Raw genomic sequence first — 144179 nt, 5'->3', positions numbered from 1 at the left:
TTTTGAACTAGCGCATTCACATACATGCAAAAGTGGAGATCAAAGCTAATCAGCCCCTTGTAATTTTTTTTTTATTTGATACGGATAGACATTTATATTCTTAATCTGTGTACCAAATGTTATTTATCTAGCTCTTTATGTTTTCTAACCGTTTTTCACTACACTCAAACAGACAGGCAGACAGAGGAATTTCATGTGAATGGATTTCATTCAAAATTCGATGAAAAGTCGATATATCAAATTTTATCCACCTATCGAACGTTTTTGAATTGTCGAGAGGATATTCCAAAAACATGTTTTCGGAATTAGGGAGACCTGAAACGTGTAGATTCGTCAAAATCTCGAATTCGAATTTTTTGATAATTTCAATACTAAAAATAAAAGTTTTAATCATTTTTTTAACAAGTAAAAAGTAGTCCGGATATTTTAAATTATTTTGGAATATATATAAATTTTTAAAAATCTCTGCACAACTAAAAATAACTTTTTCCTTTTACTAGGAAAAAAAAGTAAGAAATGTGATTTATTCCAAAACAGGGAAAATGCATTTACAATCTTAAAAATTAAAAAACTGCTTTTGTAAAAAAAAAAAAAAAAAAAAAAAAAAAAAAAAAAAAATATTGACTAATTGGGATTTTTTTTTTTTTTTTTTTTGTATTGTTGCTCTAAATTGAAAATTATAACCTCAAATATAATTTCCTTTGATAGATTATTGATAAAATAAAACTAATATCAACAGATTTAAAGAAAATATTGAGTCTATATTTTTTTAACAATAGAGAAAATTTGATACACAAGTTTAAATTATACCAACAAATGGATGATAAAATTAGATATCATTATTAATTTTTCACTTTCATGGAAAAAAAATGTAAGAAATAACATGGACAAAGAAATAGTAATAAAATACATTATTTTCTGATATTGTAGATTAGTTTGTTTGTACTTTAATTATAGGTATGTTTTAGTTTGTCCAGTTTAATATTTCTTCATTAGAATCTAACTTAACAAATATTTATACTTTTCACCTTACTTAAGTTAATCTTCACCTTATTAAAGTTTAATTGACATGCAAGTCAATGACAATTAAACTTTATCAGTGAAATCATAAATCGAATAAAACTTATTATTATTGACATTTCATCTCTGATAATTATTTTTTAAAAAATATTTCAATTCCTTGGAGATGAATAAAACATGTTTTAGAGTTTAGAGCTAGCCAATATTGAAATTTGATAAGAAATTTGCAACTGTATCACTGAATGCTTTAATCAATAAATTATTCCCCTCAAATAAAAACAATTAATAGAAAAGCTAAAACTCTCAAAACCAGACAATACAAACCATAAGTAGCATGTATTTGTCGAAGTACGGAAGAGTATAGCAATAATCTGAAATATAGGGAAAATAAAATAATGTTTTGACAATATTGTTGATTGAATATAATTTTTACTAATTTCTCGAGAATATAATTTATAGAAACACAGATATAATTAATCTTATGAAAAAATATGACTATTTATAATAATTCGTTAAATTACTCATTTAATGTTCAATAAGATTTCAATATTAGGAACATTATTATTGAAGTAAATTCGAGCAATAAATCGAATTTCAAATTCGGATCTCGGAACGGGTACCCACTTTTTAAGGTTAGTGTATCCAAAACCATGAAGTGAACGGAAACTATCCTACACACACACACACACACACTATTTTCTTCATTTGTTATATCCAAGCGTTCCTTAATCCCAATGGTGATCAGAATCGAGGTTTCAAATTTATCGTTCACTTTAGATCCTCTTAGGATCTAATTTCTGAGGGAAATGAATACATGAAACTTTTTAATATTAAAGATATCGAACTCGTCCACTGGTGAAAAAATAACAAATCTCTGTGATTACTATTTATTAATAATCCTTGACCCAGATTTATTAATAAAGTCTGCTTTGATGAAAAGTGAAAAAAAGAGTTTTTACTTAGCAGTATTGTACATTTACTTACTCATATTAGGAAAATTTTGATTTTTTGTAAAATGTCCATACTAACAACCTTATTTTGTAAAATGTCCTTCACTAACAACAAACATATATAGGCTCATACAATAAAAAACTGCATATCTGTCGAGTATCTTCGAATGGCTTCTCAGATAAGTAGTTTAAAAAGACACATTCTAACTCATATAAATAAAAAAAAATGTAAAGTGTATGATAAAAGATTTTTGCAGCAGGAACATTCAAAAGCACTGTCAGTAAAAGATATGACTTCATATATTAAAAATTAATAATAAAGTATCTTCTTGTTAGGATAAATTTAAAACATATTTATCAACTTGTACAAATGAAAAACCTTTTGCTTTAAAAATTTGTAGAAGGGAATTCTCGAAAAAAAGCAATTTAATGATACATTTGTTGATTCATACTGATGAAAAACCTCATATATGTGAAATATGTCATAAAGGTTTTTCTCAAAAAGGTAGTTTAAAAAGTCATCTCTTGATTCATACAAATGAAAAACCTTATGTATGTGAAACATGTCATAAAGGATTTTCTCGCATAAATAATTTAAAGAGACATTTACGGATTCATACAAATAAAAAACCTCATGTATGTAAAATATGTCATAAAAGATTTTCTCAAAAGGGTAATTTAAAAAAAATCATCTATTGATTCATCAAAATGAAAAGCCTCATGTATGGGAAATGTGTCATAAAATTTTTTTTCACCTAAGTAATTTAAAAAGTCATCTGCTGGTTCATTCAAATGAAAAGCCTCATTTATGTGAAATATGTCATTAAGAATTTTCTATTGTATCTCATTTAAAAATACATCTATTGACTCAAACCAATGAAAAACCTCATGTATGTGAAACATGTAATAAAGAATTTTCTCAAAGAAATTCTTTAAAAAATCATCTATTGACTCATACAAATGGGAAGTCTCATGCATGTGAAATATATCATAAAGTATTCGCTTCCAATTATAAATTAAAAGCGCATTTATATATACCTAAAAAAAACCTTGTGTAGGAAATATGTAATGAAGAATGAAAAATATTAAAGCACATTACAGACTCGCGCATTATGAAATAAGTCAAAGTGTTAGAGATATATAATTAAGGGGGGAGGGTTTCCCTCTGAAGATTGATGTATTTTTAACACATAAAAAAAAATTTCTTCTGAAGTGTGTGGTAGCATTTTTATCTTTGAAGAATAAATTAAAAACACATTTATGGAACAGTACAGAGAAAAAAACTATGTTATGTGAATGTAATATAAAGAAGGTGGTTTCATAAAAAAAAAAAAAAAAAAGTCCTAGAAATAATTAGAGAGGATTCTCAATGCTGAAAATTTTTTATGCATGTATTAACCTCATGCCAATGATATCATAGATCACCAAAGATCTCGTGTTAGTCTATTGACTATAGTCTATTGCATGTGATTAATGTTTGTCATTAGTATGTAGTTTAGCCAAAAGATTACCAAATATATGCAGTGAATAAGTAAGTACTGATGTAAAGTTTTGTTTAGAGATTTCTTTTATAAAATATTTAGATACATTATTTCATTATAATAGTTATAAATATGTCAAAAGAAATTTCTTAGAAACACTCTTTTAAAACTAACTGTATTGTCTGTTATTATTAAAATTATACGTATGTATAAATATATATACATGTATTAAGAAATGTGTTTCTGTCTTTGTTAAACATTTCTGATCATGGTAGTTTTGCAATATTGCTATGTTAATTACATAAATGGTTTCAATGTCTTGTTTCAAGAATATTCTATATCAAATTATTCTAAAAAGATGTTGCATTTATTAAATTAAACAATCTTGCTCATTTTTAAAAAGAATTTTAAACTTAATCCAGTTACATACATAAAAATTAATTTTGTGTGCAATAGGTAAATAATAAAAATTAGTTCTTGTCTGTTGTAATGGTGACCAAAAAGCATCAAGAAAAAATTTCGTCAATTTCGCAATTTTAATCATCAAACTATATACATATTTATACACTTGAATATATTTTTATAATGTGGGGATTTTTTTTTTTTTTTTTTTGTGCTTTTTGGTTGCCATTAAAATTGAATTGTACTTAAAAATTCATTCTATGTAAAGTTAAAGTTGAAGATAGTTTGCTTATTAATAATTCTACTTGAAGTGCATCTTGATAATTTATTTTACACTGATGTTATCATAGATTAATTAAAATAAATTACAATGAACTATTATAATGTTGTATTATTTGTAATAATTATTTTTAAAACTTGACTTTTTTCAAAAAATGCTTACACTGTAATCTATGTAATTATTTTAATTTTTACTTTTCAAAAAAGCAAAAGGAATATATTTATTTAATCCTTTTTATTAAAACATATCTTTAGAAATTGATCTGTTTTTCAATAAATTTTCTCTCAAATTACATTGTAGGAAACATTTAGTCCTGGTTTTTCAAAATAGTTCTTAATGAGTTAGATTTGCTATTTTATTTCTTTAATTAAACTGATTTTCTCAAGTCTAAAATTATCACTTTTGCTTTTCCTGGGATAGGATGCTTGCTAACTACAATGTCTGATTGTTATGATTAGAAAAATTGTATATTCACTTATATATTTAATAAAATTTTAAATTAACTTATATATATATATTGGTTTGATCATTTAGTTATAAATGTTGCTCTTCTAAAATTTCAATTCAGAATACATTTATTTTTCTGACTAAATAATTAATTTATAGCTATAGATAAAAAATTAAACAATACATATATAACAATATGTGTTTGCTTCAAATGTCTGCTGCTGACTTTTTCTCTGACTGATTTTATTGATAATTTTTCTATATTGTAATTTCATTCCCTTCTTTTTGTGACCCCCTTCCCTTTTTATGCTCTTCCCATTACTCAAAATTCTAACTATCATTGTTATGTAATTTTTGAACAATTTCTTTCTGAACCTCTTATTTTAATATTGTTATGTCCCAGGGTTCTGAACATCGAGTTCAAGCAAGCAAGCTAGAATATTTATTCAACAATAAAACCAAAGAATATAGTTTAGGAATGAGGGAGGGATAGTATGAATTTCTAACTGTCCCTATGATTAGGGATGGACTTTAAAGGGCTCCAAATAATCCATAAGTTAATTTCATATCCATCCATTCTTCCTCTACTAAAGGTAAAGAAAGAAAATTTTTAAAAAAGAATTCTAGTATGATTTTTTATGTCACTTTATTTATTCGTCATTCATGTATATTTAAAGCTTTATCCTTCAATGTCCTGATAAAAACAATGAATTTTAAATTTTATTAATTTTTATGGTAATTAAATATATGGAAATGTATAAAAATGTTTAAAAATATTTTAATTTTTGTGGAAATAAGTGTTTTATATAGATATTACTTGGACATACATAGTAGTAAATAATTAATTTAATTATTTTAAAATCTAGAAGTATTATAATTAATATGGAAGCTTAAAAAAGAGTAAGAATGATAACTACTTTAATTAATCAATAAATAAAATTAAATGAAATAATGATAAGAGTAAGAGATCTCAAAATTAAAACAAAATTTCTCTTAATATTGAAATAAGCATTATTTTACCCTACTCAACCCTATAATCACAAACTTTTTGACAACTTTTGTCATGTCGTCACAAGAAGAAAGAATAAGAATGATAAATTATTTATATAAATCTAAGAATGTAGCTCTTTAAATATATTAGCTGGGTTGATTTTAATTGCTTGTGTTAAAAAATTAATAGAAAATGGAGAATTAAATTAATTTAGATAGTAAAATAAATTTTAGAAATTAATTTTTTCTTATTTGTAACTGCACTTCTGAAGTATAATTATGTTGAATATGGTAGCTATATCTCAAATAGCCTGTTTTACAGAATGCCAAAAGACACACACATTAATTCTATTATGTCTTTTTGTACTGGGTAGTGTTGGACATAGGATTACCAACTGTTACATAAATATAGTTCAAAAGGAACATATGCATCTGAGAGTAATCCTTTTCAATTTTGAATTAAGTAATTATCAAGCAAACGTTTAACATTTTATGGGTTTTCTTCAAGATACATTATTTTACTAGAGGTATTTTTATACTGCCATACAATTCAAAAATTGTACTGGCAATAATATCAATTTAGTTGCCATGTATTTTTTTTTTTCTAAATTAAAAAAAAATTTTGAAATATTATAAATATTATTACCAGCAGAATTCAGTGAATCTGAGACTTATTTCATTGCTCCATTAAATCTTCGATATACATGTTTTCTTCCCCTTGTTAAAGAAACAATTGTGTATCCCAGACTCTTTTTTTCAGTCAAAAAACTTCATTTTACAAGAAATGAACTTGTGGATGTTTTTTGCCAAAGTTGCAAAAGATACAATCTACATTGAAATTATCTCTCCAGAGGACATTAATTTGAAGAAAAAAAGCATGAATCAGATTACAATTAATAAAACCACAAATACTTTGTCTCCTTAGGTGACATTCCTAGCACAGATGCAGTTCCTCTCAGATTCAAAAAACAGAAGGAAATATATTTTTTCTAGACTAATCAGCAAAACCATTATAACACCAGAACTATGAAATTCTATTAATGTCCAGTATGTCATGAGTGTAAATGACACTGAATATATATAATATGTATGCAAAAGTAGGCTTATTATAGTGATAGACTGGAGTAAACAGCAATTAGATAAGCAAAAAAAAAAAAAAAAATGGTAAATGAAACAACCTCAAAGTTTCTTTATAAGCATTGAAGCATTTTAAATTAAAATTTATTAATTTCATTGTTCTAGTTTTCTGATGGACTTTTAACCCATTTTTTTTAATCAACTTTTTCTCGATGTGTTGAACTATTTCTTGTTTTAAAACTTAGGAAAGTTTCATATGGATTGAACCACATAAGAGATACTGTACTGAAACTTTCTAACCATGATCATTTTTGTGTGTGTTGATGAATTTTCTTATTGTTTGTATTTGGAAACAGAGGATAACAGTCTTTGTTGCTATACATTTCAAAGTCATTATTTCAAGTTTCACTTTATAATCAAGTAGTAAATAAAATGAAATATCTTTATTGTTTGAGGATTTTTTTTTGTCTCTTTATATTATGATTTTAAGTGTAATATAAGGAATTGGATTAAATTTGGTACAGATTCTTTTTATATAGAAATATTTTAGTGGTTGCCATACTTATAAAGTGAATTTTAAAAATGTTAATTTTCCTCATTTTAAGATTAAAAAAGTAACCATTAAATTCTTTTAATCATTCATGAGCTGTAATTAGCTTGAATGCACAAAGTATAAAGATTACACATTATTTGACTGATTATAGATCAGTTCAATAATGATAATAATTTTACTTTAAATTAGAATTAAATATGACCAAAATAAAAATAATCTTCATTAAATCTCATATATTTTGATATTCTATTGAACTATTAAAATAGTTGAATAGGAGGGCATATATTCATATAATGTAAAACATTTACAATATTTCAATTCTGTTAATGTATCAAAATATTTCTAAAATACTATTACATTTTCTTTATTTCTTTTCTTGTGTATTTTTAAATTCATTTCTTGGGTTCTTGAATCTGGTCTTGCTAATGCATCACCTAATGATGCACCAATGCATGATGACCTAAACAATAAATTAGTTAACTGACATTTCTAAATTGATAGTATTAATATGACAGGCAAACCAACTGATTGACAAAAATCATTAGTTAGGAATATAATTGGAGCATAACAATGAATGTTAGATAAGAATATTATAATGAGCAAGATGTGAAGCCCAATCAAAAAACATCTTTGTTAGCACCCCCCCCCCCTCCTTTACTTACGAATTTGGTGATGAGAACAAAGATTTTCGAAGCTACTCGAATTTTGGTGATAACACCATTTCAGCCCGAGTTCCAGCGATTGTTCTAGATATTAAATGCCCTGTTACTAGTACTATAAAAAAATGGTTAAATTCAATGAGTTAGTAACTGCAAGCTGAGTTGAGTTCAAGTGAGAGTAGTTAAGTGAAGTCTGTTTTTAGAGTGTTGATCACAACGCTTTGTGTTGTAGCAATTGTTTGATAACAATTTTCTATTTGTATGCATACTGCTGATTTCTGTAATTGCTATTTTATTCGTCTGTGTTTTGCTACCTCTGTTTTACGTTTTCTTGTCGAATAAAGCATCATTATCGGTTTTCAAACTTATTGGATTTTTCACAGAAACCTACATGTCAGATGAAGTGCTCTATAACAATATAAATCATATACTTGAATGCATTTTAAACAGTGGCGTCATAAATGCATATAAAAAGTTTTCCCTTCTTTCTTCTTTGAATATTTAGACCCGTAAGTTAATTGATCTGTAATTATTTTGGTTACTAATTTCTCAGTTTAGAAGAAGTTTTCATCATCAAAAATTGCATTTGACAAGTTGACAGACAATTTCATTGAATACTTTTTATTTGAATACAACAATAATTGATACAAAAAAATTAAAAATAAAGTGTGCTTTATTTCACCAGATTAAATAGCAAAACATTATATTAAATAATCAATAGTGGTTTCAAAAACTTTGCATTTTTTAAATTACAAAGTCATGTGTTTGCTCAGATAATCAAATAAAAAATATTTTATTCCCTCCTTAACAATTAACGAAATACAACCATAAAAATTGATTCATACATATGAAATCATTGAAAATGTACAATAAAATTACACTGTAGTGTATTATTTTAAAATATCTAAATATCCAATGCACAAAATTAAGTAGTTGAAATTTGATTAAGTAGGTTTAATTATTTGATCAAGGAGATTTTTTTTTTTTGAAGTTCTGCTATACTAATTAAATCTTTATTCCCAACTTTTAGTAATAAAGTTTATATATATATATAAAGCTTCAATATTATGCATTAAAATAGTGACATCTTTTTAAAAATAGAATTTGCAGAACAAATCACTGTGTTATAAAGCAATTTTTTATTATTATTAAAATCTTCAGATAGCTGCAGTAACAATTTATTATCTATAAATGATATTTGAAGAGAAAAAAATGGCAAGATATAAATGTGTGAATTAGAAAATAAAATCTTTTACAAAATAATAATTTTAAATAATAGATTAATTTTTACAAATTATAATAAACTTCTTGTTTCCAAACTTTAAAGTTGGAAAATATTTAAATCATTAAAACAAATATAGGAAATGGTGAACTCAAGAACCCAAGAAAACAATGATGCAATTAATGTTTTACAATGTTCATTATTTAGACAAATTTGCAAATATCCATTCAAATTCTACAATTTGCTTCTAACAATTTTGAAGAAAATGTTAGAAGTGGATTGTCTTCAAAAAGGATCCCAAAATCTTTCTATCTTACATAAGCTGTCTACAAAATCAAGCATTCCTTGAAATGTGTGAAAGGACAAATAATAGAATAAAAATAGTGAAAACAAAATTTTATCTTACATGGAATATCTTTTGAGAAATTATGTATATTTAAAAATGATGGAGCATGTATAAACTAACATTTTGAAACCAATACTGAGAATAAAATTAAATAAAAGAATAATATCAATGCTTATTTGTTAAATCGGGATTTCTTGATTTAATATTGCAAAGTTTTAAAAAAGATCTAAAATAAATTCTTAAAAAATCTAATAACAAATTGAATATAAAACCATTTTCTCCTAAAATTAAAATCATACTTAAAGTTGCATTTATGCATGCTGTAAACATTAGGAAGAGATGCTAGCAGCCTTTTCTTCCATACAATCTGAAGACTGCATCAATTCTTTCATAAAATTCATGTCTCCTCAACTGATGCTTAAGAACTGCATCATGAAACTTTTATTTATATAACTCCAAAAGAATTTCCCAATGATAGCCAAATTTTTAACTGAGTTCCATTTTTCAAGAAAAAGCTCTTTGTTAGTCACATAAGTAAAAATGCTTTAAAATTGTAATGGTCAATGTACAATTGTGGTTTGATCTCCATAATACAGCAATATTTCCTATATAAATAACAGAAACAGCTCTGCATAACAGAATACTCTTACAGCATAATTTCACAATTTGATATCAATTATTAATTAAAGAAAATTTAAAGAATGAAAAAAAAGTTTACATCTTTGGCAAAAAAATAAAAATAATCTTGACTGAATATAATACTGAAAACTTAAAAATCTTGCATTCTTCATGGTAATTATTATTGATCTTGTAAGTTTGTATAATCTGAACAAAAAGATTTTCACAGAAAAATTATGTATAATATTTATTTATCGTCTATTGTTAATTGTCTTATTATTAAATACTATTTTCAAAATTTTGCTAGTTTAATATTTTACCATCTGACTCAAGAATAAAATAAAAATTGAAAATTGTTTTGCAAAGAGAAGCTCTGATGTACATAATTTCAAATATAATTGGTTTTGCAAAACAGTACGGAAATAAATTCAAATAGTGATTGGTACTTACATTAGCAAGGGCATTTTACCTTTACTTTACAAGAAAAAATAAAGTACATCAAATTTTGCATAGCACACTAGATGTTTTAATAGTTTTCTTGAAATTAATAATTATCCATTAATTTTTAATAGAACAGCTGTGGTTAATTTAAGAAGCCTTTTAAAAACAAATATAAAATTTAGGCACTAAAAACTAATAAATATTGCAATAATAAAAGTAATAAAAACAAACAATAACAATAATAAATCACTAGGATTGTACTTTTAACTCATTATTCCATTCAAAGGAAGAATATAATAAACATAAAATCAACTTGATTATACATTAATCACTGAAAAAATAGTATTAATAAGAAAATCCTATAAAATATACTGGCCAGGCTGACATTAAAACCACTTCATTTCAAAAATCTAAATTTCATTATTTTTTTCACAGTATATAAAATTTGAAAGCTAAGCTAATTAAAATGAGAAAGCTAATCATAATTTAATTTGCTGAACAATATATTTCCAAAATTACATTGCATATTATACTCAATAAAGAAAAATTGTTTTTCCTTTATTTGATTGAAGCTACAGCATTGATTTTTAAAACAAAACAATAAGCTAATATTATTCATTATTCTTCAGTTATAGAAGTTGATTTTTTTTAAAAAAGGAAATGTAAAATATTGTAATATTTTCCCCATTTTCAAATGGTTTTAATGAAAATTATTTAGTAGCAAGTTCTTTTTAATACTAAAGACAGAATATTTCATCAAAATTAAAATTTCCTTCCAATATTTTTAAATTAATCTTAAAAATTTAATTTCAATCGCAAAAAAAATTCCAATGCAAATTTTGCAAGTTATATTCGAAAAATGCAAGCACAAAACTAATTGTTTAAAAAAAATAGGGCATTTTTTTTAATCTAAAAATCAAAATGCTGACTGACTATTCAATACTCATAAAAGACTATCCAATATTTCAAGAAAGTATAATTAACAAAAATTATTTTTAATGCAGCAAAGAGATAGATGTGAAAATGTGTGTGTGGGGTTTTTTTTTTTTTTTTTTTTTTTTTTTTTTTTTTTTAAGTTTGATGTATTTTTATCCAAACAACTGGTTGTGATTTTCATTCCACAGAATGATAAATTGTGCCATACAAAATACAAGAAGTTCCGATTGCATATCAGTTAGAAAAAGAATAAGGCACAGGTTATATAAATGGAATGTAGATGTGAAACAACAACTGCAGTTGTGAACTATGCAGCTGGATTTCTCTTCATTAATTCTATGTCAGCATCAACCATTTCTTGCACTAATAGCTGCAAAATAAAACAAATTATGTTAATAATTTAATTATAAATATTTAAACAGGGTCACTATAATATACATAATTATCACCACTTGAACAATTTAAACTAATTATATATTCTACAGATTAATATTATTGAAATGGTGGAAAAAATAAAATCAAAATTTTATAGGGAATGAGGAATAGATAGCAATCTATGAATCACTAATGATCAGAGTTTTTGTAAATTTTACGCAGTTTTATTCTTTTAGAAAAATGTGAAATGTCTTTCACTTTTATCAGTGTTTTTTAATACTTTGTATACGAAATTATTATAATAATTAATCTTCAAAACAATCAAAATCTGTTTCTCAGAAGCAACATTAAAATTCATCAATTCATCATTCATAAATTTAAGAACACTATAGCAAAAAAATAACAATTGCAAATATTTTGAAAGCCTGGAAAAGCAACATAATGAAAGTTGCATTGAAAACAAGGTGCTTACCTTTAATAAATACTTTAACAATGACTAGAAGTATAAATTGATGCTATAAATATTTAATCGATACTGCCATGATCTATCAAACAAGGAAATTTAAAAAGAGAAAAAAAAATTTTTTGATAACATTTCTGAAAATAACAAGAACTAAAATAGGTAAACTAAAACAAAAGAAAACCTCCCTCATTTGTAAATAAACAAAGAGTGCATTATTAAATTTTGAAGATCATGATTGATCAATCTCACGATACAAAACTTATGCTTAAAACACACAAGACATCTGAAATAGAAAGTTACTGCAATATTTTTTTAATTTAAATTTTATCCTGAAATAAAAGTGGTTCACTAAATTTAAAAACCTATTTTTCACGTACCTCAAAACTTATTTTTGGTTTCCATCCAATTTTTTCTCTGGCTTTTGATGAATCACCCAGAAGAAAATCCTAAATTTAAAAACATATAACATAAAGATCCTGCTTTAGTCACAGTTTATAGATTATAGGTAAAAAAAACTATAAAATAAAGAAGATAAAAAATATAATATAGAGAAGATTAAAAAATATAATATAAAGAAGATTATAAAATATTTTTAATAATTCTGAATTCTATCATAGTTGCTTTATTTTTAGATCCATTCAATAAAAGATTAAAAAAAATTATATGATTTTTAGCTATTGTATATATAAATATATGGCACAAAACTATAATGTTTTAAAAATGGCAGAATTAATTTGTAAGTGTAATATTATTCATCAATAACACTTAAATGTTGTAATTTAATTCATATGTAAAAAGGATTCTTTCAAATCAATTCTTTAAGTTTTTAAAAATTTTATACATACCACTTCTGTGGGCCGAAAATATCGAGGATTCACTTTAACACGCACAGTACCAGTTTCTTTCTCTTTTCCTACTTCATCTACACCCGAACCTTCCCACCTACAAAATAACATGCACACATTTAAAAAAAACCTTTTTAAACAATCTTCAAATATGAAATAGCCATAAACAGAACTGTGCAATGGTGAAATAAGAAGAAATGGAAGTAATAAAGAATCATATGATCTGAATATAGCCAAAATTTTTGGATTTGTGACATGTATATTTAACTATTGTTTAAAACTTTTTTTACAAAAAGTACTTCATTCAAAGATAAATTATACTGTCAATATTATATTAAAATAGAGAATAAACTTAGAATAGCACTAATAGCATAAATACCAAAATACTATTTATTCTTTTAATACAAAAAATTGAGAGAGTTTTAAGGTAATAAAATTTCTTATCAGGGCCTATTGAAACAATATTTCTTGAAAAATTGTTGGATAAATGGAAAAACATTTCTGTGCTATTTTCTGAACTATTCTTATTTCCAATTCTTCTTCTCCAATAACTATTTATATGCACACATTAGATTCAAATCTGAAGATGAATACATAACAACATCAACATATAATGCAAACCATATTCAATTTTCAACTTTTAGTAAAGAAAAATAAATTATTCATTAAAAAACTAATTCATCAAGATTACTTATTATGTAAAATTTCAATTAAATCTTTTGAGTTTAACAGTCTTGATAAATTCCTTCACAAAATATTTTGAGCTTCAAATTTTGTTTGCTATATAACGTATTATTTAAAAAAACTTATACTGATATATTCGCATAACTATATGCCTTTTTAATTTCCTGTCATTTCATCTAAATTTTAAATTCATTTCTTAATGGGAAGTTATTTAATTTCACTTAATCCAGCAACACATTGGCAAAATGTTCATAAAAAAAGTAAAAGAAAAGAAAGACGAACACTAAATTCAACACTAAATTTTTGTGTCTTCTATAGAATATATTTCATGATTTACACATTATGTCAGAGGATTATATAATGAAAATCTCTCAAAAAAAATTCAGCACACTACTATAAGAAAAGATAAGCTAAAAAAGCAATATTATAAAAATGTTTAGAAAAGCATAAAATTGAAAAAAAAATTTCATCAATATTCAAAAATTTTATTAAAAGAATGCTTTAATTAGAAACTTACTAAAAAATGAAAATAAGTTAAAACTTTATATCTTGGTCAACAATAAAAAAAAACACCATGATATATTGGTAGCAAGAATGAAAGCACCAAGTTTTATTTACAACAATGAATCTTGTTAGTATTTAAGCTAGCTAAATCTTGTTTTAAATCATACAAATTAAATTGTTGAAGAATATACTTAAAAACATCCTTAAGCATTAACTAAATCTAGCCAAAAAGTTGTACAACTAAATTAGTATCATTTAAAAGTTAATTCTTTTAATTTTGAAATGGCCTAATGAATAATTTTACACGGCAATATTTTCAAAGGTTATTGCACAACAAAAGCCAAAATCTTGTTTAATATTTAATCTACTAAAATTCTAATTAAATTTTTCTTTTAAAAAAATTTTCTGAGATACATATTTTTACCCTCCAAAGATATATATGTACCAAGTTTGATAGTTCTCATGTCAAATGGCTGATTTGTAGAAAAACAACATACACACACTTGTCTTTATCATAAGTAGAGATTAAGAATCAAAGGATATCAAATGATGAAGTGAAGCTTAGTTATATGCATAGTAATATTTTCAATTATCTGAGATTTTACTGATTTCCAAGATTTTTTCAAATGAAGTGCAAACCTGGTCTATCATATAATGACTGAAATAATACATTTACTCAAATTTCACATACCAAGCAGCAAAATCATCGTTTCCCATCATTGTTGTTTAAAAAATTATCATACATTTAATAATATAAAATTACTTGTATTAATTAATATTCCTTGGATAGCAGTAATTTTATTATGTACCGAATACACAGTTTGCTCACTTAAAAAAATCATTTTATAATGATCATCGTCATACAAAAGCCATATCAAAATAACTGGCGATTTAAGGGTATAATACATCTTCACAATTAATTAAATACATATATTGCATAGTGGGAAATCCTTACACTATTTCCTTGCCAATGTGTTTAAATGCATGTTCTACAAATTCCCTGACACTATGCGATTCTCCAGTGGCAATTACAAAATCTTCTGGTGTCTCAGTTTGCAACATCATCCACATAGCCTGAAACATAAATTATTTATTTTGATTAGAAAGTTTATAAATAAACAAACATATTTTTACCTAAACAGTCAAATATATGATGTATAAAATCAAAAAATAAATACTCACTTCAACATAATCTTTTGCATGGCCCCAATCTCTTCTAGAATCCAGATTTCCCAATTCAAAGCAATCTTGCTGATTTAAGGATATTTTTGCAACACTCCTGGTAATTTTTCTAGTCACAAAATTTTCTCCTAAATCAATACATTATAATCAATTAATTGTCACTAATTCATTTCAAAAATACAAAATAAATTTAACTTCCACTAAAATCAGATATGCAGTTCCCTTTCTCACCAGAATAGATATAACCCATGCTTTTTACTTTTTTTTTCTAATTTCAAATGATATCTCCAATATATTTTCTTTTACATATCCCAGTTGAAATATGAATCTTACAAAAAGGATTAGAAGCGTGTATTTTTTTATATTATTCTTTTTTATTCTTTAACCATATTCTTTTTTAATACAATAAAAAATGATTTTTTAAGCACTTATTTCTTTAATTTCATTATTAAATTAATGCAAACTCTATTTCTCTCAGAGCAATTTCATTATTTGTGATAGTCAACTTTATAATAAATACACAATAACATATTGATTTGTGCATGTGTGTAATATATTATATACATATATATGTGAGTGGTATTTTGGTATTGTATATATATATATATATATATATTGGTATTGTGTATATAATACCAAAATTTGTTTCAATCTGTCGTAACAAACCAAAATTAATTTGGAAGCCATTTGTCCGAACCAACAATAAAAATAAATACTCACTTCAACATAACCTTTTGCATTTATTCATAAAATATATGAATAAATATGAAATTCTTTAAGTTAGAACAAATAAGGTATAATTCATAAAATATCATAAGATAAAGTATTTTTATTAAATTTCAATAATGGAAGTGATGTTTTTAAAGAAAATATTTATAATATATTGAAAAGAGTAAAAAAAAAATCTAAAAGTGAAATTATTTTTTACTTTTCAGTAAGTTAAAATCGATTATATTCAGTTAGTTATCAGATTTTGTTCCAATATGTTTTTCAATCTTATCATTCAAAATAGCATTTTTTTAATATAATATTTTTCTTACTTAATCATATAAGAAATAGTTAAAATAATAAAACTAAAAGTAATATAATAATAAAACTAAAAATTTCAAACCTCGTCTAGGACTTTCATGGTTAAACAAGATTCCATTTACAGCAAACATGTCATAAGCTTCCCTGTAATTTACAACAATCCAATAAGCATATAGTTTGGCAACACCTAGAAAAAAATTATAGTTAGGTAACAAACAAACATGCATTTATTATTTCTAAATCTTTCACACCCACACAAGCTAAAACTCAAGAAACCCATGCAACATTTTCATATATACACTGTGATGCAAAAGTTTAGACATTGATAATTCAACTTTAAAATTTGGAATTGAGACAGAAGAATTTTTTTAAAAAATAAACATTTAAAATGCCATAAAGAAAACACAGCTGTTTTATTTGCTATAACACACATTTCTTGGATAAAAACAGAAATTTGTTTGTTGCAACAGTTCAGGTACGATAACAAGGTTCTGCACAAAAACACATGCAAACTTACAAAAAGATATCACAGACTCGGAGTATTTAATTGCTGCAAATGATAATATTTTGTATTCAAGATGCCATGAGTGAAAGAAATTCAAATGGATGAGGTTATGAGAATTTGGCATCTGAAAGATGAAGATAAGCTTGTTTCAGAAATGTTGTCCAATATTAACCAATCAAAGAAATATATTTATCCAGTTTTATCTAACAGATGCATATAAAAAGCAAAATGTAGATCTGACAATCCCTTGTTTGATGAATAAGTGCAATGACTGTCGGATACAAAGAGTAGTTAGTAGCCAACAAATGACAATTAGTGAAGTTTGAAGGTCATTGGGACACTTGGCATCAAAAGAATTATTCATAGATAAATTTAGGAAGGCGAGTTAGTTCATTGCAAAATAAAAAAACAGCTCGGCACATCATAAGTTCATAAAAAATGTTACAAACACAAAATCACGTGAATATCAATCTATGCTATTTAGCAATGAAAAAAATGGAACCTGAATGATCCTGACAGCTGAGCATTGCAACAAGAAACTATTCTTACCTATTATTGCATTGCAAGAATAGTTCCTTAATTCCTTGTTCCTAATAATAATAGTTTATTATTAGGAACAAGGATAAGCATAGGAAAGGAAGGAACATAATAGTTCTTATTATTCCTTGCAAAAGGAACTTTGGTGCTTTTCTCATTGCAGACAGCAGCTTGGTGATGGTTAAGGAAGCCCTTTGCTAGGATGAACAGGCATCTTTTCATGTGGTTGCCAAACTTTATAATATTATACTCAGATATTGGAGAATAACCTATTACAATTTTCTGAGCTTCAAGGCAGTTATTAGCGAGAATTTTTAAAAAAAATCAGCTTCAATTCATATTATAAATAACACAAAGTCTGCTTTAATTCTCATAGTATAAAAATTCTTGTCTGTTCTCTATGCAGCCCAAATATCAACCCAACAGATAATATTTGGAACATGATGTATAGCAAAATTTATAGCAAAAGTAATCGATATCCTTTTATAAACTGAAGAGATCTATTAATGATATATGGTACAAAACCAAGTCACAAACCATGCAAAACTATAGCTTCTTAGACAGAAAGGTATTTTGAATAATTAATCAACAAGTATGGATGCATAATTTTATTTAATTATTTAACTGTTATTATTTAATTGTTTATTAATTAATTTTTTATTAGTATTATTGTCTAAGCTGTTGTAAAATGTTACAGTTGTTTTAAATTTCTTAATAACTTGAAATATGCTTAAATCCTTTTTATTATTATAAATATAGTATATGCATATGTAGCATCGAAGCCATGCTATTGAAATTAATTAAATATATTTTTCAAATCTATGAATTGTTCTAAAATCTAGCAACTTGTCCATTGTCTAAACTATATATATATATATTCATTCATAAAATCAGATAAAGAAAAATAGCTTCTTCTATTTTATATTTCATAGGAGAGGTAATTTATATAAATATATATATATAATAGTAAAATAAAAAATTAAACTAAACATTTTCTCCATTATCTTTAAAAAAGCTATAACAGATGCCATTATTGTTTAAACAACTGTTAAAATATTTATATAACTAAAAAGATAACATGTTAAAAATCCAAGGGGTTTTTTTTAATTTTATTTTGATATGAAATCATTTTTTCATTATTGCTAAATAAAATATTTAATGCATCATCCATAAATTTTTTTCCTTCCTACAATTGATAGGAAACATTGATTTTCAAATTTCAGATTTACCTATTACAGATTAACAAATACAAAAGGTACATAAATCAAAAATATCTTTAAAAAGAAAAAATACAGAATAAAATAATTTTACAAATAAAGAAGACAATACAAAAAAATATAGTTTCAAATAAATTTTTATTATTTTACTAATTTGTGTTTCAGCAAAAAAAAAAAAAAACATTTATTTTATTCTAATTTATTTACAAAAATGCACAGTTTGAATAGATTGCACAAATTTTATTTTAATTTTTGTTGAAATATATTGGTTAAATTGATTAGAATAAGTTTTGATTTATATATAATTTGAAATATTAATTGTAAAATTTAGTACAATAAAGATCTTTAAAATGATTTTTTTTAAGATGTGTGTATTGGCAAATATAAAGAAAATGACAGCATTATTTTAAATCATCTATATCAACATAATTGTAAAATAAGTTATACCAGTTAATAAAAATAAGTTACCATAAATAAAAATAGTTACTCTAAATTATACACATTTCTTATATAATTCAATGTATTATTGGAAGCTTTACCATAAGGTGATCTAGGATAAAATGGAGTAGTTTCTTTTTGAGGAACTTCTTGTACTTTGCCAAACATCTCACTAGTAGAAGCTTGATAAAATTTTACAGACTTTTCCATCTTGCATGTACGAAGAGCATCAAGCATTCTTAAAGTACCCAAAGCATCAACATTAGCTGTGTATTCACTCAAGTCAAAAGAAATCTAATGAAAAATAAAACGAAGGGTTGAATTCTTCTTTTCAAAGTATTTTATCTGATATTTCGTGATTAATTTACAAATTTTTTAATCTTGCATGTATGAAAAGCATCAAACATTCTTAAAGTACCCAAAGCATTAACATTGGTTGTGTATTCACTCAAATAAAAAAAAAAATCCAATGGGGAAAAAAAAAAGATTAAGCTCTTATATTTCCAGAGTATTTTACATTTGGTATACTGTGATTAATTTTTTGCAATATATAATTGCAGTTTTCAATTATTAAATTAACTAATACTCATTTGCTTTAAAATAAATGATGCTAGCTACAAAACCCCTCACATTGTGTTATAACAAATGAAAATTATTAAAAGATAACTTATTTGGGGAACCATTTAAAACATTATGTTAAAAAAATTGTGCTACAAAACATTACTCTCGTTATGCTACATTACTCTCATGTATTTTAGTTTATCCTTTAAGATTAAAACACATTTAAAATTCCATACTCATTTATAATGTTTTGAATAGAAATTAATAGAAAAATAATTTTGAAAACACAGCATAGTTTATAAAAAGTAAAAATCTTATATGTAGCAATATAATGTACTGGTATGCTCTCTAAGTCCTTTTTAAAGAATTTCAATGAATTGACACAAGCAAAGTAATTTGATAATTTAATAACAAATTTCTTGAAGTTTCATTTCCTTATTACTGGCAGTCTTATTTTTTTAATACAGTACAAAATATTCTGTATTTATATACTAAAGTTAATTGCCAACTATTTTCTTTTGGTCAGTTTATTTTTCATGAAAATGATTTTATCGACTTATTTTGATTATGGAGAAGTTTATTCATATTTTAAAAAATCCTTATCACCATACATTAATATTAAAATACTGAATGATTAGTTTAACAATAAAATTTAATTTAAAAATACTAAACAATCAACAAAAATTAATGGAACTATATTTTTAAAAAGTAAATATTCCATTTACTATAGTAAAAAGCAAATAATATTTTCTTTGGCAATCTCTAAGAAAAAGATCAAAAAATGTCTATGATTGATAAAATATTTTAGGATCAAATCCTGAAAATGAAAATTTTACCTTTACATGACTCTGAGCTCCCAAATTGTAAATTTCAGTAGGCTGGATTTGAGTGATTAATTTTACCAGAGAAGAACTATCAGTTAAGTCACCATAATGTAGATGCATTGCTATAAAAATAAATAACTAAATATTAAGGCAAACTGATAATAGTTGGTTTTACTTTCATAATTTATTTAAAATATTTATTTTACATTATTAAAAATATTTGAGATTTCAAGTTAATAGGACCTTAAATCATATTAATTTGGCATTGAACAATAAAGAGAATAGTATCTTATACAAATTTTCTACATCATTAATAATTATTCTAAAAAATAAATTATCCGAAAATTTTTGGAATTAATAAAAAGTTTTAAAAATCAAGTAAAGATTTAGCTTTTCTTCATTTAAATATCTCATGTAGCATTTATAAATGTAAACAAAAAAAGGTACTGAAGAAAAGTACTTAAGATATTTTATTTCATTCTTTAGATAACCTAATTTACATTACTTAACTATACATAAATATCTACATCATAACTATGAAAAATCAAACATATTTTGCATTGGGTTTCAAAATTTTAATTCAATTGTATTCTCAAGAATATAAAAATGAATTTTATTTTATAACTATTTTGATAATTTCAAAGATATTTTAAGACAAAGTTATAATTTAAGGAGAAAAATATCTCTACTAATACCAGTCATTACTAATAGAGTACACACACACATATCAAAAGGCATACATAATTAATGTGTTTTTAATACAAAAAAAATATTTTTAAAATCAATTTACATACATCCTTCTCGATGAGTCACAGGATTTTTGTACAAATGTTGTATTCTTCCAGTGTTGAAAGAACTAGATCTACGAATAATACCATGAACTTCATAGCCATGATCTAATAAAAATTCAGCTAAATATGACCCATCCTGTAAAATTAAAATATAAATAATTTAAGATTAAGATGTATTTCACACAATGTAAAAATCAGTATCATGAATTCAAAAAAGAAAATTAAATCTTCATTTAAATAAATAGCTAAACAACTATTTGCGTTGTAATTTAAAAAATATGTGTTTTACTTTATTTATAAATAACTAGAAAAGACATATAAATATAGCTTGGGACTTATAAAGATCTTAGAATTCATAATTAAAATGTAGGTAATCTTTACGATACGCCCACAATAGAATTTTACTAATCCAACAAGTAGCAGAATCTTATGCTAATATTGTTTATTATGATCAAAAATGCAGGTACCAACGAAAGAAAAACTGACAGAATATTGAAAATATTATTTTTTTAAATGCATGCAAACACGCAAGTACAAGAGTTGATAAGCAAACTCAAATATTAATAAACAGATTCAATACAAGTTTTCGATTAAATAATTACATGCGTATGACGAATTTTCATTAAAAAAATTAAATAGTGCACAAATAATTTATCTTAAATTTGCTACAATGTCGATGGCAGTAATATGAAAAAAATGTAAAAGAAAATTAAAATAACACTAACTTGACCAGTAATTCCTGTAATAAGAGCTACTTTACGTTGTTTGTCGTTAATTTGATTTGATGCTCCCTCATTCATTGTGAAAAATATTTTGATTAAAAATTTTGAAATAAGTAATTGAAAGTGACAAAAAGAGAACTTATTACAAGCGTAGACCAGCAGACCACACCGGTTGTTTGTTGTCGTCGGCAGTACACTCAAATACAGTGACAGTTACATAAGAGAGAGAGAGAGAGAGAAAATTATAATTTATCTAGAAAACATAATCAAGAATTAATTTGTACTCTGCAAAAGTAAAAAATTCTTTTGTTCAAAATTGACTGTTCAATTTAAGAGAAATGAAAACTTTGAAAGTTGCTCTTTTCAAGAATGTTAAAGACAAACCATATCAAGAGACTAAAGTTTCTTAAAGAAACTATATTCAAGGTGCACAGGCATAGATCATGTTAAAGAAAAAACGTAAATTTATCTTTAGAATATATGATTTCTATTCAAAAATTGGGCACGCCTAAAGTGCCTATTTTGCAATTCAAAAATCAAAAACACAAGCAATAAAATAAAACAAGGTTCGAAATCCGATTTCATTTCATTATAAACGGATCTGGCACATGTTACATCGGTTGAAACCGAAATTCTCTCGTTGTTTTCCTATTGGCACAAAATCCCCAACAACATTTAACAATATCCTTATGATATTGTCTGACATTCACAACGTCGAAGGCATTGTAGAAATTAACACAATAGGGCAGATATTTGTATTCTTTTTGTATAATAAGGGTGTTGTGGACGTTTAGAGAGGAGGCCCTAGCTCATGAAACATCCTTGTCATCTGATCACGGATTTGTCTCAAAATTAACCTTAGTGTTGCTTCGAAATAAGACGTTATCGTAACTACAACTACTAAGCATTTTCTCCTAAATCTTTGATCATGCAAACGCAGAATCTTTATCCTAATTGCCGGAAATATTGGAAGAACTCGATTAATAGAGAATATTATAATATTCCAGATGAAATATTGAATCTTGAAACGAATAATGATAGGAGATCACATTGACAAAACATCCCGTTTTACTTCGCATGAATTCCAGGTGAATGAATGCAGAGCAATGGTCTTAAGTGCAAAACCAGTTCTCAGTTCAAGCAATCAAAATGCTGAAGCAAAAAGATCTCAGAGAAACATAGCTATATGAAAATGAAAGGCATAGTATGTAAAGCTCCCCCATGTGCTTTGTGATTTTATAATTTAAAAATTTGTCAATGTACAGAGTAAATAATAGAAAATGGAAATTTGATGGAATTAGGAATAGGTATGATTTTATTACTATACCGTATATTATTATTAAACTGTATTACACCGTTGACGTTCAGAATCCTTAGTTAGACGATATATTGATTAAATTCATCGAATAGGGATCAGATGCAAGAGAGTAATTTCATTCCAAATGGACGCCGCAGATTTTCAGAATAGATGTTCCAGCAAAGAACCAAAATCTTCAGCACGCAGAAAGTCTTCCTTCCCAAATGGAGAAAATGTATTCCTTCATATCAATAGTGTCTAGTGGCGCAGCGAAGGTAAATAGTAGTGCCCAGGGCATAAAATTATTTTTTCGCTCTCTGTCATCACTATTGTTCAGCAATGGAACAACAAATTTAGGTGTTTTATGTCTCTAAGCAGTGCACACGATGAGGCACCTGTTATAATAACGGTTATTTCGCTCCAGATTTAAATGCATTTTTAACTTCATCAACAAATTAGTAATTTATTCTACTATTTTTTTATTTTAGTAATTTTGTAAAAACTATGTGTAAAAGTTTTTGGAAAATTAACCATAATCAATAGTTGATTTCTTTCTTACCAAATATAACTATTTACATATTATGAAAGCTTAGAAGTAAATAATATAGTTCAACAAATATTACTATTTCATAAAACCTATAAAGTACTCAAACTTTACTTCATTTATAAAGATTTAAAAAATTCAGTATAATTACATACTGTAATCTTAGAATCTTATAATTCACCAAATTTGTATTTTTTACAAACTTACTGAAGCAATAACTCTTAAAAATATTTTTAATTGACCTGTCTGAGATCTGAGGGCGAATTTCTATCTAGGCAGCTGCCTAGATAGAAATTTGCCCCTAAGCAAGGATAAATAGCGCCGAGACATGATATTATTATTTCAACTATCATAGCATTTAACTTTAAAAACTGGCATAATCGCACAAATGTTTTGTTTTGACTCCAAGGGGCCCAAAGCATGTATATTCCCCAGGTCCCTTCTATTTTTTCAAACTTTGCTCACAAATGTTATGAAGAATAAGGAATATTTTTTCAAAGTTTAAAGATAATTAATGAAATTGTTTTTTTATTAGTCTATATTTCCATGCATAGAGCAGATTAATTTATCTTTAGTCTTGTATTTCCAGTTTAATGAAAATATTGTAGAAATTTCAAAACATTTTATTTATTTGTAAAAGATATTATATGGTTGATAAAATGTTTTATTTATTTAAGTCAACAGTGATAATGTCATTGACTTAGTCTTCATATTCAATCATACTGAAATCACTGATTTTCCATTCTTCTCAATATATTTTACAATGCATTTCCACAATATTGTATAATATTATGAATATGGAAAAAGATATTACTTTTTATATGCCTATAATATTACCTAAAGAGCTGCAAATAGAGTTAATTCAACATCATATCATATTGTAACATTATTTCTTTCTCCTTTTAATGTCTTTTCACGATATTTTTTAAAAAGAATTCTTCCCACAATTAAGTGTATTCACTTTCTCTCATAATATGAAAAGCAAAAAAAAAAATTTTCAGTATGCGAGACAAAGCTACAGAATGCAAATATGACACCAAAAACTTAACAAAATTTATTTAGTTTTCCCCATAAGAATTCAAGTTTTTTTTTTTTTTTTTTTTCTGTTCAAGGCGAAAATTGTTTGCGATCCCCATTCTGAACCTTTTAGAAAAAAAATATTTTAAGCCATCAAGTAAAGTAATTTTTAAGTCATCAAGTAGTGTTGAAACTACTCCCAGAAGATCGAAACAAACCTTCTCAAAATGTAAATAAAATTCATACTTGAGGAGCTAGACAAAGTCAAAGAATTAAATCATTTAATCTTGTAATAATATTTATGTATTTTAAACATTTTGGCAGTTCTTCTAGTAATTATGTTATGATATTCAATGATATCAAGGACAAGACACCATAAAACTAATAATGCATTTTATGTCAAATAATTTTAAGGCACAGAGTTTAATCATTTTCACAGTCTCCACATAAATATACAATTTATACATTTCTTTCAACATAAAAACATGTTATAAAGCAATGATACTAGGTAGAAATTTCAGATTATGAGTAACTTAAAACATGATATAAAATCCAGTGCTTCCAAACGCTTATGACTACACAAACCAGGTACGGGACAGTGCTTCAAGTTACCACATGATGCAAAAAGAATAAAAAAATGCAATTTAAGCAGAAATTTGAACAGTTCCCTGAAACACACCCAATCCTGGTTAACCAACCTAGCTTATTATGAGATTGCTGCTGAGTGAAAAAATATGCATAATGAGTATATGAAAACATTTACAAATGCATATGAAACTAGTAATCATTCGATTTGTTAATTTCTCAATATATAAGTTACACTGTGTGAATGGTTGCTTAGCATAACATAATACTTGTAGGAAACTGTTAAGTTATATACCACATTGTCTGAAACTTTCAATTTAAATGATACACAACACACATCTTCATTCTCAAAAAACCACAACAAAGTAGCATGGGAAAAGGAGAGGGAATAATTATGATTGGTAAACAATCATATATATATATATATATATTAGAAAAATAAGTAAAAGGAAACCCCCAGTAAAAACATTTTTTTTTTCCTATCTTGAGAACAAGCACAGATACAAAAACAGCATTGTTACAGAAGTTGCATAAAAGGCAGAGGCTAAGGCTGTTGCTAATCTAAATGATACATTGGAAGTTAATTGTTTTACTTTTCAGTAAATAAGTTAATGTTCAATAATTATTGCTCTATTTCATCCATGGACAAAAAGTGATAAGGCCAGCTTCCATAATAGTAAACTAATACAGATTTTGTTCCTATGCTTGTTCTTCTAGATAAAAGGTCAGTGAAAAAAAAATACATAAGAAACAAAAATGATTGTATAAAATTCAAATTTTAAAGCATATCACACAAGACCAGTTATAAATAGAAATAAATGGATAGCATATATTAAACTTTCAGTTCATACCAGAAGTTCAGTAAGAACTTAATTTAAAATAACTTCAACATCAATAACACACTGGCAGTCCAGAAATGCAACTGTTTAAAATTAGTGTATGTTTTACAGGCACAAAAACTTCGTTATTGCTTTCGATTTCAAGATAAGAAATTGTAAAATTTGTCTTAAATTAATATACTTATATTGTTAAAAACAAAGGACACTTCTAAGTTCATGGTGCAGATAGTACGCTATATTTCTAAAACAAAGAGAAAGAAGCAAAGTCACACACACACACAATGTAAACTATATCATTAATATTATTGTATATATACAAAGGGAAACATCCGAAAGTCTCAATAAGTTTTATTTCATCAACAAGAATTATTTAATTATAATTTTTATTGTTTTTAATAAGGAAATATAAGAATTGTAGATTCATAGAGTTACATTATTGGATAATGTTATTGTCTCACTGAAAAGAAAAACAATTTAAATGGAGTTTATTTATGAATACAACATATATTTTTGATATAAGATGAAAATATAAATCTAAATACGAACTGAGATAAAAATAAATAACATTACTAATTTCTTTTCATCAGAATTTGAAGTATATGAGTATATTTGAATATTTTATGTACAATTTAGAAAAAAAGAAAAAAAAAATTAAGGTTAATGTATTTTGTTAATTTTTAAAGGAGTTTTTTAACATTATAGAAAAGACAAGAGAGAAAGGGGAAAAAAATTCAAGTAAAGAAAGAGAGGGAAAGATCTTCATTGAAAATAGTAACTAATTTTTGCTTCAGAACTGAGTTCAGATAAATTTTTGCCAAAGCAGCAATTTTAGTATTTTTTACAAAATTAGAGATTTAAAAAATTTTTTATGTAGACAAGAAAAAACATCTTTTAAAAGCATTGAGCATAATTTAAAAAGAATTCAACAATATTTGTTTCCCTTTCTTATGAAGAATAAATTATTACATCTACAGATAGAATAAAATTATAAATATAATGGCACATGTGAGTATTTTGGATCTTGTTGAATTGATTGTACAATTAAAGATTGAACTAAAATATCTCAGAATAGGACTAATGATCAATTTTTAAGATACAAGAAGTATTGTAATCATTCATCAAATTTACGAAATTTCATTAAAAGTTGCACACTTTAAAAAGTTTAAAATCTTAAATGGAAAGAAATCATTCTTTTTGAGGAAATTAAAAAAAAATTATAAAACTGATCTCCCTTTTGATAGAATAATGCAAAGTTACGATTCTTTCGAAATTCAAGTTATCTATCCAATGCTGTAAAATAATTTTCATTTTCTCCCTCACTTTTCTAAAAGCATTTAATTTGAGAATTAGAGCACCATACTATACTTTTTTGATTTGAGAAGACAATTTATGTTAAGTGGATTTGGCAGATAAAGTGTTTGATAACTATAAACACTATTAATATATGAAAAGTAGAATGATGAAATATATTTTAAACTTTGGATTAAAAAAAAACCCATCAAAATAAAAATTTGTCATCAAAAATTTAAATAGAATTTCTCAAAAAATTATAATAGTTTTAAATTTTTATATTGCTTTGCTTGAAATTTGCTAAAAGGCATGGCAAAATTTAAATTTAGCATCATTAGTTTTTCAATATACACATTGCAAGGGTAATTATAGACCAGGAACTATAAATCATGTACATTTTGTCTAGAAATACTCCATGTGAATACCTTGCATTACTTAAATCTTGAAAAGCAGCAAAATAAAGCGGGATGTCAGAGTCATTCCATTATTTTCAAACTGCAAACTGCCTACACTTAAAAACCAACTTTCTGCATATTCAAATGATTAATAACTTAAATTAAAATCAGTTGGCTTTATAAATAATACAAATATTCTATTTAATTATTATCAACAAAAAAACTATAAAATCAAAGGGATTTAATTATAAAGAAGCTAATAATTTAGAGAATTCTAAAATTCATCAGTGAAACTTTGAGTATATATTATAAAGCTTTTACTGCTAAGACATTTCTTTACAAAACTTTTCCTTAAAAAAACACAACACATCTTCAGAACAGGACAAACAATTTCACCAGAAGTAAATGAAAAAGAGTTGAGGCACTTATCTACAGGTAACAACAAGCAAAAAAATTTGCTACATTTATAGTAGGAAATTAATTCACTGCATGAAAACAATCCAAAATAACAGCAGTGAATATGGAAATGCTAAGATTATGTAAGCCACCGGAAACTTTAGGATATATCATTCTGTTATCACATATAACAATTAGATTAGCAAAGACATATACATAGATAACAATTCTGATAGTAAACTAGACAGTTTAACAGCACAAGAAATTAACAGGAAAAGCTACTGATGCTTTTACCAAAAAAACAATACATTCAAACCATGGGCACTTAAAATTTTACTATAAGTGTCAACTTTGAGTTTCTGTTTGAAAACCAATTAACAAAATTACACAATTTTGGCATTTATAATATGAAATTTCAACTCGGTAAACAATTACTGAAGCACGAGCAAAAAAAAAAAAGAGAGCGAGAGCGAGACAGAATATAATATTTCATTCCAATTTTTAGGACTCTCATTTGGTTCAAAAAAAATATTATGGCCACAAATAATTCATCTAAACCAAAATTTCTTAAACTGTGGTTAATGATCCGAAATGAAAAGAGATGTGGTATAACACAAAAACTATGGATGGGAGTATCTTAATAATTCTCCAAGGCTTTCTTTATAAGCAAAAATAGTTAAGAAAATAATGTTTAATGCATTTTGTAAGGTTTAACTTTTAATAAAATTTAACAAACTACTATTTTAAATAATTTTTTATATGTAATTACTAATAATTCACTCTTATTTATTTTCTAGTTTTAAAAATTTTGTAAAGGAATGAAATTTCAAAGTCAAGATGTCCCACTTAAAATTGCATTATTATTCAAAAGAATGCTTAAACAAGTTAATTTTTCTTCAAATTCATATTTTCAAAAAAATATTCTAAATCTTTCAAACTAATATGTTAAAATATGAATTTTTCAAATCGTACAAGGTATCTAATAGCCAATCCATGAAAAATATATATTCGTCGTTGTTCTGTATTTTATTCAGATAACTGAAATGCAAATGGCAGTTCAAAATGATTTTAGATGTACCACATCTCGTGAGAACCCTAAAAATTAGAAATAACTTCTATTTTTGAAAGACAATTCAGCACTAAATCTATTTTTTCAGGTTTTGTTCTTAATTTATATTAAGTATTCTGCCACACCAATATTATCTAAAAACATACTTTACAAACTTTTTACATGCTTTGGTATTCTACAAACATTTCATTTTCTCATATCTTACATCCTAAATATTTCTAGTGTACTTCTCAAAATTAACTTTAAAGACTGCACACAAATATTAAAAACTTATGCAGTAGAACATTTATAATTCACGGACAATATAAAGGATTAACAGTTTTAATTTGTTTCCACTACTAAACATTTCTACTATATCCAAATACATAAATAAAAATATTTGATCTATTCTTTTATTATTATTATTATTTAGGAGTCATTTGAAGCTATCAATTATACTCTATTTTTTAAGGCATTATTTCAAAGCTTATAATAAATGAAACATTCATTAATGTTTATACATTTCAACCAAATATTTTCTGCACTTAACTCAAAATAAATAAAAATTATCAATGTTCTACAGTCTATGAAAATGACAGTCAAAGAAAATGAAAGTAAAAATGCTCACAAAGCACACCAGCAACTTCATTTCTTTCCATTATATCTTATGCAGAACTCAAAATCAAAGAAAAATTTCACACATAACGTTCCATTGTGATAGCCTTATCACAATTCAAAACAATTTCTAATATACACACATTATGCATCAAATTTTATAGAGTCTGCATTTATAACTGAAATACAATAAATTCCAGAAGATATAAACTATTTACAATACATGTTCTTTTATTTTAGAACTTAAAAAATGTACATGCTATAATTTGATAAATAATTCTAATTTTTTTAAATAAATAAGCTGTATATATTAAATTATCTATACAATCTTTCATCTAATAGAATCAAGTTGCTTAAGATATTAGACAAATAATTTTAATCATCGAAATCGTGTAACTGATCACAGCATAACTTTTGGAAATAATACTCCAAAAATAAGAACTAATTTTTGAAATGATTAAAAAAAAAATCAAAATTTCATTACTTGATGCCATTAAGTTCACAAATTGTCACAAGTTTTAATTTTTAATATTAAATATAAAATATTCGTTTTACAAACAAAATTGATTAAGTACATCTTCATTTAGCAAGGGTCCAGACAGATATTAACATTCAAAATTCAAGAATTGTTGGATAAAAAAATTTAATTTAAAATGAAACAATATTTTGCAAAAAAAATGGCTTATTATAAATATAACTAAAAACTTTTGATAAAAAGTTGTAAATGGGAATTAATAGCTTATTTATTTCAATATTCACAAAAAGTAGCTAATTTAGCAAACCATTTTATTCCTTCAATTTCAGAAAATTAATATGAACAACTAAAAACCAAGAAGTAAATTTACTTGACATTATACCAAATTTATATTGAAAAAGACATTAATCACTTTATCAGAACTTTCAAGTACAAATATAAATTGCACAATAAGGTAGCAAAGATGTTACAATTTTCTTTATCTATTTCATACTTAAAAAAAAATTTGTAAAGTAGTGAAAAAAAAAAAAAAAACATATCTAATACCAAATGCGACTTGATTCTATATCACACTCCTAAACAACAGTAATTTTCAACAATTTCAAATGTGATATGATTAAATTATCTTATGTACAATATTTAAAACTGAATGTTTTACAAGTAAAAACACTTAACAGAAAACCCATACTTCTTATGTCAGCAACAATATTAACAAAGTGCAGCATGTGAAATTATGTACATATAAACGTCTCTCAGAGCAGTCTAATATTATTCTAAATGTCTAAAGAGTTCAATTTGCAGTCGGTTTTCTTCAAAATATACTGCAATAGAAGGCAATATACAAGCTCTTTCATAACAGTGCATGGTCCTCAATATGAAAGGCAAGCTGTTTGTATTCAAATACCACAGGTTTTAAATTTAATAATTATGTTATGTTGATCACTAACTGTAAACAGATAATTTGTACTAAAAAAATGTTCCTTTTGCATTTTTTTCTGCAATACAGTTAAAACCTTTGTTGGATTCAAAATGTAAAGAAGACCGATAACTAATGTAGTGAACAATAATTCCTTACTGTTAAGCAAATTAATAGAAATGAAATGTAAACTTTCAAGTCCATTTGAAGACTATTAGATTATGTAAGTCTTACATGAAAAAGATTTCAAACTTTTTTCACTTACTAGTTTTGCATTTCAACCCTTTTTTAAAAAAATAATATTAAGAATAATAAAAAGAATGAACTACAGAATGTAATACAATTATTTTGATTTTTTAAACATTATTTTTTTTTAATGTGCAACATGCTAATTAGATTATTAATATGTTAATGTAATCCTCTATTTGGTAAAAATCATTTCTTTATATTTTTTTTATATTTTAAATAAAATAATTTTTTAAATTTACCTTTCGGGGACTATTAATTTTATTTAAACAATAACTAAGAAATTTTTAAGTTATTACCTTCAGTAACTAAGTGGTATATTTCACAAACATGCATCATGGGACTACAGAGGACTGCATCTGCATAAACAAATGCAATTTCACTACAGGTGCGAATATGTTTGTTAGGTGGTGGTGGGGGGGTGTCGTAATAAACGTTTCCACACATAAGAATGCTTCCCAACACGTAGCAATTATACTGACTTTTCAAAATTCAACAAATAAATATTTAATCCTCAAAAAATATTTCTCTAAAATGTTTTCATTTCTACATTCCCCCCCCCCAAATGACTAGATGCCAAGCATGTACTATCTTTTGTAGGTCATTTCTTTAAAAGGGATAATAAAAATATAAAAAAAAATTCGGCAACGTAGTAAAAACAAGATAATTTTATAGCAAAATAACCATTGCTATAAAATAAATAAAAAAATATCAACCATAGTCATTTTGATGCATGAAATACAATTTTTTTTCCCCATGTATATGTCATCTCATTATTGTTTAATTTGAAAAACCTACAATAGTTTTCTTATCAAATACTGTTAGAGAACATACTTCCATTTTATGTTTATGTTCCAACACATTTCCTTCTAGACTCAAAATTGTATTAAAAAAACTTTACTTTCATTATTTACATAATGCAAAATTACACAAATGTTCTAAGTTTAACAACAACACTCTTTTGTACATATTTACAATTATAAATTATTCTATAGAATTATATATTTGTCATACAAATTTACTTTATTAATTTTTTCTACTTTAACAAATTTATTATAGTAGTGAATAAATGCAAAACAGGAAGGAAAAAAGTTTATCAAAACCTTTTTTAAAAGAAATGTTTCTTTTGAAAATTTAGGTTATTAAAGCAATCTTGAAGATAAATACAAGAAAAGTGCAATTTTTTTACATGTATCAAATTGCCAACTGTAAATTTAATAGTCTGTAAAACCCTTGATATAATTGTATAAAAAGATGTAAAAAATCTTTTAAAAAGTTTCTTTATATGCTAAAAAGCCAAGTCATTTCATTTTGTTTCTGCAACTTAGTTGCATATATGACAGTAGCTCAACAATATTTTATCACGATTTAAACATTTTATCACTGAAAAAACTATCTATTCTCTGCATAATAAAATAACATTTCAATCAACAAATAAAATTGACAAGTCGTGCCACTGCATTTATGTTTTGCTTCACATTATAAGACTTATATAATAATTAACATACACATTAAAATCGTATTTTCAAAAGAAAAAAAATAGTAAAAACACAAATGCTAAACTCTATAAGTACAGAGGAATTGAGTGAGGACCACCTATAGAGAATATATGTACCACAATCTTTGCAATAAAAAAATATTCACAATGAAGAAATGTTTTTGCCTTTCCTTGACAGAAAGAATTATATTTTTCTCACTACTTTTTGGGGAGTGGATGGGCAATTATACTTAGTAAAGTCATGTGTTAACAAACACTTCCCCATCCATTTTTCTCCGATAGACACTTAATATTTGTGCATAGTTATATTTGATTCCAGAACATTTAAAGAGCTCCTTGAAATACTATCTAGCATAATACTTGTATAAAAGTGGTCGTCTGATCGTTTTAGAGTCATTTTCCATAGCAAATAATAAGTCTCTGAGGATAACTCTCTTGACACGTGGTCGGACCTAAAAAGCAAACAAAATTAAGTTAATAAGCATGTAGGTTGTTTAGCATTTCTACTGTTAGATTTCCCCTGAACTTTCCTATTCATTTAAAGGATTTATAAAAAACTTCCTTCACTTTTTTTGGAAATATTTAAAATCTTCAGAATGATTTTGCTTCATTTTGATTTTCTTAAGTATTGCATAGTACATTCTTAATCATTGCGGTGGCAAGAAATTCACATGTGTGCATGCCAAAACAGTTCACTTTAATTCATAGTGAGGTCAAACAAGTATTCAATACCTTATAAAAACCAAACAAAGATTTATATCTTTTAACTGAATCAATTCTTTTTTTAATCTAAGACTGTGTTCTTGTAAATTGTGTTTTGGCAAAAAATCCCAGTCAATGGGTTGTGAACATTATTTTTATTACTGTGATGATTGCCTGCTAAAGTATGTGTCATATCATTGATGATTCTATGAGAAAAAACATCTCAATGTGTGTGGCATGTCTTTTCACCGCAAGTGGTTAAAAGTAAACAAGTTTTTTTTTTTTTTCTAACTAAAATCATTATAGAATACAAATTTAATGCCCAGAAAAAGCTTTTTTCAATTGTTAGGTATCAGATAAGCATTTTTGTACACATTTCCCTAATTTTTAAAAGCATTCTAATCAACCTCTACAATATACTAGAAGGTGTATGCTTGTCTAGATAAGCTTTTCTCAGAATAGATTATCCCATATTTCCTCATGAAAGATGTAATATAAAATCATATGCATATAGGCAGAGTACTCGAGATAATTTATTTCTTCCAAGTGGGATCTTTCTTTGAATTATACTGTTATGAGAACTACGCTATTTACCAACTTTCAAATCAAGATAAACAATTTTATTAATAAAACACCTGAAAGAAAATACTAGCAATATCTGTACAGACTTTTAAACAAAGAGAAAATGGTATTGTATAGAAATTATTCAATGACAAAAAAAAAAAAAAAAAAAAAAAAAAAACATTAATTTTTAGCAAATTAATCACAGTAAAAAAACCCAACTAAACATAAGTAAAATGTTTAAACTATTAGTGTCATCAAAAGAAAAGTGGAAATTTGATTCTTATCATAGAATTTTTCTTTACTGAATAAAACCAGCAAGAGTTGTCTCCTCAAAACTTTCTCACATACTCGCTAATAAACTTGTTTGGCCAGAAAATGTCTTACATGGCATTGGCATATAATAGTTACAAAATATTAATTTTTAGAATGAAGCAGCTTTACTGAATTTATAGTGTCAACTTTAATGATTATTTGGTGATCTATCCATAGCATGCATAAATAGTATCTGAAAATCGAATTGTGTTTTGGGCATGTTTTTTCCAACCAATCAAAACAAATATTTGATACAAAACTGTACTTGTAGTCACAAAATCCCACACCAACCTTGATATATCTAAGTCTCTACATTTTTGAATTATCGAATTTACTTGTTTCTGAAAATGCCAACCGACAACCACTAGCTAAATCTGGCTAAAAATTTGGAAATGATCTCCGCCATAGATATTAAATTTGAGTGCCAAATTCTATCTATTTAGCTCTATTCATTTTTGTAATTATCATGAACTTATATTCAAACAGCCAGGCAAATGTACTTCCTCTGAACAGATTTTACTCACAATTTGATAAAAATCTGAAAATTTTGTGTAATGTCCGTATGCCAAATTTTAACCTATTAGTTCAAAGTATTTTTGAGTTATTTTTGTCATAGACAGATGGACAAACATTTCCAAAAAAAGTTTTTTTTTTTTTTTTTTTTTTTTTTAACTCAGGAAGGTCTAAAACAAGGAGATGCGTCAAAATTTCAAGTTCAAATTATTTGACAATTACTATACTTTCTCAATACTATGTATACAAGAAAGTAAATAGTTACTTGAATTAAACATTTTTCAAAAGATAGAATGAAAGAATCTCGCACATTTTTATTTACATTCATCAGTTTCATACAATTTCTAATAGTCTCGCATACAGAAATCCTCGGTGCCAAGTGGCATTGATTTTTACCAAAATATGGACTAATGAAAGACGGAAGAGAAGATATTTACATCTCATTTAATAATACAGTAAATTCTAATTATCAAATGAATAGAAAGCATTGCAAATGCAGATAAACCACAAAACTGAACTAGAAAAACAAACAATTAACAAGATCTGAATTTAAAAAGTAAAGATTAAAATAATAAAAATATAAAAGACATAAAAAAGAAATGCAGAAAATGCATCTGGTAGAATAAAGGACAAGGTCTAAAAAAGAACTTTGGAAATGCACTTCTATTATTCTCTGCAAGGTAAAGTCATCAAAAAGTGATAGTTTTAGGTTTCTGAAACAATTAGTACATCTTTTTTTCACTTTTTTTTTCTGAGAAAATAAGAAATACATGAAGAATATTTATTTGTATAATATCCTAAATAACAAATTTAAACTAATTTATTGTTTTAATAATATTTTAATTTCAAAAGCATTTTGCTTAATGTAGGTAGAATTTCAAAAGATAAGCAGAATAAGATTTTTTTAAAAATAGAAGAGAATATTGGGAATAAATTTATATGATGCTCTGAACATCCCGCAAATTAAAAAAGAGCCATATTGTTCCTCAATACTTAGGAGATAAAAAAAAAATATACACAAATAAAAGCCGCTAAAAGAAAATATAAGCAATCGTATTGATATTTACTAATTCAACAAAAAGATTTCTGAAAAGGAGAAAAATAAATCAATTTCTCAATCAAAATTTATTTACAATAAAATTAGTCATAGATTATCAAAACTTTTACATCTAGTTTAAAATAATTTTGGATATTAATACACAAACTTTCTCATAAAAAGAAAATTGCAGCCTCCTATGCATGAACACAATGAGCATTCGGATTTTTAATTTCAGAATTCTTTACAAGCATTCCATACTATAAAATATAATAAAGAAATCATGTACATACATTTTGGATGCTCTTTTTTCATTGAAAGAAATCAAAACTTTACAAAGAATTATAATTTCAGTACCAAGATCATACTCCAAATTTCATTTATTTATGCCATAGCGTTTTTGTGTCATAATCATAGTGTGCATGAGAATATACAAGTAGACTGATGATCAACCACTTGATGAATTTGGTACAAAATTCAATACACCTACCATTTAGATGCTAAATCAACAAGTCAAATTTTATTCATCTAACTCCTTACATCTTATAGTTAAAGTAGTCACCTGTTCGTAGACAAACTTCCTGAGAATAGGTTTTGTTCAAAATTTGATAGAAATCTACGAATTTGGGGTAAAGATTGCTACCACCAAGCTTAAAGTGTCTGAACTATCATGTTCGCAGATAGACAGACATAATTCTAAAAATGTATTTTTTGGACTCAGTATAGTCTAAAACATGGAAGTTTCCTCAGATTCTCAAATTCAACTTTTTTGATAATATTTTTTCACTTTTGATTACAATACTTTTCCCTTGTATACTTCACAATCGAAGACAGTAAAAAATAAAATAGTTATGTTTTTCTTTTTTAAAATAAGAGATCAATTAAAGTTGAGAGTTCAACCTTAGCTTCTTTGCATTTTCCATCGATTGCAAAAACCAAAGCTATTTTCCCCGATTAAGCATTTATTATAAAACATTTTACAATTTGACATTCTTTGGGGAAATTATTACTAAGTAATAAACTAATTACAGTGATTGTTCTTTTTGCAAATTATTTTCATTGAGAATATGAATTCTAATGCAGGCAACTGTGAGTTGAACTAAAAATGATGAATTAACAAATTTAATACCATTGGATTATCATAAATTATGGTGAAAGAGTAAAATTGTAAAACAAAGTAAATATATATAATATAGAATATAATAAGACAAATAATAAATTTGTTAGTTATATAAAAACAGTCAGCAAAAATAGAATCCAATATAAACTAGAGGCATGCCCTTCAGGCTTGAAAACTGTTATGATATTGGTAATCCTACACAGTCAAAATCTCGGCTTATTGTAAATTTAAATGTAAATATCTAGCCAACTAGCATATGCAACAGAAATATGAATAGCCTCTATAACCAATTTTCACTGATTACCAATGATGTTCCATTTTACTTATAAAAAATGACTAACAAACTGTTAACTACTATAATAGTTATCAAAATATTAAATAAAAATTCAGTTTTAGAATATATTTTTCTGATTTTTCCTGACTTCTCAGAATTTCCTAACAACCCTCTTTTTCTGCTTCCCGATCAGTAGACCACCTTGATATGTTATAAAATTTTTATGAAAATTACATGAAGAAAAAAAGTTTAATGTGCCAAAAACATTTTGAATAAACATTAAAACTGAAATTCAGTAGCATCAAAGCAAATATTTTCTTAAAAATATCGATTTTTCTAAGTAAACATCAATATGTATGTATTCCATAGAGATTCCTGAAATGCTCTTTTGCCATCTAATCAACTTTTGTTTTGACAACTACCTAGTGACTGACTGAGATGGGTCTATTTATTTATTTTTAAGGCCTGAGAATTAATAATTTTTCATTCTAAAATTCACTATATTCTTACTTTACCGGACAGGTGGAAGTTATTTTTATTATTTGTGGCAAAGGTTAATAAGGTGAGGTCAGCAGGCTCATAATATTTCAATATTTTCCTTCAACATTATTTTTACTATTGAGTAATGTAAATGATCCCCCTTCCTGGTTAATGGATCACCATTTATTTCAAACTGTTTTTAGTGTTTGGTTTTGATTTGAGTGTTTGTGAATATCACTACAAAAACAAAGCTTTTAATATTTTTTTATATTTACATCTAAAATGTACTAAAAATAATAAACTTTATTTCATAAGCACTCTACCAATATGCATGAGATTTCCTACAACTTTTGCTAATTAATTTTTGACAATCATATCCGAGATATTTTTAGCATGATAAGAACCCATCAAAAAAAGAAAAATCTTTTAGAACAATTTTATGGATCCAATCTGGAAATACTGACATACATTTAAGGCTCACATAACAAAATTTAAATACTTTTATTTTGCTTAATAATCTACATTGTGATTCTAACTTTCAAATTTATTTATTAAGAAAATTACTTACCGGAGGTTTTGGACCAGAATTATTTGAGCCAGAAGATTCACCATTTCCTGCCTGAGTGATATTAAATTGTTTGGATTAAATAAATCAAACATACCAAATTTAAATAAATAAATTTTACATAAAATAGTATTCTATTCATCAGAAATCATTTTCAATTCAGTTTAAATTTTTAAATAAATTAGTGAATTTTAATTACTTGATCACCAGACATTGACCCAGGATCAGGCTTAAACTTCTTTCGAGGTCCAATTGCAAGCAAAGCTGTCATGTTTGCTTCACGTTGCCTCAGTTCTTCAATTTCAGCTCGTTGCATCTATTGAAAGAATTGCATTTTAATATTTAAATCACTGTCACATTAAAAATCTTTAAATACTTAAAACAATCTAAAATATTTATAAGCTAAAATTATAACATACTTCTTTAGCTTTCTGCTTTAACTTCAAAAGCTCTGGGTCTTCTAATTTAGAACGACTCTAAAGGAAAAGGAAAAAAGTAAACAGTATTTTAAAATCCTAAATGTAATAAAATAATGCACATTTCATTATCAAATTCTATAAAGTCAGTAAATTCTGAAAGTAAAGTCTATAGAGTTGATTTTACAATCCAAGCAAAGACAATACAGAATTCATTTTTACCTAACAAATTCCTTTTCCAGAAATTTATATTCATTAAGAAAAATTCCAAATTTTAACTCATAAGAATAAATAAAATTTCAGTAAATTTATTCATAAAAATTTTGAAATTGGCAAAACACTAGATTACAATTAAAAAAAATTGGCCGGGAAATATTCAATTTTTTTACAAGTATATTTCATAATTAATCTAATTAGTAAAAATTAAAAAAAAAATAAAAAAAAAGAATAGAACATATTAATAAAAAACATTGATTGAAAGAACAAAAAAAGATATAAAACTTACAGATGGAAAAGTAGTATCAATATAAAAGTGTCAAAAATTAGAGGAATTTATGAAATAACTTTATATTCTCTAATCAAAAAGTCATTTAAAAAAAGACATGAAAGTAACAAATTTTATAATTTTTTTCAATAAATGTGAACAGTACTTATAGCAAAGCATAAATTTTGGCACAAAATGTTAAGTATGACAATTGCAAAATGTTCACAACTATGGCAAGTATGGAAATTTTACACTTAAAGTTGGTGGAAAATTACAAATTTTGAAGCATGAAATGGCGGCTGACAATATTTCAGTTCATCTCAAGTTGATGAAAAATTACTTAAAATTTTCCATTACATTAATGACGAGATAATATAAATGGATCCAAACAAACCAAAAAGTAAATTTTTCCCTTCAAAAAATCTTTATTTACCTTTGCAGCTTTAAGTAAAATTTCCTTTTCTTGATCATCATGACGCTTCTTTTCCAATTTGTCCAATTCTTCTAGGAACTTTATTTGAGCTTTAACATCATTAGTTACTTCATAACGTGGATCATTCTAATTAGAAAAAGAAAGAAAAAATGCATTATTATTAAGGAGATAAATATAAATATAAAATTTCAACTCAATTACTAAAGGAAATCAAAACTACGCACAACTAATTGAAAAAAAATCATTCAGTACAATATTACTTCAGAAAAATGCTATGCATTTAATTAGATATATCCAAAAAACATTAATTTTTAAAAGAAAATAAAACCTTTCAACTTTAACATCAAACAAGGCTAATATTTTATAATACCTTTTCAAGATTAGGGAGGAAGGGAGGTTAAAGGAGGTTAAATAACTGTGAAATAAATAAAAATTACACATTACCACTATGAGAAGTAAACAATTTCTTGGTAAGTTTGAACATCAAATAAGAAAGAAAAGAAAGTAATGGTTTTTTTTCAGTTTTAAATAAAAAAATTTGAAAAAATCTTTTTAATATTTTAATAATATAATAGTCAATAAAATGGAAATATACAAAACAAACCTGAAAAAAGATTTAAAATTAAAAATATGCAAAACAGAGAGATATTTACCTTAGGATTCTCGCATCTATGTTCAGCTAATATACTCAATTTTTCTATGATTGTTTTCAATCTTTTTTCAGCGGCATGAGAAATGAGATCTACTACTTCACTTCGCACTTCTTCCAGACCATGCTTTTTAGCTACAAATTCATAAGTAAAAACAAATTTTAACTAAATATCAAGGGCATAAAAAATAAAGCAATATACTAGACAAATTTCTATCACCACCATGCCTATATCCTGGTAGGAAAAAAGAGCTAATAACCAAATCTAAAAATTTCAAATTTCTTTATCTGTTACTTCAAAACAACAGAGCCAACAAACTAAAGAAAGTTAAATGGCTTATTATAAAAATAAATTAAATATAGAATCTTGATAAGAAGTCCATTAAAAAAGTTTAAAAACAATGAAAACTTTTATTTAAATCAATTTTAATGAAAATTGGGTGCAAACATTAGTATGTTTAACATAACTCTAAAGAGAAGATTAACACATCTTCCAACAAAAGAATAGTAAAGATATTTCAACAAAAGACAAAGAAACAATAACTCAAAAATTATTTTCAATTGTTTTATTTCAAGGTTTTTAATGACTGAAATGCTAGCAAATACATCTGGAATATCTAAACTTCTGTTTGAGAGCTATTCTCCTCCTCCCAACGAAAAATTTCAAGCATATTCTTTAAACATAATGAGGTAAGAGGGCTGAGTAACATCATCTCTCTCTCACACACACACATACATACACATGCACACAATTTATATATTACAGATAAACTAACTTATCATTAAAATGTTGAAAATAGAAAGTATCATACCAATTTGTAACACTTTCCGATGCAATGAACTAGACAGAAAATGATTATCATCTTTGCACGAACGAATTTGACTTCCAATGAGTTCTGAATTGGTAGCTAGAATTCTTTGGCTTTCCTCAACCAAATTAACACCACCCATTGCAGCAACGTCATTGATGTCATCTTCATCCCTATGCAAAAAGAAAGAAAAAAAAATAATAAATATATTTTAACAAAATTTGACAATGAGTAGATACAAAGTAGTCAAACTTTCTTTTACAACTAAAAGGAAATGGATTTTTAATCATTTTTGGAATATTAAGCTCTCAATTTGAAACAACATGAAGGTTATTTTGGACCAGACTTCTAGTATGATGACTAGGATGAACTAGAACTTCCACACCATACATTTGACCTATGAAGTCCAATTTAACATATGCAAGATCAATGGTCTCAAAAAAATATAAAAAACAGTAACAATTTTTACGAAACAAAGAAATATTTCATACCTAACTGAAACAAATGATTTCTTTTCTTTAGGTGTTGAGGTAGACTTAATGATAGAAACTTGTTTAGGCAAAACAATTTTTGATTGCAGAGCTCCAACAGTAGCAGGAGAACTCTGAACTAAGCCACTATATGATGTAGATGAGCCGGTGGTGGAAACAATGGTAATGGGTCGTACAGGTCTGGCTATACTTTGAGGAACATGAGGCTAAAATAAAAATCCCCATTGTTTACATTATTTCTATATGACAAAAATATTACCATAAGAAATTTTTTTAAGAAAATAAAAATTTCCAACATAAATATCAAATTAAAAACTGCATACATACAATGAGACAGTGAAAATGCGTTTACAATAAGTATCAAGAATATGACAAATTTTACCAATAATTTAGATTACAAGAAATATATATGAAATTTCACAGTTAGCAAACTAATTTTTTTTAAGCTGAAAGCAATAAAATTTAATTGCAAGTCAACTTTTAAATAAATTTTTAAAATAAGATTCATTCACAATGACAATGGTCATATCTTTTATGAAGTACCAGTCTATATGCATCTGCCCAGTTAACTCTGAAGAACAGTGAAAACAAATTGACAAAACAGATCAACTAGTATCTGCAAAAGGCAAAGACTGAGCTCAAGTTCAAGAAGCAAAACTCAAGAGTGAATGTTTAATGCCTATCAAAGAGTGAATTTTATTTCTATTTAAAGCATGAATTTATCAGCTTAATATATGTATAAATGAGTATACAAACAAACATTTAATGATGGTTTATTAGGATTAAATTATTATAGTGTTATAAAGGGAAAAATTATAAAATGAACCAAAATCTACAAAAGAAAACTATACAATAAGGTATTGTTTTCTTATAAAAAATTAAGCTATGCAGCCTCTTGATGATTAAAAATCAATACAATATACCAGAATTTGAAATATATACTATTAATTTATATTAAAAAACCTCCTATGAGAAGATTAAAGGTGAATAAATTGTACTAGATAATTATAAGATACTACTAATTTAGATCTACTCTAAATTTATAAATATTTATTATTTCAGAAATTTTGACTTAAATTTATTTTCATAGAACATCTAGTAATTTTTAATTGTTAATAGCTATTAGGAGCTCATTACTGATGAATTTTTTTAACACAGGAATTCTGAAACAAAATTTTATTGTATTTACTCTAGATTTTTATGGCTTAGATAGAAAATATTTTGAAATTCTTAAAAGGCATAGATTTGTATAAAATATGCTATGTGGAAACTATTTAACTACTGCTATAAACTATTTAACTAAGGAAAATGCTCAAATTTGATTCAACTTTAAATTTGGATGGGTTTTTTTTTTTTTTTTGAAGGTATACATCTTTTTAGAAGTATACATGAAATAAAAAACTATTGAATCAGATTTGAAAAGATAGGTGTCCTTTCTACTGACACCCTTCCAGAACCAGGAGTGAGAACAGTGTGGCAGAAGAAAGCCTATTGCATATGAAGAGACAGACCCCCCCCCACACACACACAGAGAGAGAGAGGGGAAGGGAGAGGAATTGCAGAGTGGGAGAATTTTTTTTTTTTTTTCAAGAAAAGATCCAGAGACTGAAAATATCAGATGCAGATCAGAAAATACAGACTATCAAGTGAAAGATTACTCATTTAGTGAATGCAGTCCGAAAATTTCATGGAAGCTCTTGTATATGGTAAAGATTCTTGGCTTTCATTTAGATGACTAGAGTTAAATTCCTGGCATGGAAAATAGGAGACTCTCCGGAGTATAATTAGTAGCCTTAACCTACCAAAATGACATGTTCCTTTTATTCATTCTATATTTCAGAAGTTTGGGTCTGAGACAATTTTTACACAATTTTATGCCGAGAACTAAATTAGAGAGTATTAGTATGTGATCATTATTGAAGAAAACTGAATTAAAAATACCACTCTTGGAAATATTACATTACACTATTTCTTTTAAATGGTGTAATAATTTCAGATAAATCAACGGAAAAATCTAAAAATGATGCAATGATTGAAGATCTTATCATAACATTTGATATAGATCTAGAAGAAGTAATGTCTAAAGGGATATTGTGTTTCATTACAAATTCATCAGATAACTTGTAGATAAACTTGTATGTCAAAATCCCCATCTTCAAAATATTGACATAAATAAACTCTCAAGTATGAATTGTTCCTCTTGAACTTAGCAATTCAATTGATATTTTGAAAAGGAGTTTTAAACAAATGAGCAAACACAAAAAGGTTAAGCAATAGAAGTTATATTAAAAAAAAAAAAAAATCTACAATTTCACTTTATTTATTTGAAATAATACAAATGACATTAAATCATTAAGTTTGAATAATTTTGCTAGTAAATCAAAATTAATAAAATAATGAAGAAAAATAATAAAGTAATTTTTCAGAAAACTATGTTTCCCATGTATCAAAACTGTTCAAGAAACAAACTCACAGAAATAAGCCTTTGAGTTAAAATAGTATTGCCACTCAAAGGCTGAGAGAGTTGAGCTGCTAAGGCACTATTTCCTCCAGTACTGCTTACGATTCCACGAGTTGTAGGAGCAAGAATAGGCCTGAGAGTTCCAATCTGAGGAGAGAAAAGCCAAACCTTTAATCAAATGAGTAACAAATACACTTACTAACACATTATATAAGTGATCCAAAAATGTCCATACACTTTAATAACAAAAAATTTATTAACACAAATATAGAACTTAACCCCATTACCACAAAATTCAAATTGTAGGACACTGCAATCCAAACACTGTTGAAAGCATGAAACAATGAAAGGTCACTGAACATATTTATTAGTATTTAGCGTGAATTCTTTTTCAGTGTCTACTCTAAATTTGTTGAATGTAGGTATCTCTAGCTATCTTCACAACATTAACTAACATTTAAATACAGTATAAATGAATTTCCAGCTTCTTACTGATATAAGCAACAAATTGCTGTTTTCATTTCTAATTCAACAACCACGTTCATAAAAAAATATACTAAAATTATATCTTCCTATTATAGGAATACTGATTAATAATGATACCATTTTACTACAATTATTATTTTATTTTATTCATTTATTTATTTTTCTTCTTCTTTTCCCCTTCACTTGAAATGCTTACCATGATGTAAATCACAAAAAGAATAAAATTTCATCATTGTAAACATGATTTTAATGCATTGTAAACATAGAAACTCAAAGACAACCAAAAAAAATGTTGTAAACAATAAAAGATTCTTAAAGACAAGAACATACAAGTAAGATAATTCTGCATTAACAAATTTGCATTATGAAAATCAATTTCAATTGTCGGTATAATAATTTTTCAAAATCTGTTCACATTCTTCGATGTATCTTGTATGCTTAAGTAATGAAATATCAACTTACTTGAGTGGTTGGAACAAGACTCTGCATAGAGGCAGGCACAGGTGGAGGACGGATCCCTTCTATCGTCATCTCCCCACTAATTAAAGCTTGTCGAACATGTGGCAAGCTTTTCTGTGGATAGTATAAGGATATAAATTTCATATTTCAAAAGGAAATTTGCAAGTTCTCTATTTCTTTACAAACCGATAATTATCCATTCACAATACTCTTAACAGGAACACAAGAGTTACTCACTTTTAAAAAATGAATAAGATATGGCTGGTGGTTGGACTGCAATTCTTTTTGCAGTTGCGTTGAAAATTCCTCCGGTTCTATAACCCCATCCTACAAATATTAAATATAATTAGAAAATGCTAGACTAAAAAATAAAACAAACAAAAATCATTTAACAAAGCTATGCAATACTTACAATGAGGTTCTGTATAAGCTTTTTGACATTAGATGCAGTTTTAGTAGTTTCATCACCAGCTAATCTGATCAATGTACTGAGAAAATTCTGGCATTTTGTCTTAATTGTATCAGGGGACATCTAAAAATCAAAAGAATAAGATTTAAATTTCTCATCTAATAAAAATTCAAGACTATTCAAACTTTTTTTTATTGTTATTCTTTTCTCAAGACTTCTATATTTCTTGCACTAGAAAATGAATTTAAATTTTGAAGAATTAGAAACGAATTTTTAGCTCCACAACTAATTTTCATAAACAAAATTAATAAGATAAGAAAAGGAATGACTGCAATTTGAAATGTTCCAACTGCTCAGTATGTATTCATACAAATGATAAAAAAAAATTTACAATATATGAAAAAAAAAATAGATGAGGAATGCTTTACTCACTATGAAGCCTCTAAAATAGAAGCAGAAAAATAGTTATCTAAATAATTTTTTATATCAAGATTCAAATTAAGTGAAAAAATATAAAGGCATTTTTATTATGTATTTTCAATGACTCAATTTTTTACATAAGCTAATCTTCATTTGTATTACAGTTTTTCTCTCTTTTTTTACATCAATCATTTAGAAAAATACCATAGATTTTCATACCAATTATCATTCACTAATTATTATTATATACAGAATCTCAAAATGCTACTAAAATGTAAGTGTATTTTACAGATATTTCAAATGAATTTAACATTGCACAATTTGTTTCAGCTCGCATATTTGTATGTTCAATTCATGCATCATTAATAATTACACTACATAAGCTTTTCCCTCTCTTTATTAAAATTCCTAAACACTGGCATTATAAATAAAAAAGTTTGAATTCCTATATAAAGAATGAACTTTTAATAAAATATCAGTTATCCACATTCTAAAACCTACACAGGCAATGAATTATGAACATACCAGCATTATTATTATAGATACTTTAACAGAAACATTGCACATTTGTAAAAACATATTTGCATAAAAATAAATGAAGCAAAATGTGCTATGATACAAAAATATTGTAAGCAAAATGCATGTAAAAGACCTTAAATGAAGAAATCTTATTTTTCTTACTTTTCTGCTTATAAAAATTGATAACTGCATCCAAAAAAAAAAAAAAACTTATAAAAATGTAACTGAACAGAATTCAGAAAAATCTTCAAATGGAATGACATACAATGCTGCTATAATAAAAATTTTAGTTTTTTGACAGAATGACAACACAAAGCAAAATCAAGAACATCATTTTTAGCTGTCTCATGAAATAACTAAGAATAATTTTACATGCCACCATCTTGATTTCCTACAAAAATTCCAATTCTTACAACAACAGGAGAACTTCAATTCAGATTTTAAAAGATGTATGTTTATATAGGAAAAGTATCAATCAGAAATTTAGACCTTTTTACTTCACAAAATATATTGAGATAAGCTTAATTCAAGCTAATCAAAGGATTTAAAACTTTTCCTAAATATTTAAAAGAATTCACAAGCTAAATTTAGCATGTAAAAAAAAAAAAAATGAAATTCCACACTGCCAGTCAAATAAATATACATAAAACAAATCAGTTTGGTCCACTGAAAAAACATTTTTCATAAATATTTAGTTGATAAGAGACTGTAAACAAACATTTAACTTCCAGCATATTAAATATACTGAATCGTATAAAGAGCTGTACAAAAAGAAAATTCCCATGTATTGGTAAATAGTAAAAAGATGAATCCCCATAAATTGGTAAATTGTAAAAAGATAAATCCCCATAAATTGGTAAATTGTAAAAAGATAAATCCCCATAAATTGGTAAATTGTAAAAAGATAAATCCCCATAAATTGGTAAATTGTAAAAAGATAAATCCTCATAAATTAATAAATTGTAAAAAGATAAATCCCCATAAATTGGTAAATTGTAAAAAGATAAATCCCCATAAATTAATAAATTGTAAAAAAAAAAAAAAAAAAGCAAAGGACTAGAATATTATTTTTGGATGTTCAGACCTTTAATTTTAAATAGTACATTTATTTTCAGTTACACAATGCTCCTTTTTGAAAGCATTGATGAAAATTTCTGTTCTGCTTATACTTACATTGCAAAATATACATTTGCAATATTAAAAAATATACATTTATTGTAAAATTTTTGAATAATTACATAAACTTAACCACTATACAAGTGAATTACCATTCCCCTTCCTCTTTTTTAAAAATAGTCAACATGATGTCTCAAAAGATTGTGCAGAATCTTTCCAAGTTGGTTCTCTTTTAGACTGACAAAACATTTTTATACTAGACGTCAATACAATGTTTGCAACATTCCAGGAAAAGAAGGATAATAATGTTAAACATGTTTAATTAATCTAGAAATGTTGATTATGAAGAAATGATTACATTAAAGAAGCAGTAATAATTTTTCTATTGACTACAGTGCAAGATTCAAAACATGGCTCTTAGACCTATTTAAATCTCAAAAACTAGCCAAAACTTCAAACATCTTGGTCTGAAGGCTGACAAACTCATTTCGTACATTTGAAATTTTTGGGATATTACAAGAAGAAATCAAGTGAGACTGAGGCATGGAAATTATTGCTATGGAAAATGCTCTCAATATATTTGCACACAGCTAATCCAATCAATCTATATCTACCAATTTCATGTTATTTTATCAATGCTGCCTCCTTCATTGTCTTTGTTTGAAATTATGCTATTTCATGTTCAACAAAAGCCTGATAACAATGCCTTCTAGTAGTTGGAAGCTGATTTTCAGAGCACACTCTCTATTGAAAAATTATTCATTATGATTTAATGAGCCAAACGCAAAAATTGTGAACAACCTTTTGAGACAATCAGTATTTATTAAAAATTGGCCAGATTAAAAAAATTTGAATGAAATGAAAAATGCTATTTAACATTCCAGACTTCACATGGCACACAAATGGTGAGAAGCAAAAGCAATGAGAGAAAGGCGAGACCACCCTAAATAAAAATTAAGCTAAAAGTGGCAGGAAAGAAGTGGAACTGCCAAATCCACTAAAAAGCATTCAAGTGATGAACACACAAACGAGGGAGAGGTACTGGTGCAAATGGTTTATAATGTTAAGACTTACCAAATAATCATAGTAGTAGTCATGATTGTATCCAGAATAATTGTAGTCCTTTCAAAGACAAAAATTTATAATATGAAAAATAATGGACTCAAATCTCAAGTTGCTGACATTAAATTTACAGATTTCAATAAATATTTGATTGGTACGAAGAACGACTAACAAAAAGATTTTACCTTTACCATTTGAATGTAAAAACATTTGTGTATTATATAGAATGTAAAAATTAATTATCACAGAACTATTATTTTTTCCTGGTGCTTGAATAATTTTTAAAAATTCCAAATTTCTAAAAGAAATTTTCTTTCCTTTTAGAGGGCCTACAGGAGGGGAAAAGGGGAAAAAAAAAAAAAAAGGGCAAGATAACTTAAAAAATATTTTTGCAAGAAATGATTTTAATCAAAGACGGAGAATTACTTTAAATTTGCTTTGACGGAGTCAATCAAATTAGATGAATTCTGTAGTTTCAAAAGTTATGATATTATATAACCAAGTAATTATCTGCATTAACTAATTGAAATATTTATCTGCAGAAAAAGAGAAATATCTGCAATAGAGAAATATAATTTAAACTATTTTAAAAAATACATTAACATTTTTCTAATGAGCTGTTATAAATATATATTTTACATCAGATTCCCTTTCAATATTGTTTGAATTAGTTTTGAGCGAAATGAATCTTTGGACTGTAATTAAAATGAACTGTATTTCAGAAGATAAAAAATAAAAAGGAAAAGCAATAATTAATTAATTATAATAATAGACCTGGCATTTTCAAACATTAACAACATGTCACAACGTGAAAATATTGTATAAAAATTTAATTTTCTATTTATAATCAAATATGTACTCACTTGGCCAGAAGATGTTGCAGCAGATGAAGTGCTTCTAGTAATACTGGTAGTTGTCTGTTGTAAAACGGTGCTCACTACTGTAGACTATAATAATAATAATCAGAGATGCACAAAACAGTACAACAATCAATTTTTAATCACTAAAACAATAATAATAAAATGGATATTAATAATATAATATGCACAATTAAAAATTATTTACATAATAAATGTGATTGCAAACACTCCCAAATAATAACATGGTCATGAACTTCATTTAATATAACAAAGAAAATCAGAAATTCATTTTAAAGAAATAGCCGGAGGAAAAAAATTAAAGTTTTAATCTTTTTTAAATGAGGCTAAAAAGTTTATAACACCTTTTTGACTGAAATGTTGATATTAATTTACATTAAGAACAACAACAAAAAAAATAATAATAAGATAATGTAACCAAATATTTTCAATTAGTAGGATTTATACAAATAAAAAACAAAATAAGATACATTTATAGAGGATTAGCTTTATATGTAGAGTGCTAAAAAAGATTAATCCTTTTAAACTTAGAATACTGTGTCGATAAAACTGCAAAAACACCTAGAAAATTCTGCAATTTGAATGAGAGTTAACAATTATAAACTATCAAGCAATTGAGGAGATAAAGATGTTTTATTCACACAGATACTGATAGAGTACATTGTGAGAGGAATAAATATTTAAATCAGAATTTTATAAGAAGTCAGTTCAAATTATTTTAAATGCTATTCTTAAAAATTGAGAACCATCTTTAATCCAAATAAAATACTGAGGCAAACAATTCATAAAACATGAATATTTGGTAAATAGAACATATACTTACAGGCTGACTTTTAACTTGTGATGATGAAGACATCTGCTGTGGTGAGATAGTTCTAACAATACTTCCAGGGCCAGTCTGAAAGAAAGGAAAATTCAGCAAAATTCAATGTTTATGCACAAACAATGTACACAACAAAATGGTTTTTAATCCATTTTCTGAAATTATAGAATAAGAAAAAGAAATGATTTGCAGAAACAAAATTAAAGTTAAAATAAAACAGAAGTTAAAAAGGTATGATGTAACATTTTGACTTATAACTCAAGTTCCTCATTATTAACAAGCAAATATTTATTTATGAAGTCAAAACTTTTATTTTTTTTATTTTATTAAAAGAGTAAAGAAATGCAAAAAAAAAAAAAAAAAAAAAAGTCAATCCAAGTTTAACTTTCTGTTTTTCATTCAAAAACTAACCTAATACTTTTCACTCTGAAACTGAAATCATTTGGCTTAAAAAAGAATAATAAAACAGATCTTAATAAAACAGAAATGGAATCAAGCTGTAACAAAAGTGATTTTTTAGATTAATGCAAAATTAATTCATACAAAACAATCAAATTAAGATCAGGCAATTAACATCCTCCACCACTAAATCGTTAATTTTTTTAAAAATTTGGTTTGAACGCGCTTTAACCAAAAATCCTGTTTCATATGATAATTTAAAGAAGTTTCATTCAACACACAAATTCAACTGACTATATATATATATATATATATGTTTTTATTTGAACCTTTAAATTCAAGAAAACTATTTAATAATAAAACTTCAGAACAAAAAAATTATAAGAAATTAAAGGTAATCATCATCAGAAAATCTAAACTACCAAACAATAAAAAGAGTGAGAACATATTACCTCACACAGATAAATTTTAAAAAAGTAAACAGCATTTAAAGACAAATGTATTACAAACCTGAAGTGTTTTAACAGCAGCAGATGAAACTGGAACTGTGACAACTTGCTGATGTGATAGTGTCCTAATAATACCAGGCACTGCTGTCCCCTTTATAATTTTTTTTAAAATTAATGACACATTAGTACAGATATAATAAAGAATATTTAACTTCAAATATTTTTTTTTTCTAAAACAGAATCTTGTCTTAACTAGAAAGCTTAAAATACTTTTTAAAGAGGAAGGTTTTACAATTCTGATACAATTAATCTATTCAAAAATAGTCAGCTCATAAAATTAAACCTAATAATCAATGAAATATTTTTCTAATTAAAATTAATACAACCAGAAAAATATTTATTTCAGTAGATAATACATTTTCAATAACTTCAAAACTGCTTTGACAACAAATTATAGTGCATTAAAATGAGATAATGCTGAAAGACAAATACATTCAGGAAGATTTTTATATTTTACAGCACAGTAAAATTTCCATGATAAACTACACCAATCAAATGGTGTAGTTTATACACTTACAAATTTTGCATTTACATTGAACATATTTGACAAGCTGAATTATATTTCTGAAGAATATTCAAGCTTTAAAAAAATATAATCATTAATTTTCAGAAATAGATTTAAACTTTTTTCCCAACTAGAAAGTACTTTAAAGAAAATCATTTAATCTTACAATACAAAAAAAATTAAAGAATCAGAACAAAAATACACTCACCGATAATGATTGTAGCCTATATGTTGTATTTGGGGAATTAGCATTGCTTGCCTGTATTCCACCAGGAGGTGACACATTGAAAAGATGATATTGACTACCATCAGCTCGAACCACAATAGCTGATCGCATACCTGGTGGTAAAGCTATAGCACCCTGAAAATTAAATACATTATTTTTTTTATATAATTACATTATTTTTGTTAATACAGTACAATTAACAGTGTACTGTATTAACAAATAATGAAAATTTCAGTTATTTTTTTAAGAAGGAATATTATCAGAAATAATGAAGAAAGATGTATGTCGACCGCTTAGCAATTCAGTATAGAGATAATGGGTTATTAAATATGTGAAAAGATATTACAGAGAAGCCCACGACTACTTCACATACAAGTTCATTCTTTTTCATACAAAATTTAAAAGCAAAAAATCACAGAAGTGTTTTGTACACCAATTAAATATACCCAAAAAATTAGTTTTAAAAGAATTAAAAAGTATCTGAATCTATAAATTAAGATTATAAAAAAACATTTTATAAATTATAATGCAAACAACTTTTAATGCACCACTGCTTAATTTTTATACTTCCTCACTTTGAGTACTCATTCAGTAAAGGTTATGTTTTGGGTATTTAAATCTTTACAATCCTTTCACTATACATACAAAGCAGAGTGCTTGTGTATTCCTAATATCAATCTACAATTTGTTGATAAAATTTAGCATATGCTTTTTAAAACAAGAAAAAATATATATATATACCATCAAATTTTCAAAGTAAAAAGGTAAATAAACTTCAATTTTATTAGAAATTTTTAAAAAATGCTAAGCTTTTCCAGTTATTCTTCCCATAACTCTTGAAAGAATTGTACAAGAAAGAGGTGTAGTGGGAGATAATAGGAACAGAAAAACTGCTGAAGTTAAGTGCACGGAACCAATCTATGTATTTATACAGCAGAAGGGTAGAGGAGAGGGGTATGTTTGTACCTCAGATTTTTTTTTAGTAAATGTAAGAGCATGAAATCTTGATAATTTTAGTTAAAAAGCACAAATTATTCATAATGTGTGCAATTTTCTCCCACACCAAACTAAACACTTTTCTCTCAGAGAAGCAACACTAAAATATAATTAATTTTAAATTAAGTTAAATAAAATTAGACATAATTATTTTTTCAAATATCCACAGATAAAGTATTGTTAATATTTCAAGTATATAATTAAATAAAAAAAAATAGTTCATTTACTTTAAAAGCTAATTATTTTAACCTGAAAATTACAAAATCAAAATAGATAGTTACTCAGAAGCCTAAAAAAAGAAGCTTGCTGTTAGTTGGAATCCCACCCCCCACAAGTGCACTTACAGTACAAATTAGCACATGAAATTGAAAAAAAAAAGGGGGGGGACAAAATTAAATCTGCCCTCAAGTAGTCATTCACATAATGTTGGTGTCTTTGCTTTCTTTTTCATTTTTTTTTCCCTTTTCTTTTCCTCAAATTGAACATATATAAGCTTCATAGAAATTAAGTTTGATCGACTTTTTAAAGCATATTAGTCCATTTAAAATAATTTTCCTTCTCTCTCTCTCTCTCTTTTTTTTTTTTAATATTTTACTTGATCATAGAAATTAATTCTATAAATTGATTTTTTTTCCCTCGCAAAACTTACGATTGTAATTAGTTTAGTGATATTAATATTCACTTAGCGAAACCCATTTATTTATATTAATGCTATTTAAGGGAGACATTTTAATTCTGAATTGTGTTCAGATGACGAGGATGGTACCCAAGATGACATTCACACTCTAAACTTCGACACCAAAACAACAGAAGAATATTTGGAAGCTAGATTTAACAAATCTCAAATTTGAAATAACTTTGGATTTCAATAACTTTATCTGCTATGAAATCAAAAGCTAATCAAAATTTAGATATAAGTAAATACAACTTTTGCATATCATTATGATAAACTCACTTGGCTTGAATAAGCAATTTACAAATCCTTGCTAAATACAAAAATAGATGAATATGATTCCAAATTGAAAGGGCAAATCCTTGCATTAAAATTCAAATGATTATTTTTTGTCTTTTAAATAAATATAATAACAGTCATAATTTGAATTTAATTTTAAAGTGATATTTATTTCTGAAGAGGGAAAAAATCTATGAGAGTTAGCTAAACTATATATATGGATATGCAGTAATTACAAAATTAAAGAGTTAAAAGAAAGCAATTCTAAAAAGTGTAGGTCACAATTCTTTGGTACACAAAAGTGTACCAAAGAATTATGACTATATTTACGGATCATGAAGAAAGAATTAATGAGGGGGGAGAGAAAAAAAGAAAGTTTATTTTAGAAAAGCTTAAATTACAAATTCAAAATACTGACAGTGTCATTAAAACTAGTTCATTGAATTTTAAAACAGATTTTCTTAAGTCGAAAGAAATTTCTTAAGTTTAAGAAATTTCATGATTTTGATTTTAAAGACAGGGATATTAATTTATATTTGAATCTATCTAAAAGGCAAATGTTTCTTAGAAATACTTAAAACAAAGTAGATTGTGCATGTGATGAGTTGTTTTCTTACATGTCATACAGTTAAATTAATTGCCAGCAAGCCAAATGAAGATGCTCATGTTTATAAGTATGTTACCTTTTGAAACAATTTGAGTATGGAAGTATTTCAAAAACTTTTCTTTTACAGTGTACAAAAAATGTTGGCAGTACTAAGCATGGTTTTTATTTTGAAATGGAAAAAAATTTCTTTGGAGACTGAATGTCGGAAATAATCATTAGAAGCTTTGAACAGCTGTCAGATTTAATAATTGTGGTCAGTTGTGTGATTTAATAAGAAAAGAACATCTTCCAAATATAAAAAAAATTATTGCTGGCATGATTGGGCTAGATGAATTGAGTTAGCAGATAAGCTAAATTCTTGTGAAGCCAATAGAAGCACAAATAAAAAAAAATCATTAAATGGGGAGGAAAAAAAAGTCATTTTGAAATGGAAGGAAAACATTTAAAACATGAAATTTATTTTATCCATATCAAGATCATAACAGGTTTTAAACATCAAAAACTTGTAAATAAAAATATTGAAAATATGCAAGTAGATAACATTTTGCAACTGTATTTACTGTGTCATGTCAGATACCAATTTTGAAATTTTACCTTCAATGAGTTTGTAGAATAGCGTCTATTGGCATCAGCAATAATTGCATATTGCTGAAAAGATATTATGGTCTATTTTAAAAGAGAGAGAAAGACTGAAAAAAAAAAAAAAAAAAAAAACTCAAATACAGAATAAGACAACTTAATGTGTGTCTTGTTAATAAATGGCAACAAAAATAATAGGCTTCACACTTTTCATGTAAACACAGAACTTGAAAATAATTTTAACTCTTACTGCTATCAGATCAGCTAAGAATCACATAAAATTGGGACTTTATTTCTAGCAAGATATTGATATTATAATTAGCATTCCAAAAAAGCATTGATGTTTCAATAAAATTCATAGAAAACTTTAAATTTTACAGAAGACATTCTTGGTCTAGGGGAAGGAATAAAAATTTGATGGTATTGAACAACTAAGTATAACAAACCTTGGAAAAAATTGTGATCAAGATCATTGTCAAAAAAGTCAATGCTTTTTGACAGATTGCTAAGTTAAGAAAATTCAAACAGTCCTACGGTTTTCTAACATAGATTTCTTTGATTTCAAGCTTGCAACAGAAAAAAAGTCAAAAGATCGAAAATATTCTTAAAAATCCCCAATGATAATAATGTTTAATCTTCACCATCACCACTTAAAAAAAGGCATCTAATAATGTAGTGAACTGCAAAGTTATGTCAAAGTTTTTTGACAAGCATATAAGCAAAACATTTAGACTTCTAAATTATATCTTAGATTCATGGAAGAATTTAGAACAAATTTTAAAAATTCATTACAATTTTGTGGGAGAATATTTTCATAGCCCAATATTTCTGGCTGTTAAAATATCATGCATGGATTCAGAATCAACTCCTGAAGCTTTGGAAGAATATAAATTAGGATAATTTATAATGATGTTTTGTCATGCCTTCGTTTCATATATGCAACAGAAAATCAACAGTAAGACTACACAAGATTTCACTTCAAACCAAGGCCCAATAACTAATTTTTGAATCATGAGAAGTATTAATATACTTTTTCATTAGAAAAATGTTCCTAGTTTTATTTTTTAAATGAAGTTTATTATATTAAACTACTTTATTCTGCAAAAGAATTTTGAAGAAAAAAAATTATCAATTTTTCACTTATTTTATATTTTTCAGTCTTATCAAACAATAAAGATAAAATTTTATACAATATTCCATACTTATAAATTGTCAAGAAAGTCACGATTTCAAGCAAAAGAACTAGGCACTAATGATAGTTATATTTAATACCTTACCTTCAAAGCTCAAGAACATTCATGTGTCTTAACCATATCATATTGGAACTTGTTGGTTATAGCAGCAACCAAAAAACATCAAGAAAAAATGTTGCTAATTTAGCGATTTTAATTGACAAGCATGTGATTCACACATTTAAAATTTTTCATAATAAGTAATAATGCACTTGAGTATAATTTTATAATTCGGCAAAATTTTCTCTCTTTTGCTTTTTGGTTGCCATTAAACCGAATTGTACCATCATATTTATAAATTTAAACTAAGAACAGTTTTATCGTGTTTCATAGTTTTAAATACAGAAAACACGGCTTAAATGACATGTCAGAAATGGCTTAATAAATCTACTTTGATCAATTTTACAGCTACTTGAAATGTTTCAATCTTCAAATTAAAATTAATACTATTATGAAGCTTTGAATTTCATTAGACCTATCAATGGTAGCCTAAATGATGTCCCATACATAAATTAACTTAGACCTCATACCAGTTTAGTTTAGTGTGTACATGAAACATTCTAACAAAATGAAATCCTATGGCATTACAATACTATTACAAAACTTCAATGTTCAATTAATACATTATCTAAAATTCATATACCAGAATTTCATTTTGTTATCCGTCATGTAAACTAAACAGATATTAAATAGAGCCTTTCTTCTTAGCTTTCAACAATAGAAGAAATCAAATATTTGATGAAGCAATGGAAGCAACTTAAATTTCAAAAGAGTAAAAAAATTTTAAAAAAAAATTGCCAAAATGCAGAGAAATTTTATACCACTATTATATTTTTATCATTCAAAAAGTAATTTCTGCAGCTTGGCCCATGCATCTCTACTTTTATTTTAGAAACTTAATCATATAGCAGCAATAATGTATATAAAAATATTGCATTTAATATTGTCGTAATACATGCGAGCATAAATCTAATAGCAAAAGGAAGAATTGCTGCAAAATATTTTTAGATATATTTTTAAGAATTTATAAAATTTAAGAAAAGACTTTCACTGAAACAAAATTTTAAAAAATATGACAACCATTAAAAAGTATATTTTAAAATGATATAAAAAATAATTTTTGCCCAATAATATGTGATGAAATTATCAAGAAAAACATTAAAATTTTCAATAGGTTTTTAATAAAAATCTGTAAAAATGTAAAAACCTTTTTTTTTTTTTTTAACAACATACTGATCATCCAAATTTGATAATTTCAAATCAGATTATCTTTCATGATTTTCTCATTGCATGTTGCAATTAATGGGCAATGTGCCATTCTATATGTATAATCACAATAATATTGATATATATTGCATTGTTAGAGAGTGGTTGTATACTAGTAAAACCTATAAAATATCAACAATCTTAACACTTCCATCTTTTTACTGATACAATACAAAAATTTGAAGAGAAGTTCAATAATTCGCAAGTATTCTTCTCATCGAAACAAGGATCAAATTTATAGAAATTTTTCATGTTTGCATGGATTTGAAATGAAATATAACAAACAGATCTGGTTTGTTGATTCAAATATGATTAATAACTTGAATTTTATGTGATAGTAAAACATATATCATTTTTTACAATTTACAGTAGACACTAAAATGAGATTCCCAAGATATGATGATGATAATTAAATGATAATTTACATCAACTTTCATTCTACATGTTGTTTATTGACAATAAAATGATTACTCTAGAATGAAGCATAAAGAGTAACGTTATTGTGAAAGTCATTTAATTAACTTCATAATATGTATTAGATCACCATCGAATATACTGGACACTTGAATTATAATTGTATGTTCATTTCATTACTTTCATTTAAGTGAAAGGGCATCCATAAATAATTTTATGGATATATCACTTTTCATGAGTGTAGTGATTCGGTTCACAACTCATTTATATTTTGTTATATACAAGATTTCACTTACTTGTCCAGGAACTACAGGTGTACCTTGTCGAATCATCTGAGGAGCAATTCGAACCTGGTTTCCAACTAAAAGCCCTCTTGGTGCAAGGGTTTTTTGTCCAAAGCGTGTTGAATTTACATTCACAATTTGTACACCGGGAGCTAACATGCTTGGATTTGACACAACTTGAGTCACAACATTTACAGATGGGCTTGACATATGAGACACTTGAGTTGTTTTTGTTGTGATCACAGATGCAGCCTGGCTACCACTTAGGACTTGGTAGTGATTGGACATTGTAGGGGACGGGGAATGTTGATGGTCAGTTGCTGAATTAGCATGATTGTTGATGACATTTTGCTTCACTTTTGTGTCCACTGGGTTACGAGGAGGCGGGTTCTTGGCGTTTAAGGCATTCAATTGCTGTTGGGCCAAGTGCTGTCCGCCAGGATTCGCAACTTGTATGCGAGGTTGTTGGGATGCTATATTCGCCAAATTTTGCATTGCACTCATAGTTGCACCACTCACTTGCGGCCCCGATAAAACTGGGCCACCCGACGACGTTGCGGTGGCAATTTGTTGTCCCGCGCTGAAGTTCGGACTGCCGTTCTGCAGAGTGGTGACTTTGTAGTTATTGCGGTTGATATTGTTCGTTATAACACCAGAAGTCACTATAGATGAAGTAACTTGCGGGGAAAACGCTGATGTTGTGGAGTGAGGTGAATAAACTAACTTAATATCAGCACTGCTTACGTGCCTGCTCACTACGGAAGAGTTCAGTAAGGCCTGTTGCGTTGAGCTAACCTGATTTAAATAACCACTTGCAGGCAGGGCCCCAGCTAAAGAAACTATAACGGCATTAGATAAATTCTGGGACGATACAGAGTTGAGACCCATGATTTGAGAGTTTACTAAGGTTTTGTTCGTGTTTTGACTACCTTGCTCTAATAAACTGCCTAAAAGTGCACCATGTTTCTGTGCATCAGGCATTCTCGTCGTGCAGTCTGCCACAGATGCATTTTGTATATGATTATTGTTCATAGATGTTGCTGATAATTCATTTCGGGGGTAGTGTGCATCTGATGATGACAGCTGGGATTCCAGAGATCCGACAAGTGCACTCACCGCCGACTCGTCGATGTCTGAAGACAGCAGCATATCTTCCAGCGACTTCGTCGACGCCATTTTCTACATCACTACTGAAAAAGAAAACCACGCATGCGCGGTCTCCGCTTCCTACTACTGAATCCAAATCGTAAACACAAGGACACGTCTGCTACTGCGAACCTATTCTATTCATAATATCTTGGAGAAAAGCAGATTTTTTAAACATTTCCAGTAATTTTTGTTATTGAAAATTTAGTAAAATTTTTTGAAGACTTCATATTTTTAATACTCTTATTAATACTCTTTGTTTATTATGTTATAATTAGAATATTTAATTGACTGTCCTGCAGATTTTAAATTTTGAAGCGGTATTAAAAATTATATTTATCCTGTAACTATGCTTCTTTTTAATCAAATAACTGTTATTTTGTCCGTTTCTAAGTGAGATTCTCTTCATTTCAACCGTAATATATCGAGCTATCTTGATATTTTAGAATAATCTGATTTAATCCGGAAAACACAGAATATTAAAACGTTTTATTACATTTATTTCTTGTTTAAAAGATTGATATGAAGATATAAAACTGCAGTACTGTGTTTACAAACATAGAAAATAGTTTGAAGCAATCTGTAAAAATTTTAAATGCAGAAATTTTAAATTAAATGTGGGAGGGGCGAAGTGGTCCCGGTTCTTCCGACGAACTGCGCAGGGGACGAACAGAGAACCAATCAGAAAATTTGGTTCATTCGCATGGCGTTGTGTATGGCATTTGACATTCATGTTTCATTTGTTATGGATGCTCTGATGTTGTGTTAAATATGGTATCTGCTGTTTTCTAATCGACTCGCTTCATTATCTTTTAACATCCTCTGTTGTGAGCATTTATCATTAAAGTTTCATCATGAGCAGCGGAATACCATATTTAGGGAGCAAAATAAGCCTAATATCGAAGTCAGAAATTCGTTATGAAGGAATATTATACACAATTGATACAAAAGAATCCACAGTTGCTTTGGCTAAAGGTAAACTAATCTCTTAATCTGTTCCTGTACCATTTAAATGCAGCATCTTAAACTCACTGCTCAGTAACTCGTCTTTAAATTTGTGTTTTAAATAAAATGTTGCATCATGTCTGCCCTTCTCTATCGTACACTTCAATTGCGTTGTTCTTTGTCGAATTTTTATACCATAAAACAAAAGATTTTAGTGAGAGCAACGACATCTGTTAATACTGTTTTTATATTGGAAGATAAGTTGAATCTTCAGTCGATGTTTAACTTATTTAATCAAAAAAGTGTTCAAAAAATGCCATAAATTGCTTTCCATCGCCCGTGATGAAAAGATGGGGAGTTAAATCCATCACATGACTGGGCATAAATGTTTACAGCACATTGTTTTATTGTTAGGAAACAAAGATCGAGGGATTTATCAAGTTCTATATTATTGTTATGGTTTATTTTTCTTTACCGCTGTGGTGAAATATCCTTCACCAGCTTAAAAACTAATTTCTTTACTTTGCTGTGTGTGAAATTTAGATCTCGAAAAATAGTCATTTTTATTAAATTAGTGAGAAGATGGGGAAATTTGCTTTAAAATTAAACCGTTCATTATTATTATTTTCAGTTATTTGTAACATGTTAGAATTATTATTTTTGATTATAGTATATATTGATCATATAATTTATATTGAAGTAATCAATGAAATCATTGCAACGGATTACAGAAGTTCTTTGCAGTATATAATTTTAATTTGGTAATACTGAAAATATATTTATTTTTTTAATTGCAATATATGATCATTTGCAGATAATACATTTTTTTAAAATAATAAATTCAAGCATTAAAAGAAAATTCGATTGAAACCAGTTACATTTGGAGAGTAAAATGTTATGCTGAATTCCAACTTTTAATATCCAGGGATCCATATTATATTTTGAAATTGTTTTTGCTATGAGTTCAAAATACTTTTTTCACTTTTGGTAATATGCTATTACCAGAATATATTTCTATCTTGAATCTATGCATGCTTAGCTTCAGGATTCCAAATAGATGCAAAATGGTGCATTAATGATCAGCATACAAAGAAATCTTGTTCATATGTCTTAAACTCATTGTTGTAATTGAAATATGTACTTTTCTTGCATTTCTTTGTATTATTTCTTGAATCTGATTTTTTATTAGTATTTTTTTTCTAAACTATTGTTGATTGTAAATCCTAAAATCATTTTTTTCAAGGAATTTTCTTATTTATAACTTATAAAATACTTCTTGATAAAAAGTATGTGACATGTTTCATAAATATTGCAACAAAATTTTCAGTAATTCTGTGAAATCATTGTTCTCTCTCTTTTTCTTTTTTTTTTTATTGGCGGATCTTTATCCCTTCCTACAAGTCTATTCCAATAGGGCTTTTCTCTAACTTGTATTGTGTAAAGTATTAATATTAATTTTAATATTTGTTTAAAAATCTTAAAATATTTGTTATAAGTATATAGTGTTTTTGTTATGTCTTTTATTATTATTATTATTATTTATCATCAATTTCCACTTTTCTAGCATAAAAAATTTCTACAATTTATCTTTCACTAGAACTTAAATTGGTAAATAGTGCCAAGTTGCAACTTTTTCAGGAGGATAAATTATCAGATGTGTAATCTTTTTCTAAATTTCTTATAATAATTTGACAAGGTTTGCTAAATGGACTATGATTTGTTGTTGCTGTGGCAAGAAATATAGAGCAGATTCTTTTTTCCTGGAATTGTTAATACCATTGAATGTCTAAAAAAAAAAAAAAAAAAAAAAAAAATTTGTCATAACTAAACAAATTTTTTATGCCTACCAAGACAGACATTTTATGAAACCATTGTCAACAACTGTACTTAGCTTTATATTTTTAGTGATGTAATCTGACGATTATTTAATCACAAAAAAGCATTCATAGAGAGATCTAGCTGATCATATGCCAAATTGAGGTCCTGGTTTATATTTTGTCTTTTTTTTTTTTTTCCCTTGATGGGATCTTCTATTGCTTTAAAGGTTTCATTAAAATATGAAAGGAAAAATTAAGCTAATTTTTTCCAATTGATAATCATTATGCTAACATAAAAATAGAATATATAGATAATCATACTGCGTTATAAGCTAGTAATAAAGTAATATATTTTTGCCGATTAAGCAAATTTAAACTTGATAATTGTATTCCATAATACTCTGGAAAGTCATTGAAATGTAATTTTTTTTTTAGTATATTTACTTTCAATTTCTGCCATAAGCTAATGACTATTACTGTCCCTCCAGGACTCCACTGTTAACTTTAAGTTCCTTAAAGTGGGTTTATCCTTAGCCAGTTATATGATTCCAGTAGGTCATTCAAGCATAATCCTCCTACTGTGCTTGTGCTGAAAGAGTGGACAAAAGCAAGTTCTTGTCTTGACAGGACAAGTACTTACTATTGTACGGTTTCTGCACATGCATAGTCATACTGAATGGATTATAGATGGTTAAACTTTATTTTACTGTCATCCATCACATGTTTATAAGAGGGCAGTTACAGTTTCTTAATAGGTCCAGATGGTTGAGTTGGTTATCTCTTCTGTAAGTTGTTAAATGTAATCAGATGATAACCATAGTTTGAGCTTTTGCATATAAATTCCTAAATCATTTCTTAGGGTAAATGCTCACCATAAAAAATTGAGCAATTCCACCTTGTTAGAATTATGTATTTAAATTGTAATTGGTTACTCTGTATGCACCTCTTTTGTGCATGAAATATCTGTGTTAATTGAATTGTAAGAAATGGAAATAATAATTAAAAGAAAAGTCATTATAGAATTATTCATTGGTATATAAATGCTTATATCTTATTTTTAAAATCAATGGCTTAATTATCTTTTGTTTATTATTTTTTTAAAAAATAGAAGTCTTTTCTTTATTTATATTTTCACAATAAGAGAAATTACTTTTACAAATTGTCTATTCTTTTTGATTGGAATGTTTAAAGAGGTTAAATCAAATGCATTTCTTATTTATATTATTAACATTTCGCTACTACAGTGCCCGAAAAAATTATAAGGACACGCAAAAAATCGCCAAATCTAGAAGCCTAGTTTACAGAATCGTATGCAAATTTTTGCAGCAAAAATAGAAGTAAAACTAAAATATTTTATGCGTAAAGTAATTAAAATTTTCAATTTTAAATCTGCTAAAATTTAAATTTTGATTTTTAAACCTAAATGAAAACGGAAAAAAGTATAAGGACATTGCTTTTTCTCCAGTGATTATTTAAGAATTTGCATATTTGAAAGCATAAAATGACAATTCCGAGTTAAAAGATTCATTTGCGAAAAGAATTTCCCACTTGGCGACTTTCAGTGTGAATTTTTAAACGATGCCCAAAGGAACTCAACTTTCTGACTCTGAAAACGGAAAAATTGTTGCTTTTCAAGAATGTGGATTAAGTGGATGGGAAATTTAAAAAGAATCAAGAGATCTAAAATGGTGGTTTATAATTTTCTAAAAAATCCTGGGGTGTATGGTATGAAAAAGCGAACTGGGAGACCAAAAATTCTCACTCGTCGACAAAAAAGAATGATTGTAAGGAGAGCTTGCGAGAAAAGAGAAACCGCAAATGAAGTTTGACAAAATTTGAGTTTACCATGCTCAACAAGGACTGTTCAAAATGTTTTGAGTAAACATCCTCAAGTTTCTTATGGGAAATTAGTGTCACGCCCCTCTCTTACAAATCATCATAAGAAAAGAAGAGTTTACTTGGCCAAAAAATACATTTCTCTTGGTCAAAAGTGGGCTGATGTAATTTTTTCGGATGAAAAAAAGTTCAATCTTGATGGACCTGATGGTTTTCGTTATTTTTGGTATGATCTGCGAAAGACCAAGGAAGTGTTTTCCAGGCGTCAATATGGTGGGAGCTCGGTTATGGTATGGGGCACTTTTGCGGCAAATGGAACCACTCCAATTGTATTTATCAACTGTAAAATGAATTCGGACAGGTATGTTGATATGTTAGGAGAAAGTTTGTTACCTGAAGCGCCACTAATTACTTCAGGGGACTATATTTTTCAGCAGGATAATGCTTCGATACACGTTTCTACGAGTGCAAAACTCTGGTTTGAAGTTAATTCTGTAAATTTACTTGATTGGCCGGCAAGAAGTCCCGATCTTAATCCAATCGAAAACTTATGGGGACTTCTAGCCCGAGAAGTTTATAAAAACGGCACACAGTATCAATGTACACAAGATCTTGTCGTCGCTATCAAAGACGGGAAAAAATATCTGTGGACATTCTAAAAGATCTTTCAGGATCTATGACCTCTCGGCTTATTCAAGTGATTGAAAAAAAAAGGTAGTTTTCTTGGTTATTGAAACATTTTTTAAGTATTTTACAACATGCCATAATTTTTTCCGTATTTCCTTTAATGTTAAATTTTGTAAAATCAATATTTTGAAGCTAAATTGTTTTTTATGTGGTATAAGTGTTATTGCAAAATTATGCAACAGAAGTAAGAAATATAAAAAGTTCATTTAGATGAAATGGAAATAAAGCATATTTTCATGCAATTACATGTTGTCCTTATACTTTTTTCGTGCACTGTAGCAGGTTTACTGGAATTAATGTTCAGTTAGCATATTTTCCTTGAGATGGTCAATGTAGAGTCTAAAATACATTTTTATGAGATAATGGTATTCAAATTTCCATTACAAATTCAGTTTTAATCATTTTGGAGTTCTTTTATTTAAAATGTTAATATCTCTAGAATATTTTATTTAATTATTCACAAGACTGAACGATTGTATAAAATTGTAAAATTCATAATTAATTGAAATATTTGATTCAAATTGCATAAAATAGTTTCCTTTACACTTCACTTATACAATTTTTCCTTTTAGACATGTATGCTTAATACAAACTATTTAAAAATTAGATCTTGGGACTTGATTAGAGTGGGCATCCTATATATGTATATAAATCACATTTGCCTTAGATGTAACCTAATTATTGAATTAATCGTATAGATATTTTAAAAGTTCATTAAAAAAAAAACATTTTTCTTTCATTTGTATTTCAAAAAAATTTCATATTTATTTCATTTCTTGCAGACGTGTTGAAAGTTACTTTTCTAGGTTTAGTTTGTAGTAAGAGTTATCTTGCACTTTTGTCAACATGATTGCAATATGTTGATAAATGGTAAATTTTCATAAAGTGCTTGTGCAGTTTAAATTTTATTTTGTGTGAAATAAATTGTTGGAATATGTACTAAAGATATTTTCATAATTTATTGAAAATATAAATTTAATTTATATCTTATTTTTCTATTGGTATAATTTAAAAGATAATTTTTTGTATCTTAAGATAATGTAAAATTTATTTTTATGCTGGATATTTTCAGATATTATCATTGTAAAAATGCTACAATAATTTTGAATAAAATCATTCTGAGGTGCACATTTTACCTTGCTAAGTTAAGTAGCTCTATGCTAGATGGTATAGACTATAGAGTGCCAACATGCACATACACACATTTTTATTATATGTAAAAATTATATCTTTAATAATGGATAGTTTAATTATGTGTACAAATGTTCAATTATTTTGTATCATTTTTAATGAATTTTTTATGCATATTTGAATCATAATTTTTATTTTAAAAAATCAAGTTATTTTTCCATTGTAAATAACCATTTTTTATTAATCAATATGAAATTCTTTTTTTAAAAAAAATAAATTTTAGACTTAATTATAGCTGGGAACATTGGTCTATAAAAGATTTATAGGTGGTGGTGCAGAGACAATGAATCTGTAGTTTCTCCTTACATACACTTTTTAATGTGCATTTAATGCAGTTTCCTTTTGATACTTTTTAAGTTAATAAGAATTTTTTCCATTTTTGCTGCTTTTCAAGGCAATTCAACTGGAATTGATTCAGTTTTCTAAATATGCTGTTGAGCACAGTGTTTAATATAAGAGTGCAATCCTCAAAATAAAAGTCGGCTCTTCACTTTGCTCCATGTAGAATTCACCTATATAAACTAGAAAGCAAAATAGTTATGAAAGCAAGTGTAATTTATGTAACAGTAGCTGTTGGGATGAACATATTTTCATGTTTTAAAAATGTTTTCATGTTTAAAAATCATGAAATTTTTTATGTAATGTTTATGTTTCAGTATTTATAATTAAAATAGAAATTATAGTTGCATTGTGTAAATGCCCTGCAAGTAAAATATTAATAAGAGTTGCTATTAGAAAAAGCATGCTGTGTGGCTCATTGCAATTATATCAGCTTGATCTTTATGATTTAAAAATATTAATCTCTCTACTACTAATAATAAGGATGAGTGTGTGTTGACACTCTAGAAGCTGAACCTTTGTGCTTATTGCTACCAAATTTAATACTATGTTACCTCACTCCCACGCTTCAATGTATATATTGGGCATGTATACACCTCGGAGGGTGAGAATGTGCACCTTTAAGCTTTTTGTAGGTGATTTAATAATTATATTAATTTAATAACTACAGATATTTCTGAGTTTTGGCAGTTTTTAATTTTTTTTTAATTTCAAATTAATCAAATTAGCATTTTAACATTTTAGTTCTAAAATTGAAATGGTTTTCATTGTTTCACTAATATTCAATCATATACAGTAGGCAAAATGATTATTTGTACACCACTTTTTTTTAAAGTTTTAGAAACATATAAGCAGCTATTTTATTCATTGCGACATGTAAGCATGAGTTTGTTGTTTATTTCTAAGTAACCGAAAAAAATATTTTGTAATAATTGAAAATAAAATCTAAATCTAATAAACTTGGAAAATTTCTTGCAAAATGTATATTTGTACACCTATATCTCCGGTAAGTATTACTATCATTTCATGTAATTTTTCACATTATAGTTAATTTTTTGGATAGTTTGTATTTTTTAAACATTGAAGGTTATTTTTTTTAACAGTGAAGGTCACTATATATATATATATATAAAGATTTATCAATAACATAATCATATTAGATATTTTATAACATTCCATTGAAAAAATTACATGAAATAATACAAATTTCAACTGTGTCATTGTGAAATTTGTAGTTCTAGAGTTTAAAAACTATTAACCTGGGTGGAATGCTGGGAATTTTGAAAATTGACTTAAAAAAGCATGGAAATTTGAAAAGTTCCATAAAAACCAGGAAAGTATAGGGAATTTTAAGTTTCTTAGTTACTTTTTCATTCCATCTAAAAAATGCCAATCATAGTGTCAAAAATAGAATGAGTGTGTAATCATGGAAACTCGCATCTTTTCTATTTGTTGCCCCCCCCCCCTTTTGTATAAAATTAGTTTAATTTCTATTTTAAAGTTTTTCCCTTCTTATGAGATTCCTAGACTGTAGACATTGAAGATGCTTGAGAATGCTATAACTGCATGAGAGAATAGAATAAATTTTTCGAGCAGAAATGGCAATCAGAATCATTTCGATGTTGTTTAGTCACACACACACAAATTTATTGAATCAGATTTCAAAAATTGTGAGCTTAATCAGAATAGATTAGAGAACTTTTTTAAATAATAGGCTGCTTAAAATCTGTATTTAATATGGATTTGATGGATAAAAATATGAATCCTGACCTCGTCGAATTGGTTAGAGAAATTCCTCAAAAATGTTGTGTACTGCTCGCTTTGTTAGAAGCTTATGAGCTTAAATAATATGGGAAAACAGGCATTTACTGATCATACCAAAAGAGAAAAACATTCAAATTAGTGCCAAATTATAAATAGTCATCTTTGATCTCGGACTAAGAGGGACGCAGAAGATGACATGTTAAGTCCGAAAACATCAAATGTGAAAATAAGCCAATTTCAAACTTTTTAGTTCAAGAACAATAATCGAAAACCAAATTACTGTGGGCATTAAAATTTGTTGTGCTTCATTCGATCTTTAATTCATTTAGTGATATATCGGAAATATTTTCACATAAATTCACTAATAGTAAAATAGAAAAAAAAAATGTACATTAAATTGTACAAATGTGTTGTACATTATTTATTACAAATTTTTTCAACAATGCTGTCAGAAGAAGCATAATCGAAATAGCAAAAATATTAAATGGCCTATTTTTGGTGGGGCTTGATGATCTTTAAAATATTAAGCTGAGAAAAAAATGATACTGGAATAATGACTATAAGTTACTTGATTACTAGTAAAGTTACTGATACTGGGTGAAAAAAAAAATTCTTTTTAGTTGAGAGTTTTATATTGGAAGAATAATATAAAAAATGTTTGTATGCATGTCCAAAAATTGCAACTTGTTTAATATTCATTGAATATTGCTTTTTCTACTCATTAAACCATGCAGTATTGTTGTTCCATTATTAATAGCATGTGAATGCTGTCCACAAATTTCTTTTTTTATTGCATATACATACAGGTAAAAGGCAGGGAATTCTTTTTAAAGATTTGAGTCGCAGCCCTGTATTAAATTATTCAAAATTTGTAAAATTTTCTAAAGTTATTAATTTAGAAATTTGAAAAATCTGAAAGTTCTTTTTCATTTAATATAATATTGCTATATCCACTCCAAAAACGAAGTCCAAAGGCATGAAGCTATGACTATTACATGATTTGATATGGAATTATCTATTTTGTATGATTATTTTAGCATTAATATTAGAAAAAATGCAAGTTGAAGAGAATATTTACTGTCTAAATTTTTTATAGTTACTTCATTTGGAACAGAAGATAGACCAACAGAACGTCCAGTAGCTCCCAGAGATGAAGTTTATGAATATATCATTTTTCGTGCCAGTGACATAAAGGATCTTCATGTATGTGAACCACCTAAACCACAACAAACTCTAAATAGTGGTCTACCCAATGATCCAGCTATTGTACAGGTAAAAGCATTTTACATTAAACATTTTTGGTTGTTGTTGCTTACATCTTTAAAGATAACTTTTCAATGAATAGAGACTCGGTATAAGATTATGATATTCTGTATAATTTGTATGGGAGGAACTATAACAATATCTACTTGGTTTCCAAGCCATCTTATGTAAAGTGAAACTTCTGAGTGATTACTCCTCTATTCAAGAATCTATATGAGCAATGACATATCATAGAGCACATTGTTTGCATTCCATCTTGAAACATTTTATAACACCATGATCTAATGGTAAAGTTCTGATGTTGTGTATGGTGGTAGAAATAAGTTGTGAGCTGAGTTTCATGTCCATTCCGTGTTTTGTGAACTGAGTTCCTTCATCACTCAGTGATTGAAAAATCATGTTATTCTATGTACAAAATCTGTTCAGCTACCCATTGTTGGCAGAAATGTTCAATCATAGATCCAGTAACAGGAATTTTCTTCATAGGAACAGTTTTAAACCATTCCAAAACAAAGCCTCACCTTCCAGCCGACCCCTGATTTATGTTAACATATTTATTGTATCTTGTCCATTTGACACCATGAAATTTGAAGTCTTTCGTATTCTTTCAAAATCAAATCTTGTTCCTTGATGATTTTATTGATTTGCATTCTTCCACAGTTAAATAAATAAGCTAATTTTCTTATTGATTTGCCATTCTCATATTGATGTAGAATTTGAATGGTCTATTCTAGATTTAGAAAAACACACTTTGACATTTTTGTTCCAAAATTATCAGAATCTACTAATAGCCAATAAGAAGTAGAAATAACCTTTCTTAATCCGACTGTAGACTTTTTGGCTGATGGTTGGAAACAGGAAATGATTACATTTCCTTGAAAAATGAGATGTACGAATCCATACAGTAGCCGTTCAGAGGAGATTGGATAGTCGGCGCTAGGAGTTATTTTGAATTGAGCCAAAAAATATGTGCCATGAAAAATTCACAATCAAGAGGGGTATTTGAAGAGATGATTTCTTCATTTATTATTATTAATAATTAATAGAGATTATTTCAAGATTTCGTGATGAACTTGTTATAATCTGCTCAGTAACAAATCTAATAGTGTGGTGTTTTGTATTTAGGTATCCACTAACAAAGTAGTTATTAATATATAGTTCGTGTATGCATCAAAACTTATAAATGTAAAGTAGTTTCAGCGCAAAAATAAGCCTTTGAAATTCAGAGTAAACTTTAAAATTATTTTATTGTCAGAGGCAACATTTTGAATATATATGACCTATTTAAAACTTGTTTCAAATATTGCAGCACTCTGCTCCTGTGCAGTCTACTTCAAATTCATTTAACCAGTCAGGAAACTCTTTTGGACCGATCGGCGCACTCCCATCTTACCAAAATTACTCCCAGTCAAATCTCCAGCACATTCCACAGCCTTTTGCCACTCCTACTTCACAACGGTCAGGTAAATGCTCTCAGTATTGCTGCTGCTTATGCTTTTTTTTTTTTTTTTTTGTTATAAATATTTGAAATGACTGTTGCTACTTTCCAGGAAATTAGTTAAAATTTAATTTTTTTAAAACTTTCTATTACCAGTTTCTCTAGAACTTCTCCAAAGTAAGACAACTGTTTTGAATTATTTTAATTTCAGTAAATTTAATATATATTCTGCAAAAGATAGAAAGAATTTGTAAATTTTCTTTAAATACATGTATTTGTTGAGATTTTTTTTTTAATATAAAAATTTTTAAGAAAACTTTTACTCTTTAAGTTGTAATTATTAAATAAATATTTTATAAATCAAAGGAACATTTTTTTCCCTACTATTAAATTTTCCTTCGACAAGTGTTGTGTTCATTCAATATTGTGCACAAAATATCATAGCAAGTGAATGTGTGTGTATGTATATATATATATCCCCCAGTGACAAAAATCATGTAGTTATTTTTCATCATTATAAAGCGAGAAAAAAAAATCTTCATATGTCTTGGAATATAAAAACTGATTTGTTGCTTTATTGCATGTACATCTTAAAAACTTACATGTTATAATGTTTTTAAACTTTATTTGTATCAGATTGCTTTATAACAATTAAAGCATTCAACTTATCAACATTTGTTTCAATTTATTCTCACTAAGAATTATTTCTAAGATTTTTGGTTTCATATTGTGTTACAATTATGAAACATTATGTTTGCTTTGGGTGGGAAAATTTGAAAGAAAACATTAAAAGAACATTCATAATAAAAACAAATCTTTTTAATTATCATAAATTTCACTTCTAAAATCTATAATGTTTCTAACAGACTCCAGATCAGAAACTCCAACCCCAACACCACAACAAAGAAAAAGTCCACCCCTCGACTCGGGTGTCCAAGTGTCGACTTCTACAAACCATATTCGGACTGAAATTGGAGATCGTACTTCACAGCAGAGGCAACAAGGTAAAGGACCCCCTCAACAGCAAGCTCCAGGTACTTCTAACCAACAGAGACGTGCACCTCCTCAAGGGCAGAGGCAGCAACGATCGCCTCAGAGAGGAAGTAAGCACAGATATGATTTGTCTTGTTTTGCTAGATTTTATAGTACTAGGTATTTCTTGAATATTAAATATTTTTGAAGTCTGTGATACTTCCTTTATATTAGCTGTAAATTAAAGAAAATTGTGCCCAATTAAATAGTCTTGGATATATATTTAATAAGAAGCTTTTGAACCTTTCTGAGAACATGTTGGTCACACCTGCCTCCCTAGAAAAATTAAATTAACTTATGATTGCACTGTTGAAATTCAGATTGGAATGGCTCACCACTAAATGATATTTCTGAAGGGGGCAATTTTAAGCATTCTTTAAAATAATAGAAACATTCACCATTTCTTTTATACTTGTAACTTTTTTATTATTATTATTAATTTGAATTTTTATTGGTAGTTGGGAAATTTACTTGTTAAAATGTTATTTGAAACTAGTTGACATTGTCTTTTTTCATATAATTTATGTTCTAACAATTTTCTGATCTTCCAAACTCTTGTAACTTGAACTAAATTGTACAATATAAGCTACTCTTTATCCCACAAAACCAAAACACTTTCTTTTGCCATTCACCATTCTTTTTTAAAACTATAAGAGTTGAAAATATGTTCTCAAACTCTCTTGCCTGCTTACTGCTTTTGCCATAGCTTAAATAAAGAAATTTTGGCCAAGGCAAAAAAAAGTTATTTATTGAAAAGTTATTTTATTGAAATTATGAAGTATAAAAATTATGAAAGAAATTATCAACTTATTTTTTGAAATCGTGTTTTACGTACATTTATATAAATTCAATAAATGTTTTTCCATTGTAAAATAAGAAGCTATTTAATATTTTTTTAATTAAAAGAAAATGTTTTGCTTTCTTGTCTTTAAAGATTGTTCTATGTAGGGTTATTAATGAAATATTTTCAAATATTTTATGAGTACTTCATATTTAAATGTTACATTTCTTACATACATATGTAGAGCAGCATATCTTGCATTCTGAATTATAAGTTTTTAAAATTGCATAATTTACCTAATTTCATAAAATTATGTAATTATATTTGTAAATGTATGGTATTTCGTAATCTATAACTTTCAATATTATGTTTCTTTGTGAGAATATGTCAAACATTTAGGTTTTTTTTTGTGTGTGTGTGTGTGTGAAAAGAACTGTTTTTTAATAACATAAAAAATTCAATATATTTATGTTAATATTGTAGCATTTAAATGTAGAAAAAATCCAATTTAATATTGAAGTTAAATATGTTGATAAATACTTTGAAATGTAATTTTTTATCATATATTATGCTTTTTAATGAGAAGAAAATAATATGTAAATTTCAAATTATTGTATTTTTATGGGGGAAAAAACTATGAAAATTAAGTTGGTCAACTTAAGATTTTTTTGCAGGAAGTCAAAGAAGAGGACGAGGTCAAGGAAGAAATCGGCAGAACTTTTCTGGTAGATCCAAAGATGTTTTGGATTTTGAAGGAGAGTATGATTTTGAACAAGCAAATGCAGAATTTCAAGAGCTGGAAGGAAAACTTGCAAAGATAAAAATAAATGATCAGGAAGAAACTGCTCCAAGTTAGTTTATCTTATTTATTTTTTCATACATGCATAACATTTGTAATGTTTTTTTTTTTTTTTTTTTTTTTTTTTGCTAAAGATAAAATAAGATAATTTTGTAATAACTTTTTTTTTTTTGTTTTCTACTTGAAAAGCCTGTGATTATCTTATACTGCCATAAATTTAAATGCCTTGTTTTTTTTGTTTTTTATAGACATGTCTTCATTGTGAATATATCATTATAATAGGGTAGGGTTATCCCCCTTCTTTGTAAGTTATCTCAATTTAATTTAGAATTAAATTTTTCATCTCATGAGGAAATGACCTTATGTTTGGCCATCATACCTCTTTTTGAAACCGTTTCAAAATTATATATTAATCAGTTTAAAATACTATTGTTTCCATTACTTCTATATGTTTTAAAATCTGGTGTAAATTGCTATGAATCGTTGATAAGATAAACCTACTCTATTAATAGTGCATTAAAAAATAGAGGGAATGATAATAAGTGAATTGTTTCTGCTTTGACAATTTGTTTCTAATATATGCATTTTCGTAGTCATTGATTGAGTGTGGGTTTATTTTGAAATGCAAATTGAATTATTAGAAATGTCTTCGTAATTACTAACTTTACAAATTTTAATTTCTTGTATATTTCAGAATCCCCACCGGCCAATAATCTCATTGATACATCTACAGAGGAGAAGAAAGATGATGCATTGTGGCCTGAAGAGAATGGAGGTGAAGTTGGTGGTGAAGAAGAAGAATCTAAGACTTTCTACAACAAAGCCAAATCTTTCTTTGATAATATAAGTTGTGAGGCTGTTGAAAGAAGCAAAGGGTAGGGATTTTTATTTAGTAGATATAGATTCTTGGGTTATTTTTAAAGAATTAACTGATACTAAATTCTTCCTCTTCTACTTTTAAAAAAAAATTCTTTACTCTTAATTTATTAAAATTTTTCATATTGTATTTATGTCTGCCAATTATTATGATCATAAATATTTGGTGAAACTCGAGTTTGAGACTAAGGAGATCATTGAACATGCAGGTCAATTAACATGTTCAGTACTGTAAATGCTGTAGCATTCAGGTTTTTTTTTTAATTCAATGTACAACTAAAATACCTGCCTGTTTTTCTAATTAGTTTATTTACTGTCCATATTTAAGACATTAAAATTGTTAATTTGAAACAAAAGCAAAGTTTTAAAAATGCTCTCAGTTTTCTGTTGGATTTGTGAAAAGTGAGCAAGATGTATATAAATTATTTCTTGGGGGAAAAAACAGAAAACCAATTTGTGATTTTGTTCTGCTTTGAGAATTTCAATATGTAGATATAAGAATGTTATTCTCCAATATTTTGTGCATAATTTGGGGGAAGGGGGGGAATAAGCAGGATTATTACCACTGCAGCTGCCAAGAAATGTCCTTGGAAGTGTATGGTGAGTTACATGAATATTAACTCTTGTAAGGAGATTTCAAATTTGTTCCAAAAAATCTCTACGCAATATGAATACTAAAAGTTCTCCTGCATGTCAGCAATCCATTTAACATTACTCTATGTAATGAGTGTGGTATTCAAGTATCTGGCTGATCTTAATGTTTATAATATAACGTTTGAGGAAAAAGCATCCAGTAAATCTTTGTAAACAAAAGAAATTGATTTACATGTATAGTTTTAGGAGGCGGGGAGTGTAGTTGAAACCAGATAAGTGTCTTCAACTTTAATGAACTATTCCATAGACAAAGACATTTTGAGACTTTCATAATTGGATTCAGAAAGGTTTTTATCTATCCTTGGTGTATAATCTAATATTAAATTAGAATTTTTTTTGGGGGGGGGGCACATGTTAAATGATGAAATGGAAAAAAAAATGTTGATAAATGTACCCTACCTGTTGTCATCAATTCATTTAGACATGTTGCAATTCTAACATGGATATTAAACCTCTTTTTATCATATGTGTATTACAGCAAGAAGGGGGGGGGTATATAAAATTTTTTTCACAGAATGAGAAATTGCCCGACAATTATTGCAGTACCAGGTATCGAGAGAACTAGCTGTTGCTTAGCGAGTATTTAAATTGTGGTTCTATTTGTAAAAATGCCAAGATTCATGTTCCAAAATACAAATTGTAGCAAAAAATCTGACCCTATGTATCAAACTAAAGTTTTTTTTTTGTCATTGGCCAAATTCTTTTTAATATTCTACATAACATAAGAATATTATTTATTTAATAGAATGTTAAAAATTGTTCTTTGCCTGATTGTAAATAGCACTTATAAACTTGATTTTTCAAACAAAAGTTCATATGTCAGTATCAGCAAGATTATTATGGGTTTCTTTGAGGATAGAATGGCTTAATTAATCAGTGGAAGAAACTTTATAATCAGAAGAAAGTATTTTTTGTAGAATAGCTTCAAACATGAAAACAAATATTTTCTATTTATTAAGAATGTGATTTTATTTTAATATATTTAAAAGCTTTCTGAGTAATCTGCTTGTAATTCAATAGAATTTGAAGAATTTAAAATACTAAGAATATAAAAATTATTTTAAGAAATTGTGTCAGGTAATTAAGATTCTGATGATACTATCCCATGGGCCAACTACAGTTTCCTTTAGTAAAAATATTAAAAGTAGGTTGTTTTAGTTTGTTGAAATCAAAATCTAGTAACTGTATAGTGATTGATGCCAGTGTTGCTTGCATTGTGATCTTGAAACTGACTTTAAGTTGTAAGTTGTGCCATATTAACTAAAGACGAGCCTAATAGATGTTCTTAAAGCTCTTCATTTAAGCGTCTAGATTTTTTTTTAACATACACATATCTGAGTGTTAATAGTTGAAAACAAATTTAAATATAACATTTTTATTTTTGATATATGTAATTTCATATTACTGGAAATTTGTTCTCAATTCTTCTCTCCTTCCATTATGTTAAGCTTTTGCAATCTTTGATACAGTTGTTTCATTCCTATGAAAGTTTTATGTTGATAGAATTTTTTGTTACCATTACCTTGTTAGTGAAATTATATGAAGGGATATAAATGTTCAGATTTCTCTGTTTTGCTACATAAATTTGCAAGTGTATCTTAATTTATATTTATGAGTTAGCTTCTGAAAATGTATATTTTAATAAGCACTTTGAAATATTTTGCAGAAATGTTCATCGTCATGATTGGCGTCAAGAGAGAAAACTTAATGTTGAAACATTTGGTGTGTCAGCCAATAATACTTGGATGCGCCGCAATGCATGGCGTGGACGTGGAGGTTATAGAAGTCGAGGTTATGGACCGCGTCGAGGAAGTGGTGGTTACAGAGATAACAGAGGTTACGGTTATGGAAATGACAGGCAGAGTGAGTATTATTTGGCAAATTATTCTAGAATATGGTTACCTTATGCTGAATCTTTTTAATGCTAATTTTCTTCTTTATGTTGAATTTTTCATTAATGGAATTTACAAAACATATTTTTTTCAAATTCAGTACTATTTAGAAATTTCTAAAAAATGTACTATTTAGTTGCTTCTAAATTTTTGTTCTTGTAGTTTAAAATTATTCAATTAAAACAATTGATCAATTTAGAAGAATAAGGAAAGGATTTTATTCCATATTTGGAATTCATATCTTTTGGGATTCTTAAGTAGGTTGATCACATCCTACTGGTGGAATGGTACCATTTTATACCTTTTACCTATTCATTTGGGTCTGGTTATCATAAGCACTCCAACCCCTCTTAGTTCTTAATGAATACTGCTGAATATTCTCTCTCTCTCTCTCTCTCTCTCTCTGAAATTCTGAATATTATTTTTATTTCATAAATTTTTTTGCAGACGGTGCCTCATCATTCTTACCCTAATCTTTATTAATATACATATATGAGGTTCTAATCTAATAGGTGATGGATGTAAATGTAAAGAGCGTTGCCACACCACCAAGAGAACCTGGAAATTTTAAGTTTCTTAGGTTACCCCTCCCCCCTCTAAGAAATCCCAATCTCCACCATTTGCAATTGCGTAATGCTGAAACTCGCATAATTTCTACTCTCTCTTAATTTTTCATGTATAGATCAGTCCTGCTTCGATTTTTGAGATGAATGTTCTTTTTCTGCAAGATTCTTGAATTGCAGCTAATGAGTAGGCACGAGACTTCTGTAACTGTGTGGAAGATTAGAATACATTTCTTTGGCTGGAATAGCAACATTTAATCTGCGGGTGCATCATAGTGATATTTAGTCACTTGCACATGAGTTTATTGAAGGGTTTGTTCATCAATTGAGAAATTGTGAGCTTATTCAGAGTAGATTAGAGAATTTTTTTAACAATGAGCTGTTGAAAATCTATTTAATACAAATTGGGCGAATTTAAAAAGGTCAATCCCAATTTTGCTGAAAGGGTTCAAGAAGTCCCGCAAAATCCATTTGTTACTGCTTGCTTTGTGAGAAAATAATAAATCTAGTAATATGGGAAAGTAGGCTTTTATTAGTCATGCAAAAGAAGGGAAACAAAATTTAATATCTGAAAATAAACTGATTTCGAACTTTTTAGTTCAAGAACTATAATTTAAAACTGAATTTTTATAGGCATTAAAACTTGTTGCGTCCTTGAAATTGTATTGCATTATAACTAGCACATGAGTGCTATTTGCACATTTCTTCATATTTTGAATATACGTACTTTACATGGAATTTTTTTTTTTTTTTTAAATTTGTGTGGCAACCCTGATAAATTTGCGATTCCCAGAACTTAAAACTTTTTTTTTTTTTTTTTTTTTTTTTTATGAAGGTTATCATGCATAATATAGATTTGCCCAAATTAATCAAACAATTCTTGTTACACTGTTTTAAAATAATGTGTGCATATGTTTAATCCACATATGTAACATTAATGTTTTACATTTTGAATTATTTTTCTCTGCAATGACTTTCTAGATTTTTTAAATACAAGTACAGTAACTAGTATTAACTCATACACAAGTGCCTCAGTTGTCAACATTATACCATCATTGGACTGACTTAAGATTATTGCATGTGTATTATTTTTAAATCTGAGTCTGTTCACCTTATAATAGTTCAAACTGTACTATAATGTATTATATTATTAGATGGCATTTAATGAAATATATTTTTATATTTTGCAGATCTACTTCCCCCAAATGTTCAAAAACGGTGAAAAAATACATCCCTCAAAGTAATCACATTTTATTTGTACTTTTGGTGTGTAAGATGGCAGCGTGGTTACTGGTGTGTGCAGACATGTACAATCAAGTGTTAATGAACATGGAAGTCGACAATGGAAATCTTTGTATAATTTCTTTTTATTAATTTATCATTATTATTTTTTTTTGAGACAGTTAAAAAGATTTTAGTATAGCAATAAAATTTTATTTTTTGCTTCTTTATTTTTCCCTCCAGTTTTGCTTTTTTTTTTTTAAGTTACCTGCCAAGTATGAGATAAAAATTTTGCCTAGTATTTATGGTGCTGAAGCTTTAAGGAAAGCTATTTGTTTAAAAGACAATTTTCCATGCATTGGATTGACAATTTATAATTTAAAGAGCTAATTTTAAACTACTTTATTTTTACTTTCCAAGCACTTCTATTGCATAATGAGATTACATTCTTTCTGTTCAATATGCTGTTTATGAATTTTCATATTGACTTTTCATACTTCAGAATGAATAAAGCTACTGTATACTACCACAAATAATGTTCAAATGTAATGTCTTGGAGTATGTTGTTGTAGTGCTTTAAATCAGTAATAATAAACAATTGTAACAAAGTCTTATGTGTTTTCTTGTACATGTTTAAAAAAAATGTATTTTCAATTATGCTTATTAGAACACAATTTTGTAATAGTGTATATAATCCACCTTTCGAAATTTGTTATTGAATTTAAAAGGAATGCTTTTCAAACTTTATAATCTTTAACAAGTTGACATTTTCAATGCTGTGAATATATTTTGTTAGTTTGACGTTTTCTGACTCATTAGACTTTGTAGATTATTGACGCACATGTAGTTTTTTTATTGTCTTTTAAAACAAATATTGGAAGTGTATTTTTTTATATCAAATGAATGTGTCCCTCTTTGTTCAGATATTGTGATAGATTCTATGGTTAAATGGTTATTCTTATGACATGTTGGCTTTTGATGGTTGGCAATCATATGCTGAGCCCATGTATCTTATATAAGCATAACTGGTAATGCAACAAATTAGACTGCAGTAACAAAACTGTAAAGATATCTTACAATATACTGATTGTATAGTGGAAATAACAATCGTATGAGTTGAATGTACCAAAATACTCAACTTTGATTTTTTTTGTTTAGTACAACCGGTATAATTATACTGACTTTTAAATTATCTTTATATTTTCCTTGTCATTTTATGTAATATTTAAAACTTCGTTCACGAGTAAAATATTTTCATTGTATTCTCAGACAAAAATGAGCTGCATTAAAATAAAATTTTTGAAAGTGAATTTGTATTTGTCATTAATTTTCTTTTTCTCATTCCATGTTACTCTTAGTTTTTAATTCCACATTCATTGTACTATGTAAATTGATGAAGCAGTAGCAGAATTTTGGAATATTTGCTAAATATAGTATTGTGATATTTAACTGAAATGAAATTTAATGGTAATAGAAGAATACCTCTATTGAAACCATTTTATCAAATGTATTTGACACATATCCTAGTAAAGGAAAAAAATGCTATCATAATGAAAATTTTATGCAGAGTATTTTACAACAAAAGCAACATTCTGCTAAATAAAAAAAAAATGTAATTATAAAAGTATGATTGTTTTATAACAATCCATTTTTGGATTTCTGCTGAAGAAATGAATTTCTATGTTTAGAATGAAAAAAGTTATTCTGACAATAGCAATGATAGGTGAAGCAGCACAATCCATTGTGTTTTTAAAGTTTCTTTGGTTGGTCTTGGAACACAAGTGAGCATTGTTTGTTAACACAGTCTTATTATAATTTGATATATTTTTGCATCTTTCAAATAAATTGGCTACAGATTGTAATATTGCCTATTAATTGACTTACTGTTTTTCTTGCCTTTGAATCATGCCAATTGGATATATACATTGTAGAAAGCTGGTTGAAACAAGGCAACTTTGCCTTATTGGTTCTACCATAATACTTTACTGCCATGAATGCTGTCTTTTAGCACTGATGAACCTGCACTTGCCTTTGACTTCTGCTAATATGTAGAATTTGATAATGAATATATTTATCACAGGGGGGGGGTAGCTTCGTGAAAGGTGTTTAATTTTGAAGAAAAAACCTTAAAAGTGCTCATTTTTTTTAGAAGTAAACAGAAAGCATTTTGTTTTATTTCTCCATATATTAAAAATGATTGTTTGAAAGCATGTTTACTAAATGTTTTAAGAAAGAAAATTGAAAATCTGCAAAATGGAAGAATTTGGATTCATCCAGGGGTTCCAATACACATTAAGATAATGCTTAAAGAGCTTTTTTTGTTGTTGTTTTTTAATTTTATTTCCCCCATACCCTTTTTTTTTCCAACAATATGCATTTCGGTTTATTGAAATACAGCAATAGTTATTCAGAAGGAGGCAATATGAAATTCGTGAAGAATTGTGCCATGCTTGTTTACATTTCAAAAAACGTTCGAACTTCAATTTATAAATATTGAAAAATTTATTTGTTATGCCTGGTAAGTGTAAAAAGATTGGTTCGATCAACAGAAAATAAATATCTATAACAGGATAAATTTGCCAAAGAAATATATCGAATTTCGGAGAAAATGCTCTAGAAACATTAGAATTAGCATGTTACACATTCGATTATCATTTTCATTAACATGTCGTTTCGGAGTAATCCCTTGAATGATCATTAAAAGGATTTTACTGTACTACATTAAATTTTAATTCATTTCTATGTGTAATTACATTAGTCGGTCCCATAAAATTTAGTACGATGGAATTTTAACTTGAAGCCATCAGTTTTTAATGAACAAGATTTCTTTTGCGGTTTATTGTGTGTCTGAATATCTCCAACTATTGTAAAATTATTATTTATTGCATGAATCTCGCCAAATTTTATTTCTTAATGGGGAAAATACTGGATCTGGTACTTAACTTTATAAAAAAAAAAAAAAAGCTTTTCAGAACTTATCATTATAAAATGACAGAATTAAGAATATTTTTCTTTTTATAATTCTTATAAAATCACCCCCCCCCCTCCACTGAAATCGCTCTTTACATGTAAAGGTTTGTCCTGATTGACAGAACAACTTGCAGCATAAATCATTGAAGTTAGAAACATGAAATTCGGAAAGTTACTTTTTTAGAGTTGTTACGGTACGGAAAAATATAGGGAATCCAAAAATCATACTAAAAAAACAGGGAAATTTGAAAATATACAAGGGATTTAAGTTTTTACCCCCCCCCCCCCCCGTCTAAAAAATGTCGATCTCTGAACGAATAAAAGTTCGCAACCATTGTTCAAATATGGAACATCATTCACGGCTATGTAATGGCGGAAATTCGCTCCCCTTTTTTATTCTTTGTAAATCATTCTAATCGCGTTCTGAGAGACTAGTACTTTTTTCATGATGTCGTCGGAATGCAGCTAATGAACATAAGCGACTGCTTAACTTTGTGAAAGAATAAACTTCTCTGGCGGGAATAACAACATTCAATCTACGGTAACATCGCGGTGCTGTTTAATAACTCAAATCTGAATTTATTGAATGGTTTGTTTATCATTTGAGAAATTGTGAGCTTATTCAGAGTATAGTAAGGATTTATTTTTAAAAATGAGCTGCTCAAAATCCGTTTTTAATACGGATTAGATGAATAAAAATATGAATCCTGACTTTGCTGAATAAGTTCTACAATATCCGTTTGCTGCGTACAGCTTGCTTTATAAGAAGATAATCTTAAGTAATATGGGAAATCACACTTACTAGTCATACCAAAAGTGGAAAACATACAAAATTACTTGCCAATTCGAAAAAGTCATCATTGATATTGCAGTGTGCTTAGCGCCATAAAAAGTGCTTAAATTTGAAAACCATTTTCAAGCACTTTAAAAGTGCTTAATTTTATCTTGAAAACCAAGAGAGCTGTTCGTTTTGTTTGTTTCCCCACAAGTTTAATATGATAATTCGAAATCATGGTCGTAAATGCTTGTTTACCGGATGCATCAAAAAAAGAAACCAACAAAAGGAAGAATTCGAAGGAGTATTCCAGCACATAAGATAACACTGATTCACCCCTCTTCTCTTTCTTTTAACTTTCTTTCTGTCTTTTTTTTTTTTTTTTTTTTTTTTCCAACAATGTGCATTGTCATTTATTAAAATACTGGAATTGTTATACGAAGGGGCAATACGCCATACTCATTGCTTCAATTTTTAATGTTTTAGATGTTGAAAAATTTATTTAAGTTATGCTTGGTAAGTATATTTTTAAACTTTTATGTGTTGTTAAAGAAGAATATACATTAAACAAATTAAGAAAACAACAGGATGAATTTGGTACGCCAAAATGATATATCGAACATGGGAAAAAGCTGCTTTAAAGACAGTAACATATTCGATCATCATTCTCATTAATATGTCATTTTTGAGGTCATTCATTCCATTAGAACCTTCCTTCACACTAAGAACGGCTTTCTCAAACATTTAATACGAAGTTTTAAAATATATAATTTTAACATCAAAGCATGTTATCGCACCAAAATTATTTTAATACCGTTTTAAAGGTTAAAGAAAAATAGCTTTTCAATGATAAAAATTTTGTTTGGTTGAATGTTTTAAGTTTTAGTTTTAGTAATTTTGTGAAATTATTTTTTACACAATTTATAATAATGGTTTTTATTATAATGAAATTCAAAAGAATATTGCTTCTTCGAATCGTTGAATCACATTATTTTGAAGTTGTTAAAATTGTAGTAAAAGGGGGAGGGGGAATGCTTTCTTCGTTTTCATTTAAACTCGAAAAATTTTTAAGCACTTGATTGAATAAATTTTTTTATTTGATAAATTTTGTTAAGTTTTGAAGCAATGCGATGTATTGTCTAGCGCTGGCTTTTAAGAAAAAAAAATTTTTTTAATTCTCCAATTGGATATTTACTTTCTCGTGAACAAAATTTAGAGAAAATATTGAAATCATCAAAAAATTCGAACTTGAGATTTTAAAGAATCTTCACGTTTCAAACCTTGCATTCGAAAAACAGATTTTCGGAAAATGTCTGTCTATAACAAGGATAACACAAAAACGCTTTGAGACGGATGCAATTTGGTATACGGTCTTCACACCAAATTTGTAGATATCAATAAAATTTTCAGCAACATCCATTAAGAGGAAGTCTGTTTGTGTGTCCGACTGTTCGAATATAAGTTAGCATAATAACTACAAAATGGAGAAAATTAGATAGGTAACATTTGGTACACAGTTTTAATATCTATAGCATAAACATCTATCAAATTTTGTGCCAAATCCAACTAGAGTTTCACCGTATGTCAGTCTGTATTTTCAGAAACATGTAAATGCGATAACTCAAAAATGCAGTGACTTAAATATTTCAAATTTGGTATGTAATTCTTTGACTATGAATGTAGTTTTGAGTCATTTTTTTTGTTTTCATCAATTGCGACGAATGCGCCTAAAATCGAAATTCGCTTTTCAGATACTTTCAACCACATGCCAGAGATTAATCCCAAAACACTGGCCAACGATCACACAATAGAGTCAGTAAAAATGTTTATTCACTCTTAAGTTTAATATTTTGTAATTATTCTAAGCCAATGCCACATTAGGCATTTTCTGGCAGTATGTAAGAAAGTTTTGGCAGAAACGCTACCGCCTAATTATTTTCGTTTTGGTCCTAACAACAAACTGACTTCTTTTTTTTTTTTTTTTACTTCATGAATTTGTTTCCGTTATTTATGAAAACTAGGACTTGTTAAAGCATTTTCATTCCTTCATAAAATATATATAAAGTTTCTTCTGTAATTTTTTTAAGTAAGAATTTTTGCTTAAAGCTTAAAAAGCAGGTTTTCATTAAATGTTAGAAACGTTAAACTTTAAAAAAGAAAAAAAAAAAGGCTTTTACTACACTTCAGAAATAAGAGACGATTAGCCAATTTCTTTTTAGTCTGATCATTTAAGAACACTGCTATTATTTTCTATTAAAATGATTTTAAAAACTCATTTAGAACATGGCATTGTTCTATCATCAATATCATGGCAGTTTTGCCAGTCATATGATGATAGCCATAGAAATGCTTTAGTTCTTAGCTTTATAAGATTGCAAATAAAATTGCTTAATAGAATGAGTCAGTGCAGGAAGAAATTGACTCTTTCCATCCCAGCCATATTGAATCGTATTTGTTGTTGCTTATATAAAAATCAAATACAAAATATTTGGTCATACTGAGGTTCTACATGACTATCGACACGTTCAGAAATGTTGTATCTATCTAAATAAAACTTTTTAATTTTAAGAAATGTTGAAAAAGTTCATAAATCTTTATTGCTAATCTTATAAAAGTTGACTTAACTTTTTTTTGTTGTGATAGTTTTTATTCCATTTTTTATGATCATTTCTATGTCTTTGTCAAATCCAAAAAGGCATAATTTTGAAATAGAAGACATTGTGCAAATACAGAAATAAATATTAAAATTTAAAGAATAAGCATTTAAAATTAAGTTTTAAGAATTTTCTTTTCAAGCAGAACTATGTATTATTATAAAATACTATGCTTATAAATACACAGTTTACTTATGCATACTTACACAAAGGTGCTTAATTTTTGGGAATAAGGTGCTTAAAAGTACTTAATTTTTTTCTGCCGCCTTTCGCCTTTTAATACATTCAATGTTATAGCGGAAATATTTTTGCATATGTTCACTGATAGTGAAATAGCCAAATACTTTATATTAGGTCATACAAAAATTTCATATGCTATTTGTTACGGATTAGCTCCATTTTTTCAACAATCTCTTAAGAAATTTTTAAATAATAACAAATTTGAAATATGCTTTGATGAAGCAGCTGATGTTTGATAGACTTTGATAATCTTAAAAATCTAGACAGAAAAAATACCGATTTTGAAATAGTAACTACACGTTACTTGATTATTAGTGGAGCTACTGAAGCTAGAAAAAGAGATGTTTTATATTTGTGAAGAATACTATAAAAAAATATTTAAATGAGTGCCCAAAAATTTTGCTGTTTTAAAAGTTGCATCTTGTTTAAATCCACATTTATTGAAGAACTAATACATTATTATGTGTAAAACGAATGGTTGATTTGTTCAACGTCTTTATTCCAAAGCACAAATTTTTCCGGCTTGTTCAGAATGTGCAAAGATCCAATTTGAAATTTTCTCATAAAAACTAAAAAGTAATACAAAGAACAACTTGATTCATTGAATGAAAAAAAAAAAAATCGTTTAGATGATTTCTATTCTAATAATTTAATATCCAAATAATTTCCTGAATTTGAAGTTGTAAAAATTATCTTTGTGTTGTCATATGGCAACGCGACTGTGAAAAGTGTATGTAGTATTAACAACAGTATGCTTGTTGAAAACCTGAAAGAAAATTCTCTATTTGGTCTAAAAACTGTGTATAATGTCATATACTTTTTTGGAGGTGTTTTTAATGTTCAAATTCCAAAAGACATGTTTCACTATGCTAAATGAGCACATACAAGGTATTATGAAGCTTTAGAAAACATTACATTATCGCGCAAAAATTATTTTTTATACCGATTTAAAGGTTTAAAAAACTTTTTAATGGCACTAGTTTTGTTTAAATGAATGCACTTTTTTTGTCAGTAATTTTTGAGAAATTAGTTTCTGGACAAAATTTGTAACAATGATTTTTATTATAATGAGATTCAAATCAAATCATTGCTTCTTCGAATCGTTGAGTCATGCTATTTTATCCCCTTTAACGCCGTAATAAAAGGGGGGGGGGGGTAATTAAAAAACATTATAAAGTTGTTCATTGAATAAGGTTCCTGATTTGACGAGTTTTGTTACATTTCGAAGCAACTGAAAATGTTTTCTCGCCCTGGCTTTAAAAAAAAGTGCTTCAACTGGTATTTTCACTTTCTCGTATACGAAGTATTGAGAAAGTACTGTAACCGACAAAAAAAATCGAATTCTAGATTTTGACGAATCTCCACGTTTTAGACCTCCCTAGAGTTCAAAAAACACATTTTTGAGAAAAGTCTGTCTGTGACTAATATAATTCAAAAACACTTTGCGCTAGATGAATGAAATTTGATATACGGTCTTTTCTCTAAATTTGTTTATTTCTATAACATTTTAGACAAAATCCGACCAGAGGAAGTCTTTCCGAATATATGTTAAAACTACATAGAGCGAACGAAGAGAGCTAGACAGATAAAATTCGGTACACAAATTTAACATCCATAGAGTAAATTTTTTCTCAAATTTTGAGTCAAATTGAACAAGGGATTGACCATCTGTCAATCTGTACTTTCAGAAACATGTAAGCGCAATGACTTAAATATAGCAAATTTGGAATGGGATTTTGTGACTACAAGAATAGTTCTGTGTCAAATTTTTGTTTAAATGTGTTAAAAGAGCATGTCTAAAACACAAACTCTAGTTTCGGATACTCTTAGACGCATACCAGGAATTAATCGTCAAACGACAGATTCAGCAAAGATGCTAAATTTATACCAAAGGTTAATATTTTGTAATTATTGTGCGAAAGCAGCATGCAAGGTGATCTTTGGGATTAGAGAGTACGCAAGAAAGTTTTGGAGGACACTGTTTTATTTTTATTTTACTTGTAAATACAGAGCTGGATTTTTTTTTCCCCCCTTCAACATCTTAAATTTATTTCTCTAATGAAAATTAGGACTTGTTAAAGTAATTTATACTTCGTAAAATATAAAATCACATTTTTCTATAATTTTTTAAAGCTATAGATTTTTTTCTTTCTTTGCATATGGGTAAAAAGGGCTGCATAGAACTACCTGACCATTGGCTGTTATAAAGTAATTGGTTGATCCCTGTAACTTTTAATTTTGATTATGGTGCTTCGATGTTATGTAATGGAATTTAAATATAAAAATGAAGATTAATGAAGTGGAATAAAATTAGATATCTCACAGTATTGTAATAAAACATTTCTGGGCTTCTTAATTTTGAGATATCGAGAGTAAATAGGTATTTTCTTTATGGCTTCGTTTTTAATCTAGAGGTTTTTAAAGAAATTTGTAATCTTTTTAATAACTTCTTTTCATCATAATGCTTTTCTTAAATCTGAATTACACATATTTTTTGTGATGGTGATATTATTTTGAATTTTATTGGTTTTTGCCATATAACCCCAGGCAGAGAATGCATAGGTTAGTGTTGGAGGCAGATAGGCAGTGAAAACAAATATTTTGGCTTCCCTATTCATTTTGAAATTCCAAGAAGTTAGTACCAAAAGTTGTGTCTTCAGACTATAAACTAAAATTTAGGGTAAATTTTTTTTGTCAATTACACATATTTGCTAAGAGAAAATAAAGTACGTTAATGTTAAGGACTTTACTTTATCATTGTGTAAAATTAAAAAGGAATTGTGCACAAAAACAAAAATTGAATTTAAAAAAGCTTTTATTTCAGAGACAAATTTACATCAATGTCACAGCAAGCAACAGTGAAGCACTTGGAAGTTTCAGCAAATGCAGCAGCAATTTCAGCATAAGTAAATTGTTTATCGCAACATGTTTATTTTTAAGAAGATCATAAAATGTTTACATGTTCACACTTATTTTAATTGCAATAGTATATAGCTGAAACACAAACTTCTTGACTGTTTCAATGTTAAAAACAGCATTCCATAACAATACTACCATAAACAATTTAATAAATTTTTTTTTCCCGAAGATAACAGATTATGATTTTGAGCACTTTAAATTCATAAAATCCTTTAAAAGTTCACATAACATTAAGGCACAAGACTTCAAATAATTTTTAATTAGCTTTTAGCAACAAACATTTCTTATTTTGCAATTTGGACTGTGTGCGCTATAGTTAACAATAAAATGCAAAGATAATATTTTTTTATTTAAAAAATGTAAAATACCTGGCCAATATGTACTACTCATTGAAATTCTACATAATGAATTGTGCTTTTATCTCATTATATGACAACACATTTTATTTAGAGATACATAAACACAGACTCATGTATATACAAAACATACAGTTTATATAAACAGGGTGTTATATCAAGATCGCATAAAATCGGAAGAATGAGAAACCTTGTTGTGATTAAGTACATAAAAACTGAACAGAGAAACATACCTCTAAGATGAATATTTTTTAGAAGCAGTTGAGAGGAACAATGCATGTTGATATATAAAGAAAAATAATTGCGTAACGAAATCGCAGTTATTACACAAACCGTCGTAGTCGTTGGTCTGCATGCGCCAAGATCATTCTGAGCTCCTTTGTATATAAACATCGTGTTACCAAATTCCGTTTCTGATAACACTTATGGAAGAAGTTTCTGCTTTGGTTATCAACAGTTGTGAGCAGTAACATTCTGATTTTCATAATCAGCATATTTTAGAATAAAACCCAATTCTTCTTCCACATCGAAAACTAAATTAGTTCCGCTCCTACACATAAAATGAATTCTGCATTCTTTTTTACTGTCACTTTTTTCTTCTTCTTTTGAGTTTTTTAAAAGGTTACTTAAAATATACAGCTCCAAATACTGTTCGTTCCAGTACCCTCGGACAACCAATTTTCGTTGATTTTATCTCACTAAGGGGTCAGACACAGAAGGATGAGAGCATTTCCGGAATGTAAAGATCTCCTCCTTATATCTTTCATCTCACCCCTATTTTGTCGAATTAAATCCATCTTAACGCATGCGCAAAAGCGTGATGGGTTTTGGGATTTGTTGGCAAATAATACACAAGAAATTGCTAATTGATTTGAATGTAAACAATAGGGGATACATAGCAACAAAAACTGTTGTCCTTCAAAAATAGTTTATACATCATCGAAATCGCAAAAGCAGTTATGTAAGCCTAAAGCATAGTCGTGTATTTTACATAAGTACCAAAGTCGAGAAAGAAAAATTCCTCAAATTCAATACTTTCAAAATATCTAAATCCTTAATTACTGAAAAAATTAAATGCTCTCGAAGATCTTCAATTAGACAGAAGAAGTTCTGAATTTTCTCATTATAAAATCTGGCATTAGAAATTGGATCTTGGAATTGAAGCTCTACATATCCAAAATAAAAAGGCAGGAAAAACCAATTTTATACAAGCTAGGTGCTATATCATACATTTAGTTGGTATTTGTCTTCTGGTGGTATTATTTCTCTGATCAAATTTTATATAATCGTGAAAGAAAGATTCTCGCACTGCGAAATCTGCGGTCTTGACAGAATACTCTGTAGAAGGCAACAGAAATAAATCCAAATTTATTTCAGAACACACACACACACGTATATATATATAGTTGAATACACACACACAAATGACTATAAATACTTTATACTATGAAAAACCTGGCACATAGTACAAGTTTGGTATAAATACCACATAGAAATCTCCACTCAACTACAACCCTAAATGAAAAATGGGAAGACATGCTTTTCATTAGAGTAAAATAACTTACTGATGAAAGCAACCCCAAACTGATTCTTATTCAGAATCTGAAGTCAGCAATATGGTCAATAACCAAAGCATATTAATTTTATGTTTCAAATTGCAGCGTTATAACAAGCAATTTATTTTATAGGTAACATGTTTTATTTGATCAACTTCAAAATATGGAAAATATCATTTCGTTGCATAGAAAAGCGAAATGGAAAATCGAAAACTGTATTGCGAAATACAAGACAATAAATAAAATTACTATATTTATATAAGTTAATCTTAAAAAAAAAGTATTGTTGCCGAATTTGAATTTTTTAATCAAGAAATAATTAGCCAAATTTGATATAGTGAAGTTAAGTCCCAAGGATTGCAAAAGTGTCAGGAACTCAGCAACGAATCTATACTCTGTTTTTAAGTTGATATTCTAATTAAGTAGAGTGAAGTTCGTAAAGCAACAGCAAATTATTATTATTATTATTATTATTTTTGCTCAAATTTAATAAAATGTAAGATGCATCTTAATATTAAATTTCTATTACAGTTATTTCTGCTGAGTGGTGATTGGTTAATGAACAATTAAAATTTTGAACAAATCAGAAAACAAACACTTGCAAAATATTTTTTTTTTTTATGTTCGTATAACGAACATCTTACAAATCAAATACAAAAGAAACTACATTGCTTGTAAAGTACATATTCCTGAAATCAATTAAAGCTACAGTTAATCCTAAGTAAAGGTGAAAGCAAATCAGAAGATGGACATATTTGCAAAATATTTTCATGTTCATATAATGAACACCTTGCAGAACAATGATGCTAAAGCCATTGGCAACCTTTGTAAAACTGTATCTCATCGAAATCAGTTGAAACTGTATGTTGGTTCCAAGAAGCAATAGTGAACTCCCCAGCCAAGCAGATGGCAATAAATGCCGAGAGGAAAAAATAAGATCAATTAGTTGAAATTTTTTTGATAAATTCTTTTCTGAACTTTTTAGTAAAAAAGTTATGATTAATTACAGAGTCAAAAGCTAGGAATTTTGCGCATAATAGTCATAAATCAAGAAATCGGCATTTTAATGTGGGAACTGCTAACAGTTTTCAGACATACTGCTCATGCATCTTTTTATGTGTTTCATGTTAATTTTAGTGTTTTTATGTGTTTATTGTTAATTTAGTAATGTTTTATCCTTGTAATATTAATAAATATATTTTCATATTAATACTGGTCATTGCGTTTTCCCACAATCATAATAAAGAATTTTGTTGTTGTTTTTTCTTTTGCTCGGTTTCAGACTAAACAAATAAAACCTTAGTTATAATTCGAATGTAGAGCCTAACTGAGTAATGCCACTTTTGAAACCTGGTACTGAATTGGGCATTGTTAATTTTCAGTTATCATAAAAAAAAAGAAGAAGAAATTATACAATCTACTTATTGAGGTTCCAATAAGAATTAAAGCAAATTTTATAAAAATCTATTATAAAAAATACTGCCTTTAAACAAACAATGTTCATTAACCAACCAGCACTGCACAATCAAGAGCTTTGCAAGTCAATTTCAACCCCAATTAAACTGTAATTGTAAAACTTCTGTTTGATAATCAAAGGATTGCAACACAAATCAAGAATGCTGCACTTTGCTATGATGAATCCCCTTATTAGATTGATATGGATTTATAAGCCATTTGTAAGTTTCACTTTTTAGGTTAGTTAAAACTCTAAAATATAAAAGAACAACATTAATACCAGGCTTCTTATGCATGTTCAATAATGGCATTAAGCTTTAAGTAAATGAAATTAAGCAATGTTTGACATGTATTTTGATTTTAGATCAATAGGCACATATTAATTAAGCAATTTACATTTTTAAAAAAAAGGGCTACTAGAACTAACATGCAATAGAATGAAAGTTAGAGGGATAATAAGGTAGATAGGAGATAGGGAATATATAAATATTGAGTCAATATATTGTTATTAGACAACTTAATATATTTTGTGATAAAAATTTCTTTGAAATATTTTATTAAATAAGATGACAAATATCATCAGTAGTTAATTCATAAATCTAACTAGGATATTCATTGAATACTGGTAGAGGATTATACAATGGTGCCACGAAAGAATTTCATTTTCACTTATGATACATCCAGTGCTGAAAGGGATAACTACTTTCAAATTTTTTTTGCTTGAAATGACAAGTAATAAATATATAGAAATGAAAAAATATACAGCTACCTTTTGAAGGTAAATTTACAATCATTTGTTTCCAAATATATCAGTTGTATGGAATAGATGGTAGTATATATAAAAAAAGAAAATGTAGTCACTTTCTGAAGGTAATAAACCTTTGAACATTCTTTTGGAAATATAACAATACTAATCTAGAGATATGTTAAGATTTTTTTAAATATATAGTGTTTAAGAAAGACTCAGTTTTCGGCAAAAAAATGTTTGTACCAGGTGTATCAAGACTTTATCCGATTTCAAAAAGCTATAGCTCCTTTACAATTGTTTCCTGGTAAACAAATTTCATTACCTTAAAAAGAGAGATCATCAAAATTTTGCGTCACTGTTCTGCAATGTCTCAACGATTTTAGATAATATCTAGATAAATTCCATCAAATGTCAAATCATTTTTTTTAGCAGAACAATGCCAGCTAGTATACAAATCTAAAAATGTAACAAAACAGGCTTACTTCACATTTATATTCCAATAATGAGAATTTTACCTTCTATCAAAATTGAGCAATTCCAGTTAGAACATTCTTAAATAAACAGCATCCTTATAGCTGGTCCAAGCATCAGGGACTCCAGATTTGGCACTACAATCATGACCACTTTATTCTTATAAATTGAAAACTTCTTGATTTTATTTATTTTTGAAAGGAGGTAGAGGAAGGAATGTTAATATCCATTTATATGTGCCAACTCTACAAGCAAATCTGGAAAATGTCAAAATTCAAATTGAAATGCCATGTCTACTACATTATTGAGAGGACATGTGGCCAGCTAGTAAGGTCAAAACTTAAAATATACTAAAATTTGAATATATTCTAAGGGTTTTCCAACTGGATCTATTTTTGTACTTTGTTTTTGATTTTGCATTTAGAATTTCAAGATTGAATGAAGACTTATCTGCATTTAAGCAATAAAATAAAGTATGCAATCTTTAAATTGAACTTTCTCTTAATAATATTTGTTTACAATCATAAAAAAAGTTTGAAAGCATGATACATTTAAAAGGAAAAACTTGACCCAATGGGGGGAGGGAGGCACAGTCATATCATAAAGTTATAATATAAAAATGCCTCAGGAGTGTTTACATAAATTTCTAATATCGCATACTCAAAATGATATACAAAGGAATATTTACAATTCAATTTTCTCTTGATTAAAAAAACTTTATAATAAATTTGCCATATTATTGTTGAGATCAAAAAAGTTATATAATTATTAATATGGAATATTTCTACAAAACTGTCTACAGCTTTCCATTGTAGCAATCATTTTCAAGAAATAACTGCATAGCAATCTGGAAAAAATATGTTTTATACTATACATTTTAAGTTAAATATAAGCTATAGAATTTTTTTTTCTTTTTAAACTAACCTTTACCCGACAGTCTTGGAAGAATATACTAACAGTTATATAATAGAAAAATTATTAAAATAATAATTTTTTTATACAGTTCTGGTTAAAAAAATTGGTTAATATTTTTTCTGTGAAAACCAAATCGCCATTTACTCTTATTTTGCTGTTACTTTTCGAAACATTTAAAAACACCATAGCAGAGATAGAAAACAACTGGAACTGTTCTTTTTCAGCATATATATTTTTGCATAATTTAAATAATGCATAGTTGATAAAAATTTAGCATTATTTAAATGTGCTTATATAATGATTTTCAATAAAAATATTTTTACAATATAAATTTTTAATCAAAATTTTCATTTAATAATTTTTTTAAAATCAAATAAGTACAACATAAATAAACATATATAAAAAAGGCATAGTCTCACTAGTTGTACAAGAAAAGTCTAACTTTAACAATTTTCAAAGATCTGAAACAATACAATCACAGGAATAATTCTTGCTATATAATTATGAAAAGGTATACTAGCAATAAGGTTATTAACAATTGCATCATAAAATGGAATATTAGGTTAATTAAATTTTTCATTATTATGTAAAAGACTAACATGTATAAAATTGTGACTATTTCAGAAAAAAAATATACAAATATTGATAGAAATTATTTCAGTTCATTATTAAAAAAACTGTCACAGTTATATATCATTACAAGAAAATGCTGAATTACAATGTTGCAAACAATTTCAGCTATAAATTAAAAAAAAAAAAAAAGGTAAATTAAATATTTTTAAAGAAAAAATTAGACAAAAAAAAACAGTATTTAATTATTTAAAAATAAAAGATATAATCAATAATACTTCTTTTTATTCCAATGATTCTACTTCCTTCCCCCTTAAATTAGAAAGTTAATAAATCAAATTGAAAATACTTAGTATTTCCAAAAACTCCATCTGAAAAATATACCTAAAGTGGTTATACTAGTTTGATGCTGTTTTAAATGCACCATTTTGCATCCACCATTAAAGTTTCTACTCCAACAACATTCAACATCTGTATAACAAGTCATAATCACACATATAAATGGCTTATTGATGGTCAAAAATTTATTAGTTATTTATGCCATAACAGTAATATGCTATAGATTTAAGCAATTTCTCACAAAAAGAACAGTGTCCCTCAAAATCTTGATGAACATGAGTTAAAAAGTTCCATATGCTGACTATGAGGAGTTAATGCAGTAAATATTTCTAACTGGCCTCCTCAACTTCTAGAATAAAGTAATAAAATAAATAAAATTAGTGTCTGAAAATAAAATTTAAATTAATCTTATATATCTGCTGAATCTATTTTTTTATTTTTCATATATAATGAGACAACAACAGAGAAGAAATAAAGCAAATGTACTTTTTCAGAAGTAATATTTAATAAAATATATTCAAACAACAAGCCATTTGAAAAATAATATACTTTAGTAAAAATAACTTTATTCGCAAAATATTATGAGATTAATTTCATAATATTTTACGTTATCTTACTGATGTTATGTTTAATTAATAAAGAAGAAAGCAGTATATTTTTTCATTCAAAATGCCTTTTTTTTTAAACATTAATAGTTTTTTAGATTCTACATTGGCATAATATTTGAATATATGTTTCAATAAATTATAACAGAAAAAAAATGGAATTTTAAATTTTTATATTTTTAAAGCAAATTGTAGAGAGAAAACAAAATTTTTTCAAACACTTACAAGAATATTTTTCTTATATTTTAAATGGAAATTATTGAAGGAAAGTTATTATAGCAAATTCATAAACGCTATTCTTTTTAACTTTACCAAATATTGAAGAACCAGAAAAATTAGTACAGGTGTGCATATCCACATAAGAGAGATATGCAACCAATTAGCATAACATAATGTGGTCAACAGTACTTATATAAGAAATAGTACCTACAAAGCCAAAAAATACATTCTAGCTACTACAATAGTAGATTATCAAGATTTAAGTGACGTCAATACTCTAGAAATGAGACAAAGTATCTTTGAGGTAAAGAAAAAATTTGAATTTTCTAGACAATTACATGAGCGTATCATGAACATCCAGTAAAACAAATTTTTGACATTGGTGCAGCTGGATAAAGACCTTGAGAGAACAGAAGCATTGATGACTGATGAAAGAGATTAGACCATCATTAAATGTGGGCTTTTAGAGCCGAAAGCCCACTTCCGTAACCATTTTGATAGCCAGCACAAAGATTTAAGCTTTGATTAGGACGGCAAATACCGTTTTTGGGTTGTTCATGATTCAAAACATGTTAACCTTGTCTGAAAATTATTATTTCTAGTTGTGGTGGATAGATGAATGTGAATGGATATTGAGACAATCTCATGAATCTATGGACTTTACAGCCCAAGAAGGGACTGTTCAATCTAGTAGAGCCTCTGTGATGTTATGGGGCATGTGCAATCAACCTAATATGCTAAAGAATGAATCTGACAAGTGATAGGTACGAAAACATTCTGTCCAACTATATACATTCATGCTCATTGCACATTTCCTGATTCCAGCAGGAGAAAGGAACACCTCATGCATTGAGAATTGCTACCAAGTGCTCCAGGAACTCTCTTTTGACTTCAAACACTTCAATTAGTTACCTTAATCTCCAAACATGAATGCTATTAAAAATAACTGTAATGCCTTATAACATGCTGTTCAGAAGACATTGGAAATCTTATAGATTTGTAGCCTACCCTGCAGAATTCATGATGTGAATTGCTTTCAGTATACCATCAGATGTTAGACAAGTCCATGCCAGTTTTATAGCATATCTACGTATGGGGGGGGGAGGGGACTCTATGATTTTTGATAGATATACCAGTTTTCCTGGTTTCTCAGAATAGCAATTCATAATTTTCATTTTTTAACTAATTTCATTTTAACAAACCTTACATGAAATTATAATTTTGGTTTAACTTTTCTAAACACTTTACAAACTAATGAAATATAATGATAATTTATTTCAAATAATCTGATTCCTTTATGAAGCATGAAATCATATGAATTATGAAATAAATATTTAAAAATTTGAATTAACATTACATTCTGAAGTTACGTATGAAGATGAGAATTCCACACTAGTTACAAGAGTTATATTCAAATACAAAGTTTTTACAGATTTCATAATTATTTGAAAAGTCAAATGAAACAAGACAAGACTAGAACAAACCTCATTCCAAAAATGGACGTCTATTAATCACTTCAATTTCAACCCTCTCGGTCATCATCACTGTCAACGTCTCCTTCATTAGGCACATCTGCAAGATGGATGTTGCTAATAAGATCTCTCATTGCATCAAGAAGGGATGTGACACTGCGACGTAGGTCATTTGAGCCCCTGGGCTCACCACCTTGAGCTCCTGCTTCACGAGGTGGTTGTTCTGCTCCTCCTTCCCGAGGCTAATGAAGAAAAATTGCAAAATGTTAATATTTTTTTTTTAAAGTTACAAAATATTTTATTGATGAAATGTTTTTCATAAAATTACACAAATAACAGGTTCCAAAACATTTCTTCTAAAAACTGGAATTAGATGCAGTATCAAAACTCAGGCAAAAAATTTGGTCCCAATAAAAAGAATAGAGATGAAAGTAATTCAGCATTATTCACAGTTTCTGAAAATGTACGACTCCATAACAAACTTAATCTATTCATATATCTAGGCTAAGTATTTATCAACAACGGAAAGGCATACATCCTCCATAATACACAGCTACATCTAGATCTGCAAACTGATCAATCATTCTGCCTAGTTGGTACAGATTATTTGCACAGATATTATTAATCAACTATCACAGGATAAGCCAAATTATTGCCTCTAATTGTGTACATCACTACCACATTTAACTCTTTTGGCCTTAATGGGCATATACTCCCTGGAGATCTGATTTCATTTAAAACTGGGTAAGTAAATCCTACTTTTATATGGGTTATTGTAGAAAAAAATCATTTTTACATAAGATTTAAAATTTTAACCATGCAAAAGTTGAGTTGAAAGAATTAAGTGATTAGATTAATGAAGCATTAAATAATTTATTTATTTATTTATTAATTATATAATTAATTTATTAAGTAATAAATTATAACATATAAAATTGTTTAATAATTTTATTTGTTACAATTTCATATATTTTGTTTTGCTTCTTTCAAATAGGATTTGCAATTTGGATTATAAATGCAAAAATGCTAAATTCCACCAGGATAGACACAAATAAGGTGAAGTATTTCATAATTGAATAATTTGCTAATTATTAATTGCTAGATATCAACAGAATGACAGATTAGTAATATTTTATTTCAAGTTATAGAGCAACAGCCTAGGTAAATGAAGTCCAATTTGATATATATATTTCTTAGTGTTGTTCTTTTATATTCTCTTATAACAGTAACGGAAGCGAATAACAGTGTCTAAAAAGTGAAATGCTATAAGTAACTTCATGAAAATTCGCAAATGCAGCAAATCTTCTGTCAATAATACAAAAGAATCCCAAAAAGAGGTGCATTTGCACTGCATTTAATTTGGCTGTATGAATGTTTCAACGAACCTATAGTAAGAATTGACTTACTAAAGGATTACTGGCAAAATAATGAAACACAATTATATCATACATTCAGGAAAAATGGTAAACTTCATGAATTTCACTATCTTATTTTAATTTAACTGCACATTTAATTATATAACAACATACAATGCACAACTCTTTGTGTCTACACTATATTTGTGTGTTACAGAAACCACCTGTAAATGCCCGGTGAAAGAAATTCAACACACTGGATAATACAGAATAACACTTAATTTTACATGAAGCACAGGTAACAAAAAAACATGACTGATGAGCAAACGCAGAACAGTGCTTGTAGAAATTCATACAAGCACACGACAAATTGTATTTCTCAAAACAGTAATAGAGCTAAGAGTGTACAGCTAACACAGTTTCAGATAAAGAATGAACTGCCATGTGAGTGCTTTGTCTTTTATAGTCTCCTAAGAGGAAAAAGGAATTTCTATAAGATTTTTTAATATTAGGACCTAATAAAGAAAGAGCCAAAATTCTTATATTTTTCCATAACTTTCTTTTTTGTCACCAAATGACTGGATCACTGACATAGCAGCCTTTAAGAGTCATTGTAAATCTCTTTCCAGTTTCAACCTGGCAAGAAAACTATATAACAGAATTGTATCATTATATATATATATGAAAACAACAAATTTTAATGCAATTGAGAAGCAGCTAGCCATTTTAATATAGAGGCTTAGTAAGAACGCAAACATCAATTCAATAATATTAATAGTGTTATGGTGCTTTCAACAATATTCATCTCAAAAGTGCTTGTAAAACTGACTTTAATGGAGTCAAGAAGTAAATTGAGTATGATTTTCAATCAAATGATAATAAAATATTTGCTGCTATACCTATAAAAGTTATAAAAGCAAGCATATTCAAAACTGTTTGGAAAATAGTTTATGATGAAGATTCAAAGGTGAAAGAAGAGCCATGATTTTTGCTGCCTGGATACAAAGAACTGAAATTGCAAAAACATTTGATATATAATTCATATTTTAGACCATTTCATTTCAAACACCTGTTTTTGATATTATGCATATATTCTTTATGTGAACATTATAACTCGAAAATAGGCCAAGATATACATGCATGTATGAACTTTCATATGTGAAACTGAAACCAAAATCATAGAATGCATTACATTTTGAACAAGTTCGAATATATATATATATATATATATATATCCATTAACAAAACTGGCAATTGTTACTAACATAATATTCTATATTTTTACAATAAGAAAGGTAAGAATGTAAAATGGAATAACATATGCACATTTTAAAATTAGCAAATCTTATCTAAAATATCTTACTGCATTGAATGTTGGTAACAGTGAACGGAAAAACATTCCTAATACACTTCTATCTTCCTGGGAAAATGGCCTAAAAAAAGAATAACAATAATGCAGACAGGTTAATAATTAGTTTAAAAAGGATAAACAACAACTTCAGATATATATATATATAATAATTATTAATTATTTTGCAAAAAATTTTGTTTTAATTTTCAAAATCATCTCTTTTTGGAAGAAAACAATGTTGTAATGGCAAATATTTGACAATTATTCAGCAAAAGCATAATCTTTGTCTACAATAATTTAAAAAAAAAAAAAATATTTCATTCATTCGCAATCACCTTTTTAATGCTTATTGTTCTTTGATACATTAATTCTTTTCATTTTTTCTTAAGCCATATTATTCCCACTTATGATAATTTTTTTCTGTATTTATTATTATACATAGCAAGTCATTTTAAATGCTTTGTAACTTTTTATATCATTACTTCACATTTTCTTGCAGTAGCAGCTGATAGGAAAATCCGAAATTTCTTCTTTCTTTTCTTTAAAATTGATCTATTATTAAAACTGAAATTGTTTTCCTAATAATATTTTATATTTATGCTTAACATTGCTATCAGGCAATAAGCAGGCCAGGAACAAAAAAAGTTTAACTGCATACAAAAAAATGGATTATGTCAAAAATAAACATTGAGATATGTATGTATATATGTATACTTAATTGAATAAGATATTTATACAAAAAGTTTTCGAGATATTAAAAGCAATGTAGAATGGATAAAAGAAAATTAATCAAATTCTTTTACTTGCAATTTCATGTGATATAATTTCAAAATACTAACCTTGCAGGCCTGGCATATATGGATATAGAATCTAATGGAGGTAATGGGTCGAACCCAAAAATAGGAGTAGACATCATATCCTGGGGGGAAAAAAAGAAAAAGTGATAAATATAAAATGAATACCTAGATATGAAAAAATATGTTGAAAAACTTTTCAAAAGGTATATAATAAACTAAGTTTATTTAAATTAATGTTTGCTTTCAAAGCTATATGAGAGCTATTTTGCAATAGACCCCATAATTTTAAATTGCAGTGATAAAGTTAACCTGAATAATGGAACCAAATCCCCAAATCTCCAACTAAGCTTGTCATTAAACATTATTACATTAATGTCAAGTATGCATTTATGTGAAATCTGAATTAATGTTGTGGATTATCTAAATAGCAGAAAATAATAATAGATAATAGTGTTTTTATTTATTTTTTTATCTTTTTATGTATACTTAAGTTTTTGTAAACCTTCTTCAAAATTCCAAAAGGCAAAAGTAAAACATGCTTCAAATAAGATATTTTATAAATGTAGAAAATCTCAAAGAATAATTTTATAACAAAATATTCAAATAAATGCCAAAAAAAATAAATAATGTAATTTTTTTTATATATATAAAACTACTACTTACTTGTGGTAGTAACACAGTAGCATCTCTTATATCAGAAAGGATTATATGTCTCAGGATATTTCGAGGAGTACCAACAAATCTAAGTTTTTTCCTAGTAAAAAATAAACAAAAGATAAAATAATTGAACTTCAAACATTTCAAAGAATATTAAAACTATTTCATTAAAACATAAAGAAGATAATAAACATTAAACTCATATTTCCATTGCTATACAAACAATTCAACAGTACATTTTTATCACACGACAATGTTCAAATTATTTCTAGAACAAAAAAAAAATATGAAAAATATAAACATTTTAATAATTGTACAAATTTATCTTAGTATGGAAGCATTATAACTTGCACAAGATCATGCGATTCATATGCTCCCCATTCCTTTAAAAAAATGATTTTCAATATAAAAAAATTGATTATAATAAGAAAAAAAAAAAAAAAAAAAAAAAAAAAAGATTTTCATAAAAATTCTAATTTTTTATTCATTTAACTTTTTCTTAGGCATGGCTATTTTATGCTTCACTCAGTAAGATAATCTCACAAATCACATGCTTTTTTTTAAATAAATATATTGATTTTTAATATGTTAATTGATTTCTGCAATGTTGCAAAAACATCTCACATATTTTTGACAAATTGTTCTCATAGCAAAGACTGCATATTTTTTAAAGACCCTTATAAAAGTAAAAAAGGATTAGGTCAATTATAGACAATCAATCACAATTTCTATAAGCTATTCACTTTTTATATTTAAACAGTTTTGTATCAAATATAGCATATTATTTGCTTAATATATATCAATAAATTTTATTGAATACTTATTTATTCACAGTAAAACTTATATAAATAAAAATCGGAAAAACAAAGAGGCTACACATAATTTTCACATCCTGAGGGTTCACAATTGTGACTTTTATTTTTATTTATGGGTGACTGAAATTCAAATTTCAATTTATTTTCACTTTTCAGGATTATTCTCTATAAATATTTGACAGACAGTTTTGTATCAAATATTGAAAAAAATAAAAACTAAAGATATCTATAGAGGAACAATAATTACTTCGCCAGAGAATCATATTTATTTTGCTTGCTTTCTAAGCTTAAAAACTGAGTTATTTATTACTATAAAAATAAACACCACACTATGAAGTATAGATCTTTTTAAATGAAGAATATTTAAATAACATTCAAGTGTTGAAAAGATGCTTACTGCTTAGCAAAATATGACTTACAAATAAATAACTAAATGATATTTTATTGATGATTAATTCTCTTACCAAACACAAAAATGTGAATGTGAAAGAATAAGGCAGGCATAAATGATATCATAACAAATATATTCTATTAGAAATATACTTATCCCAACCTACTTTTCTTCACATTCCGCAAAGTAAGGATCTCCATTTTCATGCCTAATTATAACCTCTCGAACCTGCCTTTCAAGCCAATGAATAATATCAGGTGCTTTCCAAAGTGAATGCATTCTGCCTATGTACAATGATAAGAGCTGTTGAAGTGCTGGTGGATCACTAAAAAAAATTTAAAGAAATAAATTCTTAACTAAAAAAAAAAAAACTCAGCTCCAAAATAATGTGCTTAAGACATTTATAAATGAATTCTTTTAAGAAAATTTTAAACTGCCAGTTAAATGCTGAAAATATTCAAGAGAAAGTTGTGTTATTAACTTTCTATGGGGGTAACTTGCAACTGCTGTACGCTATACTTTCTGCTTTTGAGTTCACTAACGAATTTTTGCATCAGATTTCTTTATCAGAATTGAATTCAAACATATGTACTGACTATGAATTTGCTTCTTTCGATCTAAAAAAGATATTTACAAAGGAGAGGGATAAGAATTTATTGATGGAATGCGAGTGGCTAGTATTTTTCTGAAGCTTTAAAAGAGGAGGAAATCGATCAAAATACTATAGGAGAAGGTCAGATTCAAAAGCTGTTATTGGGAAAATACTTTTAGTACTATCGCAGTTAATGCAAGCCTTTCAAGGCCATCAAATTAAATGAAGTAATAAGCAGCAACCAACTTTACAGAAGAGTGCCGGAAAAATTGTATAAACACCTATAAGAAAGTATAAAAATAAATTTTGTGCCATAATATTTCTATTATGTGGGAAATACGTTAGAATGTTAATTTTTAAATTGAATTTCTAATTAAAATTTTCCAAAATCGATCCTCAGAGAGTCTCTAACATCTTAAAAGTAATCACTCACTAAATTTAAGGTCCCTTATTTCAGTGGTGCTCTGTATTAGTCTTGGTCATTATATACCAAGAAAGAAAAATTTTGCTGGGAAACTAAAAAAATCATTTAAAAGTTACAAAATGAAAAAGAAAAACTTTTCAAAATGATATAATATGAATCATAAAAGTTCCTTAAAACATTTTTTTTTTATTTCTTTTAATTTTTAAATATCAGACCTAGCAGAATTTTTTAAAAATAAAAACATTTGACAAAATTGGTTCAACAAATGATAATTTTCAAAGGAATAGAGACATTTAAAAAAGTACACTGCAAAAGAAATTATTCAAAACTTACATCTTCAAATTAAAATTTCATCTCACTGGATTTTACACAGTCGACTAAAGTAATTACAATTGCAATAAATAGTCGTACAATCCCTTTTGTAGTCATTCAAAAGATCGCTCAAAACAACATGTTAACAAGAATAATGATTGAATGTGTAATGAGACTTCATGATAATCAGAATAAAAGCAGTTAAATATCCTAAATATCTTTCATGTATGCTTTTAGAATAACGTCTCCCATATCTGATGTATTTATTTCTTTTATGCACCAGACTGAATTCTTATTTTTCCTTGATCGGAGCTAATCTGCATAGTCTTTAAGAACACAAAGAATTGAACATAATGTTACCAGGCATAACTAAAATAAATTATTCGCTATTTAGAACTATTAGTAAATAAAAGAAGTTCAAACGATTTTTGAGTTGCAACCAGTTTGGCATATTTCATATTTCACTCTTTTGGAATAACCATTTCAATGTACGACGATGCCTATGTTAAGCATTTTCTTAACATGGGTTGAAACTCCTGTATCCCTTCAGCAATAACTTCCTTTTTGTCATTTTTTTTAGACATATCAGTGAATAAAGATGTATGACTGTTTTCGCTTTATCTTATTCATCATCTGAGGAAATAAAAAGGAATATCTTCTTTGCACTTCTCGAAAAAATCAAGCACTTTTAAGGACGTTTTTTTTCTAAAATTAAGCACTTTTCATGATGCTACACACTCTGTATATTGCACTACTGCAAATTATTTTAGTTGACTGACAAAATTTTTGATCTTAAGCTATAACAATGTAATATTCAGAAGCTTAAAATCAAACCGATAGTATACATATATATTACAATTTATCAATAAAAAATTATGAGAACTATATGTTAAAACTGTGTACACTAATTTAATTGACATAGCATATAATATAAAATTTTTTGAAAGATTAATAGTTTGTATAATATATTCTTACATTGCTTTACATTTTTCATTTATTAGTTCACTAACATATTTTTATTTTAAAAAGATTTTCTCTCTCTCTCTTTGCACTTTAGATAACTGCAATTAATAAAATAAAATTAATACCTTGTTCGCTGAAATAGAGGATGCGAGTTTACAGCTTTATCTGGCTCAACATTGCATCTGTTTAACATAGGTAATAGAAAACCAGGAAACATTATAAGAGCATTTTGTAGCTGAAAAGAAAAAGTAGTTGTAGGAAACAATTTCAAACAGTGATGGAACATACGTCATTGAGAATTATTAGATTAACAACTCCCACTATATACATAAATATTTTCAAATAATTTTATTGAGAATCGTATATTAAAAAATACATTTAAAAATAAAAAAAATGTACTAATGTTTTTGGAGGGGAGGGTTAAATTTCGATAACATGTTTCTTATATTTTTCATTGTGAACTACTTGAAGTTCACAGTATGAGCAATCTAATTTATGATAATAATAAAGAACAGCCTTCCATTTAAACTTAAGTATTAGATTTCAATCTAGATTATGTTCAAGTTTAAAAGTAACAGGAAGAAAATACATTAAAAAAAGAAGAAGAAATGGTAAGATGTCATGATATTTAAAAAACTCTTTATGAATACCAATTTGAAAACTTTAAGATAATTCTTTGATTAGAATAAATAATATCTTGCAGTCTTCACAGTGTATAAACAGATAATCACTATTCAAAAATGTTCAATATCCAATCAAGTGAAATTCTGATAAACATATTATATCTCAAATATTTTTTTAGAAATATAATGAATCTCAATTTCTAAAATATCTGATAAGAGAAAATCAAACATCTGACATTACAGCTACATCCAGATTACAGTCACTTCAGTTTACATTTTTAGACTACATATTACATATATGAAAATATCTTTATTATAATAGTAATCATCCCGATAATATTTAAAAAAAATTCCAAAACAATGAAATTTTGAACTAAGATTATTTACCATTACATCTGCTTCAAAAGTTGGTAGTTCATCATCCACAGCCAATAAATAAGTTGCTAAAGCTATAGAGAATGCAAAGTTTGGAAGTTGTCCAAGATTCTTAGTAGGATTCCATTCATAATACAGTTTTATTAAATATTCATATTGAGATGATCTTATGGCATAGTAATCAATCATTAATATCACTCCCAAAGGATCTTCTTCAGGATCTAAGCTAAATATATATATATATAAAAAGGCATCATTAACAATTTAAGAAAACTTTGTATTTTTAAAATAAAACTTGTAGAGTTAAAATTCAATTAAAGGTAGGATTAGAAAATTTTAACAGGTAAAATTAGTAAATCTACTACAAAACTCAAAAATTTTCTAAATTTTATAATAACTTAATATAGGTAAACACACTTTGAATCTACAAACCTGAGTATCAATTTACAAAATTCCAGAGAAGTTCTGTTACATCCTCTCTGGCCAATATAAATCAAATGTTTAAATAAAGCTATGTAGAAAGACCTAAAAAAAAAAAAAAAAAAAACGTTATGACATATTTTACTTTAAATTGTGAAAAATTGCTGGATATAGATTTCAGGTTATGCTTCAACATGAGTTTAGGTGCACATCTCTCCAATAATTTTAATAACCTACCATTAACGTTAAATTTATTATGATGATATAAGTGATTAAAGTGATGTAAATTGTATTGAAATTTATTTATATATAAACAAAATATAAAAATTATTGAAAATAATCTTTTTTCCCAATAATCATATATATTTTTTTCCTTTAATTATATATTTAATGTTAAATATAACTAGACATATTTGGTTTTAAAAAAACCTTGCTTATCCTTCTAACAACAAAACAGTTTAATTTGCTACAAATTGATAAGCATTCTATCTGCCTGAAATATCAGAAAGACTAAGTAAGAATTTTCACATTGATTTCTTTGATATTTTATGTTTTACAAATTTTCTCACTTTATTTTCACACTCATATTATACTAAAATGCCAAATAAATATAATTATAAATGAGAGTAGGTTTCGGTTTCTTGTAAATATCTATCTTGAAAACATTATTCTCAATAACAAATTTACAGATGTTTAAATTCTTCAATTATTGTTCACACATCCTTGTTAATATAATTGCACATGTATTCAAAACAATTTCTTGTTAGCTGATGGTAAAAGACAAATGAAAAAAGTAAGTCAAAATGGAAGTGTATTCGAATGATCAATTTCTCATTTTCAGTCCTGGAAAAAAATTTCAGCTCATTTAATTTAAATAAAAATTTAATGAAACATCAAAGTTTTAAAGAAGATTTATTAAAATAAAGAAATAAAAATTAATAAATTTATCAATGAAAAGATGTTCTAAAATAAAAAATTATGTGCCTTACTTACGAACCCCATACATCAGTTATTTTCTGTTACAAGAAATTATTGATAAGCATTTATAATATACTTTTATTTTGTCTTATGGGACTTTTACATAGCTGAATATATCAAGAATCACTATAAAATTCAAAATTCATGAATGAATATCAATCATCCTCCAATGCTAGAAACAGACCCTGCAAAAGTATAGATGAGTAGCACAAATTTCCAAAAGATAAAAAAATGAAAATTTAAATCAAAATTAGCAAATAAAAGCTTTAAAAACATTTCAACAAAATAAATAGCATTTCATGCAAATTTACAAATTAATTGATAAATTCAGAAAAATTATATATGTTTTTTTCCTTTACCTATACAATAATACTGCAATACACAACTATGATATAAACTTCTATGAATTAAAGAAAAGCACGTTAAAGATTATTCTGTTTAATGGAAATTAAATCACTTTTCCAAGAAGATAGTCCAGCAATCATAAAAGGTTGAATGAAATGGAGATTAACAAGTCACACTGGTTAATTAACAAGTTTATTAACACATAAAGATTAATTTTCAAATATGTCTACATTACAGTAAAAAAAATATCAAATAAGCAGCCAAATTACCGAAAGATTATGTACTAACCTATTTTCAGCTATCCGATAATCTAATCTGCAGTTGCCCATGGCTATATTAAATAGAGGATGAAAGCTACACTCCATATAGAAAATGGCCCTCTCTAGAGAGAAAAATAATTTTTAATAGGGAAGAATCTTAAAGTATTAGATAATATTATAGGTGAAAAATGAAAGAAAAGATTCACCAATAAGTTCAGCTGCCATTTGTACATCATCACCCATTCTGCAAATGTCACTGAATTGAATCAAGGCATCAATGTGATACGGATATGTGTTGAGTAAAGCCTAAAAAGAATAAAGAATTTTTTTGAAGTAATTTTTTCATATAATATTTAAACTCAAATATAAATAAACTATTTATTAAGAAAATAAAGAAAGAAGCCATAAAATAATTTTTCTCCAAGATTTATCCACATCTCATTATTTGTTCAACCCACAGCTTTTTAATCTGTGAATCTCAATGCATGATGAAATACTGTACATTTTGTATACAAATGCATTGATAAGATACTGACAGTTAATATTTCTGGCAGTTTTTAATATTAATAAGCAAAGTAATTAAGAAAATTCCTTTAATTTGAAATATTGTACAGAAGTTCTAAAAATAATTCCATTCAAATTAATTTTCAACTGTTTAATTTCATCTTTCTACATATATGTACTAAGTGTTACTAGTATTAACTTATACTACAACTACTTGTTATTAACATTTCATATGCTGTCACACAAATATTTTTTTAGCACAAACACATCTGTTGCATAATTTTACAACAAAAATAAAATTGATGAGTGGGATATGTTTAAAAAAGTTGGTCCACATAAGGAATTAATTATAAGATTTTTATTAAAATTCTCATTATTATTGAACAATTACAAAAAAAAAAAAAAAAAAAAAGTCTATTAAACTTATTTTAAAGAATTTTCAATTTTTTTCCTTTTAAACATATGTTTGTATCTATATGTTTTTTGTTAAGTACTAGGAAATTTCCAGACCATATTAAACACTATATTTACCACAATATTATCAGGATTAAAACTTTCAACGGCTTCTAAAAATTGAAGTTGAATAGTTTGGTACTGTTTACTATGTTCAAATGCAAAATAATGAACATCATCTTTAGTCTCTACTAATCGCATGGAAAGTCCTATAAAGAAATGAATTAAAAATACAGAAAGAGATACAATTCATTATATGCATATATAACAATTTGTCAGAATATAAGTATACATAAATAACAATATATATATATATATATATATATATATATATATATATAGTAATTACAAATATATGTATACATATTTCAAATATAAAATAAAATTCCAAATAATAATGTTCCAAATTTTTTCTGAAAATTCATTTTTATTTAAACACTATCAACTATAAAAACTATAAATTAATTTGCAAGTAAGTTAAAAATATTGATGAAATTATGCACAATTCTTTCTTTTAATACATACAAATTTTGTTTATATTTTATCTTAAAAATGGACTTTGATAAAACATTAGTTAGAATATTTTATTTCTACAGTGTGGATCTGAAGTCCCCAGACAATCATTAAGGGCAAGTCAGCTTTACACAGATGTTCTGAATAGCTATAATGCATATTCATACAGTTTGAAAATGCAGCTACTTTCCCGAAATTGGGGAAAAGGAATAAATATTTTGGAAAATAATCTAAAACTGTGACCTATTCCATCAACGATACAACGCTTATTTTAATAGTTATATGCTGCATTTGTGCTCATGATTTCCTGTGAAAAAATGACTCTACATGCCTAATCTATTCTTTATATTTACATAATGACTTTCAATTCATACAATATGCTCAAAAAGGAAAAGTACAGTTAAATTTATATTTCAGATAATGCACTGATCAATAAAATATACAGAAATTAAATAGCTTCACAAACATTGGTATAATTTTCTTCTCTCTTTCTGTATACATACCAGGTTTTCCTAAATGAGGCCAATTTTTTTGTGATACTAAAACGGTGGATCGTCCATGGGCTCGACCTCTTCCTCTTCTTTTGCTATTAAAAAGAGTATTAAATAAAATTAATTATGAAAAAAAGTTTGCAAAATTTTAACATATACACATATGTAATCAATTGGAATTTAACACATAATGGAATAGGTAGGATACAAATTTTAAGAATATTTGAAATACAGAACTGACTATTCATATACATACTTTCTAACAGAAATAAATTGCAGTATATTAAACTTTTAATTTCCAGCAATTAATTTTAAAATATTAAAACACATTTTGTTCAAAATTTGTAGAGTTCAAACATTTAAAAAAGAATGAAGATTTATAATTATGCAAAGAGAAATTCCTATTTTTGAAATTCAAGTTAATTGTTTTTTACATAAGGCATATAGCTAATATTTGTTTCTTTTTAATAATGTGTTAATTTATATTAAAAGTGGTTCCAATTCATAATTTTTTTTAATAAAATAGGCAGAATCTTTACATTTAATATTTGCAAGATTGAAAACTTACTTTTGTTTTTTTATTAATGTTAGTTCAAAATATTTTATTTTTAAAGTGGAAAAATGATAATGCAAACAAAAATGTATTCATTTTATAATAAAAAAGATTATGTAATTGATCATATTCTTATGGTTAGCGTCAAATGTATTAAATTTGAATGTTTAGTTGAATAAGAGGAAAAGAAGATTCTGGTAGTATTCTGGAATTTAAAAGACAACGAAAAGATACCCTTTTTCCCTTTTTAGAAACTTTCAAGTTTTATTGACAAATTCCTGTTAAACCACCGATTGTGAGTAGCTGAGTAAACAAGGGTTTATAAGGGTAAAAAAAAAAAAAAAAAAACTATTAATGTAAAAATGTCTAATAGAAGATCACAGAATTATTAATTATTGACTAAGTAATCACTTGAAATCTGGATATACAGAATGCATATTATACTTTGACCAAGTGACAAATTGTTTTAAGAATTAAAATGCATTAATTTCAAACTAGTGAATAAAGCATATGCTGTGAAAACTGTTTAGTTGGTAGTATTCTATTTCTCACTGTCATTACAACTAGAAAGTTAATGTAATTTAGTTTTTATTTATCAGATTTACATAAATGAAAATGCAAAACACATTTTTATTAGTTCAATTATGTCAGCATTACATTAATTGCATATTAAACACACTTGAAACTTCAAAATTCCTAAATGATAAAAATTAAAACAATGCAAAAATTAACAAAAGATAATAATATAGTAAAAATGAAAAATGCAAACACTTCATACTGAAGAGAAATCAGAAATGAAATTCAACTAGACAACTTAATTGTGTTTATCCAATAAAGAACAGTTCAAAGTCTTAAAAGCCTTTAAATATCATAAAACTCTTAAAGCCACATAACATTAGCTGCCAAAAGGATCAGATTCAAAAGAAAGGAAATGAGCCTGTAATAATTCCTCCTCAACTGCAAAGACCTATGAACATGGCACCCATTTCACCAGAATAGTAAAACCTGATTGACTTATTTAGCAATAGTGAACAGCTCTCTAATGAATTAAGAATTTTAGAAAGCAAAAGATCTTTTTAAAAAAGGGAAGTTGAAAGATATTCTTAATGTCTTGAAACAATTTTCTTAACATTAGAGTAAAAATATTTAGTGTAATTAGATTACAGAATTTTTACAATTGATTTGTAATCGAAACAGATTTTTTTCCTCTGAAACTAGATTTCTCCCTCCCCCTTTCCCCCTCTTTTTTTAAGAACTCGTTTTGGAAAGAATATCAGGAAATTGAATCATTTAGCATTAGAGCAAAATAAAATAATTACTAAGGCTTAAGAAAAATATATACCATCCAACAACATATCTTTAACTTTTCACATAATTTACAACAATTACCAGGTAACTTTGTTATATTTATACAATACTTTCCACATTTTAATTCATTGATAAAATATAAAAATCGAATACTTTGAAGTATTTTAATAACTTTCATATATATATATACCAACAATGGTTAAATTATAACAAAATATTTATAAGAATAAATTGAAAGTACATAATAATAATATTCAGATAAAATTTTGACAAAAATTAATTTTTAAAAAGTTTTTTTCAAAATACACTGTTAATATGTTCTCACTTTTGCTCATTCTGGACAACTTTTGAACCAAATATTTTCTTCATTTCATTATCTGGATTTAAATTTCTTAGGTCTACAGATAAAACAGATTTTTCATGATGTGGTTTCTCAGAACTATGTTTTGATGAATGGGCCTCAGAAGAAGTCTCAGGTTCACCCAGCATTTTATTTACCAATCGAATTGATGCATCCACTTCATCTTCCTAAAAAATAATAATTTATATGTATAAAAAAACTTAGTAATCAAGACATACAAATTATAATGGCGATTAAACCAAATTTCTTAAAAAAGCATCTCAGTTTTGTGGATGGAAATTCATAGTATTGATAAAATAAATTATAGCAATATAAATATTCTCAATTTTTCATTTCTGTTTTTTAAATTAATCCATTTCTTAAAGTGCATTTTACTATTTCTACAAATATTATGGTTAAATAATATTTGAATATTAATCGTTTAAACATTTAAAAATGGGAATAGAGTTATATATACTCAATTTTAAAGACTACCATATTTTCTTAGACAATGCAATGGTTTTGTTTGCAAGAAGTTCTACAAGATAAAAAAAATTTGTTTTAAATACAGAATTTTATGACACAGAATATTTATTATTTCAAACTAAATTTGGATTCACTAAAACCACAATATGAATCTTATTAATCAATTTCTTTCCAATAAAATAAGATTTATTTTAAGCTAATAAACTGACGAAAATAATACATGCAGCTTTCCTTGCACTATCAATAAGAATAGGATTGATGAGAGGGTAAAAAAAAAAAAAAATTAAACTAATTAATCAATGTACAGGGGGAAAAAATGACAAAATTACAGCCCAATTTTTATATTCAGTTCCAAATACACAAACTGGGCTTTTTTATTCATTTCAAAATATTTATAAAAGCAAGAATTCAATAGCACATTCCAAAGACACTTTAAGAAGTATATTGACCAGGACAATTGACAAATTTCAATATATAAAGGACAATAAATATGAGGGAAAAGCTGGTATTTAATTGTAAACATATCACATTAGCATATTTTAGTAAATATTTCTTTAAAAGGTCAATGAACCTGTGCATCATATCTTGGATATATTATAGACTTTTTGGTTGTTGTTTTTAACACATCTTTCAATTATAATACTCAACAGGCTTTTTGTAACTTGTTTTTTAAGCATGAGTCACATTGGTATAATCAGCAGTTTCATTTTGTACATAAGATTTGAATCTAGAAGAAATTTTTGAGACCTGGGGCCTCATTTTTTTAGATAAACATGTCTCTATAATTTGGAAGTTTTGCCAGGTATTTTTCTTTGCAATTTCCTTTAACACTAGTTTCTTTTGTTGTTTGTTACAACCTTTTTTTTTTTTTTTTTTTTTGCTAAGAACTACTGCTTTATAGTTTTTGTTGCAGAATTCATGTTTTAGAGAGATTTCTTCCATTTTTATCCATTAAAATAGTCTTCTTTATACAACTGAATTACAGATTTATACTAAATATAAAACTAAAAATACTTATACTTATTATTTACTAAAAAGAAAAAAAGAAAAGGGGGGAAGGGGGGGAAACAGCAGAAAAACATGGATTTATAAAAGAATCGCATCTCTGTATCATATGATTGCATTATTAATGCCTTGTATCTACTGGCAATTTTAAAGAGATGTTTGACTAAAAGAGAGATTGATTTCTTTAGCCCAAATACTAAAGATTTTATAAGAAATATAAAAATTAAAATTAATTTTAAGAGTAATATTTATTCTAGAAAGTTGTACAAGTAAAGAAAAAAAAAGAAAGAAAGAAAGAAATCTCATTTGTTCACTGGCTGAGAACTATAATGTGATAAGAATTTATGTTATATCCCCACATGATAAATAAATGCTTAATTTACAGACCTTGCCCATTTAATATGAAAGTTCGTGACTCCTAGAAACATCACCAAAGGTCATCTGTTCCCTTTGCCCTTTTTTAGAGAGATATTGCAAAATAAAATTTAGACAGAAATCCTAAACTCAATAATTGGACTGATTTTAGAAATTAATTTAGTCATTTTGCAAGCGTAGCAAACCAACAAAAATGTTCTATCGTTATTATGCAATCATAATTTAAAATTACTTGTACTCCCTTGTTTTTATGAGATATATTTAATCTAAATTGTTCAATGTGATTATATTAATACTGTTACAATAATGGTTCAAAGCAGTTACAATTAAATGCTACAATGCATTCTATTACTAGTATAATAAAAGTATAATTGCAGTATTATAAGTAAAAGTAAGCAAAACTATTATTCTAAACTAGGTTTTAATTAGGATAAATGGCAGCTAATATTTCAATCAAATATTTTGTCTAATTTGACTTTAACTGTTTATTCAATAAAACATTTTCACATTTCAACTTTTAACACAAATAACTCATGCTATTTACTAAAACTATTTCAACTTGCATTGTTCGGTTCATCATAATTTGTATTTCCTTTAATTTCTATCTACATCTTTATAAGCAAACTTTAATATAGGAACAAGAAGTAGTGTTTACAAATTAATAACTAAAACAAATTAATTCTTTACTGCAGCTTGATTCCAAGAGATTTACTTAGAGATCATTTGAAATATGGAATAAAAATTAATAAAATCAGACCAGTGGTTGGAGTTGGGTGACAGTTTTCCTTATTATCTTAAATATATAGATCAAAGCTGCAAAATCACTGGTCATAAGGAGACACAGTACCTCAAATTATTATAATTCTTCAAAGCCAAAGTCATGAATATAAATATTAATTATCAAACTCATGGGGGAGGATTGTTTTTAGAACTAAGTTTAATAGTCAAATTTTGTGGTGCCACATAAATTGATAAATACTATAAAATTATTTAATATTTATATGGTGCTTTTCCGAGAAACATATGAATGAAGAAGGAAGAAATAGTGAATTAAAAAAAAAAAGAAATGTTAGTAAATTAATACTTTTCATTTATGCTTTAATTTTTTTTTCTTTGTTTCTAAAAAAATGACTTGTTTGAAAATACATATAATAATAAAGTGGCATATGTTGTATAACTAGTTATTTTAAATTTCAAAATAAAGGGTTAATTTTTTTAAAAAACTGACTCCATCATCCAAATTTTCTTCAGTGCTCTTTTGACTTTTTAATTTCTTCTTTTTCTTCTTCTTCTTCCGTTTCAAACTGTCTGTACTATGGGTGGAATCTTGTTTTTCCAACTTATTCCTCTCCTGACCTTCCTGTGGGGGTTCATTTTCTCTATCATCATCTTCTTTCGCTTCTGTATCGGATAAGGAGTGCTCAACACTATTTAGCTAGGAGATAAAAACACAAAATTTTTTTTAATTAGAATTCCATCAAACAATAATAATTTAAAAGATTAATTAACATAACAAATAATTATATTCAATAAATTCCATAATGCTAATTACCTAATCAGATTGCAATAAAAAGACAGTGCATTATAAGTAGTGACAATTGAAGATAACAGTTTGTAGAAAGAAATAAGTAACATACTAAATCCTAGTACTATACTTATATAAGTATCTCAGATTGTAATTAAATATTTCTTTATTTTAAATACAAATCTTTATTATAAAGATTACTGATGCTAGAAACTAAATTAAGTTTAAACATCTAAACTACTTTTAAATGCATAATCATTATATTCAAGATAATTGAACTGGGTATAATAATAATATTCCTTGTTTCATCAAAAATTTTAATCAATGACAATGTAAGTTGAGAATTAATGTCAGAAAATATTGCCGAAACAAATATTACAAAAAAATATTTTTCTTAAATTAGAATATTATATGCAATATTATATTAGAATATTATATATATGCAATGTTTTCATATAAATCAATGGTTGCAGTGCAACTTATAAGTTTTTATGTAGATATTCCAATACTTTCAGTGGTGCTTTATAAAATAAACATGAGCTAAAAAAATGTAAAAAAAAAATACAAATTAAAAAAAAAGTATATTTAAATTTAGTTTAGATATATTTATTTTGAATTAGAATATAATTTTAATTTGTTTCATTGTGTTGTAGTAATAAAACAAAAAAAATGTAGAAATTATGCATTCTGAATTCATTAATAAAATTCATGGATTACCTAATTTCACTATAGAAGGAATCAAATGATTTGCCTAATAATATAGCATCTGATGAAAATATAACTATATTCAATGGTCAGACTGTATTCAATAGATAGTATTAAATTACCCACTGTACATTTAAAATGTGTATTATTTTTTTTGGGTATACTTAGAAGAAGTCTATTGTCACTCTTGAGGAATTAATTCAATTTATGATTCAAATAATTAATTGTTTATCAACCATATCTAAATTAAGAATATAATTTTTATAAAAAATAACCAATGCAGCAGTTACAGAACAGAATAGCTTCCTAGCTAAGGAAATTTCTTAGAATTTATGGCGTGAGTGCAGTAATTTAAAACATTAATAAACTGCAAAGGAAAATATTAGGAAAATGGAGGAGGAAAGTTATGAGTAAAACAAAAGAGTAAAAATGTATTTAAAAAACTGCTTTTCAGTTTTTTTAAAGCTGCTATTAATTATTATTAAGCTAATAGCCAATAATAATTAATAGGTAAGCTATTTATTATTATGAATCTTAATAATAATAAAGCTATTTATTATTATTGCAGCTTTCAAAACATGCATTTGAGATTATATAATTTTAATTTATATCTTATTTATAGTTAAGTTGTGTATAATTTGAAAAATATATTCTGGTGATAAATTTATATAGCAAAGTGATAATATCATGTAATTAAGGATTTTAAATCAATATTTAATTGCTATAATAAAAAAATGCAAAAAAAAAAATATGAAAGAAATTCATTAAGAATGAACTGCAAGCAACTATATTCTAGTTTATATAATAATAAAAAAATTGCAGATTCATATTTTGATAATACGATTGCAATTCTGAGAGTGAAGAAAGTTATAAAAAAAATAATGATTGCATTTAGCTTTTATTACATAATAAACAATTTAATGGATAGTGTAAAAGGGTATTTTTCTATCACTGTTTAGGATGTTGTGCAAGTTAAGGATAGCAAGCATTATATTTGATATAGCGAAACGAAATGAACAGTGGAAAGAAGCTGTTTTTAAAATTATAATATTATTTACAACTACATCATTTTTAATGGAGAATAGCATAAGTAAACCTATCATACACTTTTTAATAATTATCATATTAAATGCTTTTTGATATAGGTTAAAGGAATAGAAACCCAAACTCAAAGTTTGAAATACAGAATTATAAATTTTAAATGTGTTAATTAAACTGGTACTGCTATGAAATTAATTTTTCAAATTTGTAACAAATAACAGAAATTTAAACCTTACACTGGCTACAATAATACCTAATCACATAACTACTTTAATGATATGAAAGACTTTAAAAACTTTACAATTTATAATGTTGATACAATAATTTCAAAAGTGAGAGCAATATAGATTATTTAAAAAATAATATTTAAAAAATAGAGTATTCTGATGTTATAGGTAAAGAAGACTATATTATAAAAGGAAGTTTCCATTTATTAACCAATCAGGGGATAAAATTATTTTTTTGAAAAAGAAAGCAATTTTTAATTCTATCATTTAAATCAATTAAAAAAAAATTTATCCAATTATTATCTAATATTTAATTAATATTTTAGCTTTATAGTAAATACATATTTTTTAATTAAAACTTTCTAAAAACCTTTCAATCTTAAAATGCACTGGATATGACCCCCAACCCATTTAAAGAATGAAAAGTTGCAGGTGCTCTATTTATAGAAATTTTCTTGTGTAGCAAAAATTAGAGCATAATCTTTTATTGATCTCATATTTGATCAGGATTTTTAATCAAATTAGTTTTGCTATTTATATCATTGGAATTTTTCCTAAAGCCAAATGTTTTACATTTTATTCAAATATTATATTACCAATTCGAAACGATTGTTTATCGGCTTTTCAACTGGCCCCCGGAGACTAGCACCCCCATCATCGGACTCACTCATGCCGTCTATCCCAAGAGCTGTAGCCAGGTCTTTTTCACCGTGCAATTTTTTCAATACTCGATTTGACATCTTGTATAGAATCAAGAATCAGACTGACTTTCTGCACTTCTGAACTGAAAACTTCGTTAAGTCCTTAGCGACTTAAGATTCGCTACAGGTGAAAACACGTAACCAAAACAAAAAATTAATTTCTACCATGTGTCACTACATGCAGATAACAGTAACAGCAAAAAATAGGGGGTGGGGGTGGGGAGGCTGAAGGAATTAGAGCTTGCAATTGAAGTTGAAGTTGATTACATTCTAAAAGAAAAAAAAATCTTTCATTCAGTTGATTGAATTAAATTTAGATAATGATTTAATAAGAAATTATTTTTACATTAAAGTAGACAACAGTTTCTTTCTTTTCCTAAATCATGGATATCAAGGAGAAACATTAAAAATAAATTCTCTAAATAAGATGAATTATTTTGGCATCAGATTCGCAAAATTGCCACCACTATCATAGAAATTTTCTTTAAGCCTTGGAAGTAATTTGAGTTCTAGTAGTGTATGTGGACGCAAGAGAGAGGGAGATAATCTGTAATTGTTTGGAAATATTGAATTAGCATCTTTCACTTAATTTATAAAATGTCTTCTGCTTTAGAGAATTTGGAAGGAAACTTAGAATTATTTATTGAAAATGTGCGCCAGTTGGGCATCATTGTGAGCGATTTCCAACCACAGGGACAAACAATATTGAATCAAAAAATGTAAGTACCAACATCAGTAAGTTGTACAGGATAAGTATTTACCAACCGCTTTATCTATCGATCTAACATTTGTATCGTATTATTTTTTTTTTTTTTTTGCAAATAATATTTTTGATCTGGAAGATGGATATTATGCAATTATAATATCAAACATTAGTCGACATCTTGTGATATTTGTTTGAGTAATTTCGTGTCTTGCTACCAGTGCATCTTAGCTTCTACCTCAAAGGCTGTTTTTTAGTATATAAGTTTATCTAGTATAACTTTCAGAAAGAATACTAGTCTATCGTAAATTGAAACATAATTTCGAAAAATGAAATTAAGAATATTCATATTCCATATGTTTTTCTGTAAAACATGAGGAATTGCACATTTATTTTGATTAAGTAACAAGTACTCAATTTACTTTTTTTTTTTATAAATCAAACTAGGTGTAAGGAAATGCTGTAAGTTGCTTGTATCATTTTGGATTCGAACTAATATAGTGCAATATACACAAATAATGCTAAATAAATTAAGTAATGATTATGTAGCTCGTATAAAATTTTTACTGTAGTGAGTTTCTGTTTATGGTTTTGATATATTTTAATAAATTTTTGTATCCTATAGATTTTTTTAAATTAAATATGCTTTATTTTTTTACATTAGAATCTGAAACAGGTATAGTAATGGTTTATACAAAAAAGAAAATAGTATAGTAGTTCTATTAGGAAAAAAAATAAAAATAGAGAGATATTTTGCATATATATATTTTTTTTACACTTAATAGATATTTTGGAAATGGTTGGCTTTTTTTTTTGTTGTTGTTAGTTGAAAAACAAGTTATTTCAAGGGTAGATATCTTTTACTTTATAAATTGTGAAAGTTTAACCAAATTTAGTTTTGTAAGTAAATTTTATTATGTATATAATGTATTAAAGTTGTCTTTGTTTTTATTATTTATAAATATGAAAACATTTAAATTTTTTTTATATATTTTGATTGATTACTTTAAGAATCAAAAGAAGGATAATCAATATTACCTAGGAATATGTCAATAAACTTCTTGCATTTTAAATTAAATTATTATACTTTATTGCTATCATAAACAATGTATAATAATTTCAAATTGTTTTAGAGCTCAGATGGTTACTTACATGCAGGAAATTGATAAATGTAAAAATCAAGTTCAAGACCTTCAGGTTCCTCTTGAAGTTTTTGAGTAAGTTTTATTAATTCTATTTGGTAACATATTAATATATGAACTTTACATCTTCAAGCAAGCATTTATTACAATTATTAATTGTGTTTGGAAATTGAAAATCTTACCCAAGTCTTTTTGTGAATCCTTTGTTTTGTTTCCCTTTTATCTAACAATATTAATTCAGTTGTGCTCTGAACTTGTTTCTAATGCATCTGTTGCATCCTGCCTACAGATAGCATGGCATGAAATATCTGTAAGAATTACTTTTTAAAATATTTTTTTTAGTGAAGCATTCTTTTTACTTATTTGCATATATGTCTAAAAAAAATGAAAAGTTTTATCTATACTTATAATAAAGCTCAATGTGTGTGTGTGTTGGCGCTCTACAGGCCAGACCGTTTGACATACAGCTACCAAATTTGGTACATGTATACCTTGGAGGTTGGGAATGTGCACCTGGGGTTTCTTTTTTCGAATTTTTAATTAGAATTTTAATTATTAATTAAAAACTAACTTTCCCGCCAAAAAAATCTTCAATTTTCCCCACCGCCAACTTTTCCGCCAAAAAAATCTTCCATTATCCCCAGCGCCAAACGAGAAAGGCTTCACTTTTTTTTTCTCCCAACAGTAATGAGGCTAGGGTTAAAATTTTTCGGCGGATTATTTCAATCGGTTCTGTTTATTTTCTTAATGTTTGATGCATTTAAAATTAAACATTGTTAATGAATCAATCTTTCAGATTCCTTCTGAAGTACTTTTGAATTAAAATAAAACAGAAAAAAGGAAATTAAAAATTTCTAATCCGCATAGCGTTACCCCAACTGGCGTAGAAAAAATCACGTATTTGCGTTACGTAACCGGCGAAGAAAATTCACGCATGCACATTCTGTTCTGATTGTTGCCATGACAACGTTATCAATGGATGATTTAAATTATTTTTGGGTTAGTTGCAATTGCTTTTGTAAGTAAATTGTATTTATGTTAGTTATATATTTTTTGTATATGCTTATAGTTTTAAGTACATCGTTTTTTAAGTAGTTTTTTTAAAACCTGTTTTCAACCGTTTATTTTAAACGATTCGTTTTATTTTCTTAGTGTTTGATGCATTTAAATTTAAACATTGTTAATTAATCGATCTGCTCATAATGAATCTAAGAAAATTTTGTTGACCAACTCTTGAGATATTACATAAATTAAAAAAGATATTCTTTATTGCCCATAAAGTTTAAACGCTGAGTGACTCTATTTTCAGTAATCAGATTATAAAAAAATGCTTTGTTTCAGTAAAAAATATTATTATATTAATTGAAGATAAATTCTTTCCACTTTAATTTAAAGCATAAATTCTACCATTTTCAACCGTTTATTTTAAACGATTCGTTTTATTTTCTTAGTGTTTGATGCATTTAAATTTAAACATTGTTAATGAATCGATCTGCTCATAATGAATCTAAGAAAATTTTGTTGATCAACTCTTGAGATATTACATAAATTTAAAAAGATATTCTTTAGTGCCCATAAAGTTTAAACGCTGAGTGACTCTATTTTCAGTAATCAGATTATAAAAAAATGCTTTGTTTCAGTAAAAATATTATTATATTAATTGAAGATAAATTCTTTCCACTTTAATTTAAAGCATAAATTCTACGGGTGCTAACAGAAAATGAGAGAGATACATATTACGTTATGACTGAAGGCCTTTATAATATTATGAATGAATTATATGATAATCAAAATTTGAAGTTTTAAAATATTTTGATGAAGAAGCTATTAAAGTAGAAATTGCATAAAATATTTAATTATTAAATTTTTAACGAACATTAAGATTGGCGAACCGGCTGGTCGCCAAAGGCGGCTAGTACTTATAATAAAGCTCAATGTGTGTGTGCGTGTGTGTGTGTGTTGGCGCTCTACAGGCCAGACCGTTTGACATACAGCTACCAAATTTGGTACATGTATACCTTGGAGGTTGGGAATGTGCACCTGGGGTTTCTTTTTTCGAATTTTTAATTAGAATTTTAATTATTAATTAAAAACTAACTTTCCCGCCAAAAAAATCTTCCATTTTCCCCACCGCCAACTTTTCCGCCAAAAAAAATCTTCCATTATCCCCAGCGCCAAACGAGAAAGGCTTCAGTTTTTTTTTTCTCCCAACAGTAATGAGGCTAGGGTTAAAATTTTTCGGCGGATTATTTCAATCGGTTCTGTTTATTTTCTTAATGTTTGATGCATTTAAAATTAAACATTGTTAATGAATCAATCAGATTCATTCTGAAGTACTTTTGAATTAAAATAAAACAGAATAAAGGAAATTAAAAATTTCTAATCCGCATAGCGTTACCCCAACTGGCGTAGAAAAAATCACGTATTTGAGTTACGTAACCGGCGAAGAAAATTCACGCATGCGCATTCTGTTCTGATGGTTGCCATGACAACGTTATCAATGGATGATTTCAATTATTTTTGGGTTAGTTGCATGCTTTTGTAAGTAAATTGTATTTATGTTAGTTATATATTTTTTGTATATGCTTATAGTTTTAAGTACATCGTTTTTTAAGCAGTTTTTTTTTAAACCTGTTTTCAACCGTTTATTTTAAACGATTCGTTTTATTTTCTTAGTGTTTGATGCATTTAAATTTAAACATTGTTAATGAATCGATCCTCTCATAATGAATCTAAGAAAATTTTGTTGACCAACTCTTGAGATATTACATAAATTTAAAAAGATATTCTTTAGTGCCCATGAAGTTTAAACGCTAAGTGACTCTATTTTCAGTAATCAGATTATAAAAAAATGCTTTGTTTCAGTAAAAAATATTATTATATTAATTGAAGATAAATTCTTTCCACTTTAATTTAAAGCATAAATTCTACGGGTGCTAATAGAAAATGAGAGAGATACCTATTACGTTATGACTGAAGGCCTTTATAATATTATGAATGAATTATATGATAATCAAAATTTGAAGTTTTAAAATATTTTGATGAAGAAGCTATTAAAGTAGAAATTGCATAAAATATTTAATTATTAAAATTTTAACGAACATTAAGATTGGCGAACCGGCTGGTCGCCAAAGGCGGCTAGTATTTTATAAAATTAATCTTTAGACTATTGCTTTTCTTTGATATGAAATCATGGTTAAAATTTGTTCTGCTTTTGAGTAATGTAGATATTATTTTCGTGGATTGATATTCTTATTAGGAATATATGAATAGACTCCTGCATAAAAATTTTAATATTTATTTTTATACATTCATATTTTAAACAATTTATTAATATTTTATAAATGTTAGTATTTAAATTTTTTTTTCAGTTATTTTAAATGAATTTACTGACATATTATGTTATTTTATCCTGAATTGTCTATTCATGCATTTAATTAATCTTAAACTTTTATTCTATTTTTTATATTAATTATGGTACAATGACTGTTGTCAAGCGTTGATATTAGCATGAAATATCACATTTCTGTTAGTAGATGCTGTCACAAATTATATATTTTTAAGTTTCTTACTCCTTCATTATTAAGCTGATGGAGAGAAAGGTAAATAAAATACTTTGTTAGTTAAAATTGCCGAGTTTGTCATATTAATAGATGAACTAATTTACTATTCTGTTATGTTAATTAATATAAATGCTGTTTGTCATATTAATTTTTATATTGTTATATTGTACAAAATATCTGTTGCAAAAATAAAATTTAATTTGCTTCTATCAGGTATATTGATCAAGGTAGGAATCCGCAATTATATACCAAAGATTGTATGGAAAAAGCTTTGAACAAGAATGAAGTTGTCAAAGGAAAAATTGATTCCTACAGGGTAAGTTTTTATTTTCCTATTTACCATTAACATTATCAAAGACTTTTTAAATCCAGGTTCATATAATTTGACTTTTTAAGTCATTTTATAAGGTGAATGTTGAGAACTTTTATTGCACAGAATCTAATGTAGCTAAGCTGTGTAAAAGTTAAGACGAAAAGCATAAATCACTGAAGAATTTTTAAAAGTATAAAAGCATTAAGTATATATGTAATACATTTAATCTATCCAAAAATTATTTTTAACTACTTGAATTTAAGTATTGCATCTTAATTTTTGAGTTGCATGGGCATCTGACTTTCTTATGTATTCAAGGTCTAATTTCTGTTACTCTTTAATTATCCATTGTAAAGCTGCAACATTATGAAGGAAATCACATGGCTAAAATAGATCAGTAAAATTCGTTTTTCGAACTTATATGAACTTTGAATGCATTCTTGCCACCACTTTCATTTTTATATTGTTTGGGTAAGTATACAAATTGAGTGAATATATCGATTGTGGCTACAGTTTAATAAGAAAACATTAAAAACTACTAAAAAATAAACTTTCTACTTAAAAATGGAAAGATATTAAAGTTTTGATTTAACTCTGAATGGCTAATTATTCTGAACATGGTTTCTATAAAATTGTTCTCCGACAAGGAATTCAAGAAATATTAGATTACCCTCAAGAAATAGCTTTTAAAAAAGTGAATATTTCCTCTACTATTCACATCTACAGGAGTCTAGTTAGCTGTATTGATAATAGGAGTATTATGAAACATGCCTTTTGTTATAATGACAGATGATACACGTGATATATACTATTATATGTGCAGTGATTTATTTAAAATGCTTGAAATTCTTTTACTTTTAGTTCGAGCAAAAAAAAAAAAAAAAAATCTTACCAAATAATTAACTAATTACTCTATTAATTTTTTTTTAAAGTAACATTTTGAGTTTTTGTTTTTTCAAAATATTTTTTTGTATCTCTTTCAAATCTATTCATTTCTAGAATGTCATTACAATTACTTCTGCCTTAATTTTAGAATTTATTTCTTTATAGGATTACTGATTATATTCATATTAAATATGTTTATATATTTATTTATGTGTTCTTTTTTCTAATTTAAAAATATATTTCAGCGCTTCAAAGGACTGTTACTTGTAGAGTTGAGTAAAGTATTCCCTAATGAAATGGCTAAATATCGAGCTATAAGAGGTGATGACAGACCCTCATGAAAATTTGTATCATGAATAATCATTTGTATATAAGTCTTTTATGTATGTGTGTACTGTAGATCTACATATCCTTTAATAAAATAAATGCCTTCTAAAAAAATAGGTTTTCCTTTTTGTTCTTTCAAATTATAAACTTTATAATTTACTGAAAAGTTTTTAGAACAACATTACCAATGATTTTTAATGAAAGAAATCTTTGTATTGTGATGTTATATTAATATTGTGTTTTTTGTCATTTATATAAACTAAAATGAGCTTTACAGTATTATTTTGCTGAGAACATTTTTGAGCTTTTGTCATAAAACTCCAATTTTTTTTCCCATGTAATTCATTTTTACAAATAAAATTTTGTCTAAAATTTCAGCATGATTTTTTAAATCTATTTACAATTATATTAATTTGTAGCCATGTTTATAATATTTAAAGATATTATATTAACTGCATGCCATTGTTAAACAGTTTATGAAAAACCCTATTAGCATGTAATTAATACACAAGTACCTATATAAAAAAGACACTAGATAGGCAAATTGCTTTTTCTATTAAAAATTAAAGCATAAATTTAAAATATAAAGAAAATAGTATATTATAATCAATTTATAAATATCACCAAAATCATGAAATTAATTAATTTTTCGATGTTTAACCATATATAACTTAATTTCATTTTCAATGTCAATTATGCTCCCAAGTTCATGAATATAACAATTGATGAAGTTATTTATAGCAATAGTTTTGTATCTTGTTGAAGCTTCCGTAAGGAAATGTCCAATTTTTTAAAAGAGCATTTCTTTTTTTATTCAGGTTTTAGCATCTAGGTATTATTTATTTTCTTAAAAGCTGTTATTTATTTTAAAATGACATAATTATCCTGATCAAATATAAAAAGATGTGTAATTTTAAAACTGTTTCATAACATTATTCCGAAAACATTTTGATTTAAAAAAATCTTTCATTTCAGAGAAAAAAGTTTTATCAAACAGAGCAAGAATATTACAGAACAAGCATTTATTATATTAGTGTTGTATTAAAGTTGAAAATTAGAAAATATTATTAATCTTTTTTTGCTAAACTGATAACTTTGATAAGGTAGTGACAAAACTGGAAATTCGGATAATTTTATTAAACTGGAATAATTGGGAAAAACTGCCAATGAGCATATTATGTGCCAAGCATGTACTAGAATGACCAATTTACAATATCACTTCTTTGCATCTGACATCCAATGTCAAAGCTATTATAGTAACCACAATTTTGGATAGCTTTCTTTCAAAGGTATGGTCACATTTTGAAATTTCACCATGGTAAGAAAATATGCTGATGAATGTGGCTAATAGTTGCAGTAATAAAAAATTTCAAAAAATCCATTTTTTTTTTAAAAAGAGAATTGTTATATTTTGGCTTAATTTTCTCTCAGGTTACATGTTGCAGTGATGATGCATCATCGTTAAATTTGATAATGATATTTTCTTATGGCAACAATAATGATGAGAGAATTTTTGATCAATCAAGACTGTTTACAGGAGAATATATACTCATTGCAAGAATAATTGTTTATTACAGCATTCAAACAAATGGTAAAAAAATTGGATAACTTGAAAATAACACCCTGAGAAATGTTGAAAGTTTGGGAAAGGAAATTTTTTTCCTCACATTTTCTATCGCCTTTCTGTTTGAGCAATTTTTATTATTACAAATTTTAAGCAAATGTTAATCTATACAACTCAAACTTGTTTCTTTCCTATGAATTGTTATAAATGATATTAAATATTTTATTATAACTGCAAAAAAATGAATTTCTTGCAAGATTTATTTATAATGAAATATTAGATTTCCTTTGCCAGATTTCATTCTTATTTCTATACATTAAAACATCAGATTTGAGAAAGAAATAAAAACAGTAAATAATATCTACATTTAATCAGTTTAATGAATTAAGAAACAATTCCAAAATAACAAATTTTATTGTAAAAAGTACTTAATATTTACAAAACATTCATAATCACATAACTGCAAATTTTCAAACACTCCATTCAATCACAAAATTACCACTCAGAGGAACTGAACGGATTTAGTTCTGGTCATGTGGTTGGCCTTGGTTTTAGAATCAGTCTTCCATTCTGAAAGAGATACAATTAATTTTGTTTAAGCATTTGTAAGTACTAAATATAAAAATAAAATATATAATATAGAAATAATGAACCTCAACACTTAATAAAATACCACGGATAATAAACATTAAAATATAATTATTTAAAACTCATTGTCTCTAGTACCAGCTAGTTCATCCATATATACTTATGTTCTATGTATCTATAAAATTTAAAATGTGTAAATTATTTAAAATTGTTGTGTGTTAACAATTTGGAATCAAGCTATATATTGAAGAAGTAATTTCTACTTTTACAAACTATTAATTTTGAAAGATGATCAAAGTGAACGTGAAACAAAGATTATTATAATCCAAATGAAATAAAGCGTTTTTAAAATAGAATCATTAATATCAAAACTATAATGCTGGTGCATCCAATCTTCAGGTATTTATAAACATGAACTGCAAATTTCAAAGATGCCACACTTTTTTTGATTTAGCACATAAAATTTGCAATTGGACTAAAAATGTGATAAAACTCTTCAAAGAAGTTGCATGGTGTTACATTTAATATCAGCAGAAAAATTCATTCTGCATTTTAAAATGTGCAAGAGGAGTTTTAAGCGTAAAATATTTGAAAATTATAATTTTAGGTAAAAAAAACTTTATCCAGGAGGCAAATTGGATATAAATGTTTCAGTAATGGAATATTATGTTATTTTTCAATTTTGACAGCTACAAAAAATAATCTAAATTATAATAATTTTTTTAATACACAAATAAGAAATTAATTATACAATAATTCCAAACATCTAGAATATCTACATCAACATCACATATGTTAATAATTTTAATAAATTACTTTATTTTCTTATTATCTATACTAACTGGCAACAAAAATACCTGTATTTCAGCATACAATTTAAATAAGTCATAATTAAATTCAAAGATTGTTTGAAACTTTTTACAAGCATATAATATAATTTTATTTTTATTTTCAGAAATGAAAAATGCAATCAAAAATGTTATTCTAATAATAAATATAGAACAGATGTTAGATGATGACTTGAAATAAAAGACAACTGTTAATTATATCTAAAATGGTGCAAGTATTATTAAGGTACAGGTTTAATTCAATTCATTTAAATATACATCCTATCTTAAAGCAACTTAAATCTTTCTTTTTTTGTAATAGATTATGTAAATTTGAATCAGGGTCAGATGAAAAAAACGATACCTTAGATAGCACCCATTCGTTAACTCTCAACCCACTCTTTAGTGTGAAAATATTAGATACAATGAATTTAGAATGTACAAAGCTTCCATTGCAGTGGTATCAAACTGTTTCTAACTGAGATATTGATAATGGAAGATATGTAAGTAATAACTGACAGATTTAATATTTTTTTTAATAGACACATACCAAACTTATGGATATTTAAACTAGAAAACTTTCTCATTATTAATACAAAATATTTTTGCAGGAATTATATTAAAACAGAATGGCATCCACCACCTTATACAACAAAAGATTTGAAGAATTCAGAATTTATTAAATGTTTGATCTTAAATCCTAAATTAAATCCATCTCATTATCACGAGTATTTAATTGAATTATTTACATTCATATCGTACATACATTCAATCGTAATTCAATATTATCAGAACCAAATGTGATGTCAAATAAAAACTCATATTAATTGAAAATTAAACTAACAGATATAACTAGCAATAGTATCAATCACATATTTCAAAATCAATTTTATTTAGAAATGTAAAATAATAGGCTTATTAATACTAAAACCAAAATTGACTTACATCATCACAAGACATATTAAAGTCTGCTAAGACCTGCCGCACTCTGGATACGATACTGTTTTTAGTAAAGGAGACAGTATATGGGATAAATTTTTATAACATAAATAAAGTAGATAACTGAAAATAGTTCTAGAAAGTATAATGACAAATATTATTCCAAAAGTGTTGAACACAATTCATCATGCCACACTAATTTTACTTCATAATAAAACTATAAAAACAAATAAGATATGATCTGGTAGTTCTAAAGCTAAAAAGAAAATTCAAAATCTAACATATATATAAATTAATCATACAAATTACCAGAAAAATAGTAAAGTTTTGGAAATTAAAATAATTTTTAACAGTTAAAAATGTAGCATTTATTTATTTACTCGATTTAGTTTTAAACATCCCATTTAAAAACTTCATAAAAGATCAATTTTTGAATGGACTTTATCATTTTGCAATAATACAGATGCTAAGGACCATATCTAAAATAAACCTCATTATCTTCAAATAAATAATTTACACCAATGTGAATATATTTGATGGATTTATTCATAGACGATATGCAATGGAACTAGATAATAAATCCATGATCCTCTAGTCACAAGGCTATTATAGAATCCAATCATTCTTATAAATTTGTAGAATATGTTGATGCTATTTCAATATTAGAAATATACGAAAAAATTTACAAAATAAGAACAATTGTAAAATTTAAAGACATTTTAAAGTATAATTTTTATCTTGAAGCAGCAACTGGAATTTGTTTGAGTATATGATATTCTCATTTTACAAATTTTTTTTTAAATAAAAAAATGCTATAAAACCTTTTGTAAAAACTGTGGCATCAAAAAAAATTTCAAATACTAACAACTATTTCTTTGCATTTCTAAAATCTCTTATATTCTCAATTTTATGTTTAAAAATATTAATTTCATAATATGCAATTATTTTAATAATAACTAATTTCTATTATTTTATCACTATCAGATTTTTATATTTTGGTTCTCAACATATGAAAATCTCATTTACATAGCTCTAATGCAAATCTATGAATAAATTATTCCAAGTAGCAAAAATTTGAATACTAATTATATAATAATACTTAGAAACGTAAAGCAAATCTCAAATTTCCAATGAACAAAATCATTTTAAGGAATAATATTTACTGTGACTAATTAGAAATGAGGAAAATTTCTCCTCTGCATATTAATTCTTGATGAAAGAATATTTAAGCAGCGTGAATAAAAGAAAAAAAATAGTTAAAAATTAATTTCTTGCGAAGCAATTTGCATCTATAGCATTCTTTAGAGTTTAAAATAATTGAATAAACAGACTTTTGTTTAATAAAGGGTTTTTGATTAATGCAACAAATGTAGTAAAAATAAAAAAAATTTAACTGACATTTTACCTTTTTATTTTTACCTTTCTAATATTAAATATTTTATGTAATATAGTCTTATTTAAAGAAAAATATCTGATTTTAAATATTGGTTATAACAGAATTTGTCATTAATTGCATTCCCCCCCCCCTAGTAAACCTATTAAATTGAAAGTTTATAGAATTCAGTAATTACATATTTAAGTTTTCAAACCACATTTATGATAATCTGGACATGTTTTATTACACACTAGCTGCCTTTGGCGACCAGCCGGTTCGCCACTCTTAATGCTCGTTAAAATTTTACTAATTAAATATTTTATGTACACTCCTATTTTAATAGCTACTTCTTCAAAATATTTTAAAGCTCCAAATTTTGACAGTCATATAATTTATTCATAATATTATAAAGGCCTTCAGCCATAACGTAATATGTATATCTCTAATTTTCTGTTAGCTCCAGTAGAATTTATGCTTTAAATTCAAGTGGATATGGTTAAACTGCAATTAATATAAGAACATTTTTTTACTGAAACGAAGTATTTTTTTTAAATATGAGGACTGAAAACAGAGTCGCTGAGTATTTAAACCTTATGGGCACTAAAGAATATCTTTCTTATCTCAAGAAGTTTTCAACAAAATTTTCACAGATTCATCATGAACAGATCAATTAATTAACAATGTTTAGTTTCAAATACATCAAACACTAAGAAAATAAACAGAATCGTTTGAAATAATCGGTCAGAAACATGTTAAGCCTTCAAAACTAAGTCCGTATCCGTTGAAAATAGAGTTGTCAACAATCAGAACACAATGCGCATGTGTGAATTTTCAATGCCAATTATGGTAATGCAAATGTATGAATTTTCTACGGTAGTTGGGGTAATGCTACACAGATTAGAAATTTTTAATTTCCTTTATTCTGTGTTAGTTTAATTCAAAAGTACTTCAGAATGAATCTGAAAGATCGATTAATTAACATTGTTTAATTTTAAATGCATCAAACATTATGAAAATAAACAGATTTGTTTAAAATAATCGGTTGAAAATATGTTAAGCCTATTCTTTTTAGCGTGGGAAAAAAAACTGAAGCCTTACTTATTTGGGGTGGGGAAATGAAAGGATTTTTTTGGTGGGAAAGTTAGATTTTAATTATTAATTAAAATTTTAATTAAAAATTCAAAAAAAGGGACCCCAGGTGCACATTCCCAAACCTCCAAGATATGCATGTGCCAAATTTGGTAGCTGTAGGTTGAGCGGTCTGGTCTGTAGAGCGCCAACACACACAGAGCTTTATTATAAGCATAGATAAAGAAACACATTTCATTAATTTTAATTCTTTATATCTTTCCCAATATGATCCTACTTTATTACTATAAATTAAAAGTTTATACTTGAAATAAAAAAGAATCATTTTTAAAAAATATAAATATGTACTTTTTTTGAAAGATAACATAATTCTACAGAAAAGGATACATAGATGGAGCCACAACTCTCCGATGTATGCCCATAAAGAATAGTGTGATTAAAATAGCACTGCTGATTGTGAAAAAAAGATGATTAACTAATGATTGAATGAAACCAACCTAAAAGAAACAAATATTCAAATCAATAAAAAATAATAGGAAATAGTTATATTCATGTTGTTGTCATACAGAGAAACTATGAAATGAATATAAGAATAAATTAATAATGTCAAAACGAATATATATGAAAACTGTTGTAGTCAGCAATAACTCAGGTTGAGAATTCACCATAAGTCATGAGTATTTAATTGCAGATTAATCATATAACATGTTTTTATGCCTCTCAAATAGAAAGATTTCATTTTTTTTTTTTTAAATCTTTCCTTTCATTTCCTTAAAACAAATTTTATTTCAAATATAGGATTTCATTACACAGAACACTGATAACTGGTGTTTTGAATTAAATTTTGTTTTTATATATCAATTATTTTTAAATACATCAAAAGTTCCTATTAAGAATTAATTAACTGTGTATATTAAAACATCTTTTAATTTTCTTCATACCATCAGCTGGACTTTTTTTTTTCTTTTTATTTTTTATGAACAAGTGGGAAGTCTTTAAATTATAGGGACTCAAGATAAAGATATTCAAAAAGTAAAGGCTTTTAATAACCCTCCAAAGTACATGTCATGAGGTCTCAATTTGAACTTTTCTTCAAGACTAATATCTGCACATTAATGTTAGATATGGTAATAAGAACCATTTGCTTTACTCATTTGATAGAGAAGGTGCAAATTAAATAGTTGTATGAAGATAAATGAATATGTCATGGATAACTTAAAATATAGTTAGATTCATAGTGCTCTCAGATGTAAGTACTAGCTGTTATATTTTCTATCATGTAGCAATTGATATACAGAAATTAAAGTACATTTTAAAACAGATCCTTCATTATTACAAAACAGCAAAATTCTTTTTCGTTTAGGAATCTTTACTTGAACCAATCAGGTTATTAAATGTTTCATAATGAGTTTTTTTTATTATTTTTTTAATCTGATACCCGATATTTATTCATGTAAAAAGTAATATTTTAAAAATTGTCTTTCATCATTATTAGATTAATTGGGACTGAAAAGTAGCATCTTTTCAGTCCCAATTTTCCTTCAGAAATCTCTGCCTGGAGCTATCAGGCTACTGTCCATCTCTTAAGCGAATTTTTGAGTTAATAGGTTAAGATTGCAAGAAATTAAAAGAACTATACAATTAATAAATGACAAATTGATAAAGTTCAAATGAAGTTACATTAGTTACAATGTCTAAATGGTGAAATATATCTATCAACCGAGTATCTCTTCAATTTTGGGCAGGAAAGAAAGAATCCACTGCTTGTCTTCTTAGATTTTTTAACATAACTTTAATTTTTTTTTGTTTGAATTTTGTTTCAATTTTTAAAAATTAATGAATATTGATAAATTGTTCCTAATTTGGATGACTTGAAAAACCCAAATGAATTAATGAAAAAATATCTGAAATATTACTAAAGGTACAATAATAATTACCACTTAGATATCTAAAGAATTACTAATAGTTCAGTGTTTACACTGACCCTTAATAATTGCAAATAATTTTATGGCCATATTCATTGAATTTTAAAGCCATATAAATTACTATTTTTAAATATCTTCTATCTGGGCTCCATTTAAAAAAAATTCTATATTTTATTTAAATCTTTATACAAGAATGCATGCATTTCAGAATCATTTATTAAACTGCATTTATAAAATTATTCAGAAGGTATTGTAAGATAAAATCATTGTTATATTAACCTTCCTTTAGCTATAACCTAATCTACTTTTAAAATTGTTACATTTCTTTGTTACAGGTGCTTATAATATAGCAAAAAATTATAGACTTTATGAACTTATTAAAAATTTATATTACAAATAATTTTAAAACCCATGCCATAAAAAAACATTGCCAAAAAAAAATTGTAGCATTAGGTTTGTATACAAGTTTTTATTTTTTTATTCTTTATTTTTCATTTTCATTTTTTTTATTTTATATATTTATTTATTTATTGTGTGTGTGCAAGCCCACATTATTTGTAGATTTTCACTTATAAATTGACACCTAATAATTACTTTTTCAGTAAATTCCTAACTGAATAAATTTTAATTTTAAAAAGGAATTAAGATGCAATTCACAATAAAATCGAAACACTTTCACAATAAAATATTATTCATGAAGGTTATGAAAACTTCTATCTTTATATTATATAACATGATACATAAATATGAAATTTTTAACGAAAGGAAATTTACTTGGGAAGTCAATGGATCTGTTAACCACTGCCAAGCACCAATTGCAGTACATAATGAAACAACTGCAAACATAACTAGAAAAAAAATTAACTACTTAGAAATCTATGAAAAAAATTGGAAACAGAAGAAAACTAATGATGTAATAGGAGACAAAACTAATTATGTACTAATATAAGGGTAAATAATATATTAAATGACTCTATCAACATTTCCTTACCTTCTGCTATCCATAACATCTAATAAATTAGTTTAAGATCTCAAGATTGTTGAAGAACTTTTCAAAAAGTAGCAATAGTTCTATACTTAAAAATAAAGAAGTACTTAAAATCCCTGTAAATATACTTTTTTGATTTATATTCATGCAATATAGTTATTGTTGCAGGTAATAATATTAAACAAAGAACTAAGTTTTTATTAGATCTACAAGCAATATGTAGCTCACTGTTTTTTTAGAAAGGATTCTGTAATCATTCTTCTTAGTTACAATTTAATTACTGCTAAAAGAAGTATTTTACATAAATTATATGATATATAAAATATAATTATTTTTTTTTACTTTCAACACACTGTTTTCTGTTAAAAAAGTAATTTTAAGTTTGCCTCATATCTTTTTCTGAAATATAATTATGACACGTATAATACAATCATGAATTCCAATGATATCCATTTCATTATGCACAAAATGGACAAAATATTAATATATATCATATAAAAAAATCTAGGGTATACTATTTTGTCTAAAAGTAAATATTGTTTCGCGCACATCTTGTAGAATGTTTTTACAGACAACTTTAATAAAATAACTTTAAATCACTAACCTCGCCAACGTTTTGTTTGTGGTTGATAGTAGGCAATAACTTCTACAAGCCTTCTTTCAAATGCTTTTAAATCTGTAATCAAAATTTATATACAATATTTAACGGAATGAAAATCATTATAACTAATAATATGTAATAAGAAAGAGAAATTAATAATCAAGTTTATTCAAGAAATAAATATCAGCATTATACTATTTTAGATTTTATTATTTGAAATAGCAGTTTATAATTAATATTTAAGTAATACCTTCACAAGTAGTCTGCTCCAACGTCATTTTGCCTCAAAACTAAATGCCTGTGTTATGGTTTAGGATTCAATCGGGATTCGAGAACTTCCAAACAACAAGCAGAAGACAACAAGCACACACAAAAAATTGTATTTCTTATATTATTATTTTTTTTTTTTTCCATTCTTGTTTCATATCCTAAATAAATTTATCTCGGAATCTATGAAAATGAATTATATTTTTTTTGTTTATTTTACAAAATTTAAACGAAATTTTTTCCCTCCCCAAATATTTTTATTTTTTTATTCGGAAACGTAAGAGAACTTCTAATGCTTCTGGTTGTAAAATCAAAACAATGTCGTCTGCTGTATAGAGACTCGTTAACCGGAGGACGCTTGAACCCCCCATTTGAAGTTGAAAGGGGGGAGCAATGGGGGAAGCAGCACTGGAGGACGGATTTCATTCCGGTAGTGATGGAAATGGGGGAATCGATGTATGGTTGCTTACGGAAAAGCTTTTTTCGCCAACATTTGAAAATTTATTTACCCGCCAAGAATGAAGCGCATTTTTGGAATGTATAGGGTGGAGTGTGGACGAATGTCGGTTGGATCTATGATAAAGGCAGACCTTATTTATGCACGATCTTTTTTAATAAAAGAATAATACCGTGTTATAATATATTTATTTTTGCTCTTAATTAAGTTTTAGGAATCCAATTTTTGACTAGAAATGAATGTTGACTGTGGCTGGGAACTTGGGAAAGCTGAATTTTCTACAGGCTCCTTCTATTTATAATTAATTAAATGGCAAGAAACTAATATGTTAACTCATAATTAAATTCTATCTTCTATTGGTTTGTTAAAGGAAATTTAAAGTTTTCACAAAGTAATGGAATGAACTTACAAGTTTCATTTAAATTCTTAATGGAAGTTAAAAATGATGCTTTATTCGGAATACAAATTCGATGGAGTTTTAATTTTATTTCTTGCAATTTGGCTGTATTCATTGGAAAGTATTTTAGTTTTTTTATACTATTAATTTTAATGCCCATATTTTGTTTGTTTGTTGTTGTACAAAGCTAAATGTTTTTTTAAAAATTAGCTAAAAATTTTTATAAATGATGCTTTTAAAAAATTATATATATATTTTTACCTAATTAAGTAATAAATTAGTGTTATAGAACATTTAAAACATTTTTTATAACTGCAGGCATGCTTTGATTTTGTTATTTGCTAGTATTTATAGTAGCAATAAAGCATTTATATTTTGTGGTCTAAAAATTGCAATAATAAAAATCTGTAATCTCTATCTTGCAGTTTTGTCCATTCTTTTTTTTTTTTTTTTTTTTTTTTTTTTAATGTTGATAATGTGCATGATGAACTCTTTAAAATTTGTTTTCAAATTGAATAATTCATACTTTTAAAAATATGCATTGTAAAGATATATATATATATAATTTTAGCTAAGTTTTTGATAAAATATGGCTTATTCTCTGTTAAGAAAGTATGATAACCAAAAATCCTCAAAGGAATCATCTAAATATTCAATATTTTCTATTTAATAAAAACTAATTTTTGTTTTGTTAAAATAAGATTTATATTGAATTAAAAATTATATGCATAAGCTGATTAATATTACATGATTTTAAAAAGTACTTTTTCAATACATATATTCTTTATTCTAATTTATTAATTTTTTTTCATAAATGCTTAATATACTTATTTATGCATACAGCAATTTAATTCTTCTTTTAATGCTAAAAATCAGAATTTTGATTGAAAGTAGCCAAACTAAATTTGAAAAGGTAATAGAATCAATTATTTCTAATTATACGATTGGTGTAATAATATTTTAAAAGAAAATTTGTATTAAAAATTCTAATATCGTGGATAAATTTGTTCTAAATGTTGAATTTTCTATTTTTATAATAATGTACAGAAGTTAAAACTTTTAAAGAAAATTTGGAATGTAATTTTTAATTTCAAAAAATAAAAATTATTTTTTAATTTAATATAAAAATATTAGTGTATTCTAAATTAGTCAATAGAATTTTCAATTAAATTGTAAAATATCATTTGTTAATTTTTGCATAATATTTAAGTCATATTTTATTCAACACTTACATTTTCTCAAGAAATTTTTTTTTTCTTAGTTTTTTGAAACTTAATTTCTTCTTATTTTGATTTTCAATAATAATTCATGAAATAAAAATGATTTGCTTCACAAGCATTCATTATTTTAATATACAAATGTATATTAGTTAACCAAACCATTAACAAAATAAACATTTACTCCACCTTAAAAAATGTTATACTAATATTGTTTTAACTGATTCAAATGAGTGGATAAATACCAAGTGATGAATAGTTCTGAGATATTGTGTAAAAAAAAATTATAAAGGATGATGAAAATTCTTAAAACCTATAAAACTTATATAGTTTATATACCTACTTTATCTTTTACAATTAAGGTTTTGACTAAATTATTAAAAAAGACAATTTCTATGAGGATATAGAAAAAAAATGTTTTAGGAAAAAAAAATTGGAAAATAATCTTTTTTGTTTTAAAGTAATGAATAATTACAATGGAATAATGAATTTTAACACTGTTTATGTTAAATTGAAAAAAATTATTTACAATTTAGAATCAATAATAAAAATAATTATATTAACTGAATCAAATTATCTGCAAATTCATTTGTTCAATAGGAATTTAATAACTTGGAGAATATGACTTTAGTCACTTGGAGACTTTAAATCAACTTCCATTGTCCCCATTACAAAAACGTAAAGAAAGGCTAATTTCCAAAAATAATTTAGTATTGATTCAATTCACCTTCAGTAAAAATTTTAAACTACTAACGCAAGTAGGTTAAAACTGTATGAGTGGTTTACATATATCAATTGGATCAATAAAAGAAAATAGATGGCAATCAACTGAAGACAGATTTTATTCATTACAGAAAAAAGGATGGACAGAGAATGAATAATATCAGAAGGATCACAAAATATGTTCTGATCATTGTTTTGATGAAGGAGTTTGTATGAAACCAGTATTTTAAAAATCAAAGTAGTTTTGTACATTTTAAATGCAACTGAAAGAACTTCCTGGGCCATTGTATTCACAAAAGAAGAAAAAATAAATCTTTTAGCATATGAAAGAGCAGTTGAACTTGGATATGTATCATATAATTGGGAACTTCTAAAGAGAACTTGACAGGAAAAAACTTAATGAACAAAGAGAAAGCACAATCATTTACAATTGGAATATATGAATAATATATTCTCAAGATATTGTATCGAAGCTGATAATCTATACAACTCCTCTCAAAATTCAAATTCTACCTCTAAAACATGATTCTTATTAATGCTTAAACCACAGCCTGAAAATTGGAAGGAAAAAAACTGTAAACAGTATCTTTCACTTTTGTTTCCAATATCATTTTAAATAAATAAAAAAAAAAATCTTTCTTTTTTTATTTAGTTAAAATTACTTTTTAAAAAATCGTCTACCTCATTATTATTCATTGTAACTAAAAATAACTTAAATTAAGTATGTTAAATGTATGATGTGTTATTCTTTGTTTTTTTATTAATTTTTTAAAAAAATTATGAAATAAAAAAAATTATATGCTTCCCTCCCTTTCTCTCTTTTATCTTTATACTTTTTCTGCCTCTTTATAACAGTAGCATATAAGATCATACAGTTTTTTTTATATGAATACTATTAATTGAAAAATAAATAACCATTGTGGATATTTATCCTTAAAATTAGATACCTGAATGCCATCACTAATCAACTCGCACTAAAAGAAAATTTTACTTTTGAAGAAAAATAATTATTTTGCGAATAAAAGAAACCTTGGTTAATGCTTCAGAAGAAAATTTCATAATTTCCAAATGTATTTTTTGAAGTTTTAAATACTAAATCTGAATGATAAAATGGTATTTTAACAAAATTTCGAATATGGCTGTGTTCATTTACCTAAGCATTTTTATTGAACAAATAAAATATCTTGAAGGATACGAGAAATTGTGTTGTTTCAAGATGTCATAAGGAATTGTTTACCTCGTTTGTAGATTTTTCAGCTACTACTGCAAACATAATATTCCATTTTTTTTCAATGATTATTGTTATCAAATAATATTATTGCTGTCATACTGCTTTTTTTTTTTTTTTTTTGTAATCACTATATTGCATACAAACAAACGCGTAATGTTGAGTGACAGAAAAAACAAGTTTAAATTAATGACAAAAGAATAAATTCATCTTTACTTGATTAGTTAAATTTTGATAGTCTTGGGAATGAAATGAATTTTATTACAATAATAAAAATTATTGTAGAAATACATTCTAAAATATTTTTTTAGTTTATTTATATTAAAAAGATAATTGTATGATAATGAAATTGATATCAATAAAAGGATTTTGATATTAAGTTTGGAAAATGGTGTTAGTATCATTTTTGTACAATAATATATTTTGGGAATTATAAGAGGAAAACATCAACATTTTGTTTAGTTAAAATTATAACTGGAAATTTTGATGCATTGCATCAAAGCACACACTTTCATCTTTTAAAGCATGTTTGATAGATTTTCAGTTTCTGGAGTCGGCAGTCTGTCTTATAACTCATGTTAAAGTATAGATAAATATATGAACAACTATATATTTCTTCAGTAAGATTGAAATTACAATTGCATATCTGTATATTGACCTAATGTCATTCTTTGATTTGATATCCACCGGAATGCAGCATCTTGTAAAATTTTTATTCATCTACTATTCTATTTAAAAATGAAGGGTTTTTTTTTATCAATTAATTTTAATAAACATTATTTTGATATTTTTTTCTTTAGCATTTTAATCATCCAAAATAAAATTGCTTAAATGTAGTTTCTCAAAGAAAGCTTATTTGCAGAAAAGTATTTCTTAGATAGCGCAGTAACCGATGCTTTTATGAGCATAAAGAAAGAAAAATAGATACTTATGACAGTTCTGTAATTGATTTTTCCACTTCCATCTACTTATCTATCTCTGCTGCTTTTGAAAGGCTACCCCAATTTGCTTACGGCAACAAAACCACCGGGTGGTGGTAAGCAGATGCGCTCTTATCTAGTATCATATGTGCTAAAGTTGTAGGATTAACAGAATTTAATTACCTTTTAGAGAAAACTTGGTAAACAGTTAGAAAAGCTGTAGGGAATGCATATTTCTCATTCTTATAATGCGAGTGATTGATGGATAATGATTCTTTTTTATGGGATGATCAACATTTTTCCCACGCGAAACTTGATAATTACACTTTAACCCATGCCTGGAGATGGGAAAATTCAGTGAACTCATGATCTAATTTCCTTCAAACAAATGCCTTCATTTTATAAAGGCAAATGAATAAATTTTTATTGAATTAAAAAAAAGACAAATTAAGGAATAATTAAACAGACAGTTATTTGTTTACACAAATGATATAACAAAGTATTTGACATTCGCATTGGTCTGTGAATATCCATTTTGAACGGATGATTTTTAAGTAAAGTTGATTAAACTGAATCTATTTTTCCCTTGTAGCATATAAATATTACAAACACTTGATAAAGAATATTGGAATTATTATTACGATTTATTTCTTATTTAATACTTTTTTATCGGTGTATTTTAGTCAGTTTTTGAGTTCGCTGTTTTGAGCTGCATTTTAATATAGTTAATGCTTTGATAGCAATAATGGACAAAACCATTTTTTATACAACCATGTCGAATAAGTTTTATTTCAATATATAGTATGTATAAATAAATATATATATATATAGAGAGAGAGAGAGATTAATTAAAATTATAGTTGTAAATTTTGATAAATTGCCTAAAAGTACACATTTTTATCCTCTAAATCACGTTTGCTAAATGTTAAGCTTTGGGGAGGCAGTCTGTCTTGTAACTCATGTTAACATATAGATAAACACATTAATAATTATATTATTCTTCAGTAAGAATGAAATTACGAAAGGGTATCAGCATCTTACTCTAACGTTATTCTGTTGATTTAATATTCATTAAAAAGGACAGAGAAGAGCTATTTGGAAGACAGCATATAGCAAAATTTTTATTTTTTTTATTAATCTGCTTAATGATGAAGATTTTTAACCAAAAAATTTTTATAGCATGAGTTTTATATTTTCCCCTTTCTTGTTTGGTATTGTATTCATCAAAGAAAGAAATCGCTTAAAAGTAGCTTCTCAAATAAAGGCAATCGTTTGCAAAAATAAATTCAAGTTAAAATATCGATTTTTATTTATTCTTTTATTATTTTTTTTTTATTGGGCTCGATTTTTCATTCGGTTGACATGTCTAATTTTTCTGAAAAGGATGTTGCATTATTTACAAAAATTTTAACATGATTAAATTTATAGATTGGATGTTGTCTCTGAATTAAGTTAGAACATTTATAAGGCAAAAACATATTCGAGATTTCTGAAGGCTAGACCGTTCGACCGAAAGTTGGTTCGTAATTTGAATAATAAATGTTCACTAAGAAAAGTTTTTAAAATTGCAAATAGGTTTTTTTCTTTAAAAATTTATTGACGTTTTAACCCTTCGTCTCAATAACTTCGGAGCGTATTGTTGCATAGAAGTCATTCTTATGCCATTTTAAAATTCAAAATGTTAATTATTCAGTGATATCAATTTTATTTCTGTGTAACTTCTTTTCATATTTTAATTAAATATTTGAAAATATTTTAAAGAATATTTTATAATAATACTTTCTAGTACCTTTGTTACAGGGTTGGTCTTAGAAAACGCGAGGCCCAATCTGAAACTATTTTCTATAATACTTATTTCTAGACAATTTTTACCAGTTATATAAAATAACTTTTGTAAAAAAAACCCCACTTTTTAAAAGATATTCTAATTAGTGAATTAAAAGTAGATTTTAAAAAAATTTAATTGATTTTTTTAAATTTTTTTTAATTATTGTTACTATTCCCCTTTGGCAACTAGCTGGTTTGTCTAGAATTAACATTTGCTTTTCAATTAAATATTTTATGTAACTTGCTCTCTTAATAGATTCTCAAGCAAAATGTTTTTAAGCTTCAAATTTTTATAAACATATCACCGATACTATTATAGAAGCCTTTCCTTATTCTGTTCGTTCTTCGATGCCTTTCTCTAATTTTCTATGAGCTCCCGTAAAATGTAAACTTGAAATTGAAGCCGGAATTGATAAAACTTCAATAAATACATTTTTTAAAAACCAAACACGTCTTTAAAAAATATATGAGTTCAGAATTAATATCTAATTTGTATTACAGAATATTTACATATTTTATGAATTAAATAAAAATATAATTCAATAATATTTTCTTTGGCCTCGTCATAAAATTTTATTTTTAATTTTGCTTTCTAAAAGATCTAAATGACGTAATATTTTATTTTATTTCAATTAAAAAAGTACTTCTGTAAACGATTATGAAGTCTAAATTTTATACGATCCTTCAGACCTAGGAATCCTATTCAGTAAAATAATCTTGACCATCCTAACGTTTCCATCTTTGCGGCAAATCTGACCGAGTTATAAAGCCTTGAAGATCCTTATTTTAGGACAATAAAAAATGTAATTATTTTAGATTGATCAATCTTGGAGAAACTCAGGGCACTGATTTTGTATCTTCGAGGCAGTCAATGGAGTTCCGCGTTTTTATAAAACAGTGACATTCAAATTGTCATAATTCACTCAGTTTTGGTCACAAAAGGGCGAAAATTTTTTTTATATAATATAACAAAATATACATAGAAAAATTATTAAAAGCATGCCTCATATTTAAGTCAACTCAACATGGGAAAATAAACCAAACCTTCATATCTTGGTCATATCAGTGGGAAAAGGCTAAGATGAGGTATTAGGAGCAACAATGTAAATGGTTTCAGTTTCTCTTCAGTAATAAAATACAATGTTGTAAAATAAACTTAAAAACTTTAAAAAAAATAATAAAAAAAATATATGGCAAAAAAATTTTCATCATTAAAAAGATAATGTTTTGAATTTTAAGATGCTGTACAAATTGTTTTTCTGCTATAATATTTTCAGAAATTATTGCAGAAACACCAAAATTTCACAAATTTTAATTAACTGAAAATTCAAAAAATCCCACCGAAATTTCAAATTTCCGTACTGAATATATGTGCAAAATTTGGTTGTTATAGATCAAACGATTTTCCCTGTACAGTACCAATACAAACACACACAAATTTATCTTTATAATTAGTGCAGATTATATGTAATTTAAAAATAAATTGGTTTTTTTTCTCATATTCAGTACCGGATGACACTACTCATGTGAAATTAAAAATTAAGTAAATTGACAAGTTAATTTCTAGCAAAATTATGTATAGTCATAGAGAATACAAACGTGTAGTGCAATTTTGAACTGTGTCACTTGAGAGGGTGAATAAAAATTCTATAACAAAACTTCATCTTTACAAACATGAAATGCATTATCTACTAATAATAAAGCGCATTATTAGTAGAGTGATCTCTACTAATAATAAAGATGAATATGTGTTTGCGCGTTTGTATATCTGGGTGTTGACGCTCTATTAATCAAACCGTAAGACATATAGCAACCAAACTTAGTACACACTTACTATGTTGGACGGATAAAATGTGCACTTCGGAGCAATTTTTTAAAATTTCATTTAGAATTTTAATTAATTAAAAATTAAGCAAGTTCTTGATGCTTTTTCCCCTCGATAACTTTCGAAAATATTACAGTATAAATGTTATTTTTATATATTCAGAAATTTTTTTTTCAATGATTGTAATTTTTTGCAGTATAAATATTTTTTTCATATTTAATCAATTTTCTAAAAATATTTTAGGCACATTTTCCAGCACAAATCTTAAGAATTCTGAGCAAATATTAAGCGTATCAAGAATAATTATACAAAAGCATAAGAATTCTTGATGAACGCCAAAGTCATTATTAAATTTGCGAAAAAATGTTCAGTTTTCGTTTTACTGT

General features: G+C 26.6%; 6 protein-coding genes across 7 annotated transcripts; 2 read left to right on the top strand and 4 right to left on the bottom strand.

The window, feature by feature from the left end:
* Positions 1-8509: 8509 nt before the first annotated feature.
* On the bottom strand, positions 8510-22282 carry LOC129972537 (GDP-mannose 4,6 dehydratase-like). The gene is made up of 10 exons (XM_056086701.1): positions 22103-22282; positions 21381-21513; positions 20599-20708; positions 19303-19495; positions 16587-16691; positions 15476-15603; positions 15249-15367; positions 13106-13202; positions 12638-12706; positions 8510-11792 (listed from the first exon to the last, which is right to left on the bottom strand). Exons 1-10 carry the CDS (start codon positions 22175-22177, stop codon positions 11730-11732), a joined length of 1092 nt encoding a protein of 363 aa, XP_055942676.1. The 5' UTR covers positions 22178-22282; the 3' UTR covers positions 8510-11729.
* A 10623-nt stretch (positions 22283-32905) lies between these two features.
* Positions 32906-60069, bottom strand: LOC129972959 (transcription initiation factor TFIID subunit 4-like). Its single transcript, XM_056087286.1, has 17 exons — positions 58723-60069; positions 52363-52515; positions 51651-51740; positions 50742-50816; positions 49904-49987; positions 45927-46046; positions 45752-45841; positions 45518-45628; positions 44582-44716; positions 42109-42314; positions 41621-41790; positions 40813-40943; positions 40160-40285; positions 39246-39302; positions 39026-39142; positions 38830-38880; positions 32906-33712 (listed from the first exon to the last, which is right to left on the bottom strand). The coding sequence occupies exons 1-17, from the start codon at positions 59884-59886 to the stop codon at positions 33605-33607; spliced, it is 2988 nt and encodes a 995-aa protein (XP_055943261.1). The 5' UTR covers positions 59887-60069; the 3' UTR covers positions 32906-33604.
* A 460-nt stretch (positions 60070-60529) lies between these two features.
* LOC129971434 (protein LSM14 homolog B-like) lies at positions 60530-80264 on the top strand. Of its 2 annotated transcripts, none has more exons than XM_056085190.1 (8): positions 60530-60831; positions 69532-69707; positions 71008-71161; positions 72003-72239; positions 73612-73800; positions 74443-74623; positions 76945-77141; positions 78924-80264. In XM_056085190.1, the coding sequence occupies exons 1-8, from the start codon at positions 60711-60713 to the stop codon at positions 78953-78955; spliced, it is 1287 nt and encodes a 428-aa protein (XP_055941165.1). In that variant the 5' UTR covers positions 60530-60710; the 3' UTR covers positions 78956-80264. The 2 variants fall into 2 exon arrangements, with proteins under 2 accessions (XP_055941165.1, XP_055941166.1); XM_056085191.1 differs by having other exon boundaries at positions 60531-60831; positions 73624-73800.
* Positions 80265-88390: 8126 nt separating this feature from the next.
* On the bottom strand, positions 88391-118311 carry LOC129971302 (transcription factor 25-like). Its single transcript, XM_056084928.1, has 16 exons — positions 117999-118311; positions 115133-115339; positions 112024-112226; positions 109850-109932; positions 108912-109042; positions 108083-108182; positions 107905-107998; positions 106306-106398; positions 105886-106099; positions 105001-105110; positions 102751-102909; positions 101385-101475; positions 100764-100843; positions 99937-100006; positions 97231-97460; positions 88391-95271 (listed from the first exon to the last, which is right to left on the bottom strand). The coding sequence occupies exons 1-15, from the start codon at positions 118140-118142 to the stop codon at positions 97269-97271; spliced, it is 1971 nt and encodes a 656-aa protein (XP_055940903.1). The 5' UTR covers positions 118143-118311; the 3' UTR covers positions 88391-95271; positions 97231-97268.
* Positions 118312-118574: 263 nt separating this feature from the next.
* Positions 118575-125152, top strand: LOC129973065 (mediator of RNA polymerase II transcription subunit 10-like). Its single transcript, XM_056087427.1, has 4 exons — positions 118575-118822; positions 119940-120023; positions 123725-123827; positions 124955-125152. The coding sequence occupies exons 1-4, from the start codon at positions 118701-118703 to the stop codon at positions 125048-125050; spliced, it is 405 nt and encodes a 134-aa protein (XP_055943402.1). The 5' UTR covers positions 118575-118700; the 3' UTR covers positions 125051-125152.
* Positions 125153-126995: 1843 nt separating this feature from the next.
* On the bottom strand, positions 126996-135464 carry LOC129971803 (nuclear envelope phosphatase-regulatory subunit 1-like). The gene is made up of 6 exons (XM_056085779.1): positions 135183-135464; positions 134936-135007; positions 134118-134191; positions 131806-131915; positions 128961-129015; positions 126996-127170 (listed from the first exon to the last, which is right to left on the bottom strand). The coding sequence occupies exons 1-6, from the start codon at positions 135208-135210 to the stop codon at positions 127132-127134; spliced, it is 378 nt and encodes a 125-aa protein (XP_055941754.1). The 5' UTR covers positions 135211-135464; the 3' UTR covers positions 126996-127131.
* Between the last annotated feature and the right edge of the window lie 8715 nt (positions 135465-144179).

The sequence above is a fragment of the Argiope bruennichi genome, chromosome 6 (assembly GCF_947563725.1).
Source record: "Argiope bruennichi chromosome 6, qqArgBrue1.1, whole genome shotgun sequence".
Taxonomy (NCBI): domain Eukaryota; kingdom Metazoa; phylum Arthropoda; class Arachnida; order Araneae; family Araneidae; genus Argiope; species Argiope bruennichi.
The sequence above is the reverse complement of the archived record's forward strand: the minus strand, read 5'-3'. Positions and strand labels throughout refer to the sequence as shown.

Excerpts from the sequence above, each read along its gene's own strand:
- LOC129972959 (XM_056087286.1), bottom strand. The coding sequence starts at position 59,886 with ATGGCGTCGACGAAGTCGCTGGAAGATATGCTGCTGTCTTCAGACATC. Across the intron at positions 52,516-58,722 it reads CACCTGTAGTTCCTGGACAA|GGTGCTATAGCTTTACCACC; the intron begins GTAAGTGAAATC and ends TTTAATTTTCAG. Across the intron at positions 44,717-45,517 it reads GTCTTGTTCCAACCACTCAA|ATTGGAACTCTCAGGCCTAT; the intron begins GTAAGTTGATAT and ends TTCTCTCCTCAG.
- LOC129972537 (XM_056086701.1), bottom strand. The coding sequence starts at position 22,177 with ATGAATGAGGGAGCATCAAATCAAATTAACGACAAACAACGTAAAGTA. Across the intron at positions 20,709-21,380 it reads TGTGACTCATCGAGAAGGAT|CAATGCATCTACATTATGGT; the intron begins GTATGTAAATTG and ends TTATTTTTATAG. Across the intron at positions 12,707-13,105 it reads ATTTTCGGCCCACAGAAGTG|GATTTTCTTCTGGGTGATTC; the intron begins GTATGTATAAAA and ends TTTTAAATTTAG.
- LOC129971434 (XM_056085190.1), top strand. The coding sequence starts at position 60,711 with ATGAGCAGCGGAATACCATATTTAGGGAGCAAAATAAGCCTAATATCG. Across the intron at positions 73,801-74,442 it reads TCAGGAAGAAACTGCTCCAA|AATCCCCACCGGCCAATAAT; the intron begins GTTAGTTTATCT and ends TGTATATTTCAG. Across the intron at positions 77,142-78,923 it reads TTATGGAAATGACAGGCAGA|ATCTACTTCCCCCAAATGTT; the intron begins GTGAGTATTATT and ends TATATTTTGCAG.
- LOC129971803 (XM_056085779.1), bottom strand. The coding sequence starts at position 135,210 with ATGACGTTGGAGCAGACTACTTGTGAAG. Across the intron at positions 135,008-135,182 it reads GGAGCAGACTACTTGTGAAG|ATTTAAAAGCATTTGAAAGA; the intron begins GTATTACTTAAA and ends TTTTGATTACAG. Across the intron at positions 127,171-128,960 it reads TTAATATGTCTTGTGATGAT|AATGGAAGACTGATTCTAAA; the intron begins GTAAGTCAATTT and ends TATCTCTTTCAG.
- LOC129971302 (XM_056084928.1), bottom strand. The coding sequence starts at position 118,142 with ATGTCAAATCGAGTATTGAAAAAATTGCACGGTGAAAAAGACCTGGCT. Across the intron at positions 108,183-108,911 it reads TTAATCCTGATAATATTGTG|GCTTTACTCAACACATATCC; the intron begins GTAAATATAGTG and ends TATTCTTTTTAG. Across the intron at positions 105,111-105,885 it reads CTTTTGAAGCAGATGTAATG|CTACAAAATGCTCTTATAAT; the intron begins GTAAATAATCTT and ends TTTTCTTTTCAG.
- LOC129973065 (XM_056087427.1), top strand. The coding sequence starts at position 118,701 with ATGTCTTCTGCTTTAGAGAATTTGGAAGGAAACTTAGAATTATTTATT. Across the intron at positions 118,823-119,939 it reads ACAATATTGAATCAAAAAAT|AGCTCAGATGGTTACTTACA; the intron begins GTAAGTACCAAC and ends AAATTGTTTTAG. Across the intron at positions 123,828-124,954 it reads GAAAAATTGATTCCTACAGG|CGCTTCAAAGGACTGTTACT; the intron begins GTAAGTTTTTAT and ends AATATATTTCAG.